Source organism: Leuresthes tenuis, unplaced genomic scaffold (genome assembly GCF_036924035.1).
Source record: "Leuresthes tenuis unplaced genomic scaffold, fLeuTen1.0.hap1 SCAF_80, whole genome shotgun sequence".
Taxonomy (NCBI): domain Eukaryota; kingdom Metazoa; phylum Chordata; class Actinopteri; order Atheriniformes; family Atherinopsidae; genus Leuresthes; species Leuresthes tenuis.
Window position 1 is genome coordinate 27,599 of NW_027325434.1, and position 144,179 is coordinate 171,777.

The following is a 144,179-nucleotide window of genomic DNA, read 5'->3' on the forward strand; positions in this document are numbered from 1 at the left end:
TAGCGTAGCCCACAATATCTTGGGAGGCCAGGACAGCTTTCTCTGCAGCTGCAACAGCACGAAGACCACCAGGCAGGCCTGCAGCCACAGAGTCCAGTTTTGCTGAGAAATGAGCCACTGGCCTTTGCCTGCCCCATGTTCCTGCATAAGAACAGATGTCATACAACCATGCTTCTCATCAACTGCCTGTATGAAAGGTTTATGAGGATCTGGAATGCCAAGTGTTGGTGCTGTTTGAAGAGCCAGCTTAAGCTGACTAAAGGCTGATTCAGCCTCAGGAGTCCATGGAACACGATCAGCTGACTGGAGCTGCATGTCATAACTGCAGCTGCCTTTACCATGGATAAGAGCACCTAAGAGAGCTTCGAGAAAAGAGTAGTTAGGAATAAAGTTCCTGCAGTAAGATGTTATACCTAAGAATGACATAAGCTGTTTTTTAGTAACCGGTTTAGGAATGATCTGAACTGCAGCAACACGTTTAGGAGAAAGTGAGCGCCCATCCTTAGAAATCACATGACCCAAAAAGGTGACTTCGTCCTGTACAAACTGTAACTTAGAAAGGCTGGCTTTATGGCCATAAGAAGGAAGATGTTTCAACAGATTCACTGTCTTTTTCACACTGTTGTTTAGATGGACCACATAAAAGGATGTCATCCACATACTGCAAAAGAGCAGAGCCTGTGGTTGATTGAAGTTAATCCAGACTAGCTTTGAGGGCAGCATTGTAAATAGTGGGACTTTCACAGTACCCCTGGCATAACCGGGTAAAAGTCCAAGATCTCCCTTCAAACTAAAAAGCAAACCAAAATGGGCTATCAGGGTGCACTGGCGACAAGTCAACCACTGAGAAAAACTGTGCATCTGATGTAATTTGAGACAAAATAGTGTGTGGGTTGGGCACAGTAGGAGCATGTGGCTGAACTGCAGCATTCACCGCTTGGAGGTCCTGTACAAAACGCCATTCATCTGGCTGGCCAGCATCTTTAATCTTTTTAACAGGAAACAATGGAGTAAGCACAGGTGAATTTTCAAAAGGAACAATAACGCCTGTTTTCTGAAAAGATTGAAAAACAGGTTTAATCCCTTTAATTGCTTCAGGCTTAAAAGGGTATTGTTTTTTACATGGACAAAAGTCTGATTTAGGGGTGACAATTACTGGTTCACAGCCTTTTATCAACCCCACATCATATTTGCTCTTAGCCCAAAGATCATTGGGCACTTCAGCCAACATGGGTATCGAAGACAAATCTGTTTCAGATAAAAAACATGCTTCAAAATGTGATTCTGTGGTAGGAATTAAGTCCACAGTTCTTTGACAATGCATTGTACTCAAAAATGTTTTTTTGTATGCTGACAATCGTTCAGAAAACATCAAATTTGGATCATCAGGTGAAACGGTCCACTCCATTTCTTTCTGACATGTAGCAACAAACTCTCCCACACCTTGTCACTGCCAGTGTGTACGTTTGGCCAAGGAAATGTGAGGGCGAGTACCACAAACATTAAAAAAATCGAAGTGCTCTGGAGTGAGCGACACAGCCAATAAAGTAGGCGCACATATTTTTTCACTTCTTCTCATAGTCATTGTCAGGCCCCAAAGAAATGTGTGATGTGCAGTGCAAATCAGTAGGTTGCATGAAATCAGAAAGGGGTGAAACTAACACTTTTGCTTCTTCCACTAGTTGTTGTGAAAAAGGAGAGCTGGGAAGTTTCCACTCATAAGCATATGTAAGTGCCGATGAATCAAACTGCACTGCTGTGAAAACTTTGTCAGGCTGTAACATAACCTTAACACCCTCTGGTGTAGAAGTTAAAATAATGCCTAATTTACACATGAGATCACAGCCCATCAGGTTAATGGGACACAACTCTGATAACAAAAATGAGTGTTTGAAGGAGAGCTCATCGGGAGTGACAACACGCAATGGGCATTGTCATTTTCTCCTTCACAACCTGGCCTGAGGCAGACATACAGTAAACGTGGTTTCCACTTAACTTTGGAGGACAATCAAACTCCCCTGACGTCACTACTGATGAACATAAGTTCCCATATTCTGAGAGAAATATCTTTGTTCTAGGACGGAAATAGCATGCAAAACTTTACTACGTGAATCACAGTCAGCAAGCGTTTCTTCACTACACAGAGCAGGAAAAATGTGTGAGTGTGTTTGTGCTATCACCCATTAGTGGAGGCTCCGCTGCCGCGTGACGTCCAGAACCTGCCTCCCACCCTCAGTCAGCCTTTTGCCCAATTTCATCACTTTTCAGCTGTGGACAGTCCTTCTTCCAGTGTCCAGTCTGGCCACAGTAAAAACAAATATTCGGATCATAGCTCTGATCCCACACGTCCACGTCTTCGACTTCGGCCTCGTCCTCTGTTTACACCAACTGCGTAATACATGGTCATGGCTGCCAAATGCAGCTCCTTTTCACACTTGTCCCTTTTGGTTGTCTTACGCGTCTCAACTTGGTTATGAGCATGGCGAGCATATCGGCGAACGTCAGCCAAACGAGGACCCTCACACCATCCCACGTAAATGTTCTTTACTTCAGTGGCGACATCTGGCATGAGGCCTTTAATTATTGCATTGCATGCAATACTCTCCCATGGTCCTGATTCATTACCCAAATCCCTTGGTCTCTGATGACCGCTGTGCTTGCTGACTTCCTCAAGGATGCGGTGTACAAAATCATCAGTCCCTTCACCGGGTTTCTGTTTGCAGGTGTAAATGTGGGACATATTGATTTTGGTTGGAAATTGAGTGGTGATGACTTGACACAGTATTTGGTTGGCTGCTTCATATTGAGCGTTATCATTATGTCCTCGTTCACTGTTGGTAGGTCGCAAATCCAGTTGTAGCATACTGGCCTCTATTTTCTAGAGGTCGGACGGTTTGAACTTTTTTGCCAATATGCGACGCAATTCAACCCCAGTCGGGCAGAATTGTGCGCAGAAATCTCGCAACTCGTCAGCAAAATGGGGTCCAGAAATCTCTGGATCTGGTAAGCATTGTTATGCTTCCATGATGTCAGTCTCAGTCCAGGGTCGATAAACCAGTAATGGTCCAGTGGGAACTGCAACTTTAACCATAGGCATGGTTTGAATCTGGTTTTGTTTTTTCTCATGTTTAGATCTCTGAAGTCCAGATTGTGGGTAAAGGATTTTTGTCACTTGCGTTAAAAGTTCTTGGGCAGGTACGCTGGAGAACCAAACGTCTTCCTTTTCCTCATCATCAGACCTATGTAGCTGATGTTGTGAGAATGATGGAATTTCTTCCCAAGGGAGGATGGAAGAAGTCCCTTCTTCCCGAGAGCCAGAGGCTTGTGGCAGGGCTGGCTGTTGTTGTTGCAGGCGTCGTGGAGGGCAGGAGTCCAGGTCTGGATCCGGCACAGCTAATACTAAATTATTATCATCATTCCGTCATGGCATTTGTTTAACATTTTCCTTTCTTTCTCTTAATACACTTTATTTTTTCCAAAATTCTATACCTTTCTTACTTCTTATTTAAACTTAATTTTCTTTTTTTTGCTTCATCTCTTTCTCATATTTGCAAAACTTTTCTTCTAATTTTCTTATTTCTAACATACTAAAAGAACCTTCTGGTGGAAAACCTCTGGACCATATGTCTTTTTCATTTCATCATGCTTAGGTCCCCCGGTAGGGTCAAAAGTCTGAGACCTACTGTTTCCAATTCTCAGACTTGGAATGGGGAAATATATTCCTTCACTCAAAGGACGTCTCCAATGAGGACCTTAATCTCTACTCACACTTCTTCGGAGTACTTCACACTTCTTCGGACTGCTTCAAAAGTTTCACTTACCCATGAAATCTCTGTCTCACTAATGACACAACCGGGAAACCCTCTTTTATTCAAATAAAAACTAAAAAGCAGTCCTATCGTCTCAGACTATCATATTTCAAAAATGATCCCAGCGCTGGTATTCAAGAAAAGGACCTGCCAGTCCTCTCTCTCAGAAAAGGCCTTGGAGGTATGAGGCTGGAACAGCTACTTCAGTCCAGGCTGGCCATGCACTGCGATCCGGTCCAGAGACACCAGTCGAGGGATCCTGTTCGTGACGCCAAAATTGTGGTGGAAATTTAGTAACGCACAGAGTCAGTTATTTTCTTCTGAGGAGATAAGAGGCTTTAATAATAATATCTTGAAAGAGAGAACAACACAGTACAGAATACAGAGTTGCTCTGAAGCAAAAACACAGTTATATTGCCCGCTCATCACGTCATCTGTCTTTGGTTGATAGTTGATTGTTCTTCTAACTTTCCTCCCAAACCATCAGTTTAGGTTACCCAAAAGGAGTGTATTGCTCCATCACAAGTATGCTTCTTTCACATACAGGGTAATATGAAGAATTTTATGCCTGAAACCTATTTAGACATGCAAAAATATGAAGGACAAAGCAGTTTTAACTTAGTTTGAGTGAAGGAATTCATTTTATATCAAAATCCGGAATTGTGTAGAACTCGTGAAAAGAAGCTTATTCTTGGATTCCTGAAAAAATTTAGTGTTGTTGTTTCCTATCCTGAAAAGTACTACGTTCGTTTTTGTTTAAAGGTATTTAGACATGGATAAATATGAAGGACAAAGCAGTTTTAACTTGGTTTGAGTGAAGGAATTAATTTTATATCAAAATCCGATATTGTGTAGAACTCGTCAAACGACGCTTATTCTCGGATTCCTGAAAAGGTTTAGTGTTGTTCTTTCCTATCCTGCAAAGTACAACGTTCTTTTTTGTTTAAAGCTATTTGGACATGGATAAATATGAAGGACAAAGCAGTTTTAACTTAGTTTGAGTGAAGGAATTCATTTTATATCAAAATCCGAAATTGTGTAGAACTCGTGAAAATAAGCTTATTCTCGGATTCCTAAAGGTTTAGTGTTGTTGTTTCCTATCCTGCAAAGTACAACGTTCTTTTTTGTTTAAAGCTATTTAGACATGGATAAATATGAAGGAAAAGCAGTTTTAACTTGGTTTGAGTGAAGGAATTCATTTTATATCAAAATCCGGAATTGTGCATTATGGCAGCAGAATTGTAGTCTGAATACCTTTATGCCAAACAGATTTGCTTTGCCAAGGGAAGTTTTATAATTGTTTATTGTTTATGTTTACAATATATAAACTAGCAGAATAATTAATTCATCCTCCTGGTCCCTCCCACCCCGGAGAGGGCAGCCAGAGACTGGCTGCAATAGGCATCCCCGCTACCTGGGACCCAACACAGGGCAGGAGGGCCTGATGTCCACCAGGCTCGGGGCCTGCAGTCACCATATTCCGGGAGCTACTGTACCCCCAGAAGGAACCCATCCCGCCCCACCCCACTCAACCCAACCCCACCCCGGAGGACCTCTACAAAAACAAACAAACAACAACAAAAATCAAACAAACAAACAAACAAATCACCCGGTTACACCAGTCGCAGCAGCCCGGGCCTGAGACCCACCATCACCCAGGCCCCCCCAGGCCCCCCCCAACAGGGGAAAAGCACACCCCCATACAGACCCCCTCCTCCTCACCGCACGCCCCAACACCCTAAAAAAAATAACCACCTGCGGACACCTTGGAGTTCCCAGAGCAACAAGGCCGGCACCAGGACCTGCACCAACCCACGCATGCTGTGGCATGTCCAGGGCAACCCAGACCCCCCAGGCACAGGCAGGGCCCCGCCCCGGGCACAAGGCAGCGGCAAGCCACCAGGTCCAGGCCCAGCTCCACCACCCACGCCAGAGCGGCCCCGTCACCCGGTACAGAGCCAGCAGCCACCACCCCAAGGCCCCTAAGGGACCCCGCCCCACACCGCAAGACAGCCCCACCCGCAAGCCCCCAAAACTGCCCTCCAAGCCCGACACACAGTCCCCCCAGCAATGACCAACCGCCCAGAGCGACGGGACAGCAACCCACCACCAACACTATGTGATCAAGCTAATCAGAGGGGACCAGAGAGAATTAAATTCAGCCAATTGATGTTTTTAGGAGGCAGACATTGTTTCCATGCTAATATAATCTAAAAGAAAATTTCTAAACTGGTTAATACACAGATTGTTCTTCGCTTTCTAGTTCATGAGAATAGTTTTCTTTGCTATACATAACACTGTGAGGATCATGTGTGCTAAGCTAAATTCCACGTTGATGTTGTCTAAGTCACCCAGTATGCACAGTGTGGGGCATGCAGGAATGCTACACTTTAGCCATGTTGATAGGTCCGCACAGACTTCAAGCCAGAACTTCTGGACAGGCGCACAAAACCACAAAGCGTGTGCATAATCATCAGGTGTGTTATCTGTGCAATGTGAGCAGATGTTTGAGTGTGTTAGACCCATCCTGAACATCCTTTGTCCTGTATAGTGTGTTCTATGAAGAATTTTGTATTGTATGAGCTGTAAATTAGGATTTCGAGTCATTGTGAAGGTGTTCAAACATATTTGTGGCCAGAAGCTATGACTAGAACTGATGGATAAATGTGCCTCCCATTTTGAGGACGGTAGAGACATTGTGTCATCTATCTTAGACAATAATTTATATATTTTTGATAGTAGTTTTGGGGTGCAGATGCTTAGAAATTCTGTTTCCCTAATCGGGAGTTGTAAGTCTGGTTGGTGGAGGATATATTTCTTTGTTATTATAGACTTAAGTTGTTGATATTCTAGGAATTTATTGCTGCCTATCTCATGTTGTGATATGAGCTCATCAAATGAAATAAAATGTCCATTTTGGATGTATTACTTTTCCTTCAGAACTCACAGACGTCTCTCACTCACACGATCACACTCATAAATAAATTCTCAGCACTTTCTGACTACTCTATCAATTGGTCTAAGACCACAGTTCTGCCCATTAACTATAGGGACCAGAATATACCTGCGATCACTTTACAGTCAGGAAATATTAGATATTTAGGCATAAACATTTCCTCCAGGCTCTCAGGGCTAACAAAGCTAAATTATGTGCAATTATTAAAGACAGTAGAGGACGATCTCTCTCGTTTGAAGTCCTTACCTATATCACTTATGGGGAGAGTTACAACCATTAAAATGATGATACTACCAAAAGTTAACTATTTGTTCTCAATGATCCCCATAAAACCATCTGCTACTTGGTTTAAGTCACTAGGTTCATGCATCTCCAAATTTCTGTGGAAAAACAAACCACCACGTATTAGTTTAAAAACCCTACAGAAGACCAAGGACAGTGGTGGATTAGATTTACCTAATTTTCAGCACTATTCCTTAGCCAATAGGTTACAGTATATATCAAAATGGTTTAAACCTAGCCCAATAGATGAACCATGGATAAATATAGAACAAGCATTGTGTGATCATCTGGAAATCTCTGACCTGCCACTTATTAGTCAAAACGTAAAAAATCACAAATGTTTCAAAAGCATTAACATCAGCACCTCTCTGACAGCCTGGTGGGAATTTCTTGAAATAACAAAGTCTTCACTTGTCCCGTGTAAGCTTACACCCATCCGGAACAATCCTGACATCCTGCAAAACAAAAAAATGCTAAACTTTACTCTCTGGAAGATCAAAGGAATCAAACATCTGGAACATATAATCCAAAATGGACATTTTATTTCATTTGATGAGCTCATATCACAACATGAGATAGGCAGCAATAAATTCCTAGAATATCAACAACTTAAGTCTATAATAACAAAGAAATATATCCTCCACCAACCAGACTTACAACTCCCGATTAGGGTAGTAGAATTTCTAAGCATCTGCACCCCAAAACTACTATCAAAAATATATAAATTATTGTCTAAGATAGATGACACAATGTCTCTACCGTCCTCAAAATGGGAGACAGATTTATCCATCAGTTCTAGTCATAGCTTCTGGCCACATATATGTTTGAACACCTTCAGAATGACTCGAAATCCTAATTTACAGCTCATACAATACAAAATTCTTCATAGAACACACTATACAGGACAAAGGATGTTCAGGATGGGTCTAACACACTCAAACATCTGCTCACATTGCACAGATAACACACCTGATGATTATGCACACGCTTTGTGGTTTTGTGCGCCTGTCCAGAGGTTCTGGCTTGAAGTCTTTGCGGACCTATCAACATGACTAAAGTGTAGCATTCCTGCATGCCCCACACTGTGCATACTGGGTGACTTAGACAACATCAATGTGGAATTTAGCTTAGCACACATGATCCTCACAGTGTTATGTATAGCAAAGAAAACTATTCTCATGAACTGGAAAGCGAAGAACAATCTGTGTATTAACCAGTTTAGAAATTTTCTTTTAGATTATATTAGCATGGAAACAATGTCTGCTTCCTCAAAACATCAATTGGCTGAATTTAATTCTCTCTGGTCCCTTCTGATTAGCTTGATCACATAGTGGTGGTGGTGGGTTGCTGTCCCGTCGCTCTGGGCGGTTGGGTGTGTGCTGGGGGGGGCTGTGTGGCTTCGGGCGTCTGGTGGTCTCTCGGGTCGTGGGGAAATACAGCAGCCCTGTATTATTGCTTCCTGTGAAATCAAGATACAATGTGCACATGCTGGTTACAAATAAGAAAATACAAACAACAAACAGTTTCTTCCATGGTTCACAGCATGTGTATGATCATCTTCATCGCTGGTCTCAGTAAGGATGTTTCAATCTTCGGTGTCACAGGTTACTAGCACTTAACACACCGGTGGAGTACAGCTTTTACTGCTGACTCTTATCTTTGTCCTTCCGGGCGTGTTGGTTAGGCTGATGTATGTCAGGGTGGAAGTCATCTACTGGTTCTGGTACCTTCTTACAGTGACTGGCATGAATCCAGGTTGCTCTCTCTGCAACTTTAACAGCTGTGTGAGTGACCAGTAGCACCTGGAACGGGCCTTGCCAACGTTTGGACTTCCAATGTTTCCTGCGAAGTTCCTTCACCACCTGTCATCTGGTTGGAGTGGTGTGTTTTCTGTGGCTGGAAGGGCTGCTTTTACTGCCTGTGAAACTTGAGATAGAACAGTGGAAAGGTTTCGACAGTAAGACAACATAGCATCATCACAAACAGTTGTGGAAGGGAGGGGTCTGGTTACAGGTCCCAATCCCAGGTTAGGAGGTCTGCCAAATAAAATTTCAAATGGGCTGAGATTCACTTGAGCTCTGATTCTCATTCTCATGTAGGTAAGCACAATAGGTAATGCTTTTGTCCATGGCAGACCTGTTTCTTCACAACATTTGGCTAACTTGGACTTTAATGTACCATTTTCTCTTTCCACAGCACCTCCACTCTGTGGATGATAAGCACAATGTGTGCGCAAGGTTATTCCCAGGAATTTACCAACCTCAGTCAATGCAGTGTTTACAAAATGTGTGCCATTATCACTGCTGATCTTCTCTGGAATGCCCCATCTAGGAATGATTTCTGTTTAGCAGTGCTTTAGTCACTGCATTACTGTTTGCATGTTTTGCAGGGAAAACTTCAACCCATTTACTAAACACGTCCACTATTACTAGTGCATATTTCTTTCCTTCAGCTGGTGTGAGTTCAACAAAATCCATCATCAAATGTTCAAAAGGTTTCTCTGGTGGAGGGTGTGCAACTTGCGATGTGTGTAATGCCTTTCCTACATTATGTGTGGCACAAACCATACATGACTGACAGTATTTTTGCGCATATGAACTGAACCCTTTTGTGAACCACTGAGCAGTGAGTGCATTCAGCATCCCCCCTTTTGACACATGGTTCAACCCATGTGTCAATTTTGAAAAATGAGGAAAAAAATTTTTAGGTAGACAGGGTTTACCATCAGGTCCCATCCAAACACCATCCGTATGAGTTGCACCCACAGAGGACCAAATGCGTCCAGAGGACCAAATTTCATCTGCAGAGGCAAAAGTTTGCAAAGCATGGAGATCTGTGAGGGAGTCTTCTGCCTGCAAAGAGAGGGAAGCGAAAACAGGAAAAAAATTAGCTGCTTAGCTGTCCCGTCGCTCTGGGCGGTTGGGTGTGTGCTGGGGGGGGCTGTGTGGCTTCGGGCGTCTGGTGGTCTCTCGGGTCGTGGGGACCGGGTTGGTCATTGCTGGGGGGGACTGTGTGTCGGGCTTGGAGGGCAGTTTTGGGGGCTTGCGGGTGGGGCTGTCTTGCGGTGTGGGGCGGGGTCCCTTAGGGGCCTTGGGGTGGTGGCTGCTGGCTCTGTACCGGGTGACCGGGCCGCTCTGGCGTGGGTGGTGGAGCTGGGCCTGGACCTGGTGGCTTGCCGCTGCCTTGCGCCCGGGGCGGGGCCCTGCCTGTGCCTGGGGGGTCTGGGTTGCCCTGGACATGCCACAATATACGTGGGTTGGTGCAGGTCCTGGTGCCGGCCTTGTTGCTCTGGGAACTCCAAGGTGTCCGCAGGTGGTTGTTTTTTTTAGGGTGTTTGGGCGTGCGGTGAGGAGGAGGGGGTCTGTATCGGGGTGTGCTTTTCCCCTGTTGGGGGGGGCCTGGGTGATGGTGGGTCTCAGGCCCGGGCTGCTGCGACTGGTGTAACCGGGTGATTTGTTTGTTTGTTTGTTTGATTTTTGTTGTTGTTTGTTTGTTTTTGTAGAGGTCCTCCGGGGTGGGGTTGGGTTGAGTGGGGTGGGGCGGGATGGGTTCCTTCTGGGGGTGCAGTAGCTCCCGGAATATGGTGACTGCAGGCCCCGAGCCTGGTGGACATCAGGCCCTCCTGCCCTGTGTTGGGTCCCAGGTAGCGGGGATGCCTATTGCAGCCAGTCTCTGGCTGCCCTCTCCGGGGTGGGAGGGACCAGGAGGATGAATTAATTATTCTGCTAGTTTATATATTGTAAACATAAACAATAAACAATTATAAAACTTCCCTTGGCAAAGCAAATCTGTTTGGCATAAAGGTATTCAGACTACAATTCTGCTGCCATAATGCACAATTCCGGATTTTGATATAAAATGAATTCCTTCACTCAAACCAAGTTAAAACTGCTTTTTCCTTCATATTTATCCATGTTTAAATACCTTTAAACAAAAAAGAACGTTGTACTTTGCAGAATAGGAAACAACAACACTAAACCTTTAGGAATCCGAGAATAAGCTTATTTTCACGAGTTCTACACAATTCCGGATTTTGATATAAAATGAATTCCTTCACTCAAACTAAGTTAAAACTGCTTTGTCCTTCATATTTATCCATGTCCAAATAGCTTTAAACAAAAAAGACCGTTGTACTTTGCAGGATAGGAAAGAACAACACTAAACCTTTTCAGGAATCCGAGAATAAGCGTCGTTTGACGAGTTCTACACAATATCGGATTTTGATATAAAATTAATTCCTTCACTCAAACCAAGTTAAAACTGCTTTGTCCTTCATATTTATCCATCTCTAAATACCTTTAAACAAAAACTAACGTAGTACTTTTCAGGATAGGAAACAACAACACTAAATTTTTTCAGGAATCCAAGAATAAGCTTCTTTTCACGAGTTCTACACAATTCCGGATTTTGATATAAAATTAATTCCTTCACTCAAACCAAGTTAAAACTGCTTTTTCCTTCATATTTATCCATGTCTAAATAGCTTTAAACAAAAAAGAACGTTGTACTTTGCAGGATAGGAAAGAACAACACTGAACCTTTAGGAATCCGAGAATAAGCTTATTTTCACGAGTTCTACACAATTTCAGATTTTGTTATAAAATGAATTCCTTCACTCAAACCAAGTTAAAACTGCTTTGTCCTTCATATTTTTGCATGTCTAAATAGGTTTCAGGCATAAAATTCTTCATATTACCCTGTATGTGAAAGAAGCATACTTGTGATGGAGCAATACACTCCTTTTGGGTAACCTAAACTGATGGTTGGGGAGGAAAGTTAGAAGAACAATCAACTATCAACCAAAGACAGATGACGTGATGAGCGGGCAATATAACTGTGTGTTTTTGCTTCAGTGGTCAGAGCAACTCTGTATTCTGTACTGTGTTGTTCTCTCTTTCAAGATATTATTATTAAAGCCTCTTATCTCCTCAGAAGAAAATAACTGACTCTGTGCGTTACTAAATTTCCACCACAATTTTGGCGTCACGAACAGGATCCCTCGACTGGTGTCTCTGGACTGGATCGCAGTGCATGGCCAGCCTGGACTGAAGTAGCTGTTCCAGCCTCATACCTCCAAGGCCTTTTCTGAGAGAGAGGACTGGCAGGTCCTTTTCTTGAATACCAGCGCTGGGATCATTTTTGAAATATGATAGTCTGAGACGATAGGACTGCTTTTTAGTTTTTATTTGAATAAAAGAGGGTTTCCCGGTTGTGTCATTAGTGAGACAGAGATTTCATGGGTAAGTGAAACTTTTGAAGCAGTCCGAAGAAGTGTGAAGTACTCCGAAGAAGTGTGAGTACAGATTAAGGTCCTCATTGGAGACGTCCTTTGAGTGAAGGAATATATTTCCCCATTCCAAGTCTGAGAATTGGAAACAGTAGGTCTCAGACTTTTGACCCTACCGGGGGACCTAAGCATGATGAAATGAAAAAGACATATGGTCCAGAGGTTTTCCACCAGAAGGTTCTTTTAGTATGTTAGAAATAAGAAAATTAGAAGAAAAGTTTTGCAAATATGAGAAAGAGATGAAGCAAAAAAAAAGAAAATTAAGTTTAAATAAGAAGTAAGAAAGGTATAGAATTTTGGAAAAAATAAAGTGTATTAAGAGAAAGAAAGGAAAATGTTAAACAAATGCCATGACGGAATGATGATAATAATTTAGTATTAGCTGTGCCGTATCCAGACCTGGACTCCTGCCCTCCACGACGCCTGCAACAACAACAGCCAGCCCTGCCACAAGCCTCTGGCTCTCGGGAAGAAGGGACTTCTTCCATCCTCCATCGGGAAGAAATTCCATCATTCTCACAACATCAGCTACATAGGTCTGATGATGAGGAAAAGGAAGACGTTTGGTTCTCCAGCGTACCTGCCCAAGAACTTTTAACGCAAGTGACAAAAATCCTTTACCCACAATCTGGACTTCAGAGATCTAAACGTGAGAAAAAACAAAACCAGATTCAAACCATGCCTATGGTTAAAGTTGCAGTTCCCACTGGACCATTACTGGTTTATCGACCCTGGACTGAGACTGACATCATGGAAGCATAACAATGCTTACCAGATCCAGAGATTTCTGGACCCCATTTTGCTGACGAGTTGCGAGATTTCTGCGCACAATTCTGCCCGACTGGGGTTGAATTGCGTCGCATATTGGCAAAAAAGTTCAAACCGTCCGACCTCTGCAAAATAGAGGCCAGTATGCTACAACTGGATTTGCGACCTACCAACAGTGAACGAGGTAATAATGATAACGCTCAATATGAAGCAGCCAACCAAAGACTGTGTCAAGCCATCACCACTCAATTTCCAACCAAAATCAATATGTCCCACATTTACACCTGCAAACAGAAACCCGGTGAAGGGACTGATGATTTTGTACACCGCATCCTTGAGGAAGTCAGCAACCACAGCGGTCATCAGAGACCAAGGGATTTGGGTAATGAATCAGGACCATGGGAGAGTATTGCATGCAATGCAATAATTAAAGGCCTCATGCCAGATGTTGCCACTGAAGTAAAGAACATTTACGTGGGATGGTGTGAGGGTCCTCGTTTGGCTGACGTTCGCCGATATGCTCGCCATGCTCATAACCAAGTTGAGACGCGTAAGACAACCAAAAGGGACAAGTGTGAAAAGGAGCTGCATTTGGCAGCCATGACCATGTATTACGCAGTTGGTGTAAACAGAGGACGAGGCCGAAGTCGAAGACGTGGACGTGTGGGATCAGAGCTATGATCCGAATATTTGTTTTTACTGTGGCCAGACTGGACACTGGAAGAAGGACTGTCCACAGCTGAAAAGTGATGAAATTGGGCAAAAGGCTGACTGAGGGTGGGAGGCAGGTTCTGGACGTCACGCGGCAGCGGAGCCTCCACTAATGGGTGATAGCACAAACACACTCACACATTTTTCCTGCTCTGTGTAGGGAAGAAACGCTTGCCGACTGTGATTCACGTAGTAAAGTTTTGCATGCTATTTCCGTCCTAGAGCAAAGATATTTCTCTCAGAATATGGGAACTTATGTTCATCAGTAGTGACGTCAGGGGAGTTTTATTGTCCTCCAAAGTTAAGTGGAAACCACGTTTACTGTATGTCTGCCTCAGGCCAGGTTGTGAAGGAGAAAATGACAATGCCCATTGCGTGTTGTCACTCCCGATGAGCTCTCCTTCAAACACTCATTTTTGTTATCAGAGTTGTGTCCCATTAACCTGATGGGCTGTGATCTCATGTGTAAATTAGGCATTATTTTAACTTCTACACCAGAGGGTGTTAAGGTTATGTTACAGCCTGACAAAGTTTTCACAGCAGTGCAGTTTGATTCATCGGCACTTACATATGCTTATGAGTGGAAACTTCCCAGCTCTCCTTTTTTACAACAACTAGTGGAAGAAGCAAAAGGGTTAGTTTCACCCCTTTCTGATTTCATGCAACCTACCGATTTGCACTGCACATCACACATTTCTTCGGGGCCTGACAATGACTATGAGAAGAAGTGAAAAAATATGTGCGCCTACTTTATTGGCTGTGTCGCTCACTCCAGAGCACTTCGATTTTTTTAATGTTTGTGGTACTCGCCCTCACATTTCCTTGGCCAAACGTACACACTGGCAGTGACAAGGTGTGGGAGAGTTTGTTGCTACATGTCAGAAATAAATGGAGTGGACTGTTTCACCTGCTGATCCAAATTTGATGTTTTCTGAACGATTGTCAGCATACAAAAAAACATTTTTGAGTACAATGCATTGTCAAAGAACTGTGGACTTAATTCCTACCACAGAATCACATTTTGAAGCATGTTTTTTATCTGAAACAGATTTGTCTTCGATACCCATGTTGGCTGAAGTGCCCAATGATCTTTGGGCTAAGAGCAAATATGATGTGGGGTTGATAAAAGGCTGTGAACCAGTAATTGTCACCCCTAAATCAGACTTTTGTCCATGTAAAAAACAATACCCTTTTAAGCCTGAAGCAATTAAAGGGATTAAACCTGTTTTTCAATCTTTTCAGAAAACAGGCGTTATTGTTCCTTTTGAAAATTCACCTGTGCTTACTCCATTGTTTCCTGTTAAAAAGATTAAAGATGCTGGCCAGCCAGATGAATGACGTTTTGTACAGGACCTCCAAGCGGTGAATGCTGCAGTTCAGCCACATGCTCCTACTGTGCCCAACCCACACACTATTTTGTCTCAAATTACATCAGATGCACAGTTTTTCTCAGTGGTTGACTTGTCGCCAGTGCACCCTGATAGCCCATTTTGGTTTGCTTTTTAGTTTGAAGGGAGATCTTGGACTTTTACCCGGTTATGCCAGGGGTACTGTGAAAGTCCCACTATTTACAATGCTGCCCTCAAAGCTAGTCTGGATTAACTTCAATCAACCACAGGCTCTGCTCTTTTGCAGTATGTGGATGACATCCTTTTATGTGGTCCATCTAAACAACAGTGTGAAAAAGACAGTGAATCTGTTGAAACATCTTCCTTCTTATGGCCATAAAGCCAGCCTTTGTAAGTTACAGTTTGTACAGGACGAAGTCACCTTTTTGGGTCATGTGATTTCTAAGGATGGGCGCTCACTTTCTCCTAAACATCATTCCTAAACCGGTTACTAAAAAACAGCTTATGTCATTCTTAGGTATAACATCTTACTGCAGGAACTTTATTCCTAACTACTCTTTTCTCGAAGCTCTCTTAGGTGCTCTTATCCATGGTAAAGGCAGCTGCAGTTCTGACATGCAGCTCCAGTCAGCTGATCGTGTTCCATGGACTCCTGAGGATTAATCAGCCTTTAGTCAGCTTAAGCTGGCTCTTCAAACAGCACCAACACTTGGCATTCCAGATCCTCATAAACCTTTCATACAGGCAGTTGATGAGAAGCATGGTTGTATGACATCTGTTCTTATGCAGGAACATGGGGCAGGCAAAGGCCAGTGGCTCATTTCTCAGCAAAACTGGACTCTGTGGCTGCAGGCCTGCCTGGTTGTCTTCGTGCTGTTGCAGCTGCAGAGAAAGCTGTCCTGGCCTCCCAAGATATTGTGGGCTACGCTAATTTGACTGTTTTGGTTCCTCATGCTGTTGCCATTATTCTTCTCGAGCATAAAACTTCACATCTTTCAACTGCTTGTTGGCTCAGATACACCTCTGTGCTCCGTGATATGCCAAATGTCACTGTTAAACGTTGTACTGTTCTGAATCCTGCTACTTTGCTTCCGACTCCTGAGGATGGGGAGCCTCATGACTGTGAAGCTGTTTTGGAACAAGTTTGTACACCCCGACCTGATCTTTTAGAGACTCCTCTTCCAAACTCTGACATGATTCTTTTTGTAGATGGATCAGCTTTGCGTGATCCAGCCACAGGTACTAACTGTGTTTGGTTTGCAGTATGTTCTTCACATGACACTTTGTTGTCTGGTTCTCTTCCTAAACATTTCTCTGCTCAAACTACTGAGCTTATTGCACTTACTGAAGCTTGTAAGTTGGCAGCTGGTAAGTCTGTCACTATTTACACAGATTCCAGATATGCTTTTGGTGTTGTTCATGATTTCGGTGCGCTGTGGAAACACAGGCATTTCCTTAAATCAGATGGTAAAACTATTCTGAACTCCAAGCAGGTTTCTGATCTTCTTGATGCGATCCTTTTGCCTACAGCAATCTCGGTCTGTAAGTGTGCGGCTCACACTAACTCAGACGATCCTGTTGCTTGTGGCAATGCCAGAGCTGATGCTGCAGCTAAGCAAGCAGCTAAATCTTTTCCTGTTTTCGCTTCCCTCTCTTTGCAGGCAGAAGACTCCCTCACAGATCTCCATGCTTTGCAAACTTTTGCCTCTGCAGATGAAATTTGGTCCTCTGGACGCATTTGGTCCTCTGTGGGTGCAACTCATACGGATGGTGTTTGGATGGGACCTGATGGTAAACCCTGTCTACCTAAACATTTTTTTCCTCATTTTTCAAAATTGACACATGGGTTGAACCATGTGTCAAAAGGGGGGATGCTGAATGCACTCACTGCTCAGTGGTTCACAAAAGGGTTCAGTTCATATGCGCAAAAATACTGTCAGTCATGTATGGTTTGTGCCACACATAATGTAGGAAAGGCATTACACACATCGCAAGTTGCACACCCTCCACCAGAGAAACCTTTTGACCATTTGATGATGGATTTTGTTGAACTCACACCAGCTGAAGGAAAGAAATATGCACTAGTAATAGTGGACGTGTTTAGTAAATGGGTTGAAGTTTTCCCTGCAAAACATGCAAACAGTAATGCAGTGACTAAAGCACTGCTAAACAGAAATCATTCCTAGATGGGGCATTCCAGAGAAGATCAGCAGTGATAATGGCACACATTTTGTAAACACTGCATTGACTGAGGTTGGTAAATTCCTGGGAATAACCTTGCGCACACATTGTGCTTATCATCCACAGAGTGGAGGTGCTGTGGAAAGAGAAAATGGTACATTAAAGTCCAAGTTAGCCAAATGTTGTGAAGAAACAGGTCTGCCATGGACAAAAGCATTACCTATTGTGCTTACCTACATGAGAATGAGAATCAGAGCTCAAGTGAATCTCAGCCCATTTGAAATTTTATTTGGCAGACCTCCTAACCTGGGATTGGGACCTGTAACCAGACCCCTCCCTTCCACAACTGTTTGTGATGATGCTATGTTGTCTTACTGTCGAAACCTTTCCACTGTTCTATCTCAAGTTTCACAGGCAGTAAAAGCAGCCCTTCCAGCCACAGAAAACACACCACTCCAACCAGATGACAGGTGGTGAAGGAACTTCGCAGGAAACATTGGAAGTCCAAACGTTGGCAAGGCCCGTTCCAGGTGCTACTGGTCACTCACACAGCTGTTAAAGTTGCAGAGAGAGCAACCTGGATTCATGCCAGTCACTGTAAGAAGGTACCAGAACCAGTAGATGACTTCCACCCTGAAATACATCAGCCTAACCAACACGCCCGGAAGGACAAAGATAAGAGTCAGCAGTAAAAGCTGTACTCCAACGGTGTGTTAAGTGCTAGTAACCTCTGACACCGAAGATTGAAACATCCTTACTGAGACCAGCGATGAAGATGATCATACACATGCTGTGAACCATGGAAGAAACTGTTTGTTGTTTGTATTTTCTTATTTGTAACCAGCATGTGCACATTGTATTGCACTGTATTGCACTGTATTTCCCCACGACCCGAGAGACCACCAGACCCCCGAAGCCACACAGCCCCCCCCAGCACACACCCAACCGCCCAGAGCGACGGGACAGCAACCCACCACCACCACTATGTGATCAAGCTAATCAGAAGGGACCAGAGAGAATTAAATTCAGCCAATTGATGTTTTGAGGAAGCAGACATTGTTTCCATGCTAATATAATCTAAAAGAAAATTTCTAAACTGGTTAATACACAGATTGTTCTTCGCTTTCCAGTTCATGAGAATAGTTTTCTTTGCTATACATAACACTGTGAGGATCATGTGTGCTAAGCTAAATTCCACATTGATGTTGTCTAAGTCACCCAGTATGCACAGTGTGGGGCATGCAGGAATGCTACACTTTAGTCATGTTGATAGGTCCGCACAGACTTCAAGCCAGAACCTCTGGACAGGCGCACAAAACCACAAAGCGTGTGCATAATCATCAGGTGTGTTATCTGTGCAATGTGAGCAGATGTTTGAGTGTGTTAGACCCATCCTGAACATCCTTTGTCCTGTATAGTGTGTTCTATGAAGAATTTTGTATTGTATGAGCTCTAAATTAGGATTTTGAGTCATTCTGAAGGTGTTCAAACATATATGTGGCCAGAAGCTATGACTAGAACTGATGGATAAATGTGCCTCCCATTTTGAGGACGGTAGAGACATTGTGTCATCTATCTTAGACAATAATTTATATATTTTTGATAGTAGTTTTGGGGTGCAGATGCTTAGAAATTCTACTACCCTAATCGGGAGTTGTAAGTCTGGTTGGTGGAGGATATATTTCTTTGTTATTATAGACTTAAGTTGTTGATATTCTAGGAATTTATTGCTGCCTATCTCATGTTGTGATATGAGCTCATCAAATGAAATAAAATGTCCATTTTGGATTATATGTTCCAGATGTTTGATTCCTTTGATCTTCCACAGAGTAAAGTTTAACATTTTTTTGTTTTGCAGGATGTCAGGATTGTTCCAGATGGGTGTAAGCTTACACGGGACAAGTGAAGACTTTGTTATTTTAAGAAATTCCCAACAGGCTGTCAGAGAGGTGCTGATGTTAATGCTTTTGAAACATTTGTGATTTTTTACGTTTTGACTAATAAGTGGCAGGTCAGAGATTTCCAGATTATCACACAATGCTTGTTCTATATTTATCCATGGTTCATCTATTGGGCTAGGTTTAAACCATTTTGATATATACTGTAACCTATTGGCTAAGGAATAGTGCTGAAAATTAGGTAAATCTAATCCACCACTGTCCTTGGTCTTCTGTAGGGTTTTTAAACTAATACGTGGTGGTTTGTTTTTCCACAGAAATTTGGAGATGCATGAACCTAGTGACTTAAACCAAGTAGCAGATGGTTTTATGGGGATCATTGAGAACAAATAGTTAACTTTTGGTAGTATCATCATTTTAATGGTTGTAACTCTCCCCATAAGTGATATAGGTAAGGACTTCAAACGAGAGAGATCGTCCTCTACTGTCTTTAATAATTGCACATAATTTAGCTTTGTTAGCTCTGAGAGCCTGGAGGAAATGTTTATGCCTAAATATCTAATATTTCCTGACTGTAAAGTGATCGCAGGTATATTCTGGTCCCTATAGTTAATGGGCAGAACTGTGGTCTTAGACCAATTGATAGAGTAGTCAGAAAGTGCTGAGAATTTATTTATGAGTGTGATCGTGTGAGTGAGAGATGTCTGTGAGTTCTGAAGGAAAAGTAATACATCATCAGCATAAAGACTTATTTTATGCTCAATATTTTGGGGTTGGATGCCTTTAATATTTCTATCTTGTCTGATAGTAGCTGCTAAAGGTTCGATGAAAATAGCAAAAAGTGAGGGCGAAACCCTGTCTTGTACCTCTCTGCAGACTGAAGCTTGGAGAAGTTTGATCATTTGTCCTGACACTTGCAGTTGGGGAGTCAGTTATTTTCTTTTGAGGAGATAAGAGGCTTTAATAATAATATCTTGCAAGAGAGAACAACACAGTACAGAATACAGAGTTGCTCTGACCACTGAAGCAAAAACACACAGTTATATTGCCCGCTCATCACGTCATCTGTTTTTGGGTATAGTTGATTGTTCTTCTAACTTTCCTCCCCAACCATTAGTTGAGGTTACCCAGACACACTCGTAAATACCAGCCTAACCCTGTCCCCCCTAAAGTGCAGCTATCTCATAATAACAAGCCCACCATTGTAAAGAGGAATTTAAGAAAACAGGGCAGGGTGGTACCTTGCAGCTCAGTCATTTGCAGGTTATACACAGTAACACTCAATACAATGCATATAAGAATTATTTTCCATTACATTCCTCCCTTTTGATTATAATAATACCATTATATTAATCAACCCAAAAGAAACAAGGAAAATAATAACTTTATCTGTAAAACATCAGCCTGCATTTGCACACAACGTGAGTTTAAAATGCAGGCATCATAGTGATAAAGGGTCCAAAGATAAACAATCAAAACATGAACAATTAAATATGATTATCTTCATCCCTCTCTAAGTCAGCGTCACTAGAGGAAAAATTTTGAAAGCAAGAAAGTTATTTGAGTCATTTGGTCTTTTTCACACTGTTGTTTAGATGGACTACATAAAAGGATGTCATCCACATACTGCAAAAGAGCAGAGCCTGTGGTTGATTGAAGTTAATCCAGACTAGCTTTGAGGGCAGCATTGTAAATAGTGGGACTTTCACAGTACCCCTGTCATAACCGGGTAAAAGTCCAAGATCTCTGTTCAAACTAAAAAGCAAACCAAAATGGGCTATCAGGGTGCACTGGCGACAAGTCAACCACTGAGAAAAACTGTGCATCTGATGTAATTTGAGACAAAATAGTGTGTGGGTTGGGCACAGTAGGAGCATGTGGCTGAACTGCAGCATTCACCGCTTGGAGGTCCTGTACAAAACGCCATTCATCTGGCTGGCCAGCATCTTTAATCTTTTTAACAGGAAACAATGGAGTAAGCACAGGTGAATTTTCAAAAGGAACAATAACGCCTGTTTTCTGAAAAGATTGAAAAACAGGTTTAATCCCTTTAATTGCTTCAGGCTTAAAAGGGTATTGTTTTTTACATGGACAAAAGTCTGATTTAGGGGTGACAATTACTGGTTCACAGCCTTTTATCAACCCCACATCATATGTGCTCTTAGCCCAAAGATCATTGGATACTTCAGCCAACATGGGTATCGAAGACAAATCTGTTTCAGATAAAAAACATGCTTCAAAATGTGATTCTGTGGTAGGAATTAAGTCCACAGTTCTTTGACAATGCATTGTACTCAAAAATGTTTTTTTGTATGCTGACAATCGTTCAGAAAACATCAAATTTGGATCAGCAGGTGAAACAGTCCACTCCATTTCTTTCTGACATGTAGCAACAAACTCTCCCACACCTTGTCACTGCCAGTGTGTACGTTTGGCCAAGGAAATGTGAGGGCGAGTACCACAAACATTAAAAAAATCAAAGTGCTCTGGAGTCAATAAAGTAGGCGCACATATTTTTTTACTTCTTCTCATAGTCATTGTCAGGCCCCAAAGAAATGTGTGATGTGCAGTGCAAATCAGTAGGTTGCATGAAATCAGAAAGGGGTGAAACTAACGCTTTTGCTTCTTCCACTAGTTGTTGTGAAAAAGGAGAGCTGGGAAGTTTCCACTCATAAGCATATGTAAGTGCCGATGAATCAAACTGCACTGCTGTGAAAACTTTGTCAGGCTGTAACATAACCTTAACACCCTCTGGTGTAGAAGTTAAAATAATGCCTAATTTACACATGAGATCACAGCCCATCAGGTTAATGGGACACAACTCTGATAACAAAAATGAGTGTTTGAAGGAGAGCTCATCGGGAGTGACAACACGCAATGGGCATTGTCATTTTCTCCTTCACAACCTGGCCTGATGCAGACATACAGTAAACGTGGTTTCCACTTAACTTTGGAGGACAATCAAACTCCCCTGACGTCACTACTGATGAACATAATTTCCTATATTCTGAGAGAAATATCTTTGCTCTAGGACGGAAATAGCATGCAAAACTTTACTACGTGAATCACAGTCGGCAAGCGTTGCTTCACTACACAGAGCAGGAAAAATGTGTGAGTGTGTTTGTGCTATCACCCATTAGTGGAGGCTCCGCTGCCGCGTGACGTCCAGAACCTGCCTCCCACCCTCAGTCAGCCTTTTGCCCAATTTCATCACTTTTTTGCTGTGGACAGTCCTTCTTCCAGTGTCCAGTCTGGCCACAGTAAAAACAAATATTCGGATCATAGCTCTGGCGTGGCCCATTTCGACCTCCTCTCCCACACGTCCACGTCTTCGACTTCGGCCTCGTCCTCTGTTTACACCAACTGCGTAATACATGGTCATGGATGCCAAATGCAGCTCCTTTTCACACTTGTCCCTTTTGGTTGTCTTACACGTCTCAACTTGGTTCTGAGCATGGCGAGTATATCGGCGAACGTCAGCCAAACGAGGACCCTCACACCATCCCACGTAAATGTTCTTTACTTCAGTGGCGACATCTATATAATATTGTCTGGGTCCCGTTAAAACATGTATTTTTCTTGTTTGCTTTAAAACAAGTATTCCCCATTTTCTATCCCTTCAGTAGCCAACCAGTTTGTATGGAGTACACTGGAGCAACTTGACTGATCAGTAAAACACTGCTTTTGTTGTCACCGCAAGGCTTCCCCCGTCGGTTGTTTCACTGAGACACTACTGAGTAACTACAACTCAACACAGTTTATACACATAACATTCATATACATACTAACAAACAAACAAACAATAATTTATCGCAATTTTCTCATCTCTGTTTGAACGTACACCCAGGTAAATATTCCTGTAGTCTTCTCATACCGACTATGGACCCATTCATTGTTTAACTTCACTGTTTTGCAAATCCTAATTGAATATTACACATTGACATTGAACTTTACTGGATAAGCAGGTCTTCATTGCATTCAGCAGCCTATATGTGAGCATCTATGTGTAAGCTGTTCTTCTTTGCATTTATCAGCAGCAAGCAATTCTTCACTGCACATGCATATGTAAATAGTAAAACAATTCCAATGTGTTAGCGAAACCTTCTATATCACAGTGGTTTCTAAGATCTATTTTAAGTTCTTTGCCATCAGTGAGATGACATAGTTTACAAAGTGTGTCAAATTATCACTGAAGATCTTTTCAGGAATTTCAAATCTAGAAATGAGTTATTTTACGCGTGATTTTGCTACTGAGAGTGCATCTGCTTGTGCACATGGAAATATTTCAGACCATTTGGTAAAAACCTCTGTTGTCACTGAGCAGAATCGTTTCCCTTAACATTAATTTAGTTCAATGAAATCTACACAATAATGAAATAATGAAATACAAACAAATATGTTGAAAAAGATACACTGGCTTAGGGAATTATCTTCGTTTTGGTCTTAGATTGCCCTGTGGAATGTATTTTGCACATATTTGACCTGCTAGACAAAACTTTATTAATTTATTTATTCTAAAAAAAAAAATTCAATAATTAGTAAAACCATATGCTGTAAAAACCTTGTTCATTATTGCTTCCATCCCTCCTGTTGAGACATGACATGGTCCGTGGCTCAATACTGCAGCATATTTAAACAAATTCTTTGGCAGTATGGTTTTCCTTCCGGTCATTCATACGAGTCTATTGTAGATGGCAATTGAATAACATCTAATAATGCTAAAATATTTGTAGTTTATACATTTAGCTGTGGATGTCAACATACCTGTTTTTCCAATGCTGTGTTAACACATGTACAGTTGAGAAGGCATACTGACTGTCAGTGTAAACGTTAACAACCTTTTTGTTATTTAATTTACAAGCTTCAGTTAAAGCTACCAATTCGACTGCTTGAACAGAGTAATTTTTTGGTAGTGGTTGTTTTAAGAAAACTTCAGTTTCTGTTACTACTGCAAATCCTGTAGCATTTGTGCCATCAGGGTTTTTTGCTTGACCTGTTGAATAAATATAGTTATTTCTGCATTTTCATAACGTATATCAGTTAAGTCTGGCCTGGGTAAAACACTGATGGTTATTTCTGACATGCAATCATGAGGCTTTCCATCTGTGGGGTAGGTAGCAGTGTGGATGGATTAAGTGTAGCACATCTCTCGACAACAAGGTGTGGCTGTGAAAGAAGAACTGTTATGTAGGAGAGATGTCTGGTAAAGATATTTTGTTAAGTAACCATATCACAGCCACTGCATGAGGTACCTTAAGTGTTAATGGGTGAAATAACACCATTATTGTTGATGCCTGCACTGCCAATGGCTTCTGGCCATTGATTCAAAAGTACGATCTCGTCCCTTTTTCCCCCTTTCAGTGGACACTGGCCCCTAATTACCGCAATTCAGCAGGGGGTCTTTCATTAGGAGTACTGGACTCCCCCGTGCACGGTTTCAGCTCCGACCCTGGAAAGCGGAAAAAACGTTGAGATCTGGTTTGAGGACCCAATTGTTGAGAAAGGTCTCTCAATGAGACTCAGAGTTGCTGGAGTCAGTTAATGCAAATGTTTAATCTTGCAGCAAGTTCAAGAATGTGTGTGTGTGTGTGGGTGTATGTGTGCGAACGTGTGTGAGTTTGTGTGTGTGAGAGTTTAAAGAACCTGTTATCCACAGGCAGGTCTTAACTAGTATGGCACAGGTCCAGCCTGTCTCATCTTTTTTGGAAGGTCCAGTGCTCGGCCGTAACCCTTCTGTCTGTTTGGACTCTCACATACATTCGGTTAATCATAGAAAAACGAGAACAAAACTTTTTAGCCCCTTAAATTCATAAAACAGACATGGTGCAGTTATTTCCATTCTAGAAAATAAGAGTAATCACCACCATTCCTATAAATTCTGGATATTCTAACAATCTGAATCTTTTTTAAATGTTCGATGAAGCCCTTTGCTGTTCTGTTTAGAGACTCAGCTGATCATAAACCAAGTTTTGCTCTTGAACCAAGCTTCTAAACTCTTCACCTTTTTCATTTCTCAGTTAGTATTCACTTTAAAACTGATTAAAAGAAAAATTAAATGAATGCCTATCAACAAATGTGGGATCTAAACTCTAGTGCTTTCTCTAAAATAATTTCCTTTCTCAATTCAGAAATGTGTGTGTGTAAGTCACAACACCCGTGACACCAAAACGGCTTTCTTTTCTCTCTTTTCTCTACACTCTGCACTGTGAGCACACACACCAAATCAGAAAGGCTTTTTTCTCTCTTTTCTACATTATGGACTGTGGGGACAGTCCATAATGTGTGCCAGGGCGTTGTCTCACGTATTAGATTATGCTTAAGATACGAATGGGTTTATCAGTCACATCAGAATCCATACATACTGATCCTCCCGTAATAAAATGGTCGGATCTTATCAAACACACTTTGTTTCTTGTGACAAGTCAGCGAAACAGCGTATACACGTCAAGACACTGAATCAAGTTTGCCACAAGAACTCATAAGTTTGGCAGTATTGCTCTGCCGTCAGCAATCATACACCCATTTTATTTTCATGAGACATGTGCAGGCACCTGTTCATCTACTGTTCTATCACTATGAATTAGTTTATCTATTATCAATAAGGATACTTCTACAACTACTATCAAAGTATGTCCGGACTTCTTATGTTGTCAGTTGCTATATATGAATAAGTGGGTTGCTACTGAAAAGCATTAAGCATGTCACACAGCCCAAACATATAACATTTCAGGACACACCACACAGTTAACAACCACAGTGAAGCGTGTCAAAGCCCAAACATGTAACATTCAACAGGACACTTACACAACACATTCAAATCAAACAGTCAGACAACATACAAGAACATATACCCCAGCCAGCATTGCTCCCTGCCTATTTTCCTACAACTCACTATGTGTGCGCACACCTTTATTCACAAACTCTTCAACTTATACTCTTTTACCGAAGCTGCTACAGCTCGATTGGCCAAATACCCTTAGATCCTATTTCGGTGAATTTGACATCTGCCTTGTATGTAAAAGATTAGCGGTTTAGCAGTTTTAATTTAGTTTGAGTGAAGGAATTCATTTTATAGCAAAATCCGAAATCGTGAAGAACTCATGAAAGTAAGCTTATTCTCGGATTCCTGAAACTTTAGATTTGCTCTTTCTTTTACTGCAAAGTACAACGTTGAGCAGCACTAATGAGTTTTTTCTATTTTTGGCAGGCTTTACCTTTGCGGGTGAAGCCCTTTCTGTCTGTGCAAAAGAAATCTTGTTACTGTGCAGAGTGACTTCTCTGAGTAGAGTCGCCTTACTTGTTGCGACTTTGCCGATGTTCGAAGCTGGAGTGCAAAGTTGTTGCTTGAATGGTGCTCGCTGGAGCGTGTGGTAGTGTAAAGTTATACCATTTAAAAGGGCTGAAGAGTGCTCAGTGCAGCGGGTGGGCGGAGGTGCGGAATGCGAAGTAGACTTTAACACGGCTCTGGGAGCGAGCCGAGTGCGGGCTAACCAGGAGAATTGCTTGAAAGAAACGCGACACCGAATGAGCGGTCAGAACAAAATCTCAATACGGTGTTCCTGTGGTGTTTTTATAAAATGCGGTGTAAAAAAAGGTGTGAATGCCCCATAGAAAACTAAAAGGTGGAGCGGAAGTGTTCGGCTGCAAGAAGGTGTGAATGTCCGACTATATTTGGTGAAAAGCAGGTGAAGCAAGGTCTGAATGCCTTAACCTTTTCTTACCCGCTTTTTACCAACTATGGTCGGACATTCGCAGCATCTTACAGCCGAACACCACCTCTCTAGCTTTTGATGATGTATGGTTGGGCATTCGCACCTTTTCTTACCCATTTTTGAGGAATTATGGGTGGACATTCACACCTTCTTGCAGCTGAACACCTCTTCTCCCACTTATGATCATGTGCGGTTGGATATTCGAAAAATGTTTGCTTTTTCACAAGAGCAGAGGAGAGCGCACCGTTCCCAGCGGCACTGCAGTACCGGGTCGATGCTTTGAGTGAACGGAGCAAGCTCCTTTTTCAACTCCTATTGATAAAAATCCATTTAATATGTAGTCCTTGCATAGACATATCACATATTAAACTGATAAGTACAGATACTACACTTGATCTTAACCAAAAGGCCGAGAAGCGATATCTGTCCACTGGTTCACGTCCGAGGGCCCTTCCTGGCACAATGCGCACTTGTAGCGGTGTTCGTTTTATGGCCATAGTGTCACTTTGCACCTCCGCCCACCCGCTGCACTGAGCACTCTTCAACCCTTTTAAATGGTATAACTTTACACTACCGCACGCTCCAGCGAGCACCATTCAAGCAACATCGGCACAGTCGCAACAAGTAAGGCGACTCTACTCAGAGAAGTCACTCTGCACAGTAACAAGATTTCTTTTGCACAGACAGAAAGGGCTTCACCCGCAAAGGTAAAGCCTGCCAAAAATAGAAACAATTCATTAGTGCTGCTCTCCACGGAAGTCTTTAGTAAAAGGCGAAAGACTTGTACATTATGAAGAGAAACCAGTGTACGATTATCCATCACTGCGGGAGCAGGGCATCAGGCTAGTTGGCATAGCCACCTTCCCCATGGTGAGCTTTGCTTGGTTGAGACGCTTGCTCCCCCCCTTGCTCCTCGGCTGACCAAGTAGGAACAATCGGGCCCTATTCGATGGCTGCCTTGTCTTTTACTCTGTGCAAAAGACAAGGCAGCCACAAACAACACGGGAACACCGTATTGAGGCTTTGTTCTGACTGCTCATTCGGTGTCGCGTTTCTTTCAAGCAATTGTCCCGGTTAGCCCGCACTCGGCTCGCTCCCAGAGCCGTATTAAAGTCTGCTTCGCATTCACTCTCTTTTCTCAGCAGATTAAAAGAAAGTTTCATCTTAGGCTCCCTGAAACTTCCATCCTGCACCGCTGTTTGCTTTTTCACAAGAGCAGAGGAGAGCGCACCGTTCCCAGCGGCACTGCAGTACCGGGTCGATGCTTGGAGTGAACGGAGCAAGCTCCTTTTTCAACTCCTATTGATAAAAATCCATTTAATATGTAGTCCTCGCATAGAGGACATATCAGACATTAAACTGATAAGAACAGATACTACACTTGATCTTAGCCAAAAGGCCGAGAAGCGATAACTGTCCACTGGTTCACGTCCGAGGGCCCTTCCTGGCACAATGCGCACTTGTAGCGGTGTTCTTTTTATGGCCATAGTGTCACTTTGCACCTCCGCCCACCCGCTGCACTGAGCACTCTTCAGCCCTTTTAAATGGTATAACTTTACACTACCACACGCTCCAGCGAGCACCATTCAAGCAACAACTTTGCACTCCAGCTTCGAACATCGGCAAAGTCGCAACAAGTAAGGCGACTCTACTCAGAGAAGTCACTCTGCACAGTAACAAGATTTCTTTTGCACAGACAGAAAGGGCTTCACCCGCAAAGGTAAAGCCTGCCAAAAATAGAAAAAACTCATTAGTGCTGCTCAACGTTGTACTTTGCAGTAAAAGAAAGAGCAAATCTAAAGTTTCAGGAATCCGAGAATAAGCTTACTTTCATGAGTTCTTCACGATTTCGGATTTTGCTATAAAATGAATTCCTTCACTCAAACTAAATTAAAACTGCTAAACCGCTAATCTTTTACATACAAGGCAGATGTCAAATTCACCGAAATAGGATCTAAGGGTATTTGGCCAATCGAGCTGTAGCAGCTTCGGTAAAAGAGTATAAGTTGAAGAGTTTGTGAATAAAGGTGTGCGCACACATAGTGAGTTGTAGGAAAATAGGCAGGGAGCAATGCCGGCTGGGGTATATGTTCTTGTATGTTGTCTGACTGTTTGATTTGAATGTGTTGTGTAAGTGTCCTGTTGAATGTTACATGTTTGGGCTTTGACACGCTTCACTGTGGTTGTTAACTGTGTGGTGTGTCCTGAAATGTTATATGTTTGGGCTGTGTGACATGCTTAATGCTTTTCAGTAGCAACCCACTTATTCATATATAGCAACTGACAACATAAGAAGTCCGGACATACTTTGATAGTAGTTGTAGAAGTATCCTTATTGATAATAGATAAACTAATTCATAGTGATAGAACAGTAGATGAACAGGTGCCTGCACATGTCTCATGAAAATAAAATGGGTGTATGATTGCTGACGGCAGAGCAATACTGCCAAACTTATGAGTTCTTGTGGCAAACTTGATTCAGTGTCTTGACGTGTATACGCTGTTTCGCTGACTTGTCACAAGAAACAAAGTGTGTTTGATAAGATCCGACCATTTTATTACGGGAGGATCAGTATGTATGGATTCTGATGTGACTGATAAACCCATTCGTATCTTAAGCATAATCTAATACGTGAGACAACGCCCTGGCACACATTATGGACTGTCCCCACAGTCCATAATGTAGAAAAGAGAGAAAAAAGCCTTTCTGATTTGGTGTGTGTGCTCACAGTGCAGAGTGTAGAGAAAAGAGAGAAAAGAAAGCCGTTTTGGTGTCACGGGTGTTGTGACTTACACACACACATTTCTGAATTGAGAAAGGAAATTATTTTAGAGAAAGCACTAGAGTTTAGATCCCACATTTGTTGATAGGCATTCATTTAATTTTTCTTTTAATCAGTTTTAAAGTGAATACTAACTGAGAAATGAAAAAGGTGAAGAGTTTAGAAGCTTGGTTCAAGAGCAAAACTTGGTTTATGATCAGCTGAGTCTCTAAACAGAACAGCAAAGGGCTTCATCGAACATTTAAAAAAGATTCAGATTGTTAGAATATCCAGAATTTATAGGAATGGTGGTGATTACTCTTATTTTCTAGAATGGAAATAACTGCACCATGTCTGTTTTATGAATTTAAGGGGCTAAAAAGTTTTGTTCTCGTTTTTCTATGATTAACCGAATGTATGTGAGAGTCCAAACAGACAGAAGGGTTACGGCCGAGCACTGGACCTTCCAAAAAAGATGAGACAGGCTGGACCTGTGCCATACTAGTTAAGACCTGCCTGTGGATAACAGGTTCTTTAAACTCTCACACACACAAACTCACACACGTTCGCACACATACACCCACACACACACACACATTCTTGAACTTGCTGCAAGATTAAACATTTGCATTAACTGACTCCAGCAACTCTGAGTCTCATTGAGAGACTTTTCTCAACAATTGGGTCCTCAAACCAGATCTCAACGTTTTTTCCGCTTTCCAGGGTCGGAGCTGAAACCGTGCACGGGGAAGTCCAGTACTTCTAATGAAAGACCCCCTGCTGAATTGCGGTAATTAGGGGCCAGTGTCCACTGAAAGGGGGAAAAAGGGACGAGATCGTACTTTTGAATCAATGGCCAGAAGCCATTGGCAGTGCAGGCATCAACAATAATGGTGTTATTTCACCCATTAACACTTAAGGTACCTCATGCAGTGGCTGTGATATGGTTACTTAACAAAATATCTTTACCAGACATCTCTCCTACATAACAGTTCTTCTTTCACAGCCACACCTTGTTGTCGAGAGATGTGCTACACTTAATCCATCCACACTGCTACCTACCCCACAGATGGAAAGCCTCATGATTGCATGTCAGAAATAACCATCAGTGTTTTACCCAGGCCAGACTTAACTGATATACGTTATGAAAATGCAGAAATAACTATATTTATTCAACAGGTCAAGCAAAAAACCCTGATGGCACAAATGCTACAGGATTTGCAGTAGTAACAGAAACTGAAGTTTTCTTAAAACAACCACTACCAAAAAATTACTCTGTTCAAGCAGTCGAATTGGTAGCTTTAACTGAAGCTTGTAAATTAAATAACAAAAAGGTTGTTAACGTTTACACTGACAGTCAGTATGCCTTCTCAACTGTACATGTGTTAACACAGCATTGGAAAAACAGGTATGTTGACATCCACAGCTAAATGTATAAACTACAAATATTTTAGCATTGTTAGATGTTATTCAATTGCCATCTACAATAGACTCGTATGAATGACCGGAAGGAAAACCATACTGCCAAAGAATTTGTTTAAATATGCTGCAGTATTGAGCCACGGACCATGTCATGTCTCAACAGGAGGGATGGAAGCAATAATGAACAAGGTTTTTACAGCATATGGTTTTACTAATTATTGAATTTTTTTTTTTAGAATAAATAAATTAATAAAGTTTTGTCTAGCAGGTCAAATATGTGCAAAATACATTCCACAGGGCAATCTAAGACCAAAACGAAGATAATTCCCTAAGCCAGTGTATCTTTTTCAACATATTTGTTTGGATTTCATTATTTCATTATTGTGTAGATTTCATTGAACTAAATTAATGTTAAGGGAAACGATTCTGCTCAGTGACAACAGAGGTTTTTACCAAATGGTCTGAAATATTTCCATGTGCACAAGCAGATGCACTCTCAGTAGCAAAATCACGCGTAAAATAACTCATTTCTAGATTTGAAATTCCTGAAAAGATCTTCAGTGATAATTTGACACACTTTGTAAACAATGTCATCTCACTGATGGCAAAGAACTTAAAATAGACCTTAGAAACCACTGTGATATAGAAGGTTTCGCTAACACATTGGAATTGTTTTACTATTTACATATGCATGTGCAGTGAAGAATTGCTTGCTGCTGATAAATGCAAAGAAGAACAGCTTACACATAGATGCTCACATATAGGCTGCTGAATGCAATGAAGACCTGCTTATCCAGTAAAGTTCAATGTCAATGTGTAATATTCAATTAGGATTTGCAAAACAGTGAAGTTAAACAATGAATGGGTCCATAGTCGGTATGAGAAGACTACAGGAATATTTACCTGGGTGTACGTTCAAACAGAGATGAGAAAATTGCGATAAATTATTGTTTGTTTGTTTGTTAGTATGTATATGAATGTTATGTATATAAACTGTGTTGAGTTGTAGTTACTCAGTAGTGTCTCAGTGAAACAACCGACGGGGGAAGCCTTGCGGTGACAACAAAAGCAGTGTTTTACTGATCAGTCAAGTTGCTCCAGTGTACTCCATACAAACTGGTTGGCTACTGAAGGGATAGAAAATGGGGAATACTTGTTTTAAAGCAAACAAGGAATTAGATGGGAAAAATACATGTTTTAACGGGACCCAGACAATATTATATAGATGTCGCCACTGAAGTAAAGAACATTTACGTGGGATGGTGTGAGGGTCCTCGTTTGGCTGACGTTCGCCGATATGCTCGCCATGCTCAGAACCAAGTTGAGACGCGTAAGACAACCAAAAGGGACAAGTGTGAAAAGGAGCTGCATTTGGCAACCATGACCATGTATTACGCAGTTGGTGTAAACAGAGGACGAGGCCGAAGTCGAAGACGTGGACGTGTGGGAGAGGAGGTCGAAATGGGCCACGCCAGAGCTATGATCCGAATATTTGTTTTTACTGTGGCCAGACTGGACACTGGAAGAAGGACTGTCCACAGCTAAAAAGTGATGAAATTGGGCAAAAGGCTGACTGAGGGTGGGAGGCAGGTTCTGGACGTCACGCGGCAGCGGAGCCTCCACTAATGGGTGATAGCACAAACACACTCACACATTTTTCCTGCTCTGTGTAGTGAAGCAACGCTTGCCGACTGTGATTCACGTAGTAAAGTTTTGCATGCTATTTCCGTCCTAGAGCAAAGATATTTCTCTCAGAATATAGGAACTTATGTTCATCAGTAGTGACGTCAGGGGAGTTTGATTGTCCTCCAAAGTTAAGTGGAAACCACGTTTACTGTATGTCTGCATCAGGCCAGGTTGTGAAGGAGAAAATGACAATGCCCATTGCGTGTTGTCACTCCCGATGAGCTCTCCTTCAAACACTCATTTTTGTTATCAGAGTTGTGTCCCATTAACCTGATGGGCTGTGATCTCATGTGTAAATTAGGCATTATTTTAACTTCTACACCAGAGGGTGTTAAGGTTATGTTACAGCCTGACAAAGTTTTCACAGCAGTGCAGTTTGATTCATCGGCACTTACATATGCTTATGAGTGGAAACTTCCCAGCTCTCCTTTTTCACAACAACTAGTGGAAGAAGCAAAAGCGTTAGTTTCACCCCTTTCTGATTTCATGCAACCTACTGATTTGCACTGCACATCACACATTTCTTTGGGGCCTGACAATGACTATGAGAAGAAGTGAAAAAATATGTGCGCCTACTTTATTGGCTGTGTCGCTCACTCCAGAGCACTTCGATTTTTTTAATGTTTGTGGTACTCGCCCTCACATTTCCTTGGCCAAACGTACACACTGGCAGTGACAAGGTGTGGGAGAGTTTGTTGCTACATGTCAGAAAGAAATGGAGTGGACTGTTTCACCTGCTGATCCAAATTTGATGTTTTCTGAACGATTGTCAGCATACAAAAAAACATTTTTGAGTACAATGCATTGTCAAAGAACTGTGGACTTAATTCCTACCACAGAATCACATTTTGAAGCATGTTTTTTATCTGAAACAGATTTGTCTTCGATACCCATGTTGGCTGAAGTGCAAATATGATGTGGGGTTGATAAAAGGCTGTGAACCAGTAATTGTCACCCCTAAATCAGACTTTTGTCCATGTAAAAAACAATACCCTTTTAAGCCTGAAGCAATTAAAGGGATTAAACCTGTTTTTCAATCTTTTCAGAAAACAGGCGTTATTGTTCCTTTTGAAAATTCACCTGTGCTTACTCCATTGTTTCCTGTTAAAAAGATTAAAGATGCTGGCCAGCCAGATGAATGGCGTTTTGTACAGGACCTCCAAGCGGTGAATGCTGCAGTTCAGCCACATGCTCCTACTGTGCCCAACCCACACACTATTTTGTCTCAAATTACATCAGATGCACAGTTTTTCTCAGTGGTTGACTTGTCGCCAGTGCACCCTGATAGCCCATTTTGGTTTGCTTTTTAGTTTGAAGGGAGATCTTGGACTTTTACCCGGTTATGCCAGGGGTACTGTGAAAGTCCCACTATTTACAATGCTGCCCTCAAAGCTAGTCTGGATTAACTTCAATCAACCACAGGCTCTGCTCTTTTGCAGTATGTGGATGACATCCTTTTATGTGGTCCATCTAAACAACAGTGTGAAAAAGACAGTGAATCTGTTGAAACATCTTCCTTCTTATGGCCATAAAGCCAGCCTTTCTAAGTTACAATTTGTACAGGACGAAGTCACCTTTTTGGGTCATGTGATTTCTAAGGATGGGCGCTCACTTTCTCCTAAACGTGTTGCTGCAGTTCAGATCATTCCTAAACCGGTTACTAAAAAACAGCTTATGTCATTCTTAGGTATAACATCTTACTGCAGGAACTTTATTCCTAACTACTCTTTTCTCGAAGCTCTCTTAGGTGCTCTTATCCATGGTAAAGGCAGCTGCAGTTATGACATGCAGCTCTAGTCAGCTGATCGTGTTCCATGTACTCCTGAGGCTGAATCAGCCTTTAGTCAGCTTAAGCTGGCTCTTCAAACAGCACCAACACTTGGCATTCCAGATCCTCATAAACCTTTCATACAGGCAGTTGATGAGAAGCATGGTTGTATGACATCTGTTCTTATGCAGGAACATGGGGCAGGCAAAGGCCAGTGGCTCATTTCTCAGCAAAACTGGACTCTGTGGCTGCAGGCCTGCCTGGTTGTCTTCGTGCTGTTGCAGCTGCAGAGAAAGCTGTCCTGGCCTCCCAAGATATTGTGGGCTACGCTAATTTGACTGTTTTGGTTCCTCATGCTGTTGCCATTATTCTTCTCGAGCAGAAAACTTCACATCTTTCAACTGCTTGTTGGATCAGATACACCTCTGTGCTCCTTGATATGCCAAATGTCACTGTTAAACGTTGTACTGTTCTGAATCCTGCTACTTTGCTTCCGACTCCTGAGGATGGGGAGCCTCATGACGCTCATGAAGCTGTTTTGGAACAAGTTTGTACACCCCGACCTGATCTTTTAGAGACTCCTCTTCCAAACTCTGACATGATTCTTTTTGTAGATGGATCAGCTTTGCGTGATCCAGCCACAGGTACTAACTGTGTTTGGTTTGCAGTATGTTCTTCACATGACACTTTGTTGTCTGGTTCTCTTCCTAAACATTTCTCTGCTCAAACTACTGAGCTTATTGCACTTACTGAAGCTTGTAAGTTGGCAGCTGGTAAGTCTGTCACTATTTACACAGATTCCAGATATGCTTTTGGTGTTGTTCATGACTTTGGTGCGCTGTGGAAACACAGGCATTTCCTTAAATCAGATGGTAAAACTATTCTGAACTCCAAGCAGGTTTCTGATCTTCTTGATGCGATCCTTTTGCCTACAGCAATCTCGGTCTGTAAGTGTGCGGCTCACACTAACTCAGACGATCCTGTTGCTTGTGGCAATGCCAGAGCTGATGCTGCAGCTAAGCAAGCAGCTAATTTTTTTCCTGTTTTCGCTTCCCTCTCTTTGCAGGCAGAAGACTCCCTCACAGATCTCCATGCTTTGCAAACTTTTGCCTCTGCAGATGAAATTTGGTCCTCTGGACGCATTTGGTCCTCTGTGGGTGCAACTCATACGGATGGTGTTTGGATGGGACCTGATGGTAAACCCTGTCTACCTAAACATTTTTTTCCTCATTTTTCAAAATTGACACATGGGTTGGACCATGTGTCAAAAGGGGGGATGCTGAATGCACTCACTGCTCAGTGGTTCACAAAAGGGTTCAGTTCATATGCGCAAAAATACTGTCAGTCATGTATGGTTTGTGCCACACATAATGTAGGAAAGGCATTACACACATCGCAAGTTGCACACCCTCCACCAGAGAAACCTTTTGAACATTTGATGATGGATTTTGTTGAACTCACACCAGCTGAAGGAAAGAAATATGCACTAGTAATAGTGGACGTGTTTAGTAAATGTGTTGAAGTTTTCCCTGCAAAGCATGCAAACAGTAATGCAGTGACTAAAGCACTGCTAAACAGAAATCATTCCTAGATGGGGCATTCCAGAGAAGATCAGCAGTGATAATGGCACACATTTTGTAAACACTGCATTGACTGAGGTTGGTAAATTCCTGGGAATAAGCTTGCGCACACATTGTGCTTATCATCCACAGAGTGGAGGTGCTGTGGAAAGAGAAAATGGTACATTAAAGTCCAAGTTAGCCAAATGTTGTGAAGAAACAGGTCTGCCATGGACAAAAGCATTACCTATTGTGCTTACCTACATGAGAATGAGAATCAGAGCTCAAGTGAATCTCAGCCCATTTGAAACTTTATTTGGCAGACCTCCTAACCTGGGATTGGGACCTGTAACCAGACCCCTCCCTTCCACAACTGTTTGTGATGATGCTATGTTGTCTTACTGTCGAAACCTTTCCACTGTTCTATCTCAAGTTTCACAGACAGTAAAAGCAGCCCTTCCAGCCACAGAAAACACACCACTCCAACCAGATGACAGGTGGTGAAGGAACTTCGCAGGAAACATTGGAAGTCCAAACGTTGGCAAGGCCCGTTCCAGGTGCTACTGGTCACTCACACAGCTGTTAAAGTTGCAGAGAGAGCAACCTGGATTCATGCCAGTCACTGTAAGAAGGTACCAGAACCAGTAGATGACTTCCACCCTGACATACATCAGCCTAACCAACACGCCCGGAAGGACAAAGATAAGAGTCAGCAGTAAAAGCTGTACTCCACCGGTGTGTTAAGTGCTAGTAACCTCTGACACCGAAGATTGAAACATCCTTACTGAGACCAGCGATGAAGATGATCATACACATGCTGTGAACCATGGAAGAAACTGTTTGTTGTTTGTATTTTCTTATTTGTAACCAGCATGTGCACATTGTATCTTGATTTCACAGGAAGCAATAATACAGGGCTGCTGTATTTCCCCACGACCCGAGAGACCACCAGACGCCCGAAGCCACACAGCCCCCCCCAGCACACACCCAACCGCCCAGAGCGACGGGACAGCAACCCACCACCACCACTATGTGATCAAGCTAATCAGAAGGGACCAGAGAGAATTAAATTCAGCCAATTGATGTTTTGAGGAAGCAGACATTGTTTCCATGCTAATATAATCTAAAAGAAAATTTCTAAACTGGTTAATACACAGATTGTTCTTCGCTTTCCAGTTCATGAGAATAGTTTTCTTTGCTATACATAACACTGTGAGGATCATGTGTGCTAAGCTAAATTCCACATTGATGTTGTCTAAGTCACCCAGTATGCACAGTGTGGGGCATGCAGGAATGCTACACTTTAGTCATGTTGATAGGTCCGCACAGACTTCAAGCCAGAACCTCTGGACAGGCGCACAAAACCACAAAGCGTGTGCATAATCATCAGGTGTGTTATCTGTGCAATGTGAGCAGATGTTTGAGTGTGTTAGACCTATCCTGAACATCCTTTGTCCTGTATAGTGTGTTCTATGAAGAATTTTGTATTGTATGAGCTGTAAATTAGGATTTCGAGTCATTCTGAAGGTGTTCAAACATATATGTGGCCAGAAGCTATGACTAGAACTGATGGATAAATACGCCTCCCATTTTGAGGACGGTAGAGACATTGTGTCATCTATCTTAGACAATAATTTATATATTTTTGATAGTAGTTTTGGGGTGCAGATGCTTAGAAATTCTACTACCCTAATCAGGAGTTGTAAGTCTGGTTGGTGGAGGATATATTTCTTTGTTATTATAGACTTAAGTTGTTGATATTCTAGGAATTTATTGCTGCCTATCTCATGTTGTGATATGAGCTCATCAAATGAAATAAAATGTCCATTTTGGATTATATGTTCCAGATGTTTGATTCCTTTGATCTTCCAGAGAGTAAAGTTTAGCATTTTTTTGTTTTGCAGGATGTCAGGATTGTTCCAGATGGGTGTAAGCTTACACGGGACAAGTGAAGACTTTGTTATTTTAAGAAATTCCCACCAGGCTGTCAGAGAGGTGCTGATGTTAATGCTCTTGAAACATTTGTGATTTTTTACGTTTTGACTAATAAGTGGCAGGTCAGAGATTTCCAGATTATCACACAATGCTTGTTCTATATTTATCCATGGTTCATCTATTGGGCTAGGTTTAAACCATTTTGATATATACTGTAACCTATTGGCTAAGGAATAGTGCTGAAAATTAGGTAAATCTAATCCACCACTGTCCTTGGTCTTCTGTAGGGTTTTTAAACTAATACGTGGTGGTTTGTTTTTCCACAGAAATTTGGAGATGCATGAACCTAGTGACTTAAACCAAGTAGCAGATGGTTTTATGGGGATCATTGAGAACAAATAGTTAACTTTTGGTAGTATCATCATTTTAATGGTTGTAACTCTCCCCATAAGTGATATAGGTAAGGACTTCAAACGAGAGAGATCGTCCTCTACTGTCTTTAATAATTGCACATAATTTAGCTTTGTTAGCTCTGAGAGCCTGGAGGAAATGTTTATGCCTAAATATCTAATATTTCCTGACTGTAAAGTGATCGCAGGTATATTCTGGTCCCTATAGTTAATGGGCAGAACTGTGGTCTTAGACCAATTGATAGAGTAGTCAGAAAGTGCTGAGAATTTATTTATGAGTGTGATCGTGTGAGTGAGAGACGTCTGTGAGTTCTGAAGGAAAAGTAATACATCATCAGCATAAAGACTTATTTTATGCTCAATATTTTGGGGTTGGATGCCTTTAATATTTCTATCTTGTCTGATAGCAGCTGCTAAAGGTTCGATGAAAATAGCAAAAAGTGAGGGCGAAAGTGGGCAACCCTGTCTTGTACCTCTCTGCAGACTGAAGCTTGGAGAAGTTTGATCATTTGTCCTGACACTTGCACTTGGGGAGTCAGTTATTTTCTTTTGAGGAGATAAGAGGCTTTAATAATAATATCTTGCAAGAGAGAACAACACAGTACAGAATACAGAGTTGCTCTGACCACTGAAGCAAAAACACACAGTTATATTGCCCACTCATCACGTCATCTGTTTTTGGGTATAGTTGATTGTTCTTCTAACTTTCCTCCCCAACCATTAGTTGAGGTTACCCAGACACACTCGTAAATACCAGCCTAACCCTGTCCCCCCTAAAGTGCAGCTATCTCATAATAACAAGCCCACCATTGTAAAGAGGAATTTAAGAAAACAGGGCAGGGTGGTACCTTGCAGCTCAGTCATTTGCAGGTTATACACAGTAACACTCAATACAATGCATATAAGAATTATTTTCCATTACATTCCTCCCTTTTGATTATAATAATACCATTATATTAATCAACCCAAAAGAAACAAGGAAAATAATAACTTTATCTGTAAAACATCAGCCTGCATTTGCACACAACGTGAGTTTAAAATGCAGGCATCATAGTGATAAAGGGTCCAATGATAAACAATCAAAACATGAACAATTAAATATGATTATCTTCATGCCTCTCTAAGTCAGCGTCACTAGAGGAAAAATTTTGAAAGCAAAAAAGTTCTTTGAGTCATTTGAATCATTTGGTGAGATACATACAATGAGGCCTTTCACACAGGGAAAAATACAGCAGCCCTGTATTATTGCTTCCTGTGAAATCAAGATACAATGTGCACATGCTGGTTACAAATAAGAAAATACAAACAACAAACAGTTTCTTCCATGGTTCACAGCATGTGTATGATCATCTTCATCGCAGGTCTCAGTAAGGATGTTTCAATCTTCGGTGTCAGAGGTTACTAGCACTTAACACACCGGTGGAGTACAGCTTTTACTGCTGACTCTTATCTTTGTCCTTCCGGGCGTGTTGGTTAGGCTGATGTATGTCAGGGTGGAAGTCATCTACTGGTTCTGGTACCTTCTTACAGTGACTGGCATGAATCCAGGTTGCTCTCTCTGCAACTTTAACAGCTGTGTGAGTGACCAGTAGCACCTGGAACGGGCCTTGCCAACGTTTGGACTTCCAATGTTTCCTGCGAAGTTCCTTCACCACCTGTCATCTGGTTGGAGTGGTGTGTTTTCTGTGGCTGGAAGGGCTGCTTTTACTGTCTGTGAAACTTGAGATAGAACAGTGGAAAGGTTTCGACAGTAAGACAACATAGCATCATCACAAACAGTTGTGGAAGGGAGGGGTCTGGTTACAGGTCCCAATCCCAGGTTAGGAGGTCTGCCAAATAAAATTTCAAATGGGCTGAGATTCACTTGAGCTCTGATTCTCATTCTCATGTAGGTAAGCACAATAGGTAATACTTTTGTCCATGGCAGACCTGTTTCTTCACAACATTTGGCTAACTTGGACTTTAATGTACCATTTTCTCTTTCCACAGCACCTCCACTCTGTGGATGATAAGCACAATGTGTGCGCAAGGTTATTCCCAGGAATTTACCAACCTCAGTCAATGCAGTGTTTACAAAATGTGTGCCATTATCACTGCTGATCTTCTCTGGAATGCCCCATCTAGGAATGATTTCTGTTTAGCAGTGCTTTAGTCACTGCATTACTGTTTGCATGTTTTGCAGGGAAAACTTCAACCCATTTACTAAACACGTCCACTATTACTAGTGCATATTTCTTTCTTTCAGCTGGTGTGAGTTCAACAAAATCCATCATCAAATGTTCAAAAGGTTTCTCTGGTGGAGGGTGTGCAACTTGCGATGTGTGTAATGCCTTTCCTACATTATGTGTGGCACAAACCATACATGACTGACAGTATTTTTGCGCATATGAACTGAACCCTTTTGTGAACCACTGAGCAGTGAGTGCATTCAGCATCCCCCCTTTTGACACATGGTCCAACCCATGTGTCAATTTTGAAAAATGAGGAAAAAAATGTTTAGGTAGACAGGGTTTACCATCAGGTCCCATCCAAACACCATCCATATGAGTTGCACCCACAGAGGACCAAATGCGTCCAGAGGACCAAATTTCATCTGCAGAGGCAAAAGTTTGCAAAGCATGGAGATCTGTGAGGGAGTCTTCTGCCTGCAAAGAGAGGGAAGCGAAAACAGGAAAAGATTTAGCTGCTTGCTTAGCTGCAGCATCAGCTCTGGCATTGCCACAAGCAACAGGATCGTCTGAGTTAGTGTGAGCCGCACACTTACAGACCGAGATTGCTGTAGGCAAAAGGATCACATCAAGAAGATCAGAAACCTGCTTGGAGTTCAGAATAGTTTTACCATCTGATTTAAGGAAATGCCTGTGTTTCCACAGCGCACCAAAGTCATGAACAACACCAAAAGCATATCTGGAATCTGTGTAAATAGTGACAGACTTACCAGCTGCCAACTTACAAGCTTCAGTAAGTGCAATAAGCTCAGTAGTTTGAGCAGAGAAATGTTTAGGAAGAGAACCAGACAACAAAGTGTCATGTGAAGAACATACTGCAAACCAAACACAGTTAGTACCTGTGGCTGGATCACGCAAAGCTGATCCATCTACAAAAAGAATCATGTCAGAGTTTGGAAGAGGAGTCTCTAAAAGATCAGGTCGGGGTGTACAAACTTGTTCCAAAACAGCTTCACAGTCATGAGGCTCCCCATCCTCAGGAGTCGGAAGCAAAGTAGCAGGATTCAGAACAGTACAACGTTTAACAGTGACATTTGGCATATCACAGAGGTGTATCTGAGCCAACGAGCAGTTGAAAGATGTGAAGTTTTCTGCTCGAGAAGAATAATGGCAACAGCATGAGGAACCAAAACAGTCAAATTAGCGTAGCCCACAATATCTTGGGAGGCCAGGACAGCTTTCTCTGCAGCTGCAACAGCACGAAGACAACCAGGCAGGCCTGCAGCCACAGAGTCCAGTTTTGCTGAGAAATGAGCCACTGGCCTTTGCCTGCCCCATGTTCCTGCATAAGAACAGATGTCATGCTTCTCATCAACTGCCTGTATGAAAGGTTTATGAGGATCTGGAATGCCAAGTGTTGGTGCTGTTTGAAGAGCCAGCTTAAGCTGACTAAAGGCTGATTCAGCCTCAGGAGTCCATGGAACACGGTCAGCTGACTGGAGGCCTTTACCATGGATAAGAGCACCTAAGAGAGCTTCGAGAAAAGAGTAGTTAGGAATAAAGTTCCTGCAGTAAGATGTTATACCTAAGAATGACATAAGCTGTTTTTTAGTAACCGGTTTAGGAATGATCTGAACTGCAGCAACACGTTTAGGAGAAAGTGAGCGCCCATCCTTAGAAATCACATGACCCAAAAAGGTGACTTCGTCCTGTACAAACTGTAAATTAGAAAGGCTGGCTTTAAGGCTATAAGAATGAAGATGTTTCAACAGATTCACTGTCTTTTTCACACTGTTGTTTAGATGGACTACATAAAAGGATGTCATCCACATACTGCAAAAGAGCAGAGCCTGTGGTTGATTGAAGTTAATCCAGACTAGCTTTGAGGGCAGCATTGTAAATAGTGGGACTTTCACAGTACCCCTGGCATAACCGGGTAAAAGTCCAAGATCTCCCTTCAAACTAAAAAGCAAACCAAAATGGGCTATCAGGGTGCACTGGCGACAAGTCAACCACTGAGAAAAACTGTGCATCTGATGTAATTTGAGACAAAATAGTGTGTGGGTTGGGCACAGTAGGAGCATGTGGCTGAACTTTAGCATTCACCGCTTGGAGGTCCTGTACAAAACGCCATTCATCTGGCTGGCCAGCATCTTTAATCTTTTTAACAGGAATCAATGGAGTAAGCACAGGTGAATTTTCAAAAGGAACAATAACGCCTGTTTTCTGAAAAGATTGAAAAACAGGTTTAATCCCTTTAATTGCTTCAGGCTTAAAAGGGTATTGTTTTTTACATGGACAAAAGTCTGATTTAGGGGTGACAATTACTGGTTCACAGCCTTTTATCAACCCCACATCATATTTGCTCTTAGCCCAAAGATCATTGGGCACTTCAGCCAACATGGGTATCGAAGACAAATCTGTTTCAGATAAAAAACATGCTTCAAAATGTGATTCTGTGGTAGGAATTAAGTCCACAGTTCTTTGACAATGCATTGTACTCAAAAATGTTTTTTTGTATGCTGACAATCGTTCAGAAAACATCAAATTTGGATCAGCAGGTGAAACGGTCCACTCCATTTCTTTCTGACATGTAGCAACAAACTCTCCCACACCTTGTCACTGCCTGTGTGTACGTTTGGCCAAGGAAATGTGAGGGCGAGTACCACAAACATTAAAAAAATCGAAGTGCTCTGGAGTGAGCGACACAGCCAATAAAGTAGGCGCACATATTTTTTCACTTCTTCTCATAGTCATTGTCAGGCCCCAAAGAAATGTGTGATGTGCAGTGCAAATCAGTAGGTTGCATGAAATCAGAAAGGGGTGAAACTAACGCTTTTGCTTCTTCCACTAGTTGTTGTGAAAAAGGAGAGCTGGGAAGTTTCCACTCATAAGCATATGTAAGTGCCGATGAATCAAACTGCACTGCTGTGAAAACTTTGTCAGGCTGTAACATAACCTTAACACCCTCTGGTGTAGAAGTTAAAATAATGCCTAATTTACACATGAGATCACAGCCCATCAGGTTAATGGGACACAACTCTGATAACAAAAATGAGTGTTTGAAGGAGAGCTCATCAGGAGTGACAACACGCAATGGGCATTGTCATTTTCTCCTTCACAACCTGGCCTGATGCAGACATACAGTAAATGTGGTTTCCACTTAACTTTGGAGGACAATCAAACTCCCCTGACGTCACTACTGATGAACATAAGTTCCTATATTCTGAGAGAAATATCTTTGCTCTAGGACGGAAATAGCATGCAAAACTTTACTACGTGAATCACAGTCGGCAAGCGTTTCTTCACTACACAGAGCAGGAAAAATGTGTGAGTGTGTTTGTGCTATCACCCATTAGTGGAGGCTCCGCTGCCGCGTGACGTCCAGAACCTGCCTCCCACCCTCAGTCAGTCTTTTGCCCAATTTCATCACTTTTCAGCTGTGGACAGTCCTTCTTCCAGTGTCCAGTCTGGCCACAGTAAAAACAAATATTCGGATCATAGCTCTGGCGTGGCCCATTTCGACCTCCTCTCCCACACGTCCACGTCTTCGACTTCGGCCTCGTCCTCTGTTTACACCAACTGCGTAATACATGGTCATGGCTGCCAAATGCAGCTCCTTTTCACACTTGTCCCTTTTGGTTGTCTTACGCGTCTCAACTTGGTTCTGAGCATGGCGAGCATATCGGCGAACGTCAGCCAAACGAGGACCCTCACACCATCCCACGTAAATGTTCTTTACTTCAGTGGCAACATCTGGCATGAGGCCTTTAATTATTGCATCGCAAACTGTGGCCTTCTCTCAGCCAAACACCTCTGATCTCGCTTTTCATGATGTAAGGTTGGGCATTCAGACCTTGCTTCACCTGCTTTTCACCAAATATAGTCGGACATTCACACCTTCTTGCAGCCGAACACTTCCACTCCACCTTTTAGTGTTCTATCACACCTTTTTTTTCACCGCATTTTATAGATTATGGTTGGAAATTCTCAACCACTCTCATCCGAAGACCTCTCCTCCCGCTTTTGTTAATATATTTGAACTTTAGTCGGACATTCACACCTTCTTGCAGCCGAACCACCTCCGCTCCCTGTTTTGATCATGTATGGTCTGGCAATACTACCTTTTCTTACCCATTTTTCAGGAATTATGGGTGGACATTCAAACCTTCCTGCAGCTGAACACCTCCTCTCCCGCTTATGATCATGTGCGGTTTGATATTCGAAAATTTTCTTTCATGTTTTCTAGCAATTATTGATGGACATTCAGACCTTCTTGCAGCTGAACACCTCCGCTCCCGCTTTTGTTAATATATTTGAACTTTAGTCAGACATTCACACCTACTTGCAGCCGAACACCACCTCTCTAGCTTTTGATGAGGTATGGTCCGGCATTCTTACTGTTTCTAACACATTTTTCAGCAATTATGGTAGGACATTCACACCTTCTTGCAGCTGAACACCTCCTCTCCCACTTATGATCATGTGCGGATTGATTTTCGAAAATTTTCTTTCATGTTTTCTAGCAATTAATAATGGACATTTAGACCTTCTTGCAGCTGAACACCTCCGCTCCCGCTTTTGATCATACATTGTCAGGCATTCGCACCTTGTCTTACCCGCTTTTTACAAACTTTAGTCGAACATTCACACCTTTTTGCAGCCGAACACAGTTTTTTGCAGCCGAATTTGGGCATTCGAACCTTTTCATACCCACTTTTTACCAACTATGGTCGGACATTCACACCGTCTTACAACGGAACACCTCCACTCCCTCTTTTGATGGTGTATGTTCGGGCATTCGAACCTTTTCTTACCCGCTTTTTACAAACTATGCTCGGACATTCAAACCTTCTTGTAGCCGAACACATCCACTCGTGCTTTTGATGATGTATGGTATGGCATTCGAACCTACTTGTTGCCCGCTTTTCATTAATTATGGGTGGACATTCACACCTTGTCGCAGCCAAACACCTCCGCTCCCTGGTTTGATCATGTATGGTTGGACATTCGCACCTTTTCTCACCCGCTTTTTGCAAACTATGGTCGGCCATTCACAGCTTCCTCTCCACCATACTTGTATGGTGGGATATTCACACCCACTTGCATTCGAAGACCTCCGCCCCCACTTTTGTTGATATTTAGTCGGTCATTCGCACCTTACCCGCTTTTGGCAAACTATGGCCTTCTTGCAGCCAAAAACCTCTGATCTCGCTTTTGATGATGTAAGGTTGGGCATTCAGACCTTGCTTCACCTGCTTTTCACCAAATATAGTCGGACATTCACACCTTCTTGCAGCCGAACACTTCCGCTCCACCTTTTAGTTTTCTATGGGGCATTCACACCTTTATTTTCACCGCATTTTATAAAAACACCACAGGAACACCGTATTGAGGCTTTGTTCTGACCGCTCATTCGGTGTCGCGTTTCTTTCAAGCATTTCTCCTGGTTAGCCCGCACTCGGCTCGCTCCCAGAGCCGTGTTAAAGTCTGCTTCGCATTCACTCTCTTTTCTCAGCAGACTAAAAGAAACTTCCATCCTGTACCGCTGTTTGCTTTTTCACAACAGCAGAGGAGAGCGCACCGTTCCCAGCGGCACTGCAATACCGGGTCGATGCTTGGAGTGAACGGAGCAAGCTCCTTTTTCAACTCCTATTGATAAAAATCCATTTAATATGTAGTCCTTGCATAGACATATCACATATTAAACTGATAAGTACAGATGGATTATGTGCAATTATTAAAGAGAGTAGAGGACGATCTCTCTCGTTGGAAGTCCTTACCTATATCACTTATGGGGAGAGTTACAACCATTAAAATGATGATACTACCAAAAGTTAACTATTTGTTCTCAATGATCCCCATAAAACCATCTGCTACTTGGTTTAAGTCACTAGATTCATGCATCTCCAAATTTCTGTGGAAAAACAAACCACCACGTATTAGTTTACAAACCCTACAGAAGACCAAGGACAGTGGTGGATTAGATTTACCTCATTTTCAGCACTATTCCTTAGCCAATAGGTTACAATATATATCAAAATGGTTTAAACCTTGTTGTTGTCACAGTTCCCAGAGACGTTGTAATCATTGAGGATTCTATATTCACCCCCTCATTAGAAGCACGTGTTGCAGATTGATGACACTGAATCTTCTTCTCTGTTCATTGCTGGCATCATTCCCAGCATCGTAAGTGTTCGTGGCATTGTTAGCCTCTTCTTCTGGATCTTGATATCGAGCATCCTTTTGTATTTCTGGTTTGTAAGTCCTCTCTCTTCGTTCACCGGAGTCTTCGTCTCTTTGTCCTTGAGTTTGGTGATTTTTTCTTTTTTTGATGCCTTGACACAGTGTGACAGGTGATACCACGTGGGAGATCCTTTAACTTGGACTGCTGTCCCTGTGCTGCGAAATGGCTGTGCTGCTCAAATGGTCTCTCCTTCATCATATACAGAGTTATTTATACATCACCTTCCACCATGAAGCGTTGTCCCTTTTTGTTTCTCTCTTTGTTCTTAAAATGCTGTTATGCATGTCTAAACCAATCCATTAAACTAGATCATTTTGGCAGTAAAGCGATCTACAATGTGCTTGGTCACAAAGCTGCTCATCTGTGGTAAACAGCTCTTCAGAAAGGCATTCTTCAATTGATTTCACTAATTTTATGTAATAATTTCCTACAAAACTACACTTCTTCTCCCATCTGTCTGAGTATTTAATATTGTCTGGGTCCCGTTAAAACATATATTTTTCCCATCTAATTCCTTGTTTGCTTTAAAACAAGTATTCCCCATTTTCTATCCCTTCAGTAGCCAACCAGTTTGTATGGAGTACACTGGAGCAACTTGACTGATCAGTAAAACACTGCTTTTGTTGTCACCGCAAGGCTTCCCCCGTCGGTTGTTTCACTGAGACACTACTGAGTAACTACAACTCAACACAGTTTATACACATAACATTCATATACATACTAACAAACATACAAACAATAATTTATCGCAATTTTCTCATCTCTGTTTGAACGTACACCCAGGTAAATATTCCTGTAGTCTTCTCATACCGACTATGGACCCATTCATTGTTTAACTTCACTGTTTTGCAAATCCTAATTGAATATTACACATTGACATTGAACTTTACTGGATAAGCAGGTCTTCATTGCATTCAGCAGCCTATATGTGAGCATCTATGTGTAAGCTGTTCTTCTTTGCATTTATCAGCAGCAAGCAATTCTTCACTGCACATGCATATGTAAATAGTAAAACAATTCCAATGTGTTAGCGAAACCTTCTATATACAGTGGTCTCTGCAAGGTCTATTTTAAGTTCTTTGCCATCAGTGAGATGACATTGTTTACAAAGTGTGTCAAATTATCACTGAAGATCTTTTCAGGAATTTCAAATCTAGAAATGAGTTATTTTACGCGTGATTTTGCTACTGAGAGTGCATCTGCTTGTGCACATGGAAATATTTCAGACCATTTGGTAAAAACTTCTGTTGTCACTGAGCAGAATCGTTTCCCTTAACATTAATTTAGTTCAATGAAATCTACAAAATAATGAAATAATGAAATCCAAACAAATATGTTGAAAAAGATACACTGGCTTAGGGAATTATCTTCGTTTTGGTCTTAGATTGCCCTGTGGAATGTATTTTGCACATATTTGACCTGCTAGACAAAACTTTATTAATTTATTTATTCTAAAAAAAAAATTCAATAATTAGTAAAACCATATGCTGTAAAAACCTTGTTCATTATTGCTTCCATCCCTCCTGTTGAGACATGACATGGTCCGTGGCTCAATACTGCAGCATATTTAAACAAATTCTTTGGCAGTATGGTTTTCCTTCCGGTCATTCATACGAGTCTATTGTAGATGGCAATTGAATAACATCTAATAATGCTAAAATATTTGTAGTTTATACATTTAGCTGTGGATGTCAACATACCTGTTTTTCCAATGCTGTGTTAACACATGTACAGTTGAAAAGGCATACTGACTGTCAGTGTAAACGTTAACAACCTTTTTGTTATTTAATTTACAAGCTTCAGTTAAAGCTACCAATTCGACTGCTTGAACAGAGTAATTTTTTGGTAGTGGTTGTTTTAAGAAAACTTCAGTTTCTGTTACTACTGCAAATCCTGTAGCATTTGTGCCATCAGGGTTTTTTTCCTTGATCTGTTGAATAAATATAGTTATTTCTGCATTTTCATAACGTATATCAGTTAAGTCTGGCCTGGGTAAAACACTGATGGTTATTTCTGACATGCAATCATGAGGCTTTCCATCTGTGGGGTAGGTAGCAGTGTGGATGGATTAAGTGTAGCACATCTCTCGACAACAAGGTGTGGCTGTGAAAGAAGAACTGTTATGTAGGAGAGATGTCTGGTAAAGATATTTTGTTAAGTAACCATATCACAGCCACTGCATGAGGTACCTTAAGTGTTAATGGGTGAAATAACACCATTATTGTTGATGCCTGCACTGCCAATGGCTTCTGGCCATTGATTCAAAAGTACGATCTCGTCCCTTTTTCCCCCTTTCAGTGGACACTGGCCCCTAATTACCGCAATTCAGCAGGGGGTCTTTCATTAGGAGTACTGGACTCCCCCGTGCACGGTTTCAGCTCCGACCCTGGACAGCGGAAAAAACGTTGAGATCTGGTTTGAGGACCCAATTGTTGAGAAAAGTTTCTCAATGAGACTCAGAGTTGCTGGAGTCAGTTAATGCAAATGTTTAATCTTGCAGCAAGTTCAAGAATGTGTGTGTGTATGGGTGTATGTGTGCGAACGTGTGTGAGTTTGTGTGTGTGAGAGTTTAAAGAACCTGTTATCCACAGGCAGGTCTTAACTAGTATGGCACGGGTCCAGCCTGTCTCATCTTTTTTGGAAGGTCCAGCGCTCAGCCGTAACCCTTCTGTCTGTTTGGACTCTCACATACATTCGGTTAATCATAGAAAAACGAGAACAAAACTTTTTAGCCCCTTAAATTCATAAAACAGACATGGTGCAGTTATTTCCATTCTAGAAAATAAGAGTAATCACCACCATTCCTATAAATTCTGGATATTCTAACAATCTGAATATTTTTTAAATGTTCGATGAAGCCCTTTTCTGTTCTGTTTAGAGACTCAGCTGATCATAAACCAAGTTTTGCTCTTGAACCAAGCTTCTAAACTCTTCATCTTTTTCATTTCTCAGTTAGTATTCACTTTAAAACTGATTAAAAGAAAAATTAAATGAATGCCTATCAACAAATGTGGGATCTAAACTCTAGTGCTTCCTCTAAAATAATTTCCTTTCTCAATTCAGAAATGTGTGTGTGTAAGTCACAACACCCGTGACACCAAAACGGCTTTCTTTTCTCTCTTTTCTCTACACTCTGCACTGTGAGCACACACACCAAATCAGAAAGGCTTTTTTCTCTCTTTTCTACATTATGGACTGTGGGGACACAAAACCGCTCTCTCTTTTTTTTTTTTTGATTGTGTGCCAGGGCGTTGTCTCACGTATTAGATTATGCTTAAGATACGAATGGGTTTATCAGTCACATCAGAATCCATACATACTGATCCTCCCGTAATAAAATGGTTGGATCTTATCAAACACACTTTGTTTCTTGTGACAAGTCAGCGAAACAGCGTATACACGTCATGACACTGAATCAAGTTTGCCACAAGAACTCATAAGTTTGGCAGTATTGCTCTGCCGTCAGCAATCATACACCCATTTTATTTTCATGAGACATGTGCAGGCACCTGTTCATCTACTGTTCTATCACTATGAATTAGTTTATCTATTATCAATAAGGATACTTCTACAACTACTATCAAAGTTTGTCCGGACTTCTTATGTTGTCAGTTGCTATATATGAATAAGTGGGTTGCTACTGAAAAGCATTAAGCATGTCACACAGCCCAAACATATAACATTTCAGGACACACCACACAGTTAACAACCACAGTGAAGCGTGTCAAAGCCCAAACATGTAACATTCAACAGGACACTTACACAACACATTCAAATCAAACAGTCAGACAACATACAAGAACCTATACCCCAGCCGGCATTGCTCCCTGCCTATTTTCCTACAACTCACTATGTGTGCGCACACCTTTATTCACAAACTCTTCAACTTATACTCTTTTACCGAAGCTGCTACAGCTCGATTGGCCAAATACCCTTAGATCCTATTTTGGTGAATTTGACATCTGCCTTGCATGTAACAGATTAGCGGTTTAGCAGTTTTAATTTAGTTTGAGTGAAGGAATTCATTTTATAGCAAAATCCGAAATCTTGAAGAACTCATGGAAGTAAGCTTATTCTCGGATTCCTGAATCTTTAGATTTGCTCTTTCTTTCACTGCAAAGTACAATGTTGAGCAGCACTAATGAGTTGTTTCTATTTTTGGCAGGCTTTACCTTTGCGGATGAAGCCCTTTCTGTCTGTGCAAAAGAAATCTTGTTACTGTGCAGAGTGACTTCTCTGAGTAGAGTCGCCTTACTTGTTGCGACTGTGCCGATGTTCGAAGCTGGAGTGCAAAGTTGTTGCTTGAATGGTGCTCGCTGGAGCGTGCGGTAGTGTAAAGTTATACCATTTAAAAGGGCTGAAGAGTGCTCAGTGCAGCGGGTGGGCGGAGGTGCGGAATGCGAAGTAGACTTTAACACGGCTCTGGGAGCGAGCCGAGTGCGGGCTAACCAGGAGAATTGCTTGAAAGAAACACGACACCGAATGAGGTGGCTGTTTTGGAACAAGTTTGTACACCCCGACCTGATCTTTTAGAGACTCCTCTTCCAAACTCTGACATGATTCTTTTTGTAGATGGATCAGCTTTGCTTGATCCAGCCACAGGTACTAACTGTGTTTGGTTTGCAGTATGTTCTTCACATGACACTTTGTTGTCTGGTTCTCTTCCTAAACATTTCTCTGCTCAAACTACTGAGCTTATTGCACTTACTGAAGCTTGTAAGTTGGCAGCTGGTAAGTCTGTCACTATTTACACAGATTCCAGATATGCTTTTGGTGTTGTTCGTGACTTTGGTGCGCTGTGGAAACACAGGCATTTCCTTAAATCAGATGGTAAAACTATTCTGAACTCCAAGCAGGTTTCTGATCTTCTTGATGCGATCCTTTTGCCTACAGCAATCTCGGTCTGTAAGTGTGCGGCTCACACTAACTCAAACGATCCTGTTGCTTGTGGCAATGCCAGAGCTGATGCTGCAGCTAAGCAAGCAGCTAATTTTTTTCCTGTTTTCGCTTCCCTCTCTTTGCAGGCAGAAGACTCCCTCACAGATCTCCATGCTTTGCAAACTTTTGCCTCTGCAGATGAAATTTGGTCCTCTGGACGCATTTGGTCCTCTGTGGGTGCAACTCATACGGATGGTGTTTGGATGGGACCTGATGGTAAACCCTGTCTACCTAAAAATTTTTTTCCTCATTTTTCAAAATTGACACATGGGTTGAACCATGTGTCAAAAGGGGGGATGCTGAATGCACTCACTGCTCAGTGGTTCACAAAAGGGTTCAGTTCATATGCGCAAAAATACTGTCAGTCATGTATGGTTTGTGCCACACATAATGTAGGAAAGGCATTACACACATCGCAAGTTGCACACCCTCCACCAGAGAAACCTTTTGAACATTTGATGATGGATTTTGTTGAACTCACACCAGCTGAAGGAAAGAAATATGCACTAGTAATAGTGGACGTGTTTAGTAAATGGGTTGAAGTTTTCCCTGCAAAACATGCAAACAGTAATGCAGTGACTAAAGCACTGCTAAACAGAAATCATTCCTAGATGGGGCATTCCAGAGAAGATCAGCAGTGATAATGGCACACATTTTGTAAACACTGCATTGACTGAGGTTGGTAAATTCCTGGGAATAACCTTGCGCACACATTGTGCTTATCATCCACAGAGTGGAGGTGCTGTGGAAAGAGAAAATGGTACATTAAAGTCCAAGTTAGCCAAATGTTGTGAAGAAACAGGACAAAAGCATTACCTATTGAGCTTACCTACATGAGAATGAGAATCAGAGCTCAAGTGAATCTCAGCCCATTTGAAATTTTATTTGGTAGACCTCCTAACCTGGGATTGGGACCTGTAACCAGACCCCGCCCTTCCACAACTGTTTGTGATGATGCTATGTTGTCTTACTGTCGAAACCTTTCCACTGTTCTATCTCAAGTTTCACAGACAGTAAAAGCAGCCCTTCCAGCCACAGAAAACACACCACTCCAACCAGATGACAGGTGGTGAAGGAACTTCGCAGGAAACATTGGAAGTCCAAACGTTGGCAAGGCCCGTTCCAGGTGCTACTGGTCACTCACACAGCTGTTAAAGTTGCAGAGAGAGCAACCTGGATTCATGCCAGTCACTGTAAGAAGGTACCAGAACCAGTAGATGACTTCCACCCTGAAATACATCAGCCTAACCAACACGCCCGGAAGGACAAAGATAAGAGTCAGCAGTAAAAGCTGTACTCCAACGGTGTGTTAAGTGCTAGTAACCTCTGACACCGAAGATTGAAACATCCTTACTGAGACCAGCGATGAAGATGATCATACACATGCTGTGAACCATGGAAGAAACTGTTTGTTGTTTGTATTTTCTTATTTGTAACCAGCATGTGCACATTGTATCTTGATTTCACAGGAAGCAATAATACAGGGCTGCTGTATTTCCCCACGACCCGAGAGACCACCAGACGCCCGAAGCCACACAGCCCCCCCCAGCACACACCCAACCGCCCAGAGCGACGGGACAGCAACCCACCACCACCACTATGTGATCAAGCTAATCAGAAGGGACCAGAGAGAATTAAATTCAGCCAATTGATGTTTTGAGGAAGCAGACATTGTTTCCATGCTAATATAATCTAAAAGAAAATTTCTAAACTGGTTAATACACAGATTGTTCTTCGCTTTCCAGTTCATGAGAATAGTTTTCTTTGCTATACATAACACTGTGAGGATCATGTGTGCTAAGCTAAATTCCACATTGATGTTGTCTAAGTCACCCAGTATGCACAGTGTGGGGCATGCAGGAATGCTACACTTTAGTCATGTTGATAGGTCCGCACAGACTTCAAGCCAGAACCTCTGGACAGGCGCACGAAACCACAAAGCGTGTGCATAATCATCAGGTGTGTTATCTGTGCAATGTGAGCAGATGTTTGAGTGTGTTAGACCCATCCTGAACATCCTTTGTCCTGTATAGTGTGTTCTATGAAGAATTTTGTATTGTATGAGCTCTAAATTAGGATTTTGAGTCATTCTGAAGGTGTTCAAACATATATGTGGCCAGAAGCTATGACTAGAACTGATGGATAAATGTGCCTCCCATTTTGAGGACGGTAGAGACATTGTGTCATCTATCTTAGACAATAATTTATATATTTTTGATAGTAGTTTTGGGGTGCAGATGCTTAGAAATTCTACTACCCTAATCGGGAGTTGTAAGTCTGGTTGGTGGAGGATATATTTCTTTGTTATTATAGACTTAAGTTGTTGATATTCTAGGAATTTATTGCTGCCTATCTCATGTTGTGATATGAGCTCATCAAATGAAATAAAATGTCCATTTTGGATTATATGTTCCAGATGTTTGATTCCTTTGATCTTCCACAGAGTAAAGTTTAGCATTTTTTTGTTTTGCAGGATGTCAGGATTGTTCCAGATGGGTGTAAGCTTACACGGGACAAGTGAAGACTTTGTTATTTTAAGAAATTCCCACCAGGCTGTCAGAGAGGTGCTGATGTTAATGCTTTTGAAACATTTGTGATTTTTTACGTTTTGACTAATAAGTGGCAGGTCAGAGATTTCCAGATTATCACACAATGCTTGTTCTATATTTATCCATGGTTCATCTATTGGGCTAGGTTTAAACCATTTTGATATATACTGTAACCTATTGGCTAAGGAATAGTGCTGAAAATTAGGTAAATCTAATCCACCACTGTCCTTGGTCTTCTGTAGGGTTTTTAAACTAATACGTGGTGGTTTGTTTTTCCACAGAAATTTGGAGATGCATGAACCTAGTGACTTAAATCAAGTAGCAGATGGTTTTATGGGGATCATTGAGAACAAATAGTTAACTTTTGGTAGTATCATCATTTTAATGGTTGTAACTCTCCCCATAAGTGATATAGGTAAAGACTTCAAACGAGAGAGATCGTCCTCTACTGTCTTTAATAATTGCACATAATTTAGCTTTGTTAGCTCTGAGAGCCTGGAGGAAATGTTTATGCCTAAATATCTAATATTTCCTGACTGTAAAGTGATCGCAGGTATATTCTGGTCCCTATAGTTAATGGGCAGAACTGTGGTCTTAGACCAATTGATAGAGTAGTCAGAAAGTGCTGAGAATTTATTTATGAGTGTGATCGTGTGAGTGAGAGACGTCTGTGAGTTCTGAAGGAAAAGTAATACATCATCAGCATAAAGACTTATTTTATGCTCAATATTTTGGGGTTGGATGCCTTTAATATTTCTATCTTGTCTGATAGCAGCTGCTAAAGGTTCGATGAAAATAGCAAAAAGTGAGGGCGAAAGTGGGCAACCCTGTCTTGTACCTCTCTGCAGACTGAAGCTTGGAGAAGTTTGATCATTTGTCCTGACACTTGCACTTGGGGAGTCAGTTATTTTCTTTTGAGGAGATAAGAGGCTTTAATAATAATATCTTGCAAGAGAGAACAACACAGTACAGAATACAGAGTTGCTCTGACCACTGAAGCAAAAACACAGTTATATTGCCCACTCATCACGTCATCTGTTTTTGGGTATAGTTGATTGTTCTTCTAACTTTCCTCCCCAACCATTAGTTGAGGTTACCCAGACACACTCGTAAATACCAGCCTAACCCTGTCCCCCCTAAAGTGCAGCTATCTCATATTAACAAGCCCACCATTGTAAAGAGGAATTTAAGAAAACAGGGCAGGGTGGTACCTTGCAGCTCAGTCATTTGCAGGTTATACACAGTAACACTCAATACAATGCATAGAAGAATTATTTTCCATTACATTCCTCCCTTTTGATTATAATAATACCATTATATTAATCAACCCAAAAGAAACAAGGAAAATAATAACTTTATCTGTAAAACATCAGCCTGCATTTGCACACAACGTGAGTTTAAAATGCAGGCATCATAGTGATAAAGGGTCCAAAGATAAACAATCAAAACATGAACAATTAAATATGATTATCTTCATCCCTCTCTAAGTCAGCGTCACTAGAGGAAAAATTTTGAAAGCAAGAAAGTTATTTGAGTCATTTGGTCTTTTTCACACTGTTGTTTAGATGGACTACATAAAAGGATGTCATCCACATACTGCAAAAGAGCAGAGCCTGTGGTTGATTGAAGTTAATCCAGACTAGCTTTGAGGGCAGCATTGTAAATAGTGGGACTTTCACAGTACCCCTGTCATAACCGGGTAAAAGTCCAAGATCTCTGTTCAAACTAAAAAGCAAACCAAAATGGGCTATCAGGGTGCACTGGCGACAAGTCAACCACTGAGAAAAACTGTGCATCTGATGTAATTTGAGACAAAATAGTGTGTGGGTTGGGCACAGTAGGAGCATGTGGCTGAACTGCAGCATTCACCGCTTGGAGGTCCTGTACAAAACGCCATTCATCTGGCTGGCCAGCATCTTTAATCTTTTTAACAGGAAACAATGGAGTAAGCACAGGTGAATTTTCAAAAGGAACAATAACGCCTGTTTTCTGAAAAGATTGAAAAACAGGTTTAATCCCTTTAATTGCTTCAGGCTTAAAAGGGTATTGTTTTTTACATGGACAAAAGTCTGATTTAGGGGTGACAATTACTGGTTCACAGCCTTTTATCAACCCCACATCATATTTGCTCTTAGCCCAAAGATCATTGGGCACTTCAGCCAACATGGGTATCGAAGACAAATCTGTTTCAGATAAAAAACATGCTTCAAAATGTGATTCTGTGGTAGGAATTAAGTCCACAGTTCTTTGACAATGCATTGTACTCAAAAATGTTTTTTTGTATGCTGACAATCGTTCAGAAAACATCAAATTTGGATCAGCAGGTGAAACAGTCCACTCCATTTCTTTCTGACATGTAGCAACAAACTCTCCCACACCTTGTCACTGCCAGTGTGTACGTTTGGCCAAGGAAATGTGAGGGCGAGTACCACAAACATTAAAAAAATCGAAGTGCTCTGGAGTGAGCGACACAGCCAATAAAGTAGGCGCACATATTTTTTCACTTCTTCTCATAGTCATTGTCAGGCCCCAAAGAAATGTGTGATGTGCAGTGCAAATCAGTAGGTTGCATGAAATCAGAAAGGGGTGAAACTAACGCTTTTGCTTCTTCCACTAGTTGTTGTGAAAAAGGAGAGCTGGGAAGTTTCCACTCATAAGCATATGTAAGTGCCGATGAATCAAACTGCACTGCTGTGAAAACTTTGTCAGGCTGTAACATAACCTTAACACCCTCTGGTGTAGAAGTTAAAATAATGCCTAATTTACACATGAGATCACAGCCCATCAGGTTAATGGGACACAACTCTGATAACAAAAATGAGTGTTTGAAGGAGAGCTCATCGGGAGTGACAACACGCAATGGGCATTGTCATTTTCTCCTTCACAACCTGGCCTGATGCAGACATACAGTAAACGTGGTTTCCACTTAACTTTGGAGGACAATCAAACTCCCCTGACGTCACTACTGATGAACATAATTTCCTATATTCTGAGAGAAATATCTTTGCTCTAGGACGGAAATAGCATGCAAAACTTTACTACGTGAATCACAGTCGGCAAGCGTTGCTTCACTACACAGAGCAGGAAAAATGTGTGAGTGTGTTTGTGCTATCACCCATTAGTGGAGGCTCCGCTGCCGCGTGACGTCCAGAACCTGCCTCCCACCCTCAGTCAGCCTTTTGCCCAATTTCATCACTTTTTAGCTGTGGACAGTCCTTCTTCCAGTGTCCAGTCTGGCCACAGTAAAAACAAATATTCGGATCATAGCTCTGGCGTGGCCCATTTCGACCTCCTCTCCCACACGTCCACGTCTTCGACTTCGGCCTCGTCCTCTGTTTACACCAACTGCGTAATACATGGTCATGGTTGCCAAATGCAGCTCCTTTTCACACTTGTCCCTTTTGGTTGTCTTACGCGTCTCAACTTGGTTCTGAGCATGGCGAGCATATCGGCGAACGTCAGCCAAACGAGCACCCTCACACCATCCCACGTAAATGTTCTTTACTTCAGTGGCGACATCTATATAATATTGTCTGGGTCCCGTTAAAACATGTATTTTTCCCATCTAATTCCTTGTTTGCTTTAAAACAAGTATTCCCCATTTTCTATCCCTTCAGTAGCCAACCAGTTTGTATGGAGTACACTGGAGCAACTTGACTGATCAGTAAAACACTGCTTTTGTTGTCACCGCAAGGCTTCCCCCGTCTGTTGTTTCACTGAGACACTACTGAGTAACTACAACTCAACACAGTTTATACACATAACATTCATATACATACTAACAAACAAACAAACAATAATTTATCGCAATTTTCTCATCTCTGTTTGAACGTACACCCAGGTAAATATTCCTGTAGTCTTCTCATACCGACTATGGACCCATTCATTGTTTAACTTCACTGTTTTGCAAATCCTAATTGAATATTACACATTGACATTGAAATTTACTGGATAAGCAGGTCTTCATTGCATTCAGCAGCCTATATGTGAGCATCTATGTGTAAGCTGTTCTTCTTTGCATTTATCAGCAGCAAGCAATTCTTCACTGCACATGCATATGTAAATAGTAAAACAATTCCAATGTGTTAGCGAAACCTTCTATATCACAGTGGTTTCTAAGATCTATTTTAAGTTCTTTGCCATCAGTGAGATGACATAGTTTACAAAGTGTGTCAAATTATCACTGAAGATCTTTTCAGGTATTTCAAATCTAGAAATAAGTTATTTTACGCGTGATTTTGCTACTGAGAGTGCATCTGCTTGTGCACATGGAAATATTTCAGACCATTTGGTAAAAACCTCTGTTGTCACTGAGCAGAATCGTTTCCCTTAACATTAATTTAGTTCAATGAAATCTACACAATAATGAAATAATGAAATCCAAACAAATATGTTGAAAAAGATACACTGGCTTAGGGAATTATCTTCGTTTTGGTCTTAGATTGCCCTGTGGAATGTATTTTGCACATATTTGACCTGCTAGACAAAACTTTATTCATTTATTTATTCTAAAAAAAAAATTCAATAATTAGTAAAACCATATGCTGTAAAAACCTTGTTCATTATTGCTTCCATCCCTCCTGTTGAGACATGACATGGTCCGTGGCTCAATACTGCAGCATATTTAAACAAATTCTTTGGCAGTATGGTTTTCCTTCCGGTCATTCATACGAGTCTATTGTAGATGGCAATTGAATAACATCTAATAATGCTAAAATATTTGTAGTTTATACATTTAGCTGTGGATGTCAACATACCTGTTTTTCCAATGCTGTGTTAACACATGTACAGTTGAGAAGGCATACTGACTGTCAGTGTAAACGTTAACAACCTTTTTGTTATTTAATTTACAAGCTTCAGTTAAAGCTACCAATTCGACTGCTTGAACAGAGTAATTTTTTGGTAGTGGTTGTTTTAAGAAAACTTCAGTTTCTGTTACTACTGCAAATCCTGTAGCATTTGTGCCATCAGGGTTTTTTGCTTGACCTGTTGAATAAATATAGTTATTTCTGCATTTTCATAACGTATATCAGTTAAGTCTGGCCTGGGTAAAACACTGATGGTTATTTCTGACATGTAATCATGATGCTTTCCATCTGTGGGGTAGGTAGCAGTGTGGATGGATTAAGTGTAGCACATCTCTCGACAACAAGGTGTGGCTGTGAAAGAAGAACTGTTATGTAGGAGAGATGTCTGGTAAAGATATTTTGTTAAGTAACCATATCACAGCCACTGCATGAGGTACCTTAAGTGTTAATGGGTGAAATAACACCATTATTGTTGATGCCTGCACTGCCAATGGCTTCTGGCCATTGATTCAAAAGTACGATCTCGTCCCTTTTTCCCCCTTTCAGTGGACACTGGCCCCTAATTACCGCAATTCAGCAGGGGGTCTTTCATTAGGAGTACTGGACTCCCCCGTGCACGGTTTCAGCTCCGACCCTGGAAAGCGGAAAAAACGTTGAGATCTGGTTTGAGGACCCAATTGTTGAGAAAAGTTTCTCAATGAGACTCAGAGTTGCTGGAGTCAGTTAATGCAAATGTTTAATCTTGCAGCAAGTTCAAGAATTTGTGTGTATGTGTGTATGGGTGTATGTGTGCGAACGTGTGTGAGTTTGTGTGTGTGAGAGTTTAAAGAACCTGTTATCCACAGGCAGGTCTTAACTAGTATGGCACAGGTCCAGCCTGTCTCATCTTTTTTGGAAGGTCCAGCGCTCGGCCGTAACCCTTCTGTCTGTTTGGACTCTCACATACATTCGGTTAATCATAGAAAAACGAGAACAAAACTTTTTAGCCCCTTAAATTCATAAAACAGACATGGTGCAGTTATTTCCATTCTAGAAAATAAGAGTAATCACCACCATTCCTATAAATTCTGGATATTCTAACAATCTGAATCTTTTTTAAATGTTCGATGAAGCCCTTTGCTGTTCTGTTTAGAGACTCAGCTGATCATAAACCAAGTTTTGCTCTTGAACCAAGCTTCTAAACTCTTCACCTTTTTCATTTCTCAGTTAGTATTCACTTTAAAACTGATTAAAAGAAAAATTAAATGAATGCCTATCAACAAATGTGGGATCTAAACTCTAGTGCTTTCTCTAAAATAATTTCCTTTCTCAATTCAGAAATGTGTGTGTGTAAGTCACAACACCCGTGACACCAAAACGGCTTTCTTTTCTCTCTTTTTTCTACACTCTGCACTGTGAGCACACACACCAAATCAGAAAGGCTTTTTTCTCTCTTTTCTACATTATGGACTGTGGGGACACAAAACCGCTCTCTCTTTTTTTTTTTTGATTGTGTGCCAGGGCGTTGTCTCACGTATTAGATTATGCTTAAGATACGAATGGGTTTATCAGTCACATCAGAATCCATACATACTGATCCTCCCGTAATAAAATGGTCGGATCTTATCAAACACACTTTGTTTCTTGTGACAAGTCAGCGAAACAGCGTATACACGTCAAGACACTGAATCAAGTTTGCCACAAGAACTCATAAGTTTGGCAGTATTGCTCTGCCGTCAGCAATCATACACCCATTTTATTTTCATGAGACATGTGCAGGCACCTGTTCATCCACTGTTCTATCACTATGAATTAGTTTATCTATTATCAATAAGGATACTTCTACAACTACTATCAAAGTATGTCCGGACTTCTTATGTTGTCAGTTGCTATATATGAATAAGTGGGTAGCTACTGACAAGCATTAAGCATGTCACACAGCCCAAACATATAACATTTCAGGACACACCACACAGTTAACAACCACAGTGAAGCGTGTCAAAGCCCAAACATGTAACATTCAACAGGACACTTACACAACACATTCAAATCAAACAGTCAGACAACATACAAGAACATATACCCCAGCCAGCATTGCTCCCTGCCTATTTTCCTACAACTCACTATGTGTGCGCACACCTTTATTCACAAACTCTTCAACTTATACTCTTTTACCGAAGCTGCTACAGCTCGATTGGCCAAATACCCTTAGATCCTATTTCGGTGAATTTGACATCTGCCTTGTATGTAACAGATTAGCGGTTTAGCAGTTTTAATTTAGTTTGAGTGAAGGAATTCATTTTATAGCAAAATCCGAAATCGTGAAGAACTCATGAAAGTAAGCTTATTCTCGGATTCCTGAAACTTTAGATTTGCTCTTTCTTTTACTGCAAAGTACAACGTTGAGCAGCACTAATGAGTTGTTTCTATTTTTGGCAGGCTTTACCTTTGCGGGTGAAGCCCTTTCTGTCTGTGCAAAAGAAATCTTGTTACTGTGCAGAGTGACTTCTCTGAGTAGAGTCGCCTTACTTGTTGCGACTGTGCCGATGTTCGAAGCTGGAGTGCAAAGTTGTTGCTTGAATGGTGCTCGCTGGAGCGTGTGGTAGTGTAAAGTTATACCATTTAAAAGGGCTGAAGAGTGCTCAGTGCAGCGGGTGGGCGGAGGTGCAAAGTGACACTATGGCCATAAAAAGAACACCGCTACAAGTGCGCATTGTGCCAGGAAGGGCCCTCGGACGTGAACCAGTGGACAGTTATCGCTTCTCGGCCTTTTGGCTAAGATCAAGTGTAGTATCTGTTCTTATCAGTTTAATGTCTGATATGTCCTCTTTGCGAGGACTACATATTAAATGGATTTTTATCAATAGGAGTTGAAAAAGGAGCTTGCTCCGTTCACTCCAAGCATCGACCCGGTACTGCAGTGCCGCTGGGAATGGTGCGCTCTCCTCTGCTCTTGTGAAAAAGCAAACAGCGGTGCAGGATGGAAGTTTCAGGGAGCCTAAGATGAAACTTTCTTTTAATCTGCTGAGAAAAGAGAGTGAATGCGAAGCAGACTTTAACACGGCTCTGGGAGCGAGCCGAGTGCGGGCTAACCGGGAGAATTGCTTGAAAGAAACGCGACACCGAATGAGCAGTCAGAACAAAGCCTCAATACGGTGTTCCCGTGTTGTTTGTGGCTGCCTTGTCTTTTGCACAGAGTAAAAGACAAGGCAGCCATCGAATAGGGCCCGATTGTTCCTACTTGGTCAGCCGAGGAGCAAGGGGGGGGAGCAAGCGTCTCAACCAAGCAAAGCTCACCATGGGGAAGGTGGCTATGCCAACTAGCCTGATGCCCTGCTCCCGCAGTGATGGATAATCGGACACTGGTTTCTCTTCATAATGTACAAGTCTTTCGCCTTTTACTAAAGACTTCCGTGGAGAGCAGCACTAATGAATTGTTTCTATTTTTGGCAGGCTTTACCTTTGCGGGGGAAGCCCTTTCTGACTGTGCAAAAGAAATCTTGTTACTGTGCAGAGTGACTTCTCTGAGTAGAGTCGCCTTACTTGTTACGACTGTGCCGATGTTGCTTGAATGGTGCTCGCTGGAGCGTGCTGTAGTGTAAAGTTATACCATTTAAAAGGGTTGAAGAGTGCTCAGTGCAGCGGGTGGGCGGAGGTGCAAAGTGACACTATGGCCATAAAAAGAACACCGCTACAAGTGCGCATTGTGCCAGGAAGGGCCCTCGGACGTGAACCAGTGGACAGATATCGCTTCTCGGCCTTTTGGCTAAGATCAAGTGTAGTATCTGTACTTATCAGTTTAATATGTGATATGTCTATGCGAGGACTACATATTAAATGGATTTTTATCAATAAGAGTTGAAAAAGGAGCTTGCTCCGTTCACTCCAAGCATCGACCCGGTACTGCAGTGCCGCTGGGAACGGTGCGCTCTCCTCTGCTCTTGTGAAAAAGCAAACAGCGGTGCAGGATGGAAGTTTCTTTTAATCTGCTGAGAAAAGAGAGTGAATGCGAAGCAGACTTTAACACGGCTCTGGGAGCGAGCCGAGTGCGGGCTAACCAGGAGAATTGCTTGAAAGAAACGCGACACCGAATGAGCGGTCAGAACAAAGCCTCAATACGGTGTTCCTGTGGTGTTTTTATAAAATGCGGTGTAAAAAAAGGTGTGAATGCCCCATAGAAAACTAATAGGTGAATCGGAAGTGTTCGGCTGCAAGAAGGTGTGAATGTCCGACTATATTTGGTGAAAAGCAGGTGAAGCAAGGTCTGAATGCCCAACCTTACATCATCAAAAGCGAGATCAGAGGTTTTTGGCTGCAAGAAGGCCATAGTTTGCCAAAAGCGGGTAAGGTGCGAATGATCGGCTAAATATCAACAAAAGTGGGGGCGGAGGTCTTCGGATGCAAGTGGATGTGAATATCCCACCATACAAGTATGGTGGAGAGGAAGCTGTGAATGGCCGACCATAGTTTGCAAAAAGCGGGTGAGAAAAGGTGCGAATGTCCAACCATACATGATCAAAACAGGGAGCGGAGGTGTTTGGCTGCGACAAGGTGTGAATGTCCACCCATAATTAATGAAAAGCGGGCAACAAGTAGGTTCGAATGCCCAACCATACATCATCAAAAGCAGGAGTGGATGTGTTCGGCTACAAGAAGGTTTGAATGTCCGAGCATAGTTTGTAAAAAGCGGGTAAGAAAAGGTTCGAATGCCCGAACATACACCATCAAAAGAGGGAGCGGAGGTGTTCCGCTGTAAGACGGTGTGAATGTCCGACCATAGTTGGTAAAAAGTGGGTATGAAAAGGTTCGAATGCCCAAATTCGGCTGCAAAAAACTGTGTTCGGCTGCAAAAAGGTGTGAATGTTCGACTACATTTTGTAAAAAGCGGGTAAGACAAGGTGTGAATGCCTGACAATGTATGATCAAAAGCGGGAGCGGAGGTGTTCAGCTGCAAGAAGGTCTAAATGTCCATTTTTAATTGCTAGAAAACATGAAAGAAAATTTTCGAAAATCAATCCGCACATGATCATAAGTGGGAGAGGAGGTGTTCAGCTGCAAGAAGGTGTGAATGTCCTACCATAATTGCTGAAAAATGTGTTAGAAACGGTAAGAATGCCGGACCATACATCCTCAAAAGCTAGAGAGGTGGTGTTCGGCTGCAAGTAGGTGTGAATGTCTGACTAAAGTTCAAATATATTAACAAAAGCGGGAGGAGAGGTCTTTGGATGAGTGGTTGAGAATTTCCAACCATAATCTATAAAATGCGGTGAAAAAAAAGGTGTGATAGATACCTAAAAGGTGGAGCGGAAGTGTTCGGCTGCAAGAAGGTGTGAATGTTATATATATAGTTGGTGAAAAGCAGGAAAAGAAAGGTCTGAATGCCCAATCTTACATCATCAAAAGCGAGATCAGAGGTGTTTGGCGGCAAGAAAACGGGTAAGGTGTGAATGACCGACTAAATATCAACAAAAGTGGGGGCGGAGGTCTTCGGATGCAAGTGGGTGTGAATATCCCACCATACAAGTATGGTGGAGAGGAAGCTGTGAATGGCCGACCATAGTTTGCAAGAAGCGGGTGAGAAAAGGTGCGAATGTCCAACCATACATGATCAAAACAGGGAGCGGAGGTGTTTGGCTGCGACAAGGTGTGAATGTCCACCCATAATTAATGAAAAGCGGGCAACAAGTAGGTTCGAATGCCCAACCATACATCAACAAAAGCAGGAGTGGATGTGTTTGGCTACAAGAAGGTTTGAATGTCCGAGCATAGTTTGTAAAAAGCGGGTAAGAAAAGGTGCGAATGCCCGACAAAGTATGATGAAAAGAGGGAGTGGAGGTTTTCGGCTACAAGAAGGTTTGAATGTACGACCATAGTTTGTAAAAAGCGGGTAAGAAAAGGTGCGAATGCCCGAACATACACCATCAAAAGAGGGAGCGGAGGTGTTCCGCTGAAAGACGGTGTGAATGTCCGACCATAGTTGGTAAAAAGCGGGTAAGAAAAGGTTCGAATGCCCGAATATATACCATCAAAAGCGGAAGCGGAGGTGTTCGGCTGTAAGAAGTTGTGAACGTCCGACCAAAGTTTGTAAAAAGCAGTTAAGAAAAGGTTTGAATATCCAACCAAACATAATCAAAAGTGGGAGCAGAGCTGTTCGACTGCAAGTAGGTGTGAATGTCCGACCATAGTTGGTAAAAAGCGGGTAAGAAAAGGTTAAAAAACCCGACTGTACACAATCAAAAGAGGGAGCGGACGTGTTTCGCTGCAAGAAGGTGTGAATGTCCGAGCATAGTTTGTAAAAAGTGGGTAAGAAAAGGTTCGAATGCCAGAACATACACCATCAAAAGAGGGAGCGGAGGTGTTCCGCTGTAAGAAGGTGTGAATATCCCACCATAGTTGGTAAAAAGCGGGTAAGAAAAGGTTCGAATGCCAAAATATACACCATCAAAAGCGGAAGCCGAGGTGTTCGGCTGCAAGTAGGTGTGAATGTCAGATCATAATTTGCAAAAAGCTGATGAGAAAGGTGTGAATGACCGACAATAATTGCTGAAAAATGTGTTAGGAAAGGTAAGAATGCCGGACCATTCATCATCAAAAGCGGGAGAAGAGGTGTTCGGCTGCAAGAAGCTGTGAATGTCCAGCCATAATTACTCAAAAACGGGTACGAAAAGGTAGTATTGCCAGACCATAAATGATCAAAAAAGGGAGCGGAGGTTTTCCGCTGTAAGAAGGTGTGAATATCCGACCATAATTGGTAAAAAGCGGGTAAGAAAAGGTGCGAATGCCCGACAATGTATGATCAAAAGAGGGAACGGAGGTTTTCGGCTGCAAGAAGGTCTAAATGTCCAACCATAATTTGTAAAAACCGGGGAAGAAAAGGCTCGGAAGCCCAACTATACACCATCAAAAGTGGGAGCGGAGGTGTTCAGCTGCAAGAAGGTCTGATTGTCCATCAATAATGGCTAGAAAACATGAAAAAAAAATTTCGAATATCCAACCGCACATGATCATAAGTGGGAGAGGAGGTGTTCAGCTGCAAGAAGGTGTGAATGTCCACCCATAATTCCTCAAAAATAGGTAAAAAAAAAGGTGCGAATGCCCAACCATACATCATCAAAAGCAGTACTGGATGTGTTAGGCTACAAGAAGGTTTGAATGTCCGAGCATAGTTTGTAAAAAGCGGGTAAGAAAAGGTTCGAATGCCCGAACATACACCATCAAAAGAGGGAGCGGAGGTGTTCCGCCATAAGAAGGTGTGAATGTCCGACCGTAGTTGGTTAAAATACCCGACTGTACACAATCAATAGCGGGAGCGAATGTGTTCGGCTACAAGAAGGTGTGAATGGCCGACCATTTTTTGTAAATAGCGGGTAAGAAAAGGTGCGAATGCCCGACAATGTATGATCAAAAGAGGGAGCGGAGGTTTTCGGCTAAAAGAAGGTCTGAATGTCCAACCATAATTTGTAAAAACCGGGGAAGAAAAGGCTCGAAATCCCGACTATACACCATCAAAAGCGGGAGCAGAGGGGTTCAGCTGCAAGAAGGTCTGAATGTCCATCAATAATTGCTAGAAAACATGAAAGAAAATTTTCGAATATCAAACCGCACATGATCATATGCGGGAGAGGAGGTGTTCAGCTGCAAGAAGGTGTGAATGTCCACCCATAATTCCTGAAAAATGGGTAAAAAAAGGTGCGAATGCCCAACCATACATCATCAAAAGCATGTGTGAATGTCAGATCATAATTTGCAAAAACCTGATGAACACATCAAATTTGGATCAGCAGGTGAAACAGTCCACTCCATTTCTTTCTGACATGTAGCAACAAACTCTCCCACACCTTGTCACTGCCAGTGTGTACGTTTGGCCAAGGAAATGTGAGGGCGAGTACCACAAACATTAAAAAAATCTAAGTGCTCTGGAGTCAATAAAGTAGGCGCACATATTTTTTCACTTCTTCTCATAGTCATTGTCAGGCCCCAAAGAAATGTGTGATGTGCAGTGCAAATCAGCAGGTTGCATGAAATCAGAAAGGGGTGAAACTAACGCTTTTGCTTCTTCCACTAGTTGTTGTGAAAAAGGAGAGCTGGGAAGTTTCCACTCATAAGCATATGTAAGTGCAGATGAATTAAACTGCACTGCTGTGAAAACTTTGTCAGGCTGTAACATAACGTTAACACCCTCTGGTGTAGAAGTTAAAATAATGCCTAATTTACACATGAGATCACAGCCCATCAGGTTAATGGGACACAACTCTGATAACAAAAATGAGTGTTTGAAGGAGACCCCATCTGGAGTGACACACGCAATGGGCGATGTCATTTTCTCCTTCACAACCTGGCCTGATGCAGACATAGAGTAAACGTGGTTTCCACTTAACTTTGGAGGACAATCAAACTCCCCTGACGTCACTACTGATGAACATAAGTTCCTATATTCTGAGAGAAATATCTTTGCTCTAGGACGGAAATAGCATGCAAAACTTTACGACGTGAATCACAGTCGGCAAGCGTTTCTTCACTACACAGAGCAGGAAAAATGTGTGAGTGTGTTTGTGCTATCACCCATTAGTGGAGGCTCCGCTGCCACGTGACGTCCAGAACCTGCCTCCCACCCTCAGTCAGCCTTTTGCCCAATTTCATCACTTTTCAGCTGTGGACACAGCCACAGTAAAAACAAATATTCGGATCATAGCTCTGGCGTGGCCCATTTTGACCTCCTCTCCCACACGTCCACGTCTTCGACTTCGGCCTCGTCCTCTGTTTAAACCAACTGCGTAATACATGGTCATGGCTGCCAAATGCAGCTCCTTTTCACACTTGTCCTATATCTTAAGCGTCTCAACTTGGCTCTCAGCATGGCGAGCATATCGGCGAACGTCAGCCAAACGAGGACCCTCACACCATCCCACGTAAATGTTCTTTACTTCAGTGGCGACATCTGGCATGAGGCCTTTAATTATTGCATTGCATGCAATACTCTCCCATGGTCCTGATTCATTACCCAAATCCCTTGGTCTCTGATGACCGCTGTGCTTGCTGACTTCCTCAAGGATGCGGTGTACAAAATCATCAGTCCCTTCACCGGGTTTCTGTTTGCAGGTGTAAATGTGGGAGATATTGATTTTGGTTGGAAATTGAGTGGTGATGGCTTGACACAGTCTTTGGATGGCTGCTTCATATTGAGCGTTATCATTATGTCCTCGTTCACTGTTGGTAGGTCGCAAATCCAGTTGTAGCATACTGGCCTCTATTTTGCAGAGGTCGGTCAGTTTGAACTTTTTTGCCAATATGCGACGCAATTCAACCCCGGTCGGGCAGAATTGTGCGCAGAAATCTCGCAACTCGTCAGCAAAATGGGGTCCAGAAATCTCTGGATCTGGTAAGCATTGTTATGCTTCCATGATGTCAGTCTCAGTCCAGGGTCGATAAACCAGTAATGGTCCAGTGGGAACTGCAACTTTAACCATAGGCATGGTTTGAATCTGGTTTTGTTTTTTCTCACGTTTAGATCTCTGAAGTCCAGATTGTGGGTAAAGGATTTTTGTCACTTGCGTTAAAAGTTCTTGGGCAGGTACGCTGGAGAACCAAACGTCTTCCTTTTCCTCATCATCAGACCTATGTAACTGATGTTGTGAGAATGATGGAATTTCTTCCCGAGGGAGGATGGAAGAAGTCCCTTCTTCCCGAGAGCCAGAGGCTTGTGGCAGGGCTGGCTGTTGTTGTTGCAGGCGTCGTGGAGGGCAGGAGTCCAGGTCTGGATCCGGCACAGCGAGAGCGCTCAGGGTGGGGTAAAGAGGTGCAGAAGGAGAAAAAGTGTTATCAGTGGAATATGGTGATGGTTTAAAAGAAGATTCAGTCTTAATCAGAGCTGAATTATCTTTTCGTCCACATACTAAATTATTATCATCATTCTGTCATGGCATTCGTTTAACATTTTCCTTTCTTTCTCTTAATACACTTTATTTTTTCCAACATTCTATACCTTTCTTACTTCTTATTTAAACTTAATTTTCTTTTTTTTTGCTTCATCTCTTTCTCATATTTGCAAAACTTTTCTTCTAATTTTCTTATTTCTAACATACTAAAAGAACCTTCAGGTGGAAAACCTCTGGACCATATTTCTTTTTCATTTCAACATGCTTAGGTCCCCCGGTAGGGTCAAAAGTCTGAGACCTACTGTTTCCCATTCTCAGACTTGGAATGGGGAAATATATTCCTTCACTCAAAGGACGTCTCCAATGAGGACCTTAATCTGTACTCACACTTCTTCGGAGTACTTCACACTTCTTCGGACTGCTTCAAAAGTTTCCCTTACCCATGAAATCTCTGTCTCACTAATGACACAACTGGGAAACCCTCTTTTATTCAAATAAAAACTAAAAAGCAGTCCTATCATCTCAGACTATCATATTTAAAAAATGATCCCAGCGCTGGTATTCAGGAAAAGGACCTGCCAGTCCTCTCTCTCAGAAAAGGCCTTGGAGGTATGAGGCTGGAACAGCTACTTCAGTCCAGGCTGGCCATGCACTGCGGTCCGGTCCAGAGACACCAGTCGAGGGATCCTGTTCGTGACGCCAAAATTGTGGACATAGAAGGGCATGTTGAAGGTGTGAATGTCCGACCATAGTTGGTAAAAAGCGGGTGAGAAAAGGTTAAAATACCCGACTCTACACAATCAATAGCGGGAGCGGAGTTGTTCGGCTAAAAGAAGGTGTGAAAGTCCTACCATGGTTTGTAAAAAGCGGGTAAGAAAAGGTTCGAATGCCAAAATATACACCATCAAAAGCGGAAGCCGAGGTGTTCGGCTGCAAGTAGGTGTGAATGTCAGATTATAATTTGCAAAAAGCTGATGAGAAAGGTGTGAATGATCGACAATAATTGCTGAAAAATGTGTTAGAAAAGGTAAGAATGCCGGACCATTCATCATCAAAAGCGGGAGAAGAGGTGTTCGGCTGTAAGATGGTGCGAATGTCCGACCATAGTTGGTAAAAAGCGGGTAAGAAAAGGTTCGAATGCCCGAATATATACCATCAAAAGCGGAAGCGGAGGTGTTCGGCTGCAAGAAGGTGTGAACGTCCGACCAAAGTTTGTAAAAAGCAGGTAAGAAAAGGTGCGAATGCCCGAACATACACCATCAAAAGAGGGAGCGGAGGTGTTCCGCTGAAAGACGGTGTGAATGTCCGACCATAGTTGGTAAAAAGCGGGTAAGAAAAGGTTCGAATGCCCGAATATATACCATCAAAAGCGGAAGCGGAGATGTTCGGCTGCAAGAAGGTGTGAACGTCCGACCAAAGTTTGTAAAAAGCAGTTAAGAAAAGTTTCGAATATCCAACCAAACATAATCAAAAGTGGGAGCAGAGCTGTTCGACTGCAAGTAGGTGTGAATGTCCACCCATAATTCCTGAAAAATGGGTAAGAAAAGGTGCGAATGCCCGAACATACACCATCAAAAGAGGGAGCGGAGGTGTTCCGCTGTAAGATGGTGTGAATGTCCGACCATAATTGGTAAAAAGCGGGTAAGAAAAGGTTAAAATACCCGACTCTACACAATCAATAGCGGGAGCGGAGTTGTTCGGCTAAAAGAAGGTGTGAAAGTCTACTTCGCATTCCGCACCTCCACCCACCCGCTGCACTGAGCACTCTTCAGCCCTTTTAAATGGTATAACTTTACACTACCGCACGCTCCAGCGAGCACCATTCAAGCAACATCTTTGCACTCCAGCTTCGAACATCGGCACAGTCGCAACAAGTAAGGCGACTCTACTCAGAGAAGTCACTTTGCACAGTAACAAGATTTCTTTTGCACAGACAGAAAGGGCTTCATCCGCAAAGGTAAAGCCTGCCAAAAATAGAAACAACTCATTAGTGCTGCTCAACATTGTACTTTGCAGTAAAAGAAAGAGCAAATCTAAAGATTCAGGAATCCGAGAATAAGCTTACTTCCATGAGTTCTTCACGCTTTCAGATTTTGCTATAAAATGAATTCCTTCACTCAAACTAAATTAAAACTGCTAAACCGCTAATCTGTTACATGTAAGGCAGATGTCAAATTCACCGAAATAGGATCTAAGGGTACTCGGCCAATCGAGCTGTAGCAGCTTTTGTAAAAGAGTATAAGTTGAAGAGTTTGTGAATAAAGGTGTGCGCACACATAGTGAGCTGTAGGAAAATAGGCAGGGAGCAATGCCGGCTGGGGTATATGTTCTTGTATGTTGTCTGACTGTTTGATTTGAATGTGTTGTGTAAGTGTCCTGTTGAATGTTACATGTTTGGGCTTTGACACGCTTCACTGTGGTTGTTAACTGTGTGGTGTGTCCTGAAATGTTATATGTTTGGGCTGTGTGACATGCTTAATGCTTGTCAGTAGCTACCCACTTATTCATATATAGCAACTGACAACATAAGAAGTCTGGACATACTTTGATAGTAGTTGTAGAAGTATCCTTATTGATAATAGATAAACTAATTCATAGTGATAGAACAGTAGATGAACAGGTGCCTGCACATGTCTCACGAAAATAAAATGGGTGTATGATTGCTGACGGCAGAGCAATACTGCCAAACTTATGAGTTCTTGTGGCAAACTTGATTCAGTGTCTTGACGTGTATACGCTGTTTCGCTGACTTGATTGTCACAAGAAACAAAGTGTGTTTGATAAGATCCGACCATTTTATTACGGGAGGATCAGTATGTATGGATTCTGATGTGACTGATAAACCCATTCGTATCGTAAGCATAATCTAATACGTGAGACAACGCCCTGGCACACAATCAAAAAAAAAAAGAGAGAGCGGTTTTGTGTCCCCACAGTCCATAATGTAGAAAAGAGAGAAAAAAGCCTTTCTGATTTGGTGTGTGTGCTCATAGTGCAGAGTGTAGAGAAAAGAGAAAAGAAAGCCGTTTTGGTGTCACGGGTGTTGTGACTTACACATGCAAGTGGGTGTGAATATCCCACCATACAAGTATGGTGGAGAGGAAGCTGTGAATGGCCGACCATAGTAAAAAGCGGGTGAGAAAAGGTGCGAATGTCCAATCATACATGATCAAAACAGGGAGCGGAGGTGTTTGGCTGCGACAAGGTGTGTATGTCCACCCATAATTAATGAAAAGCGGCCAACAAGTAGGTTTGAATACCCATCATCAAAAGCAGGAGTGGATGTGTTCGGCTACAAGAAGGTTTGAATGTCTGACCATAGTTTGTAAAAAGCGGGTAAGAAAAGGTTCGAGTGCCCGAACATACACCATCAAAAGAGGGAGCGGAGGTGTTCCGCTGTAAGACGGTGTGAATGTCCAACAATAGTTGGTAAAAAGCGGGTAAGAAAAGGTTAAAATACCCGACTGTACACAATCAATAGCGGGAGCGGAGTTGTTCGGCTACAAGAAGGTGTGAAAGTCCGACCATGGTTTGTAAAAAGCGGGTAAGAAAAGGTGCGAATGCCCGACAATGTATGATCAAAAGAGGGAGTGGAGGTTTTCGGCTGCAAGAAGGTCTGAATGTCCAACCATAATTTGTAAAAACCGGGGAAGAAAAGGCTCGAAAGCCCGACTATACACCATCAAAAGTGGGAGCGGAGGTGTTCAGCTTCAAGAAGGTCTGAATGTCCATCAATAATTGCTAGAAAACATGAAAGAAAATTTTCGAATATCAAACTGCACATGATCATAAGCAGGAGAGGAGGTGTTCAGCTGCAAGAAGGTGTGAATGTCTACCCATAATTACTGAAAAATGGGTAAGAAAAGGTGCGAATGCCTAACCATACATCATCAAAAGAGGGAGCGGAGGTGTTCCGCTGTAAGACGGTGTGAATGTCCGACCATAGATGGTAAAAAGAGGGTAAGAAAAGGTTAAATTACCCGACTGTACACAATCAAAAGAGGGAGCGGAGTTGTTCAGCTAAGAGAAGGTGTGAAAGTCCGACCTTGGTTTGTAAAAAGCGGGTAAGAAAAGGTTCGTATGCCCGAATATACACCATCAAAAGCGGAAGCGGAGGTGTTCGACTGCAAGATATTGTGAACGTCCGACCAAAGTTTATAAAAAGCAGTTAAGAAAAGGTTCGAATATCTAACCAAACATAAGAATGAGTCTTTTTCGCTGTAGAATGCCCGACTATAGACCATCAAATGCGGGAGCGGAGGTGTTCGGCTCTGAGTAGGTGTGAATGTCCGACCATAATTGCTGAAGAATGTGTTAGAAAAGGTAAGAATGCTGGACCATACATCATCAAAAGCGGTAGAGGTGGTGTTCGGCTGCAAAAAGGTGTGACTGTTCGACTAAAGTTTGTAAAAAGTGGGTAAGACAAGGTGCGAATGCCTTACAATGTATGATCAAAAGCGGGAGCGGAGGTGTTCAGCTGCAAGAAGGTCTACATGTCCATCAATAATTGCTAGAAAACATGAAAGAAACTTTTCGAAAATCAAACCGCACATGATCATAAGTGGGATAGGAGGTGTTCAGCTGCAAGGTGTGAATGTCCACCCATAATTCCTGAAAAATGGGCAAAAAAAAGGTGTGAATGCCCAACCATACATCATCAAAAGCAGGAGTGGAAGTGTTCGGCTACAAGAAGGTGTGAACGTCCAACCAAAATATGTAAAAAGAAGTTAAGAAAAGGTTCGAATATCCAACCAAAAATAATCAAAAGCGGGAGCAGAGCTGTTCGACTGCAAGTAGGTGTGAATGTCAGATCATAATTTGCAAAAAGCTGATGAGAAAAGGTTCGAATGCCCGACTATACACCATCAAAAGCGGGAGCAGAGGTGTTCCGCTGTAAGACGGTGTGAATGTCCGACCATAGTTGGTAAAAAGCGGGTAAGAAAAGGTTAAAATAGCCGACTGTACACAATCAATAGCGGGAGCGAAGTTGTTCGGCTACAAGAAGGTGTGAACGTCCGACCATGGTTTGTAAAAAGCATTTAAGAAAAGGTTCGAATATCCAACCAAACATAATCAAAAGCGGGAGCAGAGCTGTTCGACTGCAAGTAGGTGTGAATGTCCAGCCATAATTACTCACAAACGGGGGTAGAAAAGGTAGTATTGCCAGACCATACATGATCAAAACAGGGAGCGGAGGTTCAGCTGCAAGGTGTGAATGTCTGACTATAGTTTGTAAAAAGCGGGTAAGACAAGGTGCGAATGCCCAACAATGTATGATCAAAAGAGAGAGCGGAGGTGTTCGGCTGCAAGGTCTGAATGTCCAACCATAATTTGTAAAAACCGGGTAAGAAAAGGCTCGAAAGCCCGACTATACATCATCAAAAGCGGGAGCGGAGGTGTTCAGCTGCAAGAAGGTGTGAATGTTCGACTAAAGTTTGTAAAAAGCTGGTAAGACAAGGAGCGATGTCCCGACATTGTATGATCAAAAGCGGGAGCGGAGGTGTCCAGCTGTGAATAGGTGTGAATGTCCGACCATAATTGCTGAAAAATGTGTTAGAAAAGGTAAGAATACTGGACCATACATCATCAAAAGCGGGAAAGGTGGTGTTCGGCTGCAAGAAGGTGTGAAAATCCGACAATGGTTTGTAAAAAGCGGGTAAAAAAAGGTTCGAATGCCCGAATATACATCATCAAAAGCGGAAGCGGAGGTGTTCGGATGCAAGAAGGTGTGAACGTCCGACCAAAGTTTGTAAAAAGCAGTGAAAAGCGAGAAAAAGCATTTCGTGAGTTCTGCATGATTTGGGATTTTGCTTATAAAATGCATTACTTCACTCAAACTATGTTAAAACTGATTTGTCCTTCATATTTACCATGTCTAGAAATATTTAAACAAAAAAACAACGTTGTACTTTGCAGTAAAAGAAAGAGCAAATCTAAAGTTTCAGGAATCCGAGTATAAGCCTGCTTTCCTGAGTTCTGCACGATTTCGGATTTTGCTATAAAATGAATTGCTTTGCTCAAACCAAGTTAAAACTGCTTTGTCCTTCCATATTCATCAATGTCTAGATCGACTTCAACAAAGACTTTGCAGTAGAAGAAGTTGAAATCCATCTACACATTGATAAATATGAAGGACAAAGCAGTTCCCACTTGCCCATAAGAAAATAAGCTTATTCTCGGATTCCTGATCCTTCAGTGTTGCTCTTTCTTCTACTGCAAAATACAATGTTGTTCTTTGTTGAAGTCGATCTAGACATTGATAAATATGAAGGAAAAAGCAGTTTTAACTTGGTTTGAGTGAATGAATTCATTTTATACATAAAATCCGAAATCGTGCAGAACTCATGAAAATAAGCTTATTCTCGGATTCCTAAAACTTTTGATTTGCTCTTTCTTTTATTGCAAAGTACAACGTTGTTTTTTTGTTTAAATCTATCGAGACATTGATAAATATGAAGGTAAAAGCCGTTTTAACATAGTTTGAGTGAAGGAATTAATTTTATAGATAAAATCCCAAATCATGCAGAACTCCTCAAAAGGGAGGTATGGCTTAATCACAAGTGTGGCTCTTTCTCATTCAGGGTAATATGAGGAAGTTTATGCTTGAAATATATGTAGAAATGGGTACATATGAAGGACAAAGCAGTGTTAACTTAGTTTGCGTGAAGAAATTCATTTTATACATAAAATCCGAAATCGTGCAGAACTCATGAAAATAAGCTTATTCTCGGATTCCTAAAACTTTTGATTTGCACTTTCTTTTACTGCAAAGTACAACGTTGTTTTTTGTTGAAATCTATCTAGACATTGATAAATACCAGCCGAAACTCTGCTGCCGCTTTTGATAATTTATGGTTGGGCATTCTTACCTTTTCTTACCCGCTTTTTACAAATTATGATCTTACATTCACACCTACTTGCAGTCGAACACCTTCTCATCCACTTATGATCATGTGCGGTTGGGCTTTCGCACCTTTTCTTACCCATTTTTCAGTAATTATGGGTGGACATTCAGACCTTCTTGCAGCCGAAAACCTCCGCTCCTCTTTTGATCATACATTGTCGGGCATTCACACCTTGTCTTACCCGCTTTTTACAAACTTTAGTCGGACATTCAAACCTTCTTGCAGCTGAACCACCTCCCCTCCCTGTTTTGATCATATATGGTCTGGCAATAGTACCTTTTCTTACCCGTTTGTGAGTAATTATGGCTGGACATTCACACCTTCTTGCAGCCGAACACAACCTCTCCCGCTTTTGATGATATATTGTCCGGCATTCTTACCTTTTCTAACACATTTTTCAGCAATTATGGTCGGACATTCACACCTACTCACAGACGAACACCTCCGCTCCCACATTTGATGGTGTATAGTCGGGATTTCTCACCCTTTCTCATCAGCTTTTTGCAAATTATGATCTGATATTCACACCTACTTGCAGTCGAACAGCTCTGCTCCCGCTTTTGATTATGTTTGGTTGGATATTCGAACATTTTCTTAAAGCTTTTTACAAACTTTGGTCGGACGTTCACACCGTCTTGCAGCCGAACACCTCCGCTTCCGCTTTTGATGGTGTATAGTCGGGCATTCGAGCCTTTTCTTACCCACCTATTACTTACTATGGTTGGACATTCAAACCTTCTTGTAGCCGAACACATCCGCTCCTGCTTTTGATGATGTATGATTTGGCATTCGCACCTTTTCTTACCCATTTTTCAGTAATTTTTGGTCGGACATTCACACCTTCTTGCACCTGAACACCTCTGCTCCCGCTTTTGATGGTGTATAGTCGGGCTTTCGAGCCTTTTCTTCCCCGATTTTTACAAATTATGGTTGGACATTCAGACCTTGCAGCCGAAAACCTCCGCTCCCTCTTTTGATCATACATTGTCGGGCATTCGCCCCTTGTCTTACACGGTTTTTACAAACTTTAGACAGACATTCACACCTTGCAGCTGAACCACCTCCATTCCCTGTTTTGATCATGTGTGGTCTGGAAATACTACCTTTTCTTCCCCCGTTTGTGAGTAATTATGGCTGGACATTCACACCTACTTGCAGCCGAAAAACCACCTCTCCCGCTTTTGATGATGTATTGTCCGGCATTCTAGTCTTTTCTATCACATTTTTCAACAATTATGATCTGACGTTCACACCTTCTTGCAGCCGAACACCCCCGCTTCCGCTTTTGATGGTATATATTCGGGTATTCGAACCTTCTCTTACCCGCTTTTTACAAACCATGGTTGGACTTTCATACCTTCTTGTAGCTGAACAACTCCACTCCTGCTTTTGATGATTTATGGTTGGACATTCGCATCTTTTCCTACCCATTTTTCAGTAATTATGGGTGGATATTCACACCTTCTTGCAGCTGAATACCTCCTCTCCCGCTAATGATCATGTAAGGTTTGATATTCGAAAATTTTCTTTCATATTTTAAAGCAATTATTAATGGACATTCACACCTACTTGCAGCCGAACACCACCTCTCCCGCTTTTGATGATGTATGGACCGGCATTCTTACCTTTTCTAACACATTTTTCAGCAATTATGGTTGGAGAATCACACCTACTCACAGCCGAACAACTCCGCTACCGCATTTGATGGTGTATAGTCGGGATTTCTCACCCTTTCTCATCAGCTTTTTGCTAATTATTCTCTGACATTCACACCTACTTGCAGTCGAACAGCTCTGCTCCCGCTTTTGATTATGTGTGGTTAGATATTCGAACCTTTTCTTAACTGCTTTTTCACAAACTTTGGTCGGACGTTCACACCTTCTTGCAGCCGAACACCTACGCTTCCGGTTTTGATAGTGTATATTCGGGCATACGAACCTTTTCTTACCCGCTTTTTACAAACCATGGTCGGACTTTCACACCTTCTCTTAGCTGAACAACTCCGCTCCCTCTTTTGATTGTGTACAGTCGGGTATTTTAACCTTTTCTTACCCGCTTTTTACCAACTATGGTCGGACATTCACACCGTCTTACAGCGGAACACCTCTGCTCCCGCTTTTGATGGTGTATAGTCGGGCATTCGAACCTTTTCTTACCCGCTTTTTACAAACTATGGTGGGACATTCAAACCTTCTTGTATCCGAAAACCTCCACTCTCTCTTTTGATCATACATTGTCGGACATTCACACCTTTTCTTACCCGCTTTTTACAAACCATGGTCGGACTTTCACATCTTCTTGTAGCCGAACACATCCGCTCCCGCTATTGATTGTGTACAGTCGGGTATTTTAACCTTTTCTTACCCGCTTTTTACCAAGTATGGTCGGACATTCACACCTTCGTACAGCGGAACACCTCCGCTCCCTCTTTTGATGGTGTATGTTCGGGCATTCGAACCTTTTCTTACCCGCTTTTTAAAACCAGGGTCGGACTTTCACACCTTTTAGTAGCCGAACAACTCCGCTCCCGCTATTGATTGTGTACAGTCGGGTATTTTAACCTTTTCTTACCCGCTTTTTACCAACTATGGTCGGACATTCACACCTTCTTACAGCGGAACACCTCCGCTCGTGCATTTGATGATGTATGGTTGGGAATTCGCACCTTTTCTTACCCATTTTTCAGTAATTATGGGTGGACATTCACACCTTCTTGCAGCTGAACACCTCCTCTCCCGCTTATTATCATGTGCGGTTTGATATTCGAAAATTCTCTTTCATGTTTTCTAGCAATTATTGATGGACATTCAGACCTTCTTGCAGCTGAAAACCTCCGCTCCAGCTTTTGATGCTGTATAGTCGGGCTTTCGAGCCTTTTCTTCCCCGGTTTTTACAAATTATGGTTGGACATTCAGACCTTCTTTCAGCCGAAAACCTCCGCTCCCTCTTTTGATCATACATTGTCGGGCATTCGCACCTTTTCTTACCCGCTTTTTACTAACTTTAGTCGGACATTAACACCTTCTTGCAGCTTAACCACCTCCGCTCCCTGTTTTGATCATGTATGGTCTGGCAATACTACCTTTTCTTACCCATTTGTGAGTAATTATGGCTGGACATTCACACCTACTTGCAGCCGTACACCACCTCTCCCGCTTTTGATGATGTATGGACCGGCATTCTTACCTTTTCTAACACATTTTTCAGCAATTATGGTTGGAGATTCACACCTACTCACAGCCGAACACCTCCGCTCCCGCATTTGATGGTGTATATTCGGGCATACGAACCTGTTCTTATTTTCGGATTCCTGAAGAATGAGTCTGGTTCTTTCTCATAATACAAAGTTTGTTGTTTATTGTTGAAACTTCATCAGAAGTGAAGAAATAAATGAATGCCTATCAACAAATGTGGGATCTAAACTCTACTGCTTCCTCTAAAATAATTTCTTTTCTCAATTCAGAAATGTGTGTGTGTAAGTCACAACACCCGTGACACCAAAACGGCTTTCTTTTCTCTCTTTTCTCTACACTCTGCACTATGAGCACACACACCAAATCAGAAAGGCTTTTTTCTCTCTTTTCTACATTATGGACTGTGGGGACACAAAACCGCTCTCTCTTTTTTTTTTTTGATTGTGTGCCAGGGCGTTGTCTCACGTATTAGATTATGCTTAAGATACGAATGGGTTTATCAATCACATCAGAATCCATACATACTGGTCCTCCCGTAATAAAATGGTCGGATCTTATCAAACACACTTTGTTTCTTGTGACAATCAAGTCAGCGAAACAGCGTATACACGTCAAGACACTGAATCAAGTTTGCCACAAGAACTCATAAGTTTGGCAGTATTGCTCTGCCGTCAGCAATCATACACCCATTTTATTTTCGTAAGACATGTGCAAGCACCTGTTCATCTACTGTTCTATCACTATGAATTAGTGATCTATTATCAATAAGGATACTTCTACAACTACTATCAAAGTATGTCCGGACTTCTTATGTTGTCAGTTGCTATATATGAATAAGTGGGTAGCTACTGACAAGCATTAAGCATGTCACACAGCCCAAACATATAACATTTCAGGACACACCACACAGTTAACAACCACAGTGAAGTGTCAAAGCCCAAACATTCAACAGGACACTTACACAACACATTCAAATCAAACAGTCAGACAACATACAAGAACATATACCCCAGCCGGCATTGCTCCCTGCCTATTTTCCTACAGCTCACTATGTGTGCGCACACCTTTATTCACAAACTCTTCAACTTATACTCTTTTACCGAAGCTGCTACAGCTCGATTGGCCGAATACCCTTAGATCCTATTTCGGTGAATTTGACATCTGCCTTACATGTAACAGATTAGCGGTTTAGCAGTTTTAATTTAGTTTGAGTGAAGGAATTCATTTTATAGCAAAATCCGAAATCGTGAAGCACTCATGAAAGTAAGCTTATTCTCGGATTCCTGAAACTTTAGATTTGCTCTTTCTTTTACTGCAAAGTACAACGTTGTTTTTTTTGTTTAAATCTTTCTAGACATGGTAAATATGAACGACAAAGCAGTTTTAACATAGTTTGAGTGAAGGAATTCATTTTATAGATAAAATCCCAAGAGTCTGCAGAGAAAAGAGAGTGAATGCGAAGTAGAATTTAACACGGCTATGGGAGCGAGCCGAGTGTCGGCTAACCGGGAGAATTGCTTGAAAGAAACGCGACACCGAATGAGCGGTCAGAACAAAGCCTCAATACGGGATTCTCGTGGTGTTTTTGTTGCTGCCTTGTCTTTTGCATAGAGTAAAAGACAAGGCAGCCATCGAATAGGGCCCGATTGTTCCTACTTGGTCAGCCGAGGAGCAGGGGGGGGGAGAGCAGCACTAATGAGTTGTTTCTATTATTGGCAGGCTTTACCTTTGCGGGTGAAGCCCTTTCTGTCTGTGCAAAAGAAATCTTGCTACTTTGCAGAGTGACTTCTCTGAGTAGAGTCGCCTTACTTGTTGCGACTGTGCCGATGTTCGAAGCTGGAGTGCAAAGTTGTTGCTTGAATGGTGCTTGCTGGAGCATGCGGGAGTGCAAAGTTATACCATTTAAAAGGGCTGAAGAGTGCTCAGTGCAGCGGGTGGGCGGAGGTGCAACGTGACACTCTGGCCACCTATGGCCATAAAAAGAACACTGCTACAAGTGCGCATTGTGCCAGCAAGGGCCCTCGGACCTGAAACAGTGGACAGTTATCGCTTTCCCGGCCTTTTGGCTAAGATCAAGTGTAGTATCTGTTCTTATCAGTTTAATATGTCCTCTATACGAGGACAACATATAAAATGGATTTTTAAGAATAGGAGTTGAAAAAGAAGCTTGCTCCGTTCACTCCAAGCCTCGACCCGGTACTGCAGTGCCGCTGGGAACGGTGCGCTCTCCTCTGCTCTTGTGAAAAAGCAAACAGCGGTGCAGGATGGAAGTTTCAGGGAGCCCAAGATGAAACTTTCTTTTAATCTGCTGAGAAAAGAGAGTGAATGCGAAGTGGACTTTAACACGGCTCTGGGAGCGAGCCGAGTGCGGGCTAACCGGGAGAATTGCTTGAAAGAAACGCGACACCGAATGAGTGGTCAGAACAAAGCCTCAATACGGTGTTCCCGTGGTGTTTGTGGCTGCCTTGTCTTTTGCACAGAGTAAAAGACAAGGCAGCCATCGAATAGATTGTTTCTACTTGGTCAGCCGAGGAGCGGGGGGGGGGGGGGGGCAAGCGTCTCAACCAAGCAAAGCTCACCAAGTAGGAACAATCGGGCCCTTTTCGATGGCTGCAACACCTGAAAGAGATATTGATGCGAGACCCGATCAAATGCTTTTTCAAAGTCTAAATTTAAGATGACAAGCCGGGTGTTTCTGTCTCTAGCGTAATCAATGATGTCTCGAATCAGTACGAGGCTGTCGGTGAGTTGTCTCCCTGAGATGGCACAAGCTTGGTCTGGGTGAATTACCTCCTCTAAAACAGAGGACATCCGTGTCGCTAAAACCTTGCTAAAAAGTTTACAGTCAAAGTTTAAAAGTGTGATGGGCCTCCAATTCTTTAGGTCAGTCTTATCATTTTTTTTATAAAGTAGAGTCACTATTCCCACTCTAAAACTGTCAGGCAGTCGGTCGAGTTTTTCAAAATCTTTAAAAACATCTAAAATGTCTGATGATAAAAGGTCCCAATAGGTCAGATAGAATTCTGCAGGAAGCCCGTCTAAACCCGGAGCTCGACTTCTCTTAAAACCTGTTAGGCATTTTTTTAACTCTAAAGCAGTAAAATTCTGTGTCAAGTGTGCATTCTCTTTTACGGTTTTGTCAACGAATTTTAAGATTTCTGCCGATGTTTCCAAGTGCACTGGTTTCTCTTTGTACATGTTACTATAAAAGGTATGTACAGTTTCAATCATCTCTTGTGTGGATTTTGTTAAAAACCCATCTTCTCTTTTTAGATTTTGAATACACTCCTTTTTATTTATAACTTTCTTTCTTTTTCACCTTCCTCAATTTCCTGCTCCCTGCTTCTTACAAAAATTCCTTTACTCTTTATTTCTGCTAAAACTGACATTTCCTTTTTGACATCTTTGATTTCTTCTTTAAAGTCTATGCCACACTGATTTAGTTTAAAGTAGCGCTGTAAGCGTTTATGTAGTCCCATCATACATCTATTCTCTTTCCTTTTTTTACGTTTACCTTGCTGTTTAAAAAAAGTCTGGGTCGTTTCCTTCACCATTTCCCACCATTGTGCATGTGTTTCGTAGAGGTCTTGAAGGGTGAGCCACTCTTTATAACATTCCCTGTACTGACTGACTATGATTTCATCCTCCAACAGGGAACAGTTGAGTTTCCACAGACCACTTCCTACCGTCACACCAGAAGGGGGTGAAAGGGTGCAGGAGAGCATAAGGTGGTCTGAAATGAAAACAGGGGTTATTCTAACATCAGTGGGTGGGCAATCTCTAGTAAAGAAATAATCAATGCGAGAGGCTCTGGTGCCATCATGACTAAACTAGGTGAAGCCCTCCTCTCTGGGATGCATGGTTTTAAAACAGTCAGTAAGCTTAAAATCCCTGCATATGCCCTGAAGTAAAATCGAAGTCTTATCCACTTTAAAATCTACCCCTGCTCTTTTTCTATCTTTCCTGCTCAAGATACAGTTAAAATCCCCTCCTACAACTAAAGGTACTTGCCCTAGCATGTAAAGCTGTATATCTTCTAAAAGGTCATACCTTTAATTTTTTCCATTGAAACCATAAATATTTAAGAGGTTAAAGTCTTGCCCCATAAAATTCAAGTGTGCTAAAAGTGCCCGTCCGTCTCTCACCACTGTGCTACCTTTCACCAGAACATGCAGATTTTTAATTAGAATGACCACACCATCATTTTTATTTTGATTTGAGCCACTCCATATCGATAAATGGGGCCACATTTCCTCCCATTGTCTATGGTTTTTTAAAAAAGGTAGTCCACATTCTTGTATTAAAAACACATCTGATTTTATGGAGTCTAAGAAGGATAAAATACTCTGGGCTCTTGTCTTTGATTTCACACTTCTCACATTTAGTGTTGAGAAGGTGAGAACCATTAAAAGCATAAAGGAAAGTAGGTATGTCATTTTCGTTTTTCTAAGTTATCAAAACAAATTACACACAGGTTATTTCTTGGGAAACTAGCTCTTCCTTCATTTCTTTAGGTGAAAAGTGAGTAGGGTGATCTATATTTCCTTTTCGGACTCTCGGTGTTGGCCTCTGACGCAATGTTGCATTTAACTTTGAGTCCCTGGCGGTTGATTGCAGAGCTGAAGTTAAAAAGGAGACCTCATTTGGTGAGTCGGAGGGGAAGACTCTAGGTTCTTCCACTGAAGAACTGTCTGAAAGGGACCTAACCCTTCCCCTCTTCTCTGATACCACTGGGGAATCAGAGGCTCAGATGCCGTCCTCTTCGGCTGTTGACCTTCGGGGAGGTGAGTATCTTTACTAGACTCACCTGTCTGCTCTTCCTCCTCATTTAGCGTAGCTCCACCCTCTGCCTGTGAATTCTCACAGACTTCAACACTGAGTGGTGAGGCCTCTACAGGCCCCTCCCCTTTTTGCTCCTCACTTCCAATCCAAGCTTTTGGCGGGAAGTTTGAATTTATTGGGTCAACCTCTTCACTTTGTTCACCAACTGCCACCTTTGGTCCTTCTCTTTGTTGGCTTGACTGTGGCTTTACCGTCTTTAATTTGTTGGCAAAAGATTTAGGGCAATCTCTGAAGAGGTGATTTAATTCTCCACAGAGATTACATTTCTTGCCATTTGGACACTCTCCAAAAGTTTGCCCAATTTCTCTGCTCTTCCCACATAACACCTTGGTACAAGCCTCAACCAGGTGCCCATGCTCACCACACTTGCGGCAGAACTTGGGCTGCCCCTGGTAGTGGATGTAACCTCGGTTTTCAAGGTGGCCAGAGTGTCGCCCACCCGCTGCACTGAGCACTCTTCAGCCCTTTTAAATGGTATAACTTTGCACTCCCGCACGCTCCAGCAAGCACCATTCAAGCAACAACTTTGCACTCCAGCTTCGAACATCGGCACAGTCGCAACAAGTAAGGCGACTCTACTCAGAGAAGTCACTCTGCACAGTAAGAAGATTTCTTTTGCACAGACAGAAAGGGCTTCATCTGCAAAGGTAAAGCCTGCCAAAAATAGAAACAACTCATTAGTGCTGCTCTCCACAGAAATCTTTAGTAAAAGGCGAAAGACTTGTACGTTATGAAGAGAAACCAGAGTACGATTATCCGTCACTGCGGGAGCAGGGCATCAGGCTAGTTGGCATAGCCACCTTCCCCATGGTGAGCTTTGCTTGGTTGAGACGCTTGCCCCCCCCCCCTGCTCCTCGGCTGACCAACTAGGAACAATCGGGCCCTATTCGATGGCTGCCTTGTCTTTTACTCTGTGCAAAAGACAAGGCAGCAACAAAAACACCACGAGAATCCCGTATTGAGGCTTTGTTATGATCGCTCATTCGGTGTCGCGTTTCTTTCAAGCAATTCTCCCGGTTAGCCCACACTCGGCTCGCTCCCATAGCCGTGTTAAAGTCTACTTCGCATTCACTCTCTTTTCTCAGCAGACTCTTGGGATTTTATCTATAAAATGAATTCCTTCACTCAAACTATGTGAAAACTGCTTTGTCCTTAATATTTACCATGTCTAGAAAGATTTAAACAAAAAAATCAACGTTGTACTTTGCAGTAAAAGAAAGAGCAAATCTAAAGTTTCAAGAATCCGAGAATAAGCTTACTTTCATGAGTTCTTCACGATTTCGGATTTTGCTATAAAATGAATTCCTTCACTCAAACTAAATTAAAACTGCCAAACCGCTAATCTGTTATATGTAAGGCAGATGTCAAATTCACCGAAATAGGATCAAAGGGTATTCGGCCAATCGAGCTGTAGCAGCTTCGGTAAAAGAGTATAAGTTGAAGAGTTTGTGAATAAAGGTGTGCGCACACATAGTGTGCTGTACGAAAATAGGCAGGGAGCAATGCCGGCTGGGGTATATGTTCTTGTATGTTGTCTGACTGTTTGATTTGAATGTGTTGTGTAAGTGTCCTGTTGAATGTTACATGTTTGGGCTTTGACACGCTTCACTGTGGTTGTTAACTGTGTGGTGTGTCCTGAAATGTTATATGTTTGGGCTGTGTGACATGCTTAATGCTTGTCAGTAGCTACCCACTTATTCATATATAGCAACTGACAACATAAGAAGTCTGGACATACTTTGATAGTAGTTGTAGAAGTATCCTTATTGATAATAGATCACTAATTCATAGTGATAGAACAGTAGATGAACAGGTGCTTGCACATGTCTCACGAAAATAAAATGGGTGTATGATTGCTGACGGCAGAGCAATACTGCCAAACTTATGAGTTCTTGTGGCAAACTTGATTCAGTGTCTTGACGTGTATACGCTGTTTCGCTGACTTGATTGTCACAAGAAACAAAGTGTGTTTGATAAGATCCGACCATTTTATTACGGGAGGATCAGTATGTATGGATTCTGATGTGACTGATAAACCCATTCGTATCTTAAGCATAATCTAATACGTGAGACAACGCCCTGGCACACGATAAAAAAAAAAAAAGAGAGAGAGCGGTTTTGTGTCCCCACAGTCCATAATGTAGAAAAGAGAGAAAAAAGCCTTTCTGATTTGGTGTGTGTGCTCATAGTGCAGAGTGTAGAGAAAAGAAAGCCGTTTTGGTGTCACGGGTGTTGTGACTTACACACACACATTTCTAAATTGAGAAAGGAAATTATTTTAGAGGAAGCACTAGAGTTTAGATCCCACATTTGTTGATAGGCATTCATTTATTTCTTCACTTCTGATGAAGTTTCAACAATAAACAACAAACTTTGTATTATGAGAAAGAACCAGACTCATTCTTCAGGGATCCGAAAATAAGCTCTATTTTATGAGTTATGCACGAATTCGGATTCTCCTATAAAACGAATTCCTTAACTCTAACCAAGTTAAGACTGCTTTGTCCTTCATATTTATTCATGTCTAATCAAGTTTCAACGATAAACAACGTTGTACTTTGTAGAATGAGAAAGAACTTCTTCAGCAATAAGCATCTCTCGACATATGACGAAATACAGATTTTGCTATAAAATTAATTCCTTCTATCAGCCTGACTTAAAACTGTTTGTCCTCCTTATTTATCCACTTCAATTAACAACAATTAAAAAAAATTTGTAGTTTGAGAAAGAACAACTTAATCTTCAGCAATCAGTATAAAAAGAGGTGCAAATGCCAACCATACATACCTAAAAGGTGGAGCGGAAGTATTCAGCTGCAAGTAGGTGTGAATGTTCGACCATAATTTGTAAAAAGCGGGTAAGAAAAGGTTCGAATGCCCGACTATATATTAACAAAAGCGGGAGGAGAGGTCTTCGGATGAGAGTGGGTGAGAATTTCCAACCATAATCTATAAAATACGGTGAAAAAAAATATGTGAATGCCTCATAGAACACTAAAAGCGGAAGTGTTCGGCTGCAAGAAGGTGTGAATGTCCGACTATATTTGGTGAAAAGCAGGTGAAGCAAGGTCTGAATGCCCAACCTTACATCATCAAAAGCGAGATCAGAGGTGTTTGGCTGCAAGAAGGCCATAGTTTGCCAAAAGCGGGTAAGGTGCGAATGACCGACTAAATATCAACAAAAGTGGGGGCGGAGGTCTTCGGATGCAAGTGGGTGTGAATATCCAACCATACAAGTATGGTGGAGAGGAAGCTGTGAATGGCCGACCATAGTAAAAGGCGGGTGAGAGAAGGTGCGAATGTCAAACCATACATAATCAAAACAGGGAGCGGAGGTGTTCTGCTGTAAGAAGGTGTGAATGTCCAACCATAGTTGGTAAAAAGCGGGTAAGAAAAGGTTAAAATACCCGACTGTACACAATCAATTGCGGGAGCGGAGTTGTTCGGCTACTAAAAGGTGTGAAAGTCCGACCATGGTTTGTAAAAAGTGGGTAAGAAAAGGTGCGAATGCCCGACAATGTATGATCAAAAGAGGGAGTGGAGGTTTTCGGCTGCAAGAAGGTCTGAATGTCCAACCATAATTGGTAAAAACCGGGGAAGAAAAGGCTCGAATGCCCGACTATACACCATCAAAAGTGGGAGCGGAGGTGTTCAGCTGCAAGACGGTCTGAATGTCCATCAAAAATTGCTAGAAAACATGAAAGAAAATTTTCGAATATCAAACTGCACATGATCATAAGCGGGAGAGGAGGTGTTCAGCTGCAAGAAGGTGTGAATGTCTACCCATAATTACTGAAAAATGGGTAAGAAAAGGTGCGAATGCCTAACCATACATCATCAAAAGAGGGAGCGGAGGTGTTCCGCTGTAAGACGGTGTGAATGTCCGACCATAGATGGTAAAAAGCGGGTAAGAAAAGGTTAAATTACCCGACTGTACACAATCAAAAGAGGGAGCGGAGTTGTTCAGCTAAGAGAAGGTGTGAAAGTCCGACCTTGGTTTGTAAAAAGCGGGTAAGAAAAGGTTCGTATGCCCGAATATACACCATCAAAAGCGGAAGCGGAGGTGTTCGGCTGCAAGATATTGTGAACGTCCGACCAAAGTTTGTAAAAAGCAGTTAAGAAAAGGTTCGAATATCTAACCAAACATAATCAAAAGCGGGAGCCGAGCTGTTCGACTGGAAGTAGGTGTGAATGTCAGATCATAATTTTCAAAAAGCTGATGAGAAAGGGTGAGAATGCCCGACTATACACCATCAGATGCGGTAGCGGAGTTGTTCGGCTGTGAGTAGGTGTGAATCTCCAACCATAATTGCTGAAAAATGTGTTAGAAAAGGTAAAAATGCCGGTCCATACATCATCAAAATCGGGAGAGGTGGTGTTCAGCTGCAAGAAGGTCTAAATGTCCATCAATAATTGCTAGAAAACATGAAAGAAAATTTTCGAAAATCAAACCACACATGATCATAAGTGGGAGAGGAGGTGTTCAGCTGCAAGAAGGTGTGAATGTCCACCCATAATACCTGAAAAATGGGTAAAAAAAAGGTGCGAATGCCCAACCATACATCATCAAAAGCAGGAGTGCATGTGTTCGGCTACAAGAAGGTGTGAACGTCCAACCAAAGTTTGTAAAAAGCAGTTAAGAAAAGGTTCGAATATCCAACCATACATAATCAAAAGCGGGAGCAGAGCTGTTCGACTGCAAGTAGGTGTGAATGTCAGATCATAATTTGCAAAAAGCTGATGAGAAAGGGTGAGAATGCCCGACTATACACCATCAAATGCGGTAGCGGAGTTGTTCGGCTGTGAGTAGGTGTGAATCTCCAACCATAATTGCTGAAAAATGTGTTAGAAAAGGTAAAAATGCCGGTCCATACATAATCAAAATCGGGAGAGGTGGTGTTCAGCTGCAAGAAGCTCTAAATGTCCATCAATAATTGCTAGAAAACATGAAAGAAAATTTCTGAAAATCAAACCACACATGATCATAAGTGGGAGAGGAGGTGTTCAGCTGCAAGAAGGTGTGAATGTCCACCCATAATACCTGAAAAATGGGTAAAAAAAAGGTGCGAATGCCCAACCATACATCATCAAAAGCAGGAGTGCATGTGTTCGGCTACAAGAAGGTGTGAACGTCCAATCAAAGTTTGTAAAAAGCAGTTAAGAAAAGGTTCGAATATCCAACCATACATAATCAAAAGCGGGAGCAGAGCTGTTCGACTGCAAGTAGGTGTGAATGTCAGATCATAATTTGCAAAAAGCTGATGAGAAAGGGTGAGAATGCCCGACTATACACCATCAAATGCGGGAGCGGAGTTGTTCGGCTGTGACTAGGTGTGAATCTCCGACCATAATTGCTGAAAAATGTGTTAGAAAAGGTAAGAATGCCGGTCCATACATCATCAAAAGCGAGAGAGGTTGTGTTCGGCTGCAAGTAGGTGTGAATGTCCAGCCATAATTACTCACAAACGGGTAAGAAAAGGTAGTATTGCCAGACCATATATGATCAAAACAGGGAGCGGAGGTGTTCAGCTGCAAGAAGGTTTGAATGTCCGACTAAAGTTCAAATATATTAACAAAAGCGGGAGGAGAGGTCTTCGGATGAGAGTGGTTGAAAATTTCCAACCATAATGTATAAAATGCGGTGAAAAAAAGGTGTGATAGAACACTAAAAGGTGGAGCGGAAGTGTTCGGCTGCAAGAAGGTGTGAATGTCCGACTATATTTGGTGAAAAGCAGGTGAAGCAAGGTCTGAATTCCCAACCTTACATCATCAAAAGCGAGATCAGAGGTGTTTGGCTGCAAGAAGGCCATAGTTTGCCAAAAGCGGGTAAGGTGCGAATGTCCGACTAAATATCAACAAAATTTGGGGCGGAGGTCTTCGGATGCAAGTGGGTGTGAATGTCCGACTATATTTGGTGAAAAGCAGGTGAAGCAAGGTCTGAATGCCCAACCTTACATCATCAAAAGCGAGATCAGAGGTGTTTGGCTGCAAGAAGGCCATAGTTTGCCAAAAGCGGGTAAGGTGCGAATGACCGACTAAATATCAACAAAAGTGGGGGCGGAGGTCTTCGGATGCAAGTGGGTGTGAATATCCCACCATACAAGTATGGTGGAGAGGAAGCTGTGAATGGCCGACCATAGTAAAAGGCGGGTGAGAGAAGGTGCGAATGTCAAACCATACATAATCAAAACAGGGAGCGGAGGTGTTCTGCTGTAAGAAGGTGTGAATGTCCAACCATAGTTGGTAAAAAGCGGGTAAGAAAAGGTTAAAATACCCGACTGTACACAATCAATAGCGGGAGCGGAGTTGTTCGGCTACTAAAAGGTGTGAAAGTCCGACCATGGTTTGTAAAAAGCGGGTAAGAAAAGGTGCGAATGTCCGACAATGTATGATCAAAAGAGGGAGTGGAGGTTTTCGGCTGCAAGAAGGTCTGAATGTCCAACCATAATTTGTAAAAACCGGGGAAGAAAAGGCTCGAAAGCCCGACTATACACCATCAAAAGTGGGAGCGGAGGTGTTCAGCTGCAAGACGGTCTGAATGTCCATCAATAATTGCTAGAAAACATGAAAGAAAATTTTCGAATATCAAACTGCACATGATCATAAGCGGGAGAGGAGGTGTTCAGCTGAGAGAAGGTGTGAAAGTCCGACCTTGGTTTGTAAAAAGCGGGTAAGAAAAGGTTCGTATGCCCGAATATGCACCATCAAAAGCGGAAGCGGAGGTGTTCGGCTGCAAGATATTGTGAACGTCCGACCAAAGTTTGTAAAAAGCAGTTAAGAAAAGGTTCGAATATCCAACCATACATAATCAAAAGCGGGAGCAGAGCTGTTCGACTGCAAGTAGGTGTGAATGTCAGATCATAATTTGCAAAAAGCTGATGAGAAAGGGTGAGAATGCCCGACTATACACCATCAAATGCGGTAGCGGAGTTATTCGGCTGTGAGTAGGTGTGAATCTCCAACCATAATTGCTGAAAAATGTGTTAGAAAAGGTAAAAATGCCGGTCCATACATCATCAAAATCGGGAGAGGTGGTGTTCAGCTGCAAGAAGGTCTAAATGTCCATCAATAATTGCTAGAAAACATGAAAGAAAATTTTCGAAAATCAAACCACACATGATCATAAGTGGGAGAGGAGGTGTTCAGCTGCAAGAAGGTGTGAATGTCCACCCATAATACCTGAAAAATGGGTAAAAAAAAGGTGCGAATGCCCAACCATACATCATCAAAAGCAGGAGTGCATGTGTTCGGCTACAGGAAGGTGTGAACGTCCAACCAAAGTTTGTAAAAAGCAGTTAAGAAAAGGTTCGAATATCCAACCAAACATAATCAAAAGCGGGAGCAGAGCTGTTCGACTGCAAGTAGGTGTGAATGTCAGATCATAATTTGCAAAAAGCTGATTAGAAAGGGTGAGAATGCCCGACTATACACCATCAAATGCGGGAGCGGTGTTGTTCGGCTATGAGTAGGTGTGAATGTCCGACCATAATTGCTGAAAATGTGTTAGAAAAGGTAAGAATGCCGGTCCATACATCATCAAAAGCGAGAGAGGTTGTGTTCGGCTGCAAGTAGGTGTGACTGTTCGACTAAAGTTTGTAAAAAGTGGGTAAGACAAGGTGCGAATGCCTGACAATGTATGAACAAAAGCGGGAGCGGAGGTGTTCAGCTGCAAGAAGGTCTACATGTCCATCAATAATTGCTAGAAAACATGAAAGAAACTTTTCGAAAATCAAACCGCACATGATCAGAAGCGGGAGAGGAGGTTTTCGGCTGCAAGAAGGTCTGAATGTCCACCCATAATTACTGAAAAATGGGTAAGAAAAGGTGCGAAAGCCCAACCGCACATGATCATAAGTGGATGAGAAGGTGTTCGACTGCAAGTAGGTGTGAATGTAAGATCATAATTTGTAAAAAGCGGGTAAGAAAAGGTAAGAATGCCCAACCATAAATTATCAAAAGCGGCAGCAGAGTTTCGGCTGGTATTTATCAATGTCTAGATAGATTTCAACAAAAAACAACGTTGTACTTTGCAGTAAAAGAAAGTGCAAATCAAAAGTTTTCGGAATCCGAGAATAAGCTTATTTTCTGCACGATTTCGGATTTTATGTATAAAATTAATTTCTTCACGCAAACTAAGTAACACTGCTTTGTCCTTCATATGTACCCATTTCTACATATATTTCAAGCATAAACTTCCTCATATTACCCTGAATGAGAAACAGCCACACTTGTGATTAAGCCATACCTCCCTTTTGAGGAGTTCTGCATGATTTGGGATTTTATCTATAAAATTAATTCCTTCACTCAAACTATGTTAAAACGGCTTTTACCTTCATATTTATCAATGTCTCGATAGATTTAAACAAAAAAACAACGTTGTACTTTGCAATAAAAGAAAGAGCAAATCAAAAGTTTTAGGAATCCGAGAATAAGCTTATTTTCATGAGTTCTGCACGATTTCGGATTTTATGTATAAAATGAATTCATTCACTCAAACCAAGTTAAAACTGCTTTTTCCTTCATATTTATCAATGTCTAGATCGACTTCAACAAAGAACAACATTGTATTTTGCAGTAGAAGAAAGAGCAAAACTGAAGGATCAGGAATCCGAGAATAAGCTTCTTTTCATACGTTCTGCATGATTTGGGATTTTATGTATAAAATGAATTCCTTCACTCAAACTAAGTTAACACTGCTTTGTCCTTCATATGTACCCATTTCTACATATATTTCAAGCATAAACTTCCTCATACTACCCTGAATGAGAAAGAACCACACTTGTGATTAAGCCATACGCCCCTTTTGAGGAGTTCTGCATGATTTGGGATTTTATCTATAAAATCAATTCCTTCACTCAAACTATGTTAAAACGGCTTTTACCTTCATATTTATCAATGTCTCGATAGATTTAAACAAAAAAACAACGTTGTACTTTGCAGTAAAAGAAAGAGCCAATCAAAAGTTTTAGGAATCCGAGAATAAGCTTGTTTTCATGAGTTCTGCAAAATTTCGGATTTTATGTATAAAATGAATTCATTCACTCAAACCAAGTTAAAACTGCTTTTTCCTTCATATTTATCAATGTCTAGATCGACTTCAACAAAGAACAACATTGTATTTTGCAGTAGAAGAAAGAGCAACACTGAAGGATCAGGAATCCGAGAATAAGCTTATTTTCTTATGGGCAAGTGGGAACTGCTTTGTCCTTCATATTTATCAATGTGTAGATGGATTTCAACTTCTTCTACTGCAAAGTCCAATGTTTTTCTTTGTTGAAGTCGATCTAGACATTGATGAATATGGAAGGACAAAGCAGTTTTAACTTGGTTTGAGCAAAGCAATTCATTTTATAGCAAAATCCGAAATCGTGCAGAACTCATGAAAGCAGGCTTATACTCGGATTCCTGAAACTTAAGATTTGCTCTTTCTTTTACTGCAAAGTACAACGTTGTTTTTTTGTTTAAATATTTCTAGACATGGTAAATATGAAGGACAAATCAGTTTTAACATAGTTTGAGTGAAGTAATGCATTTTATAAGCAAAATCCCAAATCATGCAGAACTCACGAAAAGCTTTTTCTCGCTTTTCACTGCTTTTTACAAACTTTGGTCGGACATTCACACCTTCTTGCATCCGAACACCTCCGCTTCCGCTTTTGATGATGTATATTCGGGCATTCGAACCTTTTTTTACCTGCTTTTTACAAACCATTGTCGGACTTTCACACCTTCTTGCAGCCGAACACCACCTCTCCCGCTTTTGATGATGTATGGTCCAGTATTCTTACCTTTTCTAACACATTTTTCAGCAATTATGGTCGGACATTCACAACTACTCACAGTTGGACACCTCCGCTCCCGCTTTTGATCATACAATGTCGGGACATCGCTCCTTGTCTTACCAGCTTTTTACAAACTTTAGTCGAACATTCACACCCTCTTGCAGCTGAACACCTCCGCTCCCGCTTTTGATGATGTATAGTCGGGCTTTCGAGCCTTTTCTTACCCGGTTTTTACAAATTATGTTTGGACATTCAGACCTTGCAGCCGAACACCTCCGCTCTCTCTTTTGATCATACATTGTTGGGCATTCGCACCTTGTCTTACCCGCTTTTTACAAACTATAGTCAGACATTCACACCTTGCAGCTGAACCTCCGCTCCCTGTTTTGATCATGTATGGTCTGGCAATACTACGTTTTCTTCCCCCGTTTGTGAGTAATTATGGCTGGACATTCAAACCTACTTGCAGTCGAACAGCTCTGCTCCCGCTTTTGATTATGTTTGGTTGGATATTCGAAACTTTTCTTAACTGCTTTTTACAAACCATGGTCGGACTTTCACACCTTCTTGTAGCCGAACAACTCCGCTCCCGCTATTGATTGTGTACAGTCGGGTATTTTAACCTTTTCTTACCCGCTTTTTACCAACTATGGTCGGACATTCACACCGTCTTACAGCGGAACACCTCCGCTCCCTCTTTTTATGGTGTATAGTCGGGCATTCGAACCTTTTCTTACCCGCTATTTACAAACTATGGTAGGACATTCAAACCTTCGTGTATCCGTAAACCTCCGCTCTCTCTTTTGATCATACATTGTCGGACATTCGCACCTTTTCTTACCCGCTTTTTACAAACCATTGTCGAACTGTCACACCTTCTTGTAGCCGAACACATCCGCTCCCGCTATTGATTGTGTACAGTCGGGTATTTTAACCTTTTCTTACCCGCTTTTTACCAAGTATGGTCGGACATTCACACCTTCGTACAGCGGAACACCTCCGCTTCCTCTTTTGATGGTGTATGTTCGGGCATTCAAACCTTTTCTTACCCGCTTTTTCCAAACTATGGTCGGCTATTCACAGCTTCCTCTCCACCATACTTGTATGGTGGGATATTCACACCCACTTGCATCCGAAGACCTCCGCCCCAAATTTTGTTGATATTTAGTCGGACATTCGCACCTTACCCGCTTTTGGCAAACTATGGCCTTCTTGCAGCCAAACACCTCTGATCTCGCTTTTGATGATGTAAGGTTGGGCATTCAGACCTTGCTTCACCTGCTTTTCACCAAATATAGTCGGACATTCACACCTTCTTGCAGCCGAACACTTCCGCTCCACCTTTTAGTGTTCTATCACACCTTTTTTTTCACCTTATTTTATACATTATGGTTGGAAATTTTCAACCACTTTCATCCGAAGACCTCTCCTCCCGCTTTTGTTAATATATTTGAACTTTAGTTTGACATTCAAACCTTCTTGCAGCTGAACCACCTCCGCTCCCTGTTTTGATCATATATGGTCTGGCAATACTACCTTTTCTTACCCGTTTGTGAGTAATTATGGCTGGACATTCACACCTACTTGCAGCCGAACACAACCTCTCTCGCTTTTGATGATGTATGGACCGGCATTTTTACCTTTTCTAACACATTTTTCAGCAATTATGGTCGGAGATTCAAACCTACTCACAGCCGAAAAACTGCGCTCCCGCATTTGATGATGTATAGTCGGGCATTCTCACCCTTTCTCATCAGCTTTTTGCAAATTATGATCTGACATTCACACCTACTTGCAGTCGAACAGCTCTGCTCCCGCTTTTGATTATGTTTGGTTGGATATTCGAACCTTTTCTTAACTTCTTTTTACATATTTTGGTTGGACGTTCACACCTTCTTGTAGCCGAACACTTCCACTCCTGCTTTTGATGATGTATGGTTGGGCATTCACACCTTTTTTTTGCCCATTTTTCAGGAATTATGGGTGGACATTCACACCTTGCAGCTGAACACCTCCTATCCCACTTATGATCATGTGCGGTTTGATTTTCGAAAAGTTTCTTTCATGTTTTCTAGCAATTATTGATGGACATGTAGACCTTCTTGCAGCTGAACACCTCCGCTCCCGCTTTTGATCATACATTGTCAGGCATTCGCACCTTGTCTTACCCACTTTTTACAAACTTTAGTCGAACAGTCACACCTTTTTGCAGCCGAACACCACCTCTCCCACTTTTGATGATGTATGGTCCAGCATTCTTACCTTTTCTAACACATTCTTCAGCAATTATGGTCGGACATTCACACCTACTCAGAGCCGAACACCTCCGCTCCCGCATTTGATGGTGTATAGTCGGGCATTCTCACCCTTTCTCATCAGCTTTTTACAAATTATGATCTGACATTCACACCTGCTTTTGATGATGTATTGTTAGGCATTCGCACCTTTTTTTTTACCCATTTTTCATGAATTATGGGTGGACATTCACACCTTCTTGCAGCCGAACACCTCCTCTCCCGCTTATGATCATGTGCGGTTTGATATTCGAAAATTTACTTTCTTGTTTTAAAGCAATTATTGATGGACATTCAAACCTTCTTTTTGATGGTGTATAGTCGGGCTTTCGAGCCTTTTCTTCCTGGTTTTTACAAACCATGGTCGGACTTTCACACCTTCTTGTAGCCGAACAACTCCGCTCCCGCTATTGATTGTGTACAGTCGGGTATTTTAACCTTTTCTTACCCGCTTTTTAGCAACTATGGTCGGACATTCACACCGTCTTACAGCGGAACACCTCTGCTCCCGCTTTTGATGGTGTATAGTCGGGCATTCGAAGCTTTTCTTACCCGCTTTTTACAAACTATGGTGGGACATTCAAACCTTCTTGTATCCGAAAACTTCCGCTCTCTCTTTTGATCATACATTGTCGGACATTCGCACCTTTTCTTACCCGCTTTTTACAAACCATGGTCGGACTTTCACATCTTCTTGTAGCCGAACACATCCGCTCCCGCTATTGATTGTGTACAGTCGGGTATTTTAACCTTTTCTTACCCGCTTTTTACCAAGTATGGTCGGACATTCACACCTTCGTACAGCGGAACACCTCCGCTCCCTCTTTTGATGGTGTATGTTCGGGCATTAAAACCTTTTCTTACCCGCTTTTTCCAAACTATGGTCGGCTATTCACAGCTTCCTCTCCACCATACTTGTATGGTGGGATATTCACACCCACTTGCATCCGAAGACCTCCGCCCCAAATTTTGTTGATATTTAGTCGGACATTCGAACCTTACCCGCTTTTGGCAAACTATGGCCTTCTTGCAGCCAAACAACTCTGATCTTGCTTTTGATGATGTAAGGTTGGGCATTCAGACCTTGCTTCACCTGCTTTTCACCAAATATAGTCGGACATTCACACCTTCTTGCAGCCGAACACTTCCGCTCCACCTTTTAGTGTTCTATCACACCTTTTTTTTCACCGCATTTTATACATTATGGTTGGAAATTTTCAACCACTCTCATCCGAAGACCTCTCCTCCCGCTTTTGTTAATATATTTGAACTTTAGTTTGACATTCAAACCTTCTTGCAGCTGAACCACCTCCGCTCCCTGTTTTGATCATATATGGTCTGGCTACTACCTTTTCTTACCCGTTTGTGAGTAATTATGGCTGGACATTCACACCTACTTACAGTCGAACACAACCTCTCTCGCTTTTGATGATGTATGGACCGGCATTTTTACCTTTTCTAACACATTTTTCAGCAATTATGGTTGGAGATTCACACCTACTCACAGCCGAACAACTCCGCTCCCGCATTTGATGATGTATAGTCGGGCATTCTCACCCTTTCTCATCAGCTTTTTACAAATTATGATCTGACATTCACACCTACTTGCAGTCGAACAGCTCTGCTCCCGCTTTTGATTATGTTTGGTTGGATATTCTAACCTTTTCTTAACTTCTTTTTACATATTTTGGTTGGACGTTCACACCTTCTTGTAGCCGAACACTTCCACTCCTGCTTTTGATGATGTATGGTTGGGCATTCACACCTTTTTTTTGCCCATTTTTCAGGAATTATGGGTGGACATTCACACCTTGCAGCTGAACACCTCCTATCCCACTTATGATCATGTGCGGTTTGATTTTCGAAAAGTTTCTTTCATGTTTTCTAGCAATTATTGATGGACATGTAGACCTTCTTGCAGCTGAACACCTCCGCTCCCGCTTTTGATCATACATTGTCAGGCATTCGCACCTTGTCTTACCCACTTTTTACAAACTTTAGTCGAACAGTCACACCTTTTTGCAGCCGAACACCACCTCTCCCGCTTTTGATGATGTATGGTCCAGCATTCTTACCTTTTCTAACACATTCTTCAGCAATTATGGTCGGACATTCACACCTACTCAGAGCCGAACACCTCCGCTCCCGCATTTGATGGTGTATAGTCGGGCATTCTCACCCTTTCTCATCAGCTTTTTGAAAATTATGATCTGACATTCACACCTGCTTTTGATGATGTATTGTTAGGCATTCGCACCTTTTTTTTTACCCATTTTTCATGAATTATGGGTGGACATTCACACCTTCTTGCAGCCGAACACCTCCTCTCCCGCTTATGATCATGTGCGGTTTGATATTCGAAAATTTACTTTCTTGTTTTAAAGCAATTATTGATGGACATTCAAACCTTCTTTTTGATGGTGTATAGTCGGGCTTTCGAGCCTTTTCTTCCTGGTTTTTACAAACCATGGTCGGACTTTCACACCTTCTTGTAGCCGAACAACTCCGCTCCCGCTATTGATTGTGTACAGTCGGGTATTTTAACCTTTTCTTACCCGCTTTTTACCAACTATGGTCGGACATTCACACCGTCTTACAGCGGAACACCTCTGCTCCCGCTTTTGATGGTGTATAGTCGGGCATTCGAAGCTTTTCTTACCCGCTTTTTACAAACTATGGTGGGACATTCAAACCTTCTTGTATCCGAAAACCTCTGCTCTCTCTTTTGATCATACATTGTCGGACATTCGCACCTTTTCTTACCCGCTTTTTACAAACCATGGTCGGACTTTCACACCTTCTTGTAGCCGAACAACTCCGCTCCCGCTATTGATTGTGTACAGTCGGGTATTTTAACCTTTTCTTACCCGCTTTTTACCAACTATGGTCGGACATTCACACCTTCGTACAGCGGAACACCTCCGCTCCCTCTTTTGATGGTGTATGTTCGGGCATTAAAACCTTTTCTTACCCGCTTTTTCCAAACTATGGTCGGCTATTCACAGCTTCCTCTCCACCATACTTGTATGGTGGGATATTCACACCCACTTGCATCCGAAGACCTCCGCCCCAAATTTTGTTGATATTTAGTCGGACATTCGAACCTTACCCGCTTTTGGCAAACTATGGCCTTCTTGCAGCCAAACAACTCTGATCTTGCTTTTGATGATGTAAGGTTGGGCATTCAGACCTTGCTTCACCTGCTTTTCACCAAATATAGTCGGACATTCACACCTTCTTGCAGCCGAACACTTCCGCTCCACCTTTTAGTGTTCTATCACACCTTTTTTTTCACCGCATTTTATACATTATGGTTGGAAATTTTCAACCACTCTCATCCGAAGACCTCTCCTCCCGCTTTTGTTAATATATTTGAACTTTAGTTTGACATTCAAACCTTCTTGCAGCTGAACCACCTCCGCTCCCTGTTTTGATCATATATGGTCTGGCTACTACCTTTTCTTACCCGTTTGTGAGTAATTATGGCTGGACATTCACACCTACTTACAGTCGAACACAACCTCTCTCGCTTTTGATGATGTATGGACCGGCATTTTTACCTTTTCTAACACATTTTTCAGCAATTATGGTTGGAGATTCACACCTACTCACAGCCGAACAACTCCGCTCCCGCATTTGATGATGTATAGTCGGGCATTCTCACCCTTTCTCATCAGCTTTTTACAAATTATGATCTGACATTCACACCTACTTGCAGTCGAACAGCTCTGCTCCCGCTTTTGATTATGTTTGGTTGGATATTCGAACCTTTTCTTAACTTCTTTTTACATATTTTGGTTGGACGTTCACACCTTCTTGTAGCCGAACACTTCCACTCCTGCTTTTGATGATGTATGGTTGGGCATTCACACCTTTTTTTTGCCCATTTTTCAGGAATTATGGGTGGACATTCACACCTTGCAGCTGAACACCTCCTATCCCACTTATGATCATGTGCGGTTTGATTTTCGAAAAGTTTCTTTCATGTTTTCTAGCAATTATTGATGGACATGTAGACCTTCTTGCAGCTGAACACCTCCGCTCCCGCTTTTGATCATACATTGTCAGGCATTCGCACCTTGTCTTACCCACTTTTTACAAACTTTAGTCGAACAGTCACACCTTTTTGCAGCCGAACACCACCTCTCCCGCTTTTGATGATGTATGGTCCAGCATTCTTACCTTTTCTAACACATTCTTCAGCAATTATGGTCGGACATTCACACCTACTCAGAGCCGAACACCTCCGCTCCCGCATTTGATGGTGTATAGTCGGGCATTCTCACCCTTTCTCATCAGCTTTTTGAAAATTATGATCTGACATTCACACCTGCTTTTGATGATGTATTGTTAGGCATTCGCACCTTTTTTTTTACCCATTTTTCATGAATTATGGGTGGACATTCACACCTTCTTGCAGCCGAACACCTCCTCTCCCGCTTATGATCATGTGCGGTTTGATATTCGAAAATTTACTTTCTTGTTTTAAAGCAATTATTGATGGACATTCAAACCTTCTTTTTGATGGTGTATAGTCGGGCTTTCGAGCCTTTTCTTCCTGGTTTTTACAAACCATGGTCGGACTTTCACACCTTCTTGTAGCCGAACAACTCCGCTCCCGCTATTGATTGTGTACAGTCGGGTATTTTAACCTTTTCTTACCCGCTTTTTACCAACTATGGTCGGACATTCACACCGTCTTACAGCGGAACACCTCTGCTCCCGCTTTTGATGGTGTATAGTCGGGCATTCGAAGCTTTTCTTACCCGCTTTTTACAAACTATGGTGGGACATTCAAACCTTCTTGTATCCGAAAACTTCCGCTCTCTCTTTTGATCATACATTGTCGGACATTCGCACCTTTTCTTACCCGCTTTTTACAAACCATGGTCGGACTTTCACATCTTCTTGTAGCCGAACACATCCGCTCCCGCTATTGATTGTGTACAGTCGGGTATTTTAACCTTTTCTTACCCGCTTTTTACCAAGTATGGTCGGACATTCACACCTTCGTACAGCGGAACACCTCCGCTCCCTCTTTTGATGGTGTATGTTCGGGCATTCAAACCTTTTCTTACCCGCTTTTTCCAAACTATGGTCGGCTATTCACAGCTTCCTCTCCACCATACTTGTATGATGGGATATTCACACCCACTTGCATCCGAAGACCTCCGCCCCAAATTTTGTTGATATTTAGTCGGACATTCGAACCTTACCCGCTTTTGGCAAACTATGGCCTTCTTGCAGCCAAACACCTCTGATCTCGCTTTTGATGATGTAAGGTTGGGCATTCAGACCTTGCTTCACCTGCTTTTCACCAAATATAGTCGGACATTCACACCTTCTTGCAGCCGAACACTTCCGCTCCACCTTTTAGTCTTCTATCACACCTTTTTTTCACCGCATTTTATACATTATGGTCGGAAATTTTCAACCACTCTCATCCGAAGACCTCTCCTCCCGCTTTTGTTAATATATTTGAACTTTAGTCGGACATTCAAACCTTCTTGCAGCTGAACCACCTCCGCTCCCTGTTTTGATCATATATGGTCTGGCAATACTACCTTTTCTTACCCGTTTGTGAGTAATTATGGCTGGACATTCACACCTACTTGCAGCCGAACACAACCTCTCTCGCTTTTGATGATGTATGGACCGGCATTCTTACCTTTTCTAACACATTTTTCAGCAATTATGGTCGGAGATTCACACCTACTCACAGCCGAACAACTCCGCTCCCGCATTTGATGGTGTATAGTCGGGCATTCTCACCCTTTCTCATCAGCTTTTTGCAAATTATGATCTGACATTCACACCTACTTGCAGTCGAACAGCTCTGCTCCCGCTTTTGATTATGTTTGGTTGGATATTCGAACCTTTTCTTAACTTCTTTTTACATATTTTGGTTGGACGTTCACACCTTCTTGTAGCCGAACACTTCCACTCCTGCTTTTGATGATGTATGGTTGGGCATTCACACCTTTTTTTTGCCCATTTTTCAGGAATATGGGTGGACATTCACACCTTGCAGCTGAACACCTCCTATCCCACTTATGATCATGGGCGGTTTGATTTTTGAAAAGTTTCTTTCATGTTTTCTAGCAATTATTGATGGACATGTAGACCTTCTTGCAGCTGAACACCTCCGCTCCCGCTTTTGATCATACATTGTCAGGCATTCGCACCTTGTCTTACCCACTTTTTACAAACTTTAGTCGAACAGTCACACCTTTTTGCAGCCGAACACCACCTCTCCCGCTTTTGATGATGTATGGTCCAGCATTCTTACCTTTTCTAACACATTCTTCAGCAATTATGGTCGGACATTCACACCTACTCAGAGCCGAACACCTCCGCTCCCGCATTTGATGGTGTATAGTCGGGCATTCTCACCCTTTCTCATCAGCTTTTTACAAATTATGATCTGACATTCACACCTGCTTTTGATAATTTATTGTTAGGCATTCGCACCTTTTTTTTACCCATTTTTCATGAATTATGGGTGGACATTCACACCTTCTTGCAGCCGAACACCTCCTCTCCCGCTTATGATCATGTGCGGTTTGATATTCGAAAATTTACTTTCTTGTTTTAAAGCAATTATTGATGGACATTCAAACCTTCTTTTTGATGGTGTATAGTCGGGCTTTCGAGCCTTTTCTTCCCGGTTTCTACAAACCATGGTCGGACTTTCACACCTTCTTGTAGCCGAACAACTCCGCTCCCGCTATTGATTGTGTACAGTCGGGTATTTTAACCTTTTCTTACCCGCTTTTTACCAACTATGGTCGGACATTCACACCGTCTTACAGCGGAACACCTCTGCTCCCGCTTTTGATGGTGTATAGTCGGGCATTCGAACCTTTTCTTACCCGCTTTTTACAAACTATGGTGGGACATTCAAACCTTCTTGTATCCGAAAACCTCCGCTCTCTCTTTTGATCATACATTGTCGGACATTCGCACCTTTTCTTACCCGCTTTTTACAAACCATGGTCGGACTTTCACACCTTCTTGTAGCCGAACAACTCCGCTCCCGCTATTGATTGTGTACAGTCGGGTATTTTAACCTTTTCTTACCCGCTTTTTACCAACTATGGTCGGACATTCACACCTTCGTACAGCGGAACACCTCCGCTCCCTCTTTTGATGGTGTATGTTCGGGCATTCAAACCTTTTCTTACCCGCTTTTTCCAAACTATGGTCGGCTATTCACAGCTTCCTCTCCACCATACTTGTATGGTGGAATATTCACACCCACTTGCATCCGAAGACCTCCGCCCAAAATTTTATTGATATTTAGTCGGACATTCGCACCTTACCCGCTTTTGGAAAACTATGGCCTTCTTGCAGCCAAACACCTCTGATCTCGCTTTTGATGATGTAAGGTTGGGCATTCAGACCTTGCTTCACCTGCTTTTCACCAAATATAGTCGGACATTCACACCTTCTTGCAGCCGAACACTTCCGCTTTTAGTGTTCTATGAGGCATTCACATATTTTTTTTCACCGTATTTTATAGATTATGGTTGGAAATTCTCACCCACTCTCATCCGAAGACCTCTCCTCCCGCTTTTGTTAATATATAGTCGGGCATTCGAACCTTTTCTTACCCGCTTTTTACAAATTATAGTCGAACATTCACACCTACTTGCAGCTGAATACTTCCGCTCCACCTTTTAGGTATGTATGGTTGGCATTTGCACCTCTTTTTATACTGATTGCTGAAGATTAAGTTGTACTTTCTCAAACTACAACATTTTTTTATTTGTTGAAACTTGATTTGAAGTGGATAAATAAGGAGGACAAACAGTTTTAAGTCAGGCTGATAGAAGGAATTCATTTTATAGCAAAATCTGTACTTCGTCATATGTCGAGAGATGCTTATTGCTGAAGAAGTTCTTTCTCATTCTACAAAGTACAACGTTGTTTATCGTTGAAACTTGATTAGACATGAATAAATATGAAGGACAAAGCAGTCTTAACTTGGTTTGAGTTAAGGAATTCGTTTTATAGGAGAATCCGAATTCGTGCATAACTCATAAAATAGAGCTTATTTTCGGATTCCTGAAGAATGATTCTGGTTCTAGCCTTTTGGCTAAGATCAAGTGTAGTATCTGTACTTATCAGTTTAATATGTGATATGTCTATGCAAGGACTACATATTAAATGGATTTTTATCAATAGGAGTTGAAAAAGGAGCTTGCTCCGTTCACTCCAAGCATCGACCCAGTACTGCAGTGCCGCTGGGAACGGTGCGCTCTTCTCTGCTCTTGTGAAAAAGCAAACAGCGGTGCAGGATGGAAGTTTCAGGGAGCCCAAGATGAAACTTTCTTTTAATCTGCTGAGAAAAGAGAGTGAATGCGAAGTAGACTTTAACACAGCTCTGGGAGCGAGCCGAGTGTGGGCTAACCGGAAGAATTGCTTGAAAGAAACGCGACACCGAATGAGTGGTCAGATCAAAGCCTCAATACGGTGTTCCCGTGGTGTTTGTGGCTGCCTTGTCTTTTGCACAGAGTAAAAGACAAGGCAGCCATCGAATAGGGCACGATTGTTCCTACTTGGTCAGCCGAGGAGCAAGGGGGGGGAGCAAGCGTCTCAACCAAGCAAATCTCACCAAGTAGGAACAATCGGGCCCTATTCGATGGCTGCAACACCTGAAAGAGATATTGATGCGAGACCCGATCAAAAGCTCTTTCAAAGTCTAAATTTAAGATGACAAGCCGGGTGTTTCTGTCTCTAGCGTAATCAATGATGTCTCGAATCAGTACGAGGCTGTCGGTGAGTTGTCTCTCTGAGATGGCACAAGCCTGGTCTGGGTGAATTACCTCCTCTAAAACAGAGGACATCCGTGTCTTAAAAACCTTGCTAAAAAGTTTACAGTCAAAGTTTAAAAGTGTGATGGGCCTCCAATTCTTTAGGTCAGTCTTATCATTTTTATCAGAAGTGAAGAAATAAATGAATGCCTATCAACAAATGTGGGATCTAAACTCTAGTGCTTCCTCTAAAATAATTTCCTTTCTCAATTTAGAAATGTGTGTGTGTAAGTCACAACACCCGTGACACCAAAACGGCTTTCTTTTCTCTACACTCTGCACTATGAGCACACATACCAAATCAGAAAGGCTTTTTTCTCTCTTTTCTACATTATGGACTGTGGGGACACAAAACCGCTCTCTCTTTTTTTTTTTATCGTGTGTCAGGGCGTTGTCTCACGTATTAGATTGTGCTTAAGATACGAATGGGTTTATCAGTCACATCAGAATTCATACATACTGATCCTCCCGTAATAAAATGGTCGGATCTTATCAAACACACTTTGTTTCTTGTGACAATCAAGTCAGCGAAACAGCGTATACACGTCAAGACACTGAATCAAGTTTGCCACAAGAACTCATAAGTTTGGCAGTATTGCTCTGCCATCAGCAATGATACACCCATTTTATTTTCGTGAGACATGTGCAGGCACCTGTTCATCTACTGTTCTATCACTATGAATTAGTTTATCTATTATCAATAAGGATACTTCTACAACTACTCTATCAAAGTATGTCCGGACTTCTTACGTTGTCAGTTGCTATATATGAATAAGTGGGTAGCTACTGACAAGCATTAAGCATGTCACACAGCCCAAACATATAACATTTCAGGACACACCACACAGTTAACAACCACAGTGAAGCGTGTCAAAGCCCAAACATGTAACATTCAACAGGACACTTACACAACACATTCAAATCAAACAGTCAGACAACATACAAGAACATATACCCCAGCCGGCATTGCTCCCTGCCTATTTTCCTACAGCTCACTATGTGTGCGCACACCTTTATTCACAAACTCTTCAACTTATACTCTTTTACCGAAGCTGCTACAGCTCGATTGTCCGAATACCGAATAATCCTAATTTGGTGAATTTGACATCTGCCTTACATGTAACAGATTAGCGGTTTAGCAGTTTTAATTTAGTTTGAGTGAAGGAATTCATTTTATAGCAAAATCCGAAATCGTGAAGAACTCATGAAAGTAAGCTTATTCTCGGATTCCTGAAACTTTAGATTTGCTATTTCTTTTACTGCAAAGTACAACGTTGGTTTTTTTGTTTAAATCTTTCAAGACATGGTAAATATGAAGGACAAAGCAGTTTTAACATAGTTTGAGTGAAGGAATTCATTTTATTGATAAAATCCCAAGAGTCTGCTGAGAAAAGAGAGTGAATGCGAAGTAGACTTTAACACGGCTCTGGGAGCGAGCCGAGTGCGGGCTAACCGGGAGAATTGCTTGAAAGAAACGCGACACCGAATGAGCGGTCAGAACAAAGCCTCAATACGGTTTTCCCGTGGTGTTTTTGTTGCTGCCGCTGTTTGCTTTTTAACAAGAGCGCACCTGTTGAGGGGGGGCCTGGGGGGGCCTGGGTGATGGTGGGTCTCAGGCCCGGGCTGCTGCGACTGGTGTGACCGGGTGGTTTGTTTGTTTGTTTTTTGTTGTTGTTTGTTTGTTTTTTGTAGAGGTCCTCCGGAGTGGGGTTGGGTTGAGTGGGGTGGGGCGGGATGGGTACCTTCTGGGGGTACAGTAGCTCCCAGAATATGGTCGCTGCAGGCCCCGAGCCTGGTGGACATCAGGCCCTCCTGTCCTGTGTTGGCTCCCTTTTAAAAAGTACAGAACTTAGAACAGGTCTAGTCCCTGGCTTTCGGCAGAACTGTCTTCTTTACTTTTTTTTTTTTTCCCCTTATCGTGTTCAGCATTATGGCAGCAGAATTGTAGTCTGAATACCTTTGATGCCAAACAGATTTGCTTTGCCAAGGGAAGTTTTATAAATGTAAAGCTCCCCTTGATGCCCATTTATTTATTTCTGTTTACAATATATGACATGTAATAGAACTGAACCGGACCGGGGGACAAGGAAAGAAGAAGAGGAAAGAAGAGAAAAACAGAACATACATCGCATACAACACAGCTGGGGATATAGATGACCTGAGACGACATGATAATACATCAACTGCTTAGCGACCATGCTACTGGACTAATGAATGTGGTTGTGTGTGTGTGAGAACATGCAACACCCATGGCACAGGACCTACATGATAACCGTGCTTAGTTATGAGTGTATAAGCGTACAGGGCCACAATCCACAGCCCCCCCAAGCAATCAGAAGCAGGCAGAGAGGGCCACAATACCCAGGCCACCAGCAGCCCCCACAGAGCACAGAACCCAGGAAGCCCACCGCAGGGGCAACCACGCATCCACCCAGAAGACTGCAGAGGAAGCCCCCGGAAAGAGCCCCCATAAGCATAGGGCAGAGGCCCTCCGGGAGCCAGGGGCAACAGCCCACCGACGTCGCCAGGCCCCAGCCGCCCAGACATGGGCCGTGCACTGGATCCGGGCCCCAGGAGCCCGAGCGCCCCCAAACCCCCCGGCAGAGGCCCCACCCAATACCCAGGAGGGCCAAGCGCCCCAGACAGCCACACAGTGGGTCAGCGCCTGCCCCAGCACCCCTGGCCAAGTGCCCTGGGAGTCAAGACGTGCCCACAGGTGGGTGAAGTCGCGAGCAGCGGAGAGAGGCCACGCCGCCCCCCCCCCATCAGGAGAAGCACAGGCAGGCCAGGCGACAGCAAGTCCAAGATCCAGGCCCAATCATTACCACACACACTTTCATGTCCCATACATCCACACGTCCTCCCTCCCTCGACTCCGCTGGGGTGTAGTGCAGCGGGCACACCAGGGGGCCAGCAGCCCCCCAGCCACCACAGACCCCAAACCAGCAGAACAATTAATTAATCCTCCTGGCCCCTCCCGCCCCGAGCAGCAACCAGGAAGCAGGGGTGTGCGAAGAAGACCCCTCCCCTCACCCTTCTGGCTCTTCAATATTTTCTAATAGTGAGCAATTAAAATTGAGGGGCAGCCAAACTTGTAGAACTGGGAGCGTGGCCCTCTGGGCAGCCTACATACCCAAAGAGCCCCGCCCACCAGATGCCACTCAGTGTAACCACCCCCCAAGACCTAATGTGTGTGTGTGAGTGTGTTTGATAAGTAGTAATGTCTAAGGTGTAATTAAAACAGGGGTGGGAACTGCAGAGTGCAACTACTGCAGAGTCCACTACACCCCACCGAACACACACGCCCCCAAAAACCTTCATGTGTGAGTGTGTGCTGTGTACAGGAGCCAGAAGGGAGAGGGGTATGGGGATATACACTGGGGGCAGCCAGGGACTGGCTGGAATAGGCATCCCCGCTACCAGGGAGCCAACACAGGACAGGAGGGCCTGATGTCCACCAGGCTCGGGGCCTGCAGTGACCATATTCTGGGAGCTACTGTACCCCCAGAAGGTACCCATCCCGCCCCACCCCACTCAACCCAACCCCACTCCGGAGGACCTCTACAAAAAACAAACAAACAACAACAAAAAACAAACAAACAAACCACCCGGTCACACCAGTCGCAGCAGCCCGGGCCTGAGACCCACCATCACCCAGGCCCCCCCAGGCCCCCCCTCAACAGGTGCGCTCTTGTGAAAAAGCAAACAGTGGCAGCAACAAAAACACAACGGGAACACCGTATTGAGGCTTTGTTCTGACCGCTCATTTGGTATGCCGTTTCTTTCAAGCAATTCTCCCGGTTAGCCCGCACTCGGCTCGCTCCCAGAGCCGTGTTAAAGTCTACTTCGCATTCACTCTCTTTTCTCAGCAGACTAAAAGAAAGTTTCATCTTGGGCTCCCTGAAACTTGCATCCTGCACCGCTGTTTGCTTTTTCACAAGAGTAGAGAAGAGCGCACCGTTCCCAGCAGCACTGCAGTACGGGGTCAATGCTTGGAGTGAACGGAGCAAGCTACTTTTTCAACTCCTATTGCTAAAAATCCATTTAATATGTAGTCCTCGTATAGAGGACATATCAGATATTAAACTGATAAGAACAGATACTACACTTGATCTTAGCCAAAAGGCCGAGAAGCGACAACTGTCCACTGGTTCACGTCCGAGGGCCCTTCCTGGCACAATGCGCACTTGTCCGCTAACACCCCTGTTCTTTTTATGGCCATAGGTGGCCAGAGTGTCACTTTGCACCTCCGCCCACCTGCTGCACTGAGCACTCTTCAGCCCTTTTAAATGGTATAACTTTGCACTCCCGCACGCTCCAGCAAGCACCATTCAAGCAACAACTTTGCACTCCAGCTTCGAACATCGGCACAGTCGCAACAAGTAAGGCGACTCTACTCAGAGAAGTCACTCTGCACAGTAACAAGATTTCTTTTGCACAGACAGAAAGGGCTTCACCCGCAAAGGTAAAGCCTGCCAAAAATAGAAACAACTCATTAGTGCTGCTCTCCACAGAAGTCTTTAGTAAAAGGTGAAAGACTTGTACGTTATGAAGAGAAACCAGAGTACGAGTATCCGTCACTGCGGGAGCAGGGCATCAGGCTAGTTGGCATAGCCACCTTCCCCATGGTGAGCTTTGCTTGGTTGAGACGCTTGCTCCCCCCCCCCCCCCCCCCCTTGCTCCTCGGCTGACCAAGTAGGAACAATCGGGCCCTATTCGATGGCTGCCTTGTCTTTTACTCTGTGCAAAAGACAAGGCAGCAACAAAAACACCACGGGAAAACCGTATTGAGGCTTTGTTCTGACCGCTCATTCGGTGTTAAGTTTCTTTCAAGCAATTCTCCCGGTTAGCCCGCACTCGGCTCGCTCCCAGAGCCGTGTTTGATAAGATCCGACCATTTTATTACGGGAGGATCAGTATGTATGGATTCTGATGTGACTGATAAACCCATTCGTATCTTAAGCATAATCTAATACATGAGACAACGCCCTGGCACACGATAAATAAAAAAAAGAGAGAGAGCGGTTTTGTGTCCCCACAGTCCATAATGTAGAAAAGAGAGAAAAAAGCCTTTCTGATTTGGTGTGTGTGCTCATAGTGCAGAGTGTAGAGAAAAGAAAGCCGTTTTGGTGTCACGGGTGTTGTGACTTACACACAAACATTTCTAAATTGAGAAAGGAAATTATTTTAGAGGAAGCACTAGAGTTTAGATCCCACATTTGTTGATAGGCATTCATTTATTTCTTCACTTCTGATAAAAATGATAAGACTGACCTAAAGAATTGGAGGCCCATCACACTTTTAAACTTTGACTGTAAACTTTTTAGCAAGGTTTTAACGACACGGATGTCCTCTGTTTTAGAGGAGGCAATTCACCCAGACCAGGCTTGTGCCATCTCAGAGAGACAACTCACCGACAGCCTCGTACTGATTCGAGACATCATTGATTACGCTAGAGACAGAAACACCCGGCTTGTCATCTTAAATTTAGACTTTGAAAAAGCTTTTGATCGGGTCTCGCATCAATATCTCTTTCAGGTGTTGCAGCCATCGAATAGGGCCCGATTGTTCCTACTTGGTGAGATTTGCTTGGTTGAGACGCTTGCTCCCCCCCCTTGCTCCTCGGCTGACCAAGTAGGAACAATCGGGCCCTATTCGATGGCTGCCTTGTCTTTTACTCTGTGCAAAAGACAAGGCAGCCACAAACACCACGGGAACACCGTATTGAGGCTTTGTTCTGACCACTCATTCGGTGTCGCGTTTCTTTCAAGCAATTCTCCCGGTTAGCCCACACTCGGCTCGCTCCCAGAGCAGAGTGTAGAGAAAAGAGAGAAAAGAAAGCCGTTTTGGTGTCACGGGTGTTGTGACTTACACACACACATTTCTGAATTGAGAAAGGAAATTATTTTAGAGGAAGCACTAGAGTTTAGATCCCACATTTGTTGATAGGCATTCATTTATTTCTTCACTTCTGATGAAGTTTCAACAATAAACAACAAACTTTGTATTATGAGAAAGAACCAGACTCATTCTTCAGGAATCCGAAAATAAGCTCTATTTTACGAGTTATGCACGAATTCGGATTCTCCTTTAAAACGAATTCCTTAACTCTAACCAAGTTAAGACTGCTTTGTCCTTCATATTTATTCATGTCTAATCAAGTTTCAACGATAAACAACGTTGTACTTTGTACTTCTTCAGCAATAAGTATCTCTCGACATATGACGAAATACAGATTTTGCTATAAAATTAATTCCTTCTATCAGCCTGACTTAAAACTGTTTGTCCTCCTTATTTATCCACTTCAAATCAAGTTTCAACAAATAAAAAAATGTTGTAGTTTGAGAAAAAAACAACTTAATCTTAAGCAATCAGTAGGGTAAGAAAGGGTAAGAAAAGGTGCAAATGCCAACCATACATCACTAAAGGTGGAGCGGAAGTATTCGGCTGCAAGTAGGTGCGAATGCCTGACAATGTATGATCAAAAGAGGGAGCGGAGGTTTTCGGCTGCAAGGTCTGAATGTCCAACCATAATTTGTAAAAACCGGGTAAGAAAAGGTTCGAATGCCCGAACATACACCATCAAAGGAGGGAGCGGAGGTGTTCCGCTGTAAGAAGGTGTGAATGTCCGACCATAGTTGGCAAAAAGCAGGTAAGAAAAGGTTAAAATACCCGATTGTACACAATCAATAGCGGGAGCAGAGTTGTTCCGCTACTAAAAGGTGTGAAAGTCCGACCATGGTTTGTAAAAAGCGGGTAAGAAAAGGTGCGAATGCCCGACAATGTATGATCAAAAGAGGGAGCGGAGGTTTTCGGCTGCAAGAAGGTCTGAATGTCCAACAATAATTTTGTAAAAACCGGGGAAGAAAAGGCTCGAAAGCCCGACTATACATCATCAAAAGCGGGAGCGGAGGTGTTCAGCTGCAAGAAGGTCTGAATGTCCATCAATAATTGCTAGAAAACATGAAAGAAAATTTTCGAATATCAAACCACACATCATCATAAGCGGGAGAGGAGGTGTTCAGCTGCAAGAAGGTGTGAATGTCCGACCATAGTTTGTAAAAAATGGGTAAGAAAAGGTGCGAATGCTCAACCATACATCATCAACAGCAGGAGTGGATGTGTTCGGCTAAAAGAAGGTTTGAATGTCCGACCATAGTTCGTAAAATGCGGGTAAGAAAAGGTTCGAATGCCCGAACATACACCATCAAAAGAGGGAGCGGAGGTGTTCCGCTGTAAGACGGTGTGAATGTCCAACAATAGTTGGTAAAAAGCGGGTAAGAAAAGGTTAAAATACCCGACTGTACACAATCAATAGCGGGAGCGGAGTTGTTCGGCTACAAGAAGGTGTGAAAGTCCGACCATGGTTTGTAAAAAGCGGGTAACAAAAGGTTCGAATGCCCGAATATATACCATCAAAAGCGGAAGCGGAGGTGTTCGGCTGCAAGATGGTGTGAACGTCCGACCAAAGTTTGTAAAAAGCAGTGAAGAAAAGTTTCGAATATCCAACCAAACATAATCAAAAGCGGGAGCAGAGCTGTTCGACTGCAAGTAGGTGTGAATGTCAGATTATAATTTGCAAAAAGCTGATGAGAAAGGGTGAGAATGCCCGACTATACACCATCAAATGCGGGAGCGGAAGTGTTCGGCTGTGAGTAGGTGTGAATGTCAAACCATAATTGCTGAAAAATGTGTTAGAAAAGACTAGAATGCCGGACCATACATCATCAAAAGCGGGAAAAGTGGTGTTTGGCTGCAAGTATGTGTGAATGTCCAGCCATAATTACTCACAAACCGGTAAGAAAAGGTAGTATTGCCAGACCATACATTATCAAAACAGGGAGCGGAGGTGGTTCAGCTGCAAGGTGTGAATGTCTGACTAAAGTTTATAAAAAGCGGGTAAGACAAGGTGCGAATGCCTGACAATGTATGATCAAATGAGGGAGCGGAGGTTTTCGGCTGCAAGGTCTGAATGTACAACCATAATTTGTAAAAACCGGGGAAGAAAAGGCTCGAAAGTCCGACTATACACCATCAAAAGCGGGAGCGAGGTGTTCGGCTGCAAGTAGGTGTGAATGTTCGACCATAATTTGTAAAAAGCGGGTAAGAAAAGGTTTGAATGCCCGACTATATATTAACAAAAGCAGGAGGAGAGGTCTTCGGATAAGAGTGGGTGAGAATTTCCAACCATAATCAATAAAATGCGGTGAAAAAAAAGGTGTGAATACCCCATAGAACACTAAAAGGTGGAGCAGAAGTGTTCGGCTGCAAGAAGGTGTGACTGTTCGACTAAAGTTTGTAAAAAGTGGGTAAGACAAGGTGCGAATGCCTGACAATGTATGATCAAAAGCGGGAGCGGAGGTGTTCATTGCAAGAAGGTCTACATGTCCATCAATAATTGCTAGAAAACATGAAAGAAACTTTTCGAAAATCAAACCGCACATGATCATAAGTGGGATAGGAGGTGTTCAGCTGCAAGGTGTGAATGTCCACCCATAATTCCTGAAAAATGGGCAAAAAAAAGGTGTGAATGCCCAACCATACATCATCAAAAGCAGGAGTGGAAGTGTTCAGCTACAAGAAGGTGTGAACGTCCAACCAAAATATGTAAAAAGAAGTTAAGAAAAGGTTCGAATATCCAGCCAAACATAATCAAAAGCGGGAGCAGAGCTGTTCGACTGCAAGTAGGTGTGAATGTCAGATCATAATTTGCAAAAAGCTGATGAGAAAGGGTGAGAATGCCCGACTATACATCATCAAATGCGGGAGCGGAGTTGTTCGGCTGTGAGTAGGTGTGAATCTCCGACCATAATTGCTGAAAAATGTGTTAGAAAAGGTAAAAATGCCGGTCCATACATCATCAAAAGCGAGAGAGGTTGTGTTCGGCTGCAAGTAGGTGTGAATGTCCAGCCATAATTACTCACAAACGGGTAAGAAAAGGTAGTATTGCCAGACCATATATGATCAAAACAGGGAGCGGAGGTGGTTCAGCTGCAAGAAGGTTTGAATGTCAAACTAAAGTTCAAATATATTAACAAAAGCGGGAGGAGAGGTCTTCGGATGAAAGTGGTTGAAAATTTCCAACCATAATGTATAAAATGCGGTGAAAAAAAAGGTGTGATAGAACACTAAAAGGTGGAGCGGAAGTGTTCGGCTGCAAGAAGGTGTGAATTTCCGACTATATTTGGTGAAAAGCAGGTGAAGCAAGGTCTGAATGCCCAACCTTACATCATCAAAAGCAAGATCAGAGTTGTTTGGCTGCAAGAAGGCCATAGTTTGCCAAAAGCGGGTAAGGTGCGAATGTCCGACTAAATATCAACAAAATTTGGGGCGGAGGTTTTCGGATGCAAGTGGGTGTGAATATCCCACCATACAAGTATGGTGGAGAGGAAGCTGTGAATAGCCGACCATAGTTTGGAAAAAGCGGGTAAGAAAAGGTTTGAATGCCCGAACATACACCATCAAAAGAGGGAGCGGAGGTGTTCCGCTGTACGAAGGTGTGAATGTCCGACCATACTTGGTAAAAAGCGGGTAAGAAAAGGTTAAAATACCCGACTGTACACAATCAATAGCGGGAGCGGATGTGTTCGGCTACAAGAAGGTGTGACAGTCTGACCATAGTTTGTAAAAAGCGGGTAAGAAAAGGTGCGAATGTCCGACAATGTATGATCAAAAGAGAGAGCGGAGGTTTTCGGATACACGAAGGTTTGAATGTCCTACCATAGTTTGTAAATAGCGGGTAAGAAAAGGTTTGAATGCCCGACTATACACCATAAAAAGCGGGAGCGGAGGTGTTCCGCTGTACGAAGGTGTGAATGTCCAACCATAGTTGGTAAAAAGCGGGTAAGAAAAGGTTAAAATACCCGACTGTACACAATCAATAGCGGGAGCGGAGTTGTTCGGCTACAAGAAGATGTGAAAGTCCGACCATGGTTTGTAAAAAGCAGTTAAGAAAAGGTTCGAATATCCAACCAAACATAATCAAAAGCGGGAGAGGAGCTGTTCGACTGCAAGTAGGTGTGAATGTCCAGCCATAATTACTCACAAACGGGTAAGAAAAGGTAGTATTGCCAGACCATATATGATCAAAACAGGGAGCGGAGGTGGTTCAGCTGCAAGAAGGTTTGAATGTCAAACTAAAGTTCAAATATATTAACAAAAGCGGGAGGAGAGGTCTTCGGATGAAAGTGGTTGAAAATTTCCAACCATAATGTATAAAATGCGGTGAAAAAAAAGGTGTGATAGAACACTAAAAGGTGGAGCGGAAGTGTTCGGCTGCAAGAAGGTGTGAATTTCCGACTATATTTGGTGAAAAGCAGGTGAAGCAAGGTCTGAATGCCCAACCTTACATCATCAAAAGCAAGATCAGAGTTGTTTGGCTGCAAGAAGGCCATAGTTTGCCAAAAGCGGGTAAGGTGCGAATGTCCGACTAAATATCAACAAAATTTGGGGCGGAGGTTTTCGGATGCAAGTGGGTGTGAATATCCCACCATACAAGTATGGTGGAGAGGAAGCTGTGAATAGCCGACCATAGTTTGGAAAAAGCGGGTAAGAAAAGGTTTGAATGCCCGAACATACACCATCAAAAGAGGGAGCGGAGGTGTTCCGCTGTACGAAGGTGTGAATGTCCGACCATACTTGGTAAAAAGCGGGTAAGAAAAGGTTAAAATACCCGACTGTACACAATCAATAGCGGGAGCGGATGTGTTCGGCTACAAGAAGGTGTGACAGTCTGACCATAGTTTGTAAAAAGCGGGTAAGAAAAGGTGCGAATGTCCGACAATGTATGATCAAAAGAGAGAGCGGAGGTTTTCGGATACACGAAGGTTTGAATGTCCTACCATAGTTTGTAAATAGCGGGTAAGAAAAGGTTTGAATGCCCGACTATACACCATAAAAAGCGGGAGCGGAGGTGTTCCGCTGTACGAAGGTGTGAATGTCCAACCATAGTTGGTAAAAAGCGGGTAAGAAAAGGTTAAAATACCCGACTGTACACAATCAATAGCGGGAGCGGAGTTGTTCGGCTACAAGAAGATGTGAAAGTCCGACCATGGTTTGTAAAAAGCAGTTAAGAAAAGGTTCGAATATCCAACCAAACATAATCAAAAGCGGGAGAGGAGCTGTTCGACTGCAAGTAGGTGTGAATGTCCAGCCATAATTACTCACAAACGGGGGAAGAAAAGGTAGTATTGCCAGACCATACATGATCAAAACAGGGAGCGGAGGTTCAGCTGCAAGGTGTGAATGTCTGACTATAGTTTGTAAAAAGCGGGTAAGACAAGGTGCGAATGCCCAACAATGTATGATCAAAAGAGAGAGCGGAGGTGTTCGGCTGCAAGGTCTGAATGTGCAACCATAATTTGTAAAAACCGGGTAAGAAAAAGCTCGAAAGCCCGACTATACATCATCAAAAGCGGGAGCGGAGGTGTCCAGCTGTGAGTAGGTGTGAATGTCCGACCATAATTGCTGAAAAATTTGTTAGAAAAGGTAAGAATACTGGACCATACATCATCAAAAGCGGGAGAGATGGTGTTCGGCTGCAAGAATGTGTGAAAGTCCGACAATGGTTTGTAAAAAGCGGGTAAAAAAAGGTTCGAATGCCCGAATATACATCATCAAAACCGGAAGCGGAGGTGTTCGGATGCAAGAAGGTGTGAACGTCCGACCAAAGTTTGTAAAAAGCAGTGAAAAGCGAGAAAAAGCATTTCGTGAGTTCTGCATGATTTGGGATTTTGCTTATAAAATGCATTACTTCACTCAAACTATGTTAAAACTGATTTGTCCTTCATATTTACCATGTCTAGAAATATTTAAACAAGAAAATAACGTTGTACTTTGCAGTAAAAGAAAGAGCAAATCTAAAGTTTCAGGAATCCGAGTATAAGCCTGCTTTCATGAGTTCTGCACGATTTCGGATTTTGCTATAAAATGAATTGCTTTGCTCAAACCAAGTTAAAACTGCTTTGTCCTTCCATATTCATCAATGTCTAGATCGACTTCAACAAAGAAAAACATTGGACTTTGCAGTAGAAGAAGTTGAAATCCATCTACACATTGATAAATATGAAGGACAAAGCAGTTCCCACTTGCCCATAAGAAAATAAGCTTATTCTCGAATTCCTGATCCTTCAGTGTTGCTCTTTCTTCTACTGCAAAATACAATGTTGTTCTTTGTTGAAGTCGATCTAGACATTGATAAATATGAAGGAAAAAGCAGTTTTAACTTGGTTTGAGTGAATGAATTCATTTTATACATAAAATCCGAAATCGTGCAGAACTCATGAAAATAAGCTTATTCTCGGATTCCTAAAACTTTTGATTGGCTCTTTCTTTTACTGCAAAGTACAACGTTGTTTTTTTGTTTAAATCTATCGAGACATTGATAAATATGAAGGTAAAAGCCGTTTTAACATAGTTTGAGTGAAGGAATTGATTTTATAGATAAAATCCCAAATCATGCAGAACTCCTCAAAAGGGGCGTATGGCTTAATCACAAGTGTGGCTCTTTCTCATTCAGGGTAGTATGAGGAAGTTTATGCTTGAGATATATGTAGAAATGGGTATATATGAAGGACAAAGCAGTGTTAACTTAGTTTGAGTGAAGGAATTCATTTTATACATAAAATCCCAAATCATGCAGAACGTATGAAAAGAAGCTTATTCTCGGATTCCTGATCCTTCAGTTTTGCTCTTTCTTCTACTGCAAAATACAATGTTGTTCTTTGTTGAAGTCGATCTAGACATTGATAAATATGAAGGAAAAGGCAGTTTTAACTTGGTTTGAGTGAATGAATTCATTGTATACATAAAATCCGAAATCGTGCAGAACTCATGAAAATAAGCTTATTCTCGGATTCCTAAAACTTTTGATTTGCTCTTTCTTTTATTGCAAAGTACAACGTTGTTTTTTTGTTTAAATCTATCGAGACATTGATAAATATGAAGGTAAAAGCCGTTTTAACATAGTTTGAGTGAAGGAATTAATTTTATAGATAAAATCCCAAATCATGCAGAACTCCTCAAAAGGGAGGTATGGCTTAATCACAAGTGTGACTCTTTCTCATTCAGGGTAATATGAGGAAGTTTATGCTTGAAATATATGTAGAAATGGGTACATATGAAGGACAAAGCAGTGTTAACTTAGTTTGCGTAAAGAAATTCATTTTATACATAAAACCCGAAATCGTGCAGAACTCATGAAAATAAGCTTATTCTCGGATTCCTAAAACTTTTGATTTGCACTTTCTTTTACTGCAAAGTACAACGTTGTTTTTTGTTGAAATCTATCTAGACATTGATAAATACCAGCCGAAACTCTGCTGCCGCTTTTGATAATTTATGGTTGGGCATTCTTACCTTTTCTTACCCGCTTTTTACAAATTATGATCTTACATTCACACCTACTTGCAGTCGAACACCTTCTCATCCACTTATGATCATGTGCGGTTGGGCTTTCGCACCTTTTCTTACCCATTTTTCAGTAATTATGGGTGGACATTCAGACCTTCTTGCAGCCGAAAACCTCCACTCCTCTTTTGATCATACATTGTCGGGCATTCACACCTTGTCTTACGCGCTTTTTACAAACTTTAGTCGGACATTCAAACCTTCTTGCAGCTGAACCACCTCCGCTCCCTGTTTTGATCATATATGGTCTGGCAATAGTACCTTTTCTTACCCGTTTGTGAGTAATTATGGCTGGACATTCACACCTTCTTGCAGCCGAACACAACCTCTCCCGCTTTTGATGATATATGGTCCGGCATTCTTACCTTTTCTAACACATTTTTCAGCAATTATGGTCGGACATTCACACCTACTCACAGACGAACACCTCCGCTCCCACATTTGATAGTGTATAGTCGGGCATTCTCACCCTTTCTCATCAGCTTTTTGCAAATTATGATCTAATATTCACACCTACTTGCAGTCGAACAGCTCTGCTCCCGCTTTTGATTATGTTTGGTTGGATATTCGAACATTTTCTTAATGCTTTTTACAAACTTTGGTCGGACGTTCACACCGTCTTGCAGCCGAACACCTCCGCTTCCGCTTTTGATGGTGTATAGTTGGGCATTCGCACCTTTTTTTTTACCCATTTTTCAGGTATTATGGGTGGACATTCACACCTTCTTGCAGCTGAACACCTCCTCTCCCACTTATGATCATGTGTGGTTTGATTTTCGAAAATTTTCTTTCATGTTTTCTAGCAATTATTGATGGACATTTAGACCTTCTTGCAGCTGAACACCACCTCTCCCGATTTTGATGATGTATGGACCGGCATTTTTACCTTTTCTAACACATTTTTCAGCAATTATGGTTGGAGATTCACACCTACTCACAGCCGAATAACTCCGCTACCGCATTTGATGGTGTATAGTCGGGCATTCTCACCCTTTCTCATCAGCTTTTTGCAAATTATGATCTGACATTCACACCTACTTCCAGTTGAACAGCTCTGCTCCCGCTTTTGATTATGTTTGGTTAGATATTCGAACCTTATCTTAACTGCTTTTTACAAACTTTGGTTGGACGTTCACAATATCTTGCAGCCGAACACCTCCGCTTCCGCTTTTGATGGTGTATATTCGGGCATACGAACCTTTTCTTACCCGCTTTTTACAAACCAAGGTCGGACATTCACACCTTCTCTTAGCTGAACAACTCCGCTCCCTCTTTTGATTGTGTACAGTCGGGTAATTTAACCTTTTCTTACCCGCTTTTTACCATCTATGGTCGGACATTCACACCGTCTTACAGCGGAACACCTCCACTCCCTCTTTTGATGATGTATGGTTAGGCATTCGCACCTTTTCTTACCCATTTTTCAGTAATTATGTGTAGACATTCACACCTTCTTGCAGCTGAACACCTCCTCTCCCGCTTATGATCATGTGCAGTTTGATATTCGAAAATTTTCTTTCATGTTTTCTAGCAATTATTGATGGACATTCAGACCGTCTTGCAGCTGAACACCTCCGCTCCCACTTTTGATCATACATTGTCGGGCATTCGCACCTTTTCTTACCCGCTTTTTACAAACCATGGTCGGAGTTTCACAACTTTTAGTAGCCGAACAACTCCGCTCCCGCTATTGATTGTGTACAGTCGGGTATTTTAACCTTTTCTTACCCGCTTTTTACCAACTATGGTTGGACATTCACACCTTCTTACAGCAGAACACCTCCGCTCCCTGTTTTGATTATGTATGGTTTGACATTCGCATCTTCTCTCACCCGCCTTTTACTATGGTCGGCCATTCACAGCTTCCTCTCCACCATACTTGTATGGTGGGATATTCACACCCACCTGCATCCGAAGACCTCCGCCCCCACTTTTGTTGATATTTAGTCGGTCATTCGCACCTTACCCGCTTTTGGCAAACTATGGCCTTCTTGCAGCCCAACACCTCTTATCTCGCTTTTGATGATGTAAGGTTAGGCATTCAGACCTTGCTTCACCTGCTTTTCACCAAATATAGTCGGACATTCACACCCACTTGCATCCGAAGACCTCCGCCCCAAATTTTGTTGATATTTAGTCGGACATTCGCACCTTACCCGCTTTTGTCAAACTATGGCCTTCTTGCAGCCAAACACCTCTGATCTCGCTTTTGATGATGTAAGGTTGGGCATTCAGACCTTGCTTCACCTGCTTTTCACCAAATATAGTCGGACATTCACACCTTCTTGCAGCCGAACACTTCCGCTCCACCTTTTAGTGTTCTATCACACCTTTTTTTCACCGCATTTTATACATTATGGTTGGAAATTTTCAACCACTCTCATCCGAAGACCTCTCCTCCCGCTTTTGTTAATATATTTGAACTTTAGTCGGACATTCAAACCTTCTTGCAGCTGAACCACCTCCGCTCCCTGTTTTGATCATATATGGTCAGGCAATACTACCTTTTCTTACCCGTTTGTGAGTAATTATGGCTGGACATTCACACCTACTTGCAGCCGAACACAACCTCTCTCGCTTTTGATGATGTATGGACCGGCATTCTTACCTTTTCTAACACATTTTTCAGCAATTATGGTCGGAGATTCACACCTACTCACAGCTGAACAACTCCGCTCCCGCATTTGATGGTGTATAGTCGGGCATTCTCACCCTTTCTCATCAGCTTTTTGCAAATTATGATCTGACATTCACACCTACTTGCAGTTGAACAGCTCTGCTCCCGCTTTTGATTATGTATGGTTGGATATTCGAACCTTTTCTTAACTGCTTTTTACAAACTTTGGTTGGACGTTCACACCTTCTTGTAGCCGAACACATGCACTCCTGCTTTTGATGATGTATGGTTGGGCATTCGCACCTTTTTTTTTACCCATTTTTCAGGTATTATGGGTGGACATTCACACCTTCTTGCAGCTGAACACCTCCTCTCCCACTTATGATCATGTGTGGTTTGATTTTCGAAAATTTTCTTTCATGTTTTCTAGCAATTATTGATGGACATGTAGACCTTCTTGCAGCTGAACACCACCTCTCCCGATTTTGATTATGTATGGACCGGCATTTTTACCTTTTCTAACACATTTTTCAGCAATTATGGTTGGAGATTCACACCTACTCACAGCCGAACAACTCCGCTACCGCATTTGATGGTGTATAGTCGGGCATTCTCACCCTTTCTCATCAGCTTTTTGCAAATTATGATCTGACATTCACACCTACTTGCAGTCGAACAGCTCTGCTCCCGCTCTTGATTATGTTTGGTTGGATATTCGAACCTTTTCTTAACTGCTTTTTACAAACTTTGGTCGGACGTTCACAATATCTTGCAGCCGAACACCTCCGCTTCCGCTTTTGATGGTGTATATTCGGGCATACGAACCTTTTCTTACCCGCTTTTTACAAACCAAGGTCGGACTTTCACACCTTCTCTTAGCTGAACAACTCCGCTCCCTCTTTTGATTGTGTACAGTCGGGTAATTTAACCTTTTCTTACCCGCTTTTTACCATCTATGGTCGGACATTCACACCGTCTTACAACGGAACACCTCCGCTCCCTCTTTTGATGATGTATGGTTAGGCATTCGCACCTTTTCTTACCCATTTTTCAGTAATTATGGGTAGACATTCACACCTTCTTGCAGGTGAACACCTCCTCTCCCGCTTATGATCATGTGCAGTTTGATATTCGAAAATTTTCTTTCATGTTTTCTAGCAATTATTGATGGACATTCAGACCGTCTTGCAGCTGAACACCTCCGCTCCCACTTTTGATGGTGTATAGTCGGGCTTTCGAGCCTTTTCTTCCCCGGTTTTTACAAATTATGGTTGGACATTCAGACCTTCTTGCAGCCGAAAACCTCTACTCCCTCTTTTGATCATACATTGTCGGGCATTCGCACCTTTTCTTACCCGCTTTTTACAAACCATGGTCGGACTTTCACACCTTTTAGTAGCCGAACAACTCCGCTCCCGCTATTGATTGTGTACAGTCGGGTATTTTAACCTTTTCTTACCCGCTTTTTACCAACTATGGTTGGACATTCACACCTTCTTACAGCAGAACACCTCCGCTCCCTGTTTTGATTATGTATGGTTTGACATTCGCACCTTCTCTCACCCGCCTTTTACTATGGTCGGCCATTCACAGCTTCCTCTCCACCATACTTGTATGGTGGGATATTCACACCCACCTGCATCCGAAGACCTCCGCCCCCACTTTTTTTGATATTTAGTTGGTCATTCGCACCTTACCCGCTTTTGGCAAACTATGGCCTTCTTGCAGCCCAACACCTCTGATCTCGCTTTTGATGATTTAAGGTTGGGCATTCAGACCTTGCTTCACCTGCTTTTCACCAAATATAGTCGGACATTCACACCCACTTGCATCCGAAAACCTCCGCCCCCACTTTTGTTGATATTTAGTCGGACATTCGCACCTTACCCGCTTTTGGCAAACTATGGCCTTCTTGCAGCCAAACAACTCTGATCTCGCTTTTGATGATGTAAGGTTGGGCATTCAGACCTTGCTTCACCTGCTTTTCACCAAATATAGTCGGACATTCACACCTTCTTGCAGCCGAACACTTCTGCTCCACCTTTTAGTGTTCTATCACACCTTTTTTTTCACCGCATTTTATACATTATGGTTGGAAATTTTCAACCACTTTCATCCGAAGACCTCTCCTCCCGCTTTTGTTAATATATTTGAACTTTAGTTTGACATTCAAACCTTCTTGCAGCTGAACCACCTCCGCTCCCTGTTTTGATCATATATGGTCTGGCAATACTACCTTTTCTTACCCGTTTGTGAGTAATTATGGCTGGACATTCACACCTACTTGCAGCCGAACACAACCTCTCTCGCTTTTGATGATGCATGGACCGGCATTTTTACCTTTTCTAACACATTTTTCAGCAATTATGGTCGGAGATTCACACCTACTCACAGCCGAACAACTCCGCTCCCGCATTTGATGATGTATAGTCGGGCATTCTCACCCTTTCTCATCAGCTTTTTGCAAATTATGATCTGACATTCACACCTTCTTGCAGCCGAACACTTCTGCTCCACCTTTTAGTGTTCTATCACACCTTTTTTTTCACCGCATTTTATACATTATGGTTGGAAATTTTCAACCACTTTCATCCGAAGACCTCTCCTCCCGCTTTTGTTAATATATTTGAACTTTAGTTTGACATTCAAACCTTCTTGCAGCTGAACCACCTCCGCTCCCTGTTTTGATCATATATGGTCTGGCAATACTACCTTTTCTTACCCGTTTGTGAGTAATTATGGCTGGACATTCACACCTACTTACAGCCGAACACAACCTCTCTCGCTTTTGATGATGTATGGACCGGCATTTTTACCTTTTCTAACACATTTTTCAGCAATTATGGTCGGAGATTCACACCTACTCACAGCCGAACAACTCCGCTCCCGCATTTGATGATGTATAGTCGGGCATTCTCACCCTTTCTCATCAGCTTTTTGCAAATTATGATCTGACATTCACACCTACTTGCAGTCGAACAGCTCTGCTCCCGCTCTTGATTATGTTTGGTTGGATATTCGAACCTTTTCTTAACTGCTTTTTACAAACTTTGGTTGGACGTTCACACCTTCTTGTAGCCGAACACATGCACTCCTGCTTTTGATGATGTATGGTTGGGCATTCGCACCTTTTTTTTTACCCATTTTTCAGGTATTTTGGTTGGACGTTCACACCTTCTTGTAGCCGAACACTTCCACTCCTGCTTTTGATGATGTATGGTTGGGCATTCACACCTTTTTTTTGCCCATTTTTCAGGAATTATGGGTGGACATTCACACCTTGCAGCTGAACACCTCCTATCCCACTTATGATCATGTGCGGTTTGATTTTCGAAAAGTTTCTTTCATGTTTTCTAGCAATTATTGATGGACATGTAGACCTTCTTGCAGCTGAACACCTCCGCTCCCGCTTTTGATCATACATTGTCAGGCATTCGCACCTTGTCTTACCCACTTTTTACAAACTTTAGTCGAACAGTCACACCTTTTTGCAGCCGAACACCACCTCTACCGCTTTTGATGATGTATGGTCCAGCATTCTTACCTTTTCTAACACATTCAACAGCAATTATGGTCGGACATTCACACCTACTCAGAGCCGAACACCTCCGCTCCCGCATTTGATGGTCTATAGTCGGGCATTCTACAGCGGAAAAGACTCATTCTTATGTTTGGTTAGATATTCGAACCTTTTCTTAACTGCTTTTTACAAACTTTGGTCGGACGTTCACAATATCTTGCAGCCGAACACCTCCGCTTCCGCTTTTGATGGTGTATATTCGGGCATACGAACCTTTTCTCACCCGCTTTTTACAAACCAAGGTCGGACTTTCACACCTTCTCTTAGCTGAACAACTCCGCTCCCTCTTTTGATTGTGTACAGTCGGGTAATTTAACCTTTTCTTACCCGCTTTTTACCATCTATGGTCGGACATTCACACCGTCTTACAGCGGAACACCTCCGCTCCCTCTTTTGATGATGTATGGTTAGGCATTCGCACCTTTTCTTACCCATTTTTCAGTAATTATGGGTAGACATTCACACCTTCTTGCAGCTGAACACCTCCTCTCCCACTTATGATCATGTGCGGTTGGATATTCGAAATTTTTTTTTCATGTTTTCTGGCAATTATTGATGGACAATCAGACCTTCTTGCAGCTGAACACCTCCGCTCCCGCTTTTGATGGTGTATAGTTGGGCTTCCGAGCCTTTTCTTCCCCGGTTTTTACAAATTATGGTTGGACATTTAGACCTTCTTGCAGCCGAAAACCTCCGTTCCCTCTTTTGATCATACATTGTCGGGCATTCGCACCTTTTCTTACCCGCTTTTTACAAACCATGGTCGGACTTTCACACCTTCTTGTAGCCGAACAACTCCGCTCCCGCTATTGATTGTGTACAGTCGGCTATTTTAACCTTTTCTTACCCGCTTTTTACCAACTATTGTTGGACATTCACACCGTCTTACAGCGGAACACCTCCGCTCCCTCTTTTGATGGTGTATGTTCGGGCACTCGAACCTTTTCTTACCCGCTTTTTACAAACTATGGTCAGACATTCAAACCTTCTTTTAGCCGAACACATCCACTCCTGCTTTTGATGATGGGTATTCAAACCTACTTGTTGCCCGCTTTTCATTAATTATGGGTGGACATACACACCTTGTCGCAGCCAAACACCTCCGCTCCCTGTTTTGATCATGTATGATTGGACATTCGCACCTTTTCTCACCCGCTTTTTACTATGGTCGGCCATTCACAGCTTCCTCTCCACCATACTTGTATGGTGGGATATTCACACCCACTTGCATCCGAAGACCTCCGCCCCCACTTTTGTTGATATTTAGTCGGTCATTCGCAGCTTACCCGCTTTTGGCAAACTATGGCCTTCTTGCAGCCAAACACCTCTGATCTCGTTTTTGATGATGTAAGGTTGGGCATTCAGACCTTGCTTCACCTGCTTTTCACCAAATATAGTCGAACAGTCACACCTTCTTGCAGCCGAACACTTCTGCTCCACCTTTTAGTGTTCTATGGGGTATTCACACCTTTTTTTTCACCGCATTTTATTGATTATGGTTGGAAATTCTCACCCACTCTTATCCGAAGACCTCTCCTCCTGCTTTTGTTAATATATAGTCGAGCATTCAAACCTTTTCTTACCCGCTTTTTACAAATTATGGTCGAACATTCACACCTACTTGCAGCCGAACACCTCCGCTCCCGCTTTTGATGGTGTATAGTCGGGCTTTCGAGCCTTTTCTTCCCCGGTTTTTACAAATTATGGTTGTACATTCAGACCTTGCAGCCGAAAACCTCCGCTCCCTCATTTGATCATACATTGTCAGGCATTCGCACCTTGTCTTACCCGCTTTTTATAAACTTTAGTCAGACATTCACACCTTGCAGCTGAACCACCTCCGCTCCCTGTTTTGATAATGTATGGTATGGCAATACTACCTTTTCTTACCGGTTTGTGAGTAATTATGGCTGGATATTCACACCTACTTGCAGCCGAACACCACTTTTCCCGCTTTTGATGATGTATGGTCCGGCATTCTAGTCTTTTCTAACACATTTTTCAGCAATTATGGTTTGACATTCACACCTACTCACAGCCGAACACTTCCGCTTCCGCATTTGATGGTGTATAGTCGGGCATTCTCACCCTTTCTCATCAGCTTTTTGCCAATTATGATCTGACATTCACACCTACTTGCAGTCGAACAGCTCTGCTCCCGCTTTTGATTATGTTTGGTTGGATATTCGAAACTTTTCTTCACTGCTTTTTACAAACTTTGGTCGGACGTTCACACCTTCTTGCAGCCGAACACCTCCGCTTCCGCTTTTGATGGTATATATTCGGGCATTCGAACCTTTTCTTACCCGCTTTTTACAAACCATGGTCGGACTTTCACACCTTCTTGTAGCCGAACAACTCCGCTCCCGCTATTGATTGTGTACAGTCGGGTATTTTAACCTTTTCTTACGCGCTTTTTACCAACTATTGTTGGACATTCACACCGTCTTACAGCGGAACACCTCCGCTCCCTCTTTTGATGGTGTTTGTTCGGGCATTCGAACCTTTTCTTACCCGCATTTTACGAACTATGGTCGGACATTCAAACCTTCTTTTAGCCGAACACATTCACTCCTGCTTTTGATGATGTATGGTTGAGCATTCGCACCTTTTCTTACCCATTTTTTACAAACTATGGTCGGACATTCACACCTTCTTGCAGCTGAACACCTCCTCTCCCGCTTATGATCATGTGCAGTTTGATATTCGAAAATTTTCTTTCATGTTTTCTAGCAATTATTGATGGACATTCAGACCGTCTTGCAGCTGAACACCTCCGCTCCCACTTTTGATGGTGTATAGTCGGGCTTTCGAGCCTTTTCTTCCCCGGTTTTTACAAATTATGGTTGGACATTCAGACCTTCTTGCAGCCGAAAACCTCCACTCCCTCTTTTGATCATACATTGTCGGGCATTCGCACCTTTTCTTACCCGCTTTTTACAAACCATGGTCGGACTTTCACTCCTTTTAGTAGCCGAACAACTCCGCTCCCGCTATTGATTGTGTACAGTCGGGTATTTTAACCTTTTCTTACCCGCTTTTTACCAACTATGGTTGGACATTCACACCTTCTTACAGCAGAACACCTCCGCTCCCTGTTTTGATTATGTATGGTTTGACATTCGCACCTTCTCTCACCCGCCTTTTACTATGGTCGGCCATTCACAGCTTCCTCTCCACCATACTTGTATGGTGGGATATTCACACCCACTTGCATCCGAAGACCTCCGCCCCCACTTTTGTTGATATTTAGTCGGTCATTCGCACCTTACCCGCTTTTGGCAAACTATGGCCTTCTTGCAGCCAAACACCTCTGATCTCGCTTTTGATGATGTAAGGTTGGGCATTCAGACCTTGCTTCACCTGCTTTTCACCAAATATAGTCGGACATTCACACCTTCTTGCAGCCGAACACTTCCGCTTTTAGTGTTCTATGAGGCATTCACATATTTTTTTTCACCGTATTTTATAGATTATGGTTGGAAATTCTCACCCACTCTCATCCGAAGACCTCTCCTCCCGCTTTTGTTAATATATAGTCGGGCATTCGAACCTTTTCTTACCCGCTTTTTACAAATTATGGTCGAACATTCACACCTACTTGCAGCTGAATACTTCCGCTCCACCTTTTAGTTATGTATGGTTGGCATTTGCACCTCTTTTTATACTGATTGCTGAAGATTAAGTTGTTCTTTCTCAAACTACAAATTTTTTTTAATTGTTGAAACTTGATTTGAAGTGGATAAATAAGGAGGACAAAAAGTTTTAAGTCAGGCTGATAGAAGGAATTAATTTTATAGCAAAATCTGTATTTCGTCATATGTCGAGAGATGCTTATTGCTGAAGAAGTTCTTTCTCATTCTACAAAGTACAACGTTGTTTATCGTTGAAACTTGATTAGACATGAATAAATATGAAGGACAAAGCAGTCTTAACTTGGTTTGAGTTAATGAATTTGTTTTATAGGAGAATCCGAATTCGTGCATAACCCATAAAATAGAGCTTATTTTCGGATTCCTGAAGAATGAGTCTGGTTCTTTCTCATAATACAAAGTTTGTTGTTTATTGTTGAAACTTCATCAGAAGTGAAGAAATAAATGAATGCCTATCAACAAATGTGGGATCTAAACTCTAGTGCTTCCTCTAAAATAATTTCCTTTCTCAATTTAGAAATGTGTGTGTGTAAGTCACAACACCCGTGACACCAAAACGGCTTTCTTTTCTCTACACTCTGCACTATGAGCACACACACCAAATCAGAAAGGCTTTTTTCTCTCTTTTCTACATTATGGACTGTGGGGACACAAAACCGCTCTCTCTCTTTTTTTTTTTTTATCGTGTGCCAGGGCGTTGTCTCACGTATTAGATTATGCTTAAGATATGAATGGGTTTATCAGTCACATCAGAATCCATACATACTGATCCTCCCGTAATAAAATGGTCGGATCTTATCAAACACACTTTGTTTCTTGTGACAATCAAGTCAGCGAAACAGCGTATACACGTCAAGACACTGAATCAAGTTTGCCACAAGAACTCATAAGTTTGGCAGTATTGCAAGCACCTGTTCATCTACTGTTCTATCACTATGAATTAGTGATCTATTATCAATAAGGATACTTCTACAACTACTATCAAAGTATGTCCGGACTTCTTATGTTGTCAGTTGCTATATATGAATAAGTGGGTAATACTGACAAGCATTAAGCATGTCACACAGCCCAAACATATAACATTTCAGGACACACCACACAGTTAACAACCACAGTGAAGCGTGTCAAAGCCCAAACATGTAACATTCAACAGGACACTTACACAACACATTCAAATCAAACAGTCAGACAACATACAAGAACATATACCCCAGCCGGCATTGCTCCCTGCCTATTTTCGTACAGCACACTATGTGTGCGCACACCTTTATTCACAAACTCTTCAACTTATACTCTTTTACCGAAGCTGCTACAGCTCGATTGGCCGAATACCCTTTGATCCTATTTCGGTGAATTTGACATCTGCCTTACATATAACAGATTAGCGGTTTAGCAGTTTTAATTTAGTTTGAGTTGTTTTTTTTGTTTAAATCTCAAGCGTCTCAACCAAGCAAAGCTCACCATGGGGAAGGTGGCTATGCCAACTAGCCTGATGCCCTGCTCCCGCAGTGACGGATAATCGTACTCTGGTTTCTCTTCATAACGTACAAGTCTTTCGCCTTTTACTAAAGACTTCTGTGGAGAGCAGCACTAATGAGTTGTTTCTATTTTTGGCAGGCTTTACCTTTGCGGGTGAAGCCCTTTCTGTCTGTGCAAAAGAAATATTCTTACTGTGCAGAGTGACTTCTCTGAGTAGAATCGCCTTACTTGTTGCGACTGTGCCGATGTTCGAAGCTGGAGTGCAAAGTTGTTGCTTGAATGGTGCTTGCTGGAGCGTGCGGGAGTGCAAAGTTATACCATTTAAAAGGGCTGAAGAGTGCTCAGTGCAGCGGGTGGGCGACACTCTGGCCACCTTGAAAACCGAGGTTACATCCACTACCAGGGGCAGCCCAAGTACTGCCGCAAGTGTGGTGAGCATGGGCACCTGGTTGAGGCTTGTACCAAGGTGTTATGTGGGAAGAGCAGAGAAATTGGGCAAACTTTTGGAGAGTGTCCAAATGGCAGGAAATGTAATCTCTGTGGAGAATTAAATCACCTCTTCAGAGATTGCCCTAAATCTTTTGCCAACAAATTAAAGACGGTAAAGCCACAGTCAAGCCAACAAAGAGAAGGACCAAAGGTGGCAGTTGGTGAACAAAGTGAAGAGGTTGACCCAATAAATTCAAACTTCCCGCCAAAAGCTTGGATTGGAAGTGAGGAGCAAAAAGGGGAGGGGCCTGTAGAGGCCTCACCACTCAGTGTTGAAGTCTGTGAGAATTCACAGGCAGAGGGTGGAGCTACGCTAAATGAGGAGGAAGAGCAGACAGGTGAGTCTAGTGAAGATACTCACCTCCCCGAAGGTCAACAGCCGAAGAGGACGGCATCTGAGCCTCTGATTCCCCAGTGGTATCAGAGAAGAGGGGAAGGGTTAGGTCCCTTTCAGACAGTTCTTCAGTGGAAGAACCTAGAGTCTTCCCCTCCGACTCACCAAATGAGGTCTCCTTTTTAACTTCAGCTCTGCAATCAACCCCCAGGGACTCAAAGTTAAATGCAACATTGCGTCAGAGGCCAACACCGAGAGTCCGAAAAGGAAATATAGATCACCCTACTCACTTTTCACCTAAAGAAATGAAGGAAGAGCTAGTTTCCCAAGAAATAACCTGTGTGTAATTTGTTTTGATAACTTAGAAAAACGAAAATGACATACCTACTTTCCTTTATGCTTTTAATGGTTCTCACCTTCTCAACACTAAATGTGAGAAGTGTGAAATCAAAGACAAGAGCCCAGAGTATTTTATCCTTCTTAGACTCCATAAAATCAGATGTGTTTTTAATACAAGAATGTGGACTACCTTTTTTAAAAAACCATAGACAATGGGAGGAAATGTGGCCCCATTTATCGATATGGAGTGGCTCAAATCAAAATAAAAATGATGGTGTGGCCATTCTAATTAAAAATCCGCATGTTCTGGTGAAAGGTAGCACAGTGGTGAGAGACGGACGGGCACTTTTAGCACACTTGAATTTTATGGGGCAAGACTTTAACCTCTTAAATATTTATGGTTTCAATGGAAAAAATGAAAGGTATGACCTTTTAGAAGATATACAGCTTTACATGCTAGGGCAAGTACCTTTAGTTGTAGGAGGGGATTTTAACTGTATCTTGAGCAGGAAAGATAGAAAAAGAGCAGGGGTAGATTTTAAAGTGGATAAGACTTCGATTTTACTTCAGGGCATATGCAGGGATTTTAAGCTTACTGACTGTTTTAAAACCATGCATCCCAGAGAGGAGGGCTTCACCTGGTTTAGTCATGATGGCACCAGAGCCTCTCGCATTGATTATTTCTTTACTAGAGATTGCCCACCCACTGATGTTAGATTAACCCCTGTTTTCTTTTCAGACCACCTTATGCTCTCCTGCACCCTTTCACCCCCTTCTGGTGTGACGGTAGGAAGTGGTCTGTGGAAACTCAACTGTTCCCTGTTGGAGGATGAAATCATAGTCAGTCAGTACAGGGAATGTTATAAAGAGTGGCAGACCCTTCAAGACCTCTACGAAACACATGCACAATGGTGGGAAATGGTGAAGGAAACGACCCAGACTTTTTTTAAACAGCAAGGTAAACGTAAAAAAAGGAAAGAGAATAGATGTATGATGGGACTACATAAACGCTTACAGCGCTACTTTAAACTAAATCAGTGTGGCATAGACTTTAAAGAAGAAATCAAAGATGTCAAAAAGGAAATGTCAGTTTTAGCAGAAATAAAGAGTAAAGGAATTTTTGTAAGAAGCAGGGAGCAGGAAATTGAGGAAGGTGAAAAAGAAAGAAAGTTATAAATAAAAAGGAGTGTAATCAAAATCTAAAAAGAGAAGATGGGTTTTTAACAAAATCCACACAAGAGATGATTTAAACTGTACATACCTTTTATAGTAACATGTACAAAGAGAAACCAGTGCACTTGGAAACATCGGCAGAAATCTTAAAATTCGTTGACAAAACCGTAAAAGAGAATGCACACTTGACACAGAATTTTAATGCTTTAGAGTTAAAAAAATGCCTAACAGGTTTTAAGAGAAGTCGAGCTCCGGGTTTAGACGGGCTTCCTGCAGAATTCTATCTGACCTATTGGGACCTTTTATCATCAGACATTTTAGATGTTTTTAAAGATTTTGAAAAACTCGACCGACTGCCTGACAGTTTTAGAGTGGGAATAGTGACTCTACTTTATAAAAAAAATGATAAGACTGACCTAAAGAATTGGAGGCCCATCACACTTTTAAACTTTGACTGTAAACTTTTTAGCAAGGTTTTAGCGACACGGATGTCCTCTGTTTTAGAGGAGGTAATTCACCCAGACCAAGCTTGTGCCATCTCAGGGAGACAACTCACCGACAGCCTCGTACTGATTCGAGACATCATTGATTACGCTAGAGACAGAAACACCCGGCTTGTCATCTTAAATTTAGACTTTGAAAAAGCATTTGATCGGGTCTCGCATCAATATCTCTTTCAGGTGTTGCAGCCATCGAAAAGGGCCCGATTGTTCCTACTTGGTGAGCTTTGCTTGGTTGAGACGCTTGCCCCCCCCCCCCGCTCCTCGGCTGACCAAGTAGAAACAATCTATTCGATGGCTGCCTTGTCTTTTACTCTGTGCAAAAGACAAGGCAGCCACAAACACCACGGGAACACCGTATTGAGGCTTTGTTCTGACCACTCATTCGGTGTCGCGTTTCTTTCAAGCAATTCTCCCGGTTAGCCCGCACTCGGCTCGCTCCCAGAGCCGTGTTAAAGTCCACTTCGCATTCACTCTCTTTTCTCAGCAGATTAAAAGAAAGTTTCATCTTGGGCTCCCTGAAACTTCCATCCTGCACCGCTGTTTGCTTTTTCACAAGAGCAGAGGAGAGCGCACCGTTCCCAGCGGCACTGCAGTACCGGGTCGAGGCTTGGAGTGAACGGAGCAAGCTTCTTTTTCAACTCCTATTCTTAAAAATCCATTTTATATGTTGTCCTCGTATAGAGGACATATTAAACTGATAAGAACAGATACTACACTTGATCTTAGCCAAAAGGCCGAGAAGCGATAACTGTCCACTGTTTCAGGTCCGAGGGCCCTTGCTGGCACAATGCGCACTTGTAGCAGTGTTCTTTTTATGGCCATAGGTGGCCAGAGTGTCACGTTGCACCTCCGCCCACCCGCTGCACTGAGCACTCTTCAGCCCTTTTAAATGGTATAACTTTGCACTCCCGCATGCTCCAGCAAGCACCATTCAAGCAACAACTTTGCACTCCAGCTTCGAACATCGGCACAGTCGCAACAAGTAAGGCGACTCTACTCAGAGAAGTCACTCTGCAAAGTAGCAAGATTTCTTTTGCACAGACAGAAAGGGCTTCACCCGCAAAGGTAAAGCCTGCCAATAATAGAAACAACTCATTAGTGCTGCTCCCCCCCCCCCCTGCTCCTCGGCTGACCAAGTAGGAACAATCGGGCCCTATTCGATGGCTGCCTTGTCTTTTACTCTATGCAAAAGACAAGGCAGCAACAAAAACACCACGAGAATCCCGTATTGAGGCTTTGTTCTGACCGCTCATTCGGTGTCGCGTTTCTTTAAAGCAATTCTCCCTGTTAGCCGACACTCGGCTCGCTCCCATAGCCGTGTTAAATTCTACTTCGCATTCACTCTCTTTTCTCAGCAGACTCTTGGGATTTTATCTATAAAATGAATTCCTTCACTCAAACTATGTTAAAACTGCTTTGTCCTTCATATTTACCATGTCTAGAAAGATTTAAACAAAAAAAAAACAACGTTGTACTTTGCAGTAAAAGAAAGAGCAAATCTAAAGTTTCAGGAATCCGAGAATAAGCTTACTTTCATGAGTTCTTCACGATTTCGGATTTTGCTATAAAATGAATTCCTTCACTCAAACTAAATTAAAACTGCTAAACCGCTAATCTGTTACATGTAAGGCAGATGTCAAATTCACCGAAATAGGATCTAAGGGTATTCGGCCAATCGAGCTGTAGCAGCTTTGGTAAAAGAGTATAAGTTGAAGAGTTTGTGAATAAAACTCACATAGTGAGCTGTAGGAAAATAGGCAGGGAGCAATGCCGGCTGGGGTATATGTTCTTGTATGTTGTCTGACTGTTTGATTTGAATGTGTTGTGTAAGTGTCCTGTTGAATGTTACATGTTTGGGCTTTGACACTTCACTGTGGTTGTTAACTGTGTGGTGTGTCCTGAAATGTTATATGTTTGGGCTGTGTGACATGCTTAATGCTTGTCAGTAGCTACCCACTTATTCATATATAGCAACTGACAACATAAGAAGTCTGGACATACTTTGATAGTAGTTGTAGAAGTATCCTTATTAATAATAGATAAACTAATTCATAGTGATAGAACAGTAGATGAACAGGTGCCTGCACATGTCTCATGAAAATAAAATGGGTGTATGATTGCTGACGGCAGAGCAATACTGCCAAACTTATGAGTTCTTGTGGCAAACTTGATTCAGTGTCTTGACGTGTATACGCTGTTTCGCTGACTTGATTGTCACAAGAAACAAAGTGTGTTTGATAAGATCCGACCATTTTATTACGGGAGGATCAGTATGTATGGATTCTGATGTGACTGATAAACCCATTCGTATCGTAAGCATAATCTAATACGTGAGACAACGCCCTGGCACACAATCAAAAAAAAAAAGAGAGAGCGGTTTTGTGTCCCCACAGTCCATAATGTAGAAAAGAGAGAAAAAAGCCTTTCTGATTTGGTGTGTGTGCTCACAGTGCAGAGTGTAGAGAAAAGAGAGAAAAGAAAGCCGTTTTGGTGTCACGGGTGTTGTGACTTACACACACACATTTCTAAATTGAGAAAGGAAATTATTTTAGAGGAAGCACTAGAGTTTAGATCCCACATTTGTTGATAGGCATTCATTTATTTCTTCACTTCTGATGAAGTTTCAACAATAAACAACAAACTTTGTATTATGAGAAAGAACCAGACTCATTCTTCAGGAATCCGAAAATAAGCTCTATTTTACGAGTTATGCACGAATTCGGATTCTCCTATAAAACGAATTCCTTAACTCTAACCAAGTTAAGACTGCTTTGTCCTTCATATTTATTCATGTCTAATCAAGTTTCCACGATAAACAACGTTGTACTTTGTACTTCTTCAGCAATAAGCATCTCTCGACATATGACGAAATACAGATTTTGCTATAAAATTAATTCCTTCTATCAGCCTGACTTAAAACTGTTTGTCCTCCTTATTTATCCACTTCAAATCAAGTTTCAACAATTAAAAAAATGTTGTAGTTTGAGAAAAAACAACTTAATCTTAAGCAATCAGTAGGGTAAGAAAGGGTAAGAAAAGGAGCAAATGCCAACCATACATCACTAAAAGGTGGAGCGGAAGTATTCGGCTGCAAGTAGGTGCGAATGCCTGACAATGTATGATCAAAAGAGGGAGCGGAGGTTTTCGACTGCAAGGTCTGAATGTCCAACCATAATTTGTAAAAACCGGGGAAGAAAAGGCTCGAAAGCCCGACTATACACCATCAAAAGCGGGAGCGGAGGTTTTCGGCTGCAAGTAGGTGTGAATGTTCGACCATAATTTGTAAAAAGCGGGTAAGAAAAGGTTCGAATGCCCGACTATATATTAACCAAAGCAGGAGGAGAGGTCTTCGGATAAGAGTGGGTGAGAATTTACAACCATAATCTATAAAATGCGGTGAAAAAAAAGGTGTGAATACCCCATAGAACACTAAAAGGTAGAGCGGAAGTGTTCGGCTGCAAGAAGGTGTGAATGTCTGACCATAGTTTGTAAAAAGCGGGTAAGAAAAGGTTCGAATGCCCGAACATACACCATCAAAGGAGGGAGCGGAGGTGTTCCGCTGTAAGAAGGTGTGAATGTCCGACCATAGTTGGCAAAAAGCAGGTAAGAAAAGGTTAAAATACCCGATTGTACACAATCAATAGCGGGAGCAGAGTTGTTCCGCTACTAAAAGGTGTGAAAGTCCGACCATGGTTTGTAAAAAGCGGGTAAGAAAAGGTGCGAATGCCCGACAATGTATGATCAAAAGAGGGAGTGGAGGTTTTCGGCTGAAACAAGGTCTGAATGTCCATCCATATTTTGTAAAAATCTGGGAAGAAAAGGCTCGAAAGCCCGACTATACACCATCAACAGCTGGAGCGGAGGTGTTCAGCTGCAAGAAGGTCTGAATGTCCATCAATAATTGCTAGAAAACATGGAAGAGAATTTTTGAATATCCAACCGCACATGATCATAAGCGGGAGAGGAGGTGTTCAAATGCAAGAAGCTGTGAATGTCCACCCATAATTACTGCAAAATGGGTAAGAAAAGGTACGAATGCCCAACCATACATGATCCTAACAGGGAGCGGAGGTGTTTGGCTGCGACAAGGTGTGTATGTCCACCCATAATTAATGAAAAGCGGGCAACAAGTAGGTTTGAATACCCATCATCAAAAGCAGGAGTGGATGTGTTCGGCTACAAGAAGGTTTGAATGTCTGACCATAGTTTGTAAAAAGCGGGTAAGAAAAGGTTTGAATGCCCGAACATACACCATCAAAGGAGGGAGCGGAGGTGTTCCGCTGTAAGAAGGTGTGAATGTCCAACCATAATTGGCAAAAAGCAGGTAAGAAAAGGTTAAAATACCCTATTGTACACAATCAATAGCGGGAGCAGAGTTGTTCCGCTACTAAAAGGTGTGAAAGTCCGACCATGAATTGTAAAAAGCGGGTAAGACAAGGTGCGAATGCCCGACAATGTATGATCAAAAGAGGGAGTGGAGGTTTTCGGCTGAAAGAAGGTCTGAATGTCCATCCATAATTTGTAAAAATCGGGGAAGAAAAGGCTCGAAAGCCCGACTATACACCATCAACAGCTAGAGCGGAGGTGTTCAGCTGCAAGAAGGTCTGAATGTCCATCAATAATTGCTAGAAAACATGGAAGAGAATTTTCGAATATCAAACCGCACATGATCATAAGCGGGAGAGGAGGTGTTAAAATGCAAAAAGGTGTGAATGTCCACCCATAATTACTGCAAAATGGGTAAGAAAAGGTACGAATGCCCAACCATACATCATCAAAAGCAGGAGTGGATGTGTTCGGCTACAAGAAGGTTTTAATGTCCGACCATACTTTGTAAAAAGCGGGTAAGAAAAGGTTCGAATGCCCGAACATACACCATCAAAAGAGGGAGCGGAGGTGTTCCACTGTAAGAAGGTGTGAATGTCTGACCATAGTTGGTAAAAAGCGGGTAAGAAAAGGTGAAAATACCCGACTGTACACAATAAATAGCGGGAGCGGAGTTGTTCGGCTACTAAAAGGTGTGAAAGTCCGACCCTGGTTTGTAAAAAGCGGGTAAGAGAAGGTGCGAATGCCCGACAATGTATGATCAAAAGAGGGAGCGGAGGTTTTCGGCTGCAAGAAGGTCTGAATGTCCAACAATAATTTTGTAAAAACCGGGGAAGAAAAGGCTCGAAAGCCAGACTATACATCATCAAAAGCGGGAGCGGAGGTGTTCAGCTGCAAGAAGGTCTGAATGTCCAACAATAATTTTGTAAAAACCGGGGAAGAAAAGGCTCGAAAGCCAGACTATACATCATCAAAAGCGGGAGCGGAGGTGTTCAGCTGCAAGAAGGTCTGAATGTCCATCAATAATTGCTAGAAAACATGAAAGAAAATTTTCGAATATCAAACCACACATCATCATAAGCGGGAGAGGAGGTGTTCAGCTGCAAGAAGGTGTGAATGTCCGACCATAGTTTGTAAAAAATGGGTAAGAAAAGGTGCGAATGCTCAACCATACATCATCAAAAGCAGGAGTGGATGTGTTCGGCTAAAAGAAGGTTTGAATGTCCGACCATAGTTCGTAAAATGCCGGTAAGAAAAGGTTCGAATGCCCGAACATACACCATCAAAAGAGGGAGCGGAGTTGTTCCGCTGTAAGACGGTGTGAATGTCCAACAATAGTTGGTAAAAAGCGGGTAAGAAAAGGTTAAAATACCCGACTGTACACAATCAATAGCGGGAGCGGAGTTGTTCGGCTACAAGAAGGTGTGAAAGTCCGACCATGGTTTGTAAAAAGCGGGTAAGAAAAGGTTCGAATGCCCGAATATATACCATCAAAAGCGGAAGCGGAGGTGTTCGGCTGAGAGAAGGTGTGAACGTCCGACCAAAGTTTGTAAAAAGCAGTGAAGAAAAGTTTCGAATATCCAACCAAACATAATCAAAAGCGGGAGCAGAGCTGTTCGACTGCAAGTAGGTGTGAATGTCAGATCATAATTTGCAAAAAGCTGATGAGAAAGGGTGAGAATGCCCGACTATACACCATCAAATGCGGGAGCGGAAGTGTTCGGCTGTGAGTAGGTGTGAATGTCAAACCATAATTGCTGAAAAATGTGTTAGAAAAGACAAGAATGCCGGACCATACATCATCAAAAGCGGGAAAAGTGGTGTTCGGCTGCAAGTAGGTGTGAATGTCCAGCCATAATTACTCACAAACCGGTAAGAAAAGGTAGTATTGCCAGACCATACATTATCAAAACAGGGAGAGGAGGTGGTTCAGCTGCAAGGTGTGAATGTCTGACTAAAGTTTATAAAAAGCGGGTAAGACAAGGTGCGAATGCCTGACAATGTATGATCAAATGAGGGAGCGGAGGTTTTCGGCTGCAAGGTCTGAATGTACAACCATAATTTGTAAAAACCGGGGAAGAAAAGGCTCGAAAGCCCGACTATACACCATCAAAAGCGGGAGCGGAGGTGTTCGGCTGCAAGTAGGTGTGAATGTTCGACCATAATTTGTAAAAAGCGGGTAAGAAAAGGTTTGAATGCTCGACTATATATTAACAAAAGCAGGAGGAGAGGTCTTCGGATAAGAGTGGGTGAGAATTTCCAACCATAATCAATAAAATGCGGTGAAAAAAAAGGTGTGAATACCCCATAGAACACTAAAAGGTGGAGCAGAAGTGTTCGGCTGCAAGAAGGTGTGACTGTTCGACTATATTTGGTGAAAAGCAGGTGAAGCAAGGTCTGAATGCCCAACCTTACATCATCAAAAACGAGATCAGAGGTGTTTGGCTGCAAGAAGGCCATAGTTTGCAAAAAGCGGGTAAGCTGCGAATGACCGACTAAATATCAACAAAAGTGGGGGCGGATGTCTTCGGATGCAAGTGGGTGTGAATATCCCACCATACAAGTATGGTGGAGAGGAAGCTGTGAATGGCCGACCATAGTAAAAAGCGGGTGAGAAAAGGTGCGAATGTCCAATCATACATGATCAAAACAGGGAGCGGAGGTGTTTGGCTGCGACAAGGTGTGTATGTCCACCCATAATTAATGAAAAGCGGGCAACAAGTAGGTTTGAATACCCATCATCAAAAGCAGGAGTGGATGTGTTCGGCTACAAGAAGGTTTGAATGTCTGACCATAGTTTGTAAAAAGCGGGTAAGAAAAGGTTCGAATGCCCGAACATACACCATCAAAGGAGGGAGCGGAGGTGTTCCGCTGTAAGGTGTGAATGTCCGACCATAGTTGGCAAAAAGCAGGTAAGAAAAGGTTAAAATACCCGATTGTACACAATCAATAGCGGGAGCAGAGTTGTTCCGCTACTAAAAGGTGTGAAAGTCCGACCATGGTTTGTAAAAAGCGGGTAAGAAAAGGTGCGAATGCCCGACAATGTATGATCAAAAGAGGGAGCGGAGGTTTTCGGCTGAAACAAGGTCTGAATGTCCATCCATATTTTGTAAAAATCTGGGAAGAAAAGGCTCGAAAGCCCGACTATACACCATCAACAGCTGGAGCGGAGGTGTTCAGCTGCAAGAAGGTCTGAATGTCCATCAATAATTGCTAGAAAACATGGAAGAGAATTTTCGAATATCAAACCGCACATGATCATAAGCGGGAGAGGAGGTGTTCAAATGCAAGAGGGTGTGAATGTCCACCCATAATTACTGCAAAATGGGTAAGAAAAGGTACGAATGCCCAACCATACATGATCCTAACAGGGAGCGGAGGTGTTTGGCTGCGACAAGGTGTGTATGTCCACCCATAATTAATGAAAAGCGGGCAACAAGTAGGTTTGAATACCCATCATCAAAAGCAGGAGTGGATGTGTTCGGCTACAAGAAGGTTTGAATGTCTGACCATAGTTTGTAAAAAGCGGGTAAGAAAAGGTTCGAATGCCCGAACATACACCATCAAAGGAGGGAGCGGAGGTGTTCCGCTGTAAGAAGGTGTGAATGTCCAACCATAATTGGCAAAAAGCAGGTAAGAAAAGGTTAAAATACCCTATTTTACACAATCAATAGCGGGAGCAGAGTTGTTCCGCTACTAAAAGGTGTGAAAGTCCGACCATGAATTGTAAAAAGCGGGTAAGAAAAGGTGCGAATGCCCGACAATGTATGATCAAAAGAGGGAGTGGAGGTTTTCGGCTGAAAGAAGGTCTGAATGTCCATCCATAATTTGTAAAAATCGGGGAAGAAAAGGCTCGAAAGCCCGACTATACACCATCAACAGCTAGAGCGGAGGTGTTCAGCTGCAAGAAGGTCTGAATGTCCATCATTAATCGCTAGAAAACATGGAAGAGAATTTTCGAATATCAAACCGCACATGATCATAAGCGGGAGAGGAGGTGTTAAAATGCAAAAAGGTGTGAATGTCCACCCATAATTACTGCAAAATGGGTAAGAAAAGGTACGAATGCCCAACCATACATCATCAAAAGCAGGAGTGGATGTGTTCGGCTACAAAAAGGTTTTAATGTCCGACCATAGTTTGTAAAAAGCGGGTAAGAAAAGGTTCGAATGCCCGAACATACACCATCAAAAGAGGGAGCGGAGGTGTTCCACTGTAAGAAGGTGTGAATGTCTGACCATAGTTGGTAAAAAGCGGGTAAGAAAAGGTGAAAATACCCGACTGTACACAATAAATAGCGGGAGCGGAGTTGTTCGGCTACTAAAAGGTGTGAAAGTCCGACCCTGGTTTGTAAAAAGCGGGTAAGAGAAGGTGCGAATGCCCGACAATGTATGATCAAAAGAGGGAGCGGAGGTTTTCGGCTGCAAGAAGGTCTGAATGTCCAACAATAATTTTGTAAAAACCGGGGAAGAAAAGGCTCGAAAGCCCGACTATACATCATCAAAAGCGGGAGCGGAGGTGTTCAGCTGCAAGAAGGTCTGAATGTCCATCAATAATTGCTAGAAAACATGAAAGAAAATTTTCGAATATCAAACCACACATCATCATAAGCGGGAGAGGAGGTGTTCAGCTGCAAGAAGGTGTGAATGTCCGACCATAGTTTGTAAAAAATGGGTAAGAAAAGGTGCGAATGCTCAACCATACATCATCAAAAGCAGGAGTGGATGTGTTCGGCTAAAAGAAGGTTTGAATGTCCGACCATAGTTCGTAAAATGCCGGTAAGAAAAGGTTCGAATGCCCGAACATACACCATCAAAAGAGGGAGCGGAGGTGTTCCGCTGTAAGACGGTGTGAATGTCCAACAATAGTTGGTAAAAAGCGGGTAAGAAAAGGTTAAAATACCCGACTGTACACAATCAATAGCGGGAGCGGAGTTGGTCGGCTACAAGAAGGTGTGAAAGTCCGACCATGGTTTGTAAAAAGCGGGTAAGAAAAGGTTCGAATGCCCGAATATATACCATCAAAAGCGGAAGCGGAGGTGTTCGGCTGAGAGAAGGTGTGAACGTCCGACCAAAGTTTGTAAAAAGCAGTGAAGAAAAGTTTCGAATATCCAACCAAACATAATCAAAAGCGGGAGCAGAGCTGTTCGACTGCAAGTAGGTGTGAATGTCAGATCATAATTTGCAAAAAGCTGATGAGAAAGGGTGAGAATGCCCGACTATACACCATCAAATGCGGGAGCGGAAGTGTTCGGCTGTGAGTAGGTGTGAATGTCAAACCATAATTGCTGAAAAATGTGTTAGAAAAGACAAGAATGCCGGACCATACATCATCAAAAGCGGGAAAAGTGGTGTTCGGCTGCAAGTAGGTGTGAATGTCCAGCCATAACTACTCACAAACCGGTAAGAAAAGGTAGTATTGCCAGACCATACATTATCAAAACAGGGAGCGGAGGTGGTTCAGCTGCAAGGTGTGAATGTCTGACTAAAGTTTATAAAAAGCGGGTAAGACAAGGTGCGAATGCCTGACAATGTATGATCAAATGAGGGAGCGGAGGTTTTCGGCTGCAAGGTCTGAATGTACAACCATAATTTGTAAAAACCGGGGAAGAAAAGGCTCGAAAGCCCGACTATACACCATCAAAAGCGGGAGCGGAGGTGTTCGGCTGCAAGTAGGTGTGAATGTTCGACCATAATTTGTAAAAAGCGGGTAAGAAAAGGTTTGAATGCTCGACTATATATTAACAAAAGCAGGAGGAGAGGTCTTCGGATAAGAGTGGGTGAGAATTTCCAACCATAATCAATAAAATGCGGTGAAAAAAAAGGTGTGAATACCCCATAGAACACTAAAAGGTGGAGCAGAAGTGTTCGGCTGCAAGAAGGTGTGACTGTTCGACTATATTTGGTGAAAAGCAGGTGAAGCAAGGTCTGAATGCCCAACCTTACATCATCAAAAACGAGATCAGAGGTGTTTGGCTGCAAGAAGGCCATAGTTTGCAAAAAGCGGGTAAGCTGCGAATGACCGACTAAATATCAACAAAAGTGGGGGCGGATGTCTTCGGATGCAAGTGGGTGTGAATATCCCACCATACAAGTATGGTGGAGAGGAAGCTGTGAATGGCCGACCATAGTAAAAAGCGGGTGAGAAAAGGTGCGAATGTCCAATCATACATGATCAAAACAGGGAGCGGAGGTGTTTGGCTGCGACAAGGTGTGTATGTCCACCCATAATTAATGAAAAGCGGGCAACAAGTAGGTTTGAATACCCATCATCAAAAGCAGGAGTGGATGTGTTCGGCTACAAGAAGGTTTGAATGTCTGACCATAGTTTGTAAAAAGCGGGTAAGAAAAGGTTCGAATGCCCGAACATACACCATCAAAGGAGGGAGCGGAGGTGTTCCGCTGTAAGGTGTGAATGTCCGACCATAGTTGGCAAAAAGCAGGTAAGAAAAGGTTAAAATACCCGATTGTACACAATCAATAGCGGGAGCAGAGTTGTTCCGCTACTAAAAGGTGTGAAAGTCCGACCATGGTTTGTAAAAAGCAGGTAAGAAAAGGTGCGAATGCCCGACAATGTATGATCAAAAGAGGGAGCGGAGGTTTTCGGCTGAAACAAGGTCTGAATGTCCATCCATATTTTGTAAAAATCTGGGAAGAAAAGGCTCGAAAGCCCGACTATACACCATCAACAGCTGGAGCGGAGGTGTTCAGCTGCAAGAAGGTCTGAATGTCCATCAATAATTGCTAGAAAACATGGAAGAGAATTTTCGAATATCAAACCGCACATGATCATAAGCGGGAGAGGAGGTGTTCAAATGCAAGAAGGTGTGAATGTCCACCCATAATTACTGCAAAATGGGTAAGAAAAGGTACGAATGCCCAACCATACATGATCCTAACAGGGAGCGGAGGTGTTTGGCTGCGACAAGGTGTGTATGTCCACCCATAATTAATGAAAAGCGGGCAACAAGTAGGTTTGAATACCCATCATCAAAAGCAGGAGTGGATGTGTTCGGCTACAAGAAGGTTTGAATGTCTGACCATAGTTTGTAAAAAGCGGGTAAGAAAAGGTTCGAATGCCCGAACATACACCATCAAAGGAGGGAGCGGAGGTGTTCCGCTGTAAGGTGTGAATGTCCCACCATAGTTGGCAAAAAGCAGGTAAGAAAAGGTTAAAATACCCGATTGTACACAATCAATAGCGGGAGCAGAGTTGTTCCGCTACTAAAAGGTGTGAAAGTCCGACCATGGTTTGTAAAAAGCAGGTAAGAAAAGGTGCGAATGCCCGACAATGTATGATCAAAAGAGGGAGCGGAGGTTTTCGGCTGAAACAAGGTCTGAATGTCCAACAATAATTTTGTAAAAACCGGGGAAGAAAAGGCTCGAAAG

General features: G+C 42.4%; 13 non-coding genes and 1 pseudogene across 13 annotated transcripts; 6 read left to right on the forward strand and 8 right to left on the reverse strand.

The window, feature by feature from the left end:
• Positions 1 to 27,186: 27,186 nt before the first annotated feature.
• Positions 27,187 to 27,374, reverse strand: LOC140286250 (U2 spliceosomal RNA). The gene has a single exon (XR_011911101.1). It is a non-coding gene; the product is annotated as a U2 spliceosomal RNA (small nuclear RNA).
• A 275-nt stretch (positions 27,375 to 27,649) lies between these two features.
• On the reverse strand, positions 27,650 to 27,763 carry LOC140286271 (U5 spliceosomal RNA). Its single transcript, XR_011911120.1, has one exon. It is a non-coding gene; the product is annotated as a U5 spliceosomal RNA (small nuclear RNA).
• Positions 27,764 to 28,173: 410 nt separating this feature from the next.
• Positions 28,174 to 28,364, reverse strand: LOC140286246 (U2 spliceosomal RNA). Its single transcript, XR_011911097.1, has one exon. It is a non-coding gene; the product is annotated as a U2 spliceosomal RNA (small nuclear RNA).
• Positions 28,365 to 46,236: 17,872 nt separating this feature from the next.
• Positions 46,237 to 46,413, reverse strand: LOC140286259 (U2 spliceosomal RNA; annotated as a pseudogene).
• Positions 46,414 to 61,939: 15,526 nt separating this feature from the next.
• On the forward strand, positions 61,940 to 62,130 carry LOC140286258 (U2 spliceosomal RNA). The gene has a single exon (XR_011911108.1). It is a non-coding gene; the product is annotated as a U2 spliceosomal RNA (small nuclear RNA).
• Positions 62,131 to 62,541: 411 nt separating this feature from the next.
• Positions 62,542 to 62,655, forward strand: LOC140286272 (U5 spliceosomal RNA). The gene has a single exon (XR_011911121.1). It is a non-coding gene; the product is annotated as a U5 spliceosomal RNA (small nuclear RNA).
• Positions 62,656 to 62,930: 275 nt separating this feature from the next.
• Positions 62,931 to 63,118, forward strand: LOC140286248 (U2 spliceosomal RNA). The gene has a single exon (XR_011911099.1). It is a non-coding gene; the product is annotated as a U2 spliceosomal RNA (small nuclear RNA).
• An 18,085-nt stretch (positions 63,119 to 81,203) lies between these two features.
• On the forward strand, positions 81,204 to 81,388 carry LOC140286256 (U2 spliceosomal RNA). The gene has a single exon (XR_011911106.1). It is a non-coding gene; the product is annotated as a U2 spliceosomal RNA (small nuclear RNA).
• Positions 81,389 to 84,636: 3,248 nt separating this feature from the next.
• LOC140286261 (U5 spliceosomal RNA) lies at positions 84,637 to 84,750 on the reverse strand. Its single transcript, XR_011911111.1, has one exon. It is a non-coding gene; the product is annotated as a U5 spliceosomal RNA (small nuclear RNA).
• Positions 84,751 to 104,154: 19,404 nt separating this feature from the next.
• Positions 104,155 to 104,341, forward strand: LOC140286251 (U2 spliceosomal RNA). The gene has a single exon (XR_011911102.1). It is a non-coding gene; the product is annotated as a U2 spliceosomal RNA (small nuclear RNA).
• A 4,497-nt stretch (positions 104,342 to 108,838) lies between these two features.
• LOC140286274 (U2 spliceosomal RNA) lies at positions 108,839 to 109,029 on the reverse strand. The gene has a single exon (XR_011911123.1). It is a non-coding gene; the product is annotated as a U2 spliceosomal RNA (small nuclear RNA).
• Positions 109,030 to 109,345: 316 nt separating this feature from the next.
• LOC140286267 (U5 spliceosomal RNA) lies at positions 109,346 to 109,459 on the reverse strand. The gene has a single exon (XR_011911116.1). It is a non-coding gene; the product is annotated as a U5 spliceosomal RNA (small nuclear RNA).
• A 20,210-nt stretch (positions 109,460 to 129,669) lies between these two features.
• On the forward strand, positions 129,670 to 129,783 carry LOC140286260 (U5 spliceosomal RNA). Its single transcript, XR_011911110.1, has one exon. It is a non-coding gene; the product is annotated as a U5 spliceosomal RNA (small nuclear RNA).
• Positions 129,784 to 133,027: 3,244 nt separating this feature from the next.
• LOC140286249 (U2 spliceosomal RNA) lies at positions 133,028 to 133,211 on the reverse strand. Its single transcript, XR_011911100.1, has one exon. It is a non-coding gene; the product is annotated as a U2 spliceosomal RNA (small nuclear RNA).
• Positions 133,212 to 144,179: the final 10,968 nt, after the last annotated feature.